The sequence below is a fragment of the Pectinophora gossypiella genome, chromosome 24, assembly GCF_024362695.1.
Source record: "Pectinophora gossypiella chromosome 24, ilPecGoss1.1, whole genome shotgun sequence".
NCBI lineage: Eukaryota > Metazoa > Arthropoda > Insecta > Lepidoptera > Gelechiidae > Pectinophora > Pectinophora gossypiella.
The window spans coordinates 770892-914779 of record NC_065427.1 but is presented as its reverse complement, the minus strand read 5'-3'; the positions used below and the strand labels follow the sequence as shown (position 1 = coordinate 914779).

Genomic DNA, 143888 nt, shown 5'->3' with positions numbered 1-143888 from the left:
TTATTTAAATCTAATATCAGAGTAAATATATTTAGTGGGCCGATAGCAATAAGTGCTGAATGTGGGAAATCCTCGAGCTGATTGGCCGCCTCTATGGCTAGAGTAATTGCGTCGTCAGTATCGTATACTACGTACTTCATTCGGAGATTAACAAGATACGTATAGTATACTCCACATCCTAACAATTTACAGAAAAAGATATTACTTATTTCACACATAGGTGCATTCCTAAGCGTTAGCAATTCGCCTCTCACTGCCAAAATCTCGTATTTCTCCGCATTTTTCATAAAACACAGTATGGTAACGATACATAAATGTACCAGGGCCCCATAACTTGTAAGGAATGAACTTCCGTGTTAGCGAGAGGCCGTTTTTTCGGTGCAAGCTTGCGGTGCGTCCCGAAGCCGGTCGTCTGATTTATACGCCGCTTATCGCGCCGCTGAATTTATTTGTCTGCTAGCGTCTACCCACCGATGCTGCCCTGGTACCGTGGCTTGGGAAACTTGTAGACGTGACTTGCAGATTTAATAAAATGGGTTCGAATCGCCTTAGATATCTCCAATCTCCAATCGAAAAATCATTTTGTGATACCTAGTTTGGTTCAGTGCAAGCTGATTACAGACAATCTGTATACGTCCCACTGCTGGCCATAGGCCTCTCCACATTGGGTATGGTGCACACTGCACCACGTTGCTCCAGTGGAGGCGTTAAAGCTAAATTACCAACGGCACGAAATCGTCTTACTTTTTAAAATATCATCAGAGGTACATCCATCGCAAGATGAACTAAGTACCAACGTGATAGGCAGTCGACTGTGTTAGTAAAAACTTTACTTAAGATAAACAAATAACTCATTAAATGTGCTCCTCTAATTATTAAATACTTGTAATGATTTAAGAGATGTGTAGGTGTTTCTTGTCATTTCTTCTCCTCAGCCATAACACCTTGCGAAATTACGTAAATTCAAAAATGTTACATTGACCCTCAACAAGTTTATCCATGATAATTACGTTGAGTAAATGATTCTGATTTCTGATAGGGGCAAGTCGCGAACCGGCGCTCACCGTTTGAAAAGCAAGCCGGTGAACCATAGGACAACGGTGGCTAACAATAAAAAAAAAACAAGTATATAAATGTCTACTCCCCTCCCGGTCTACGCGCCAGCTCGGTCTACTAGCAGCAATGTCTCCGGGCGGGTAATTGTACAAATTATAAATTTGTGACCGACTGCCGCGGCGGGCGGGATTACATCGCGCAATCACTGCGCACACCCACCACACTACTGCTGCTATGTACTGCGACAGGATACACAGTACTACATACATTTTAAGTACTGCATTTTATTTCTTTTAAACTATACATTGTAGACGGCGATACGGCCACCTACCACGTTGGTCTAACAGAAAGCTCGGTAAGGTGTAGGTACTTAGTTTATCTTACGTTCGATGTACCTCTGATTACCCCAATAGGGATATAGTCATCAGCTTACTATGTTATGTACCTATCTTAACCTTATTCGGAGAACGTGATGTTGTAACATGTAATGTAACATGTATGTAGTAGCAGTAGCAGTAGGTAGTAGCAGTAGTTTTAGGCGGATGAGACGTTCGTTATGTAAAAATTGACGATTCAAAGTGTAACTATGTTACCTACTGAATAAAGATATTTTTCAATTTTGAATATGTAACCTGTAATGGTATAACTTACGGTCATTGTCCGTTGAATTTTATTCATGTATTTTTTTTTGTATATACCGATGGTGTATCTTAAATAAATAAACGTGTGGCTTGCATCGTGGTGTCACGGGTTCAATCCCAGCATTCTCGGCTGGGGCTCTAAACCACTATTTGACTTCATGAGTTTGAATTCATGTTAATGATAATTTACATCACGTGTTTTCCAAAATTTGTGCCTAGTTACTGGCAATAAGCTTGCAAGAGCGGATGTATATACTATATAACCTCTGACTACCCCTTCGGGGACATAGGCGTGACGCTGTTTATACGTACATTAGTCTGTTGGACTGGCACGCAAACATAGACCGAATTCAACAGCGGCGAATATAATGAAGCTTGTGATGAGATAATTAGAAGCAAAAAGAGTGTGCCAGAAATTCAGACTCGTAGCAAGTGGAATTTCGTAGTCTCTACCTTAGCCCATTACAAAACATCCACTCCATTACCTAATCTATGTTAGGAACTCAATAAGAACATCAACATCGCCTACAAAAACGGATAGAGCAATTTTAACGAAGTAATTATTTTTAGGTTCTATACTAAGGTTCTAAACGAAACCATAAAATAAGGAATTATAGGCTTCTGGACAACCTAGACAAGTGAAATACTTTTTTTGACATTTCAAAACGAAAGATGTCTTTGTAGTTTGTATGAAAATACTGTGACGTCATCAATAAAAGCGCTCAAACGTAGTGTTCATTGTTACTTAATCATAAATAAAATTCGAAAATAAGTCGAAAAGTAAAATGAAATTGATTTTTGATCATCTTAGACTGGCTTTTATTTCTAGATTAGCATTTTATAATTTATCTTTGTTTTGACCCAGTCAAATACTCAATAAAACTTATTATTGACAACAGTGATTATGTTTCGTCAAAAATTAAACTATTTTTATACGTCCTTGTAGGGAAGTCGATACCTACTAATAAAGCTGCAGCTGCAAAGTTTTCAGGCTTCTTTCGTTTTCATAAACGCCTGGCCATAATGGCAGAGCAAATGTTTTAATCTCGGCCAGTATGCAAGTGCGACACCAATTTGGCGTCTAATTTTGTGTAACAACACTTTTTCTACTTTCTACTAAAAGCGAGGTTTTCTTTTTTTGTAATTTGGCATTCCATAGCAGACTCGGAAGGATAGACAATCCTTCCTTACGCACTAATTATAATGACAGCTTACGTTTCATCATAATTATTCGGCATGCGTTGTGAGGCATAAAATATGATAATAAGTAAGTAATACCTACTAATGATAGATGATAGCTAACAGTCGCCCCTGGGCACCCTCAGGCCTGTTGTCTTAAACGTTGTACCGAGTGAGAGCCTTCAGCGCCCATTTGTCCGGCCAGTAGTTAATGCCATCTGCGGCAAATGTACAATAAATTACGTCAAAAAAAAGCTAACAGCCACTTATCGTATTTTTTGTCACACTGTCACACTCATTGTTTATATAAATATCTTATCTTATTTAGCCTATGCGATCCCACTGCTGGGCAAAGGCCGCCCCTTGATTTTTCCACTCCTCTTGACTTTGCTCGATCTCCGGCCAATACTTCCGATAAGCATTGAGGTCGTCACACCATCTTTTACGCGGTCTTCCTCGACTTCTAAGCCCGCCCTGAGGTATCCAGTGAATAACGACCCGTGCCCCGTGCGATATAAATATAAGTAACCTTAATATCTTTGATTTTTGTAATTGTTACAGTTAGTTTTTTATGCTCATCATTATAATATTACTGTTTCCACATGCGACGGAACCCTGGCTTCCAAGTCACAAGTTTTCCACTTAGTTTGGATGTCAGTGGACCACGCCTTGTACCATGTTCCAGTTAAAAATAAGCTCTATGTACCAAACATTGTTACTGCAACTGTTGACAATAAAATATTTATTTAAGTACATACCAATCAAAATTCTAATATTAAACAATTAATAATTATGGCGCAACCAAGTAGGATAAGGGAAGGTGGATGATGATTATGATGCAGTCATCTGCACAGGAATAGGTACTTTGTGTATAGACGGGTGCGCGACTGCAGATATTGGTGCTAATTCCTGTAAATACCATCTAATTTTAAGTTATATCTGTCATTTTCTTATCCGCCGAAAAGGAAAGGGACGGGTAATCGACAAGCATAAAATTTATGGAACACACGTCAATTTTAAGCACAAAGCTAAACCAACCGTCTAAAAATTTTACGTCCGTCAATAACCCGACACAGTTAAGTAGACAGCACGTCAAACGGATTGCATACCAGCGACGTACCTTTTGATTCGCCCGGGTTATTCATTCATTTACTCATTCTTCCTAAAATTAAGAGCTGTGCTGTGAATCATCCGTCCCTTTCCTTTTCGACGGATATGAAAATGACGGATATAACTTAAAATAAAATTAGGCGGTGTCTGCAGGAATCGGGGCCTATATGTATTTAAAGGATGTACGAGTACTTACATCAACGTATATATAACCAGCCACATTATAAAACTGGCATGACAACAAATGCCTAGGTATGGGGACCATTCGGGACTGAAACTAAAAAGTAACTGCACACATTATGTAAGTTCGAGTCGGGACGGCTAACTGCAATAGTCATGAAGCGGAGCTACGAATCAGGGAAGCAATAGATGAGGCATAGTGTATGCAACTATCCTAGAGCAATGTTTCTTCTATCGTGTGGGTTGTGAGGTGGATGATCAACCCCAACAACCCTGGTATTAAAGTTATTATTGAACCAGAGGCCCCTGTAACCATTACTACTAACAGACCAATCCGAAACGAAGTGTGATCTTATATTTCGGACAATGGTGTCTGCAATCACCCTGCAATATCCTGGCCAAACTAGAGACAGCCTCACAAAGTGTTTTTTATTAGAAGTGTATCGAATAGTGTTACGTATAAATCGAGACGCCTCGCAAGTATTCGCTTCGATCTTGACCTAGGTACTTAAGGCTCATTATATTCATACGAGTTATACGCTATCTCTTTTCAATCGAAACTTTATTCCAACTAGGCTAACCCTCCAGTAGGCTCTGCACGGTAACCACGCCGCGCGAATTATATCGAGGCCTTCGACCAATAGCCGTTTGACGTCCATCTACGTAGATAGCATTCGTATCGTTTATTGGTCGAAGCGCTCAATATAATTCGCGCCGCGCGCGGCGCTGTTATCATGCAGACCCTGCAGGTGGTGACCAGCCTGCAGTATGATTACCAAACTAAAGCGGTTATTATAGACTACCCAATCCAGCCAGCCCGATGCGTCAAGGTCACATTCTCGCACATCGAATTTGGGAAAATCGTCGTTAATAGACACGCGAAAGACCGTGCTTACGCCCACCAATTTGCTATTAGACTAAGTACCTATTTGGATAAGTAGCAATTCGATCGATGGGTAGTGTAATAACCACTTTAGGGTAGTCTCACAAAGCCTTATCTACATTTTCGCGACTCGTGCACCGTAGATTCGTCTCGCGCCATATCGCCGCGTTTTTCCCGCGCTAATTACCGGCAGAGCGCGGTAACGGCGGGAGTTGCCGCCGTCGGCGCACTTTGTGGGATTTCATTCTCGCGCCACACACATGACGCTATGTTCTGTATGTTAAGCTTAATGTTAGCCTCTTGGTTGTTGTCTTACTTGGTATTTGCTTTAATTTGACGTTTATTCCGCAATCGTATACTGTGTAGGTATCAAACCGCAGTAATGCTTGGATGTACCTAACTTGTAAATGTAAATGTTGAAAATGGACAAGATGAATGACACGTGAAGCGTACATTTACCTATTAGTGATTGAATAAAGTCTATAAGATTTAAAGTAAATTGCTATCCTCAGTCTCAGGTGGGTAATCCTATGTTTCATGTCCTGCCTTCCAGCGTATAGGAGGCGACACGTCCTGCCTTCCAGTGTAAAGCGACGCTTTCAGAAGAACTCGTCTCAAAATTACACAGACGTAGGCCACATACAGAGGAATTAAAGTTTAGAATAATTAGAACAATCCAGTCAAAAAACACAAAAAGACATTTATTCCATAGAGTAAAAAGAATAAAAAAATGCTAAAAATTGTGCAGACGCACAATGAAACAGACAAACAATTCTGGTGGCAGTGCCAGGAGAAGGGACACAAATAGTAAAGGTGTCCCTTATTCTGGCACTGCATCGGAATTTATCATGATCGGATGGATCACGGATCGGAATTCTGACTATACAGAAAAAATGACGATAATTTGTCGCCAAATACCAGAATTTGTCAGTCTGCTGTTCAAAAGTTATAAGCTCTTTTTGGTCAGGATAAGGGACTCTTACTATTTACATTATACTCTTAAATGATATAATAAAGTAAATCAGTGGTGAGGTTGATCATTGACTTTAGAACCCATATGGAAAGAAGGATCCCTCTGTCACTCGCTCTTTTTATGCAAATAGGAGGGCTGTGTAAAGTCAGGGAAGTTAAAAAGTAAAATGTCTGTCAGGAGATGATAAATTAAGTATCCTTCAGATTTAATTAATCTAAAAACAACAAAGTAAATAATAATCAAACAAAATTATGCCTAATAATCTGCTATGCAATGAGGGTCTTTCCAATCGGCATTCCCCATAAATACGATAGGTGGCATTGTTGATTTTTCTTCGTTGAAACTTCTAATTTCATGGATAACAGACATATGCATCTTTTATCATCGTTTTTGGGTATAAATGATGACCCTTTTTATTACACCAAGGTACAATTACAAATTCCACACATTATTCTAATCAAAATCAAGAGAAGCAATATAGGTAGCAACATCATTCTATACATAATGAAATCAAATATCAAGCAACAATTAGTTTTATATATGCTTCAGCCATTACATTACATTTTTGAATAATTATGTATCCCAGCAAAGAGAAAATAGGTAATTAACACGTTAAAAATGAATAACACCATCTATCTGTGTGTTTGGGGAATGTCCATTGGAAAGTCCGTCATTATAATTGCTATGAAAATCACAACAAAATATCCAGTTCATAATGTATTTACTTATTGTCCTTTATTCTTAATATTAGGTTTATTTTTTTTCTTTATTAAACTAGTTGAATCATCATTGAGTTGCTGGAAGAATGCTTTGGATGTCTTCAATGACTTATCATTGGCTTCTACAGCTTTTGACGTGTTTCTGTGTTCAGTTACCTTGGACACTTGTCCTTTCTTACGTTGCTGTTGCTTCTTTTTCCTTCTTTCCCTATTCTTGTCTGTCTGTGTCCTTTCTTCTTTACTCATAAGGTCTCCTCTGCATTTCTTCTTAACTTCTTCTGGGGCCAATAATGCGGCTTCACTTGTAGCAACCGGTGCAACTTCCTCCATAGATATAGCTGGAGTATTACTAACGATTTTCACCTCAGCTTGAGGTGGTTTTGGAGTGTAATGATAGTGAGATAATGCATCCAGTTTTGAGAACAACTTCGCCATGGCCTCACGGATTTGAGTGTGACTTTCCGGTTCTTTCTCTTCCTCAACTTCACCAGAGAGTGCTTGCTTCTGCTTAAGGTACTCTGCCTCATACACTTCAGCTAAACTTTGCTTGCTCTTAGACTGGTCTAGTATTTCCTGCTTACGGAAGCTCAATTGATCATCCACAGGCTTCTCCTTCCTAATGACATCATCCCAAGCCTTATCTTTGATTCTCTGTCTGATTATATCTTCCAAAGTAATTGTGGTTTGCTCAGTAATAATAGGGGCTGGACGACTTGTCAAGTCAAAATCAACAACTTCTTGAAGCAAAGAGTTTTGAGGACGCTTTGTGGCATCCACTTCACCCTTCAACTGCCACGGAGCTTCATTCAAAGTTTTCTGTTCAAGTCTATTTATTGTTTGCTGTAACCTTTCTTGACGCATCTCAAATTCAGATTTCTTTTCTTGTTTAGTCTGTTTTTTATTCACAATGTTGTTTGTTTCTTCTTCACTATCTTTGTCATCAGATGTTTCATCTGATGATTGATCTGCAAATGTAACTTTTTTACCTTTCTTTTTAGGTTGTTCTACTATTTCTTGTTGATCTTCATCCGGACTTTCATCTGATTTCTCATCATTCTCCTGGTCATAATTTTCATCATTCTGCTGTTCGTAAATTCCATCATCTTCCTGGTTGAAGAAGTCATCATACATCATTTCTTTGCCACCACCCTCTTCATCTTCTTCGCTGTCCACTTCTTCAAATAAATCTACAGATTCTTCATCAGAATCATGTTTTCCTTCGTTTTTCTCTTCGTTCAGCAGGAATTTTTCCATTTCTTGCAGTTTAAAGAACTTATCGTCAACAATAGAAGGTTTCGCCTTAACCTTTTTATCTTTTTTCTTTTTAGGCATCTCCTCTTCATTGTTGGAAGCTTCCGACATTTCTTCGTCATCCATTTCCTCATCTTCGACATCAGATTCTTCTGTCTGCTTTTGAGACACCTCAACAGAGAATTTAAGAGTGTCTTTAGCAGACATGCAGTTTGCCACTTCCCATACTAAGTGATCCCAACACTCCGAATTTTGCAACTCAATTTGTTGCCATATTTGTTCTTCATCAAAATCTTCTATTATCAATTCTGGCAAAGCACTCTTCTTCTCTTTTTTCGCACCACTTTCCTGCGATTTGGTATAATCGTAAAGCGATTTCACCAAGTTTTTAATATCGTCCTTCACATCTTCCTGAACGGATAAAAACTTTACAGGTTTCTGTGTCAAAACTTGAAACTTATCAATGATGTTCTCCACTTCTACGGACGTCATGACGCCCTGCTTTATTATCACAGATTTATAATTCTGTAACTCAGTTTTTGTTAAGAAATAACGTGGTAAACTCACGAAATCAACAAAACCACATGCGGCCTCAGACAAATGACATAACTTTGACGTTTATCATTGTTGCCAGTTTACCGTTTCTTTTTCTACCATCATCTTCAAAAAACTTTTTGCAATATAGCCTGCTGTTGTGAGTCTATGGTCAATCAACCCCATTCAATTCGTTCATTTCATTCATTCATTCATAGCTCATGGCTCTTCAAGTGTGATTCGATAATGCTTGTTTTCTTTTCTTTACTTAGTAATTCTTTAAGAAAGTAGGATTTTGCTTACGAGTATTGCAATATTCGTATCTTTTAGTGCGAGTACAAATGTGTTTATAGCAAATAGTGTGTGTTATAAAACAGGAAGCGTACACAAACGCTCCTGTGCAGCGAGATAATTGCAGGTAATGCACCCACATAACTGTACTCTGTAATGGTGATGATTTCATGCATTTATTTTTCACATCGCTGGTCAGGGACGCTGGGTAGCGTTACTATCTTGTTCGACGACTAAAGTCTACCGCCCACTTAGTAGTCGGTAGGTAATCTCATCCATTGTCGTAAAATGCCATGTCCTCAAAAGTGAAAGGTGACTCGAGCATGTTTGTTTGGCTTTTCTTTCGAGAGCAGTTATGCGACAACGCATGTTGCAAGTAGGAAGTGGCCATCAGCCTCTCTCTAGACTAGTGGTACTCAAGGATTCTCAAAAGTTCAGTAAGTGAAGTCTAATTTTTTGGAATATGCTTTGTTAGTAAGTAAATAAGGTAGTCTTGGCTTGTTAATTTTTCTTGCACTGTTTATATCTATAAGAATAAATCATACTGTTCTGAAGAAACTCCTTATCATGTTGTGTCTAAGTGAATCATAAAACTTATTTTAAATGTAAGCTTCAAATATTTGTTTGTTTTTTTTTTTCAAATTAAATAAAATAATTATCCTTCTGCAGCCTGCTGTGATCATTTGAGTGATGGAAGGGCAGGACCAGATGGAGATGAAGTTCAGTGGAGGAGGCGATGTGGGGGGCCTGGAGCTGTGTATTGTATGCGGGGACCGTGCCTCCGGCAGGCATTATGGTGCTATTAGTTGTGAAGGTAAAAGAAAATGGAAAGATTTCAGAAGATCAAGTACCTACTAGTTATATAGGTCATGGAAAGTTGATCCTACTAACGAAACTTGCTCTAAAGACAAACTTTGTTGAAGTACAAGCTTGTACCTAATTTATCAGGTCAGATTGTAGTCAAATGCTTGCCTATCTGCTATAAAAAAAAATTGTAGAAACAAAATAGTCAATTATATCCTATGTACCACATTTAAGACAATATAGGTAACCTATGTCTAAAAAACTGAAACTAGGTATTTCTAGTAATATAAACAATTAGACATAATTCAAATCTAATAAACTCAATTTATTTGCGAGAACACTTAAAATAATTTACATAACAATGTTGTGATGTGTTCAGCCTACATGCAGGCGTACAAATATTAAAAAATAAATAAAGAAATGGTACATTGAAAATTATTCTTATTACAAAATTACACTTGTCTTGACTCAAATTGATACTAAAACTCATAAATACCTTATAGGTACCCCTTAAACAGCTGATCTCCTTGTACTATATTCCATTTGTGTGAGAAACATATCTCTCATATCTGACTTACTGTCATTCTAATCATGCTATATTTTAAAGGCGTCAAACTGATAAACACCACATTTTTGGTATACCTTACTCTACATATCATCATCATCAATTTAAGAGCCACGCTCTTGTCAGTGCAGCATTTTCCATGCTACTTGTTTAGGGAAAAATAGGGCAGTGGTTTCCCTCTTGCCTTCCATCCCGCAGTACTCTGTCTGACGACAAAGCCATACTAGGACTCCTGTCCTCCGCCTCTGAATAGTACTGACAGTTACTGCTGCCCTCTGTCAGGTTCCAGGTTACAGTCCCTGTGACTTGCCTCTCTCTAACATAACATGACTCTACATAACATGTTACTATAAACCAGGTTGCAAAGGCTTCTTCAAGCGATCGATCCGCAAGAAGCTAGGGTACCAATGCCGCGGCAGCATGAACTGCGAGGTGACGAAGCATCACCGTAACCGATGCCAGTACTGCCGCCTGCAGAAGTGCCTCGCGTGCGGTATGAGAAGCGACTGTGAGTACCTTTATGGCTTGATGTCAGCTTGGTTTCATTATTGACCATACCATACCGATTTATAATATTTTGATCATTTATAGTTATTCACTTTTACATGCAATAGAGTAGTACTCTTAACATAACATTTTTTGCTGTAGGTAACATAAAACAACTCTTCATCTTAAATATTCTTCTATTTTTTATGTTCTTAGCCTATTTCATCGTTTGGAATTTGAGCTGTTTCACATATTAATGTGAAACTCGACTCGACTACGAAAAATAATATGACTTCAAAATATTCTTGTCCAAAATTCTTGTCTATTTCAATATTGATTATTTAAAAAGTTATATTTTTAGATTTTTCCGTGCTTCCAAAGGGTAGTAGCCTAAACGCCTTCAACCTGCGCTGGTGCGTCGAGGAGTATGCTTCACACCCCCTCAGGTTAATCGAGGGGAAGCCTGTGCCCAGCAGTGCGCCGTATATAGATTATTTGTGTCATATTTGCAACTCATAGTGATGTTTAAAGAATGGGCCGTGATCGCATGCCACCTTAAAGATCAAAGCTAAGCAAGCATCTCTTAAGCTACTATAGATTACAACAAATTCCCATCACACGTCACCACCAAGCACGCGAGGAGCAGTAATTCTTGTCTTATACCGACAGCGGTCCAGCATGAACGCAAGCCCATCGTGGATAAGAGCAAGAACGAGCGGGAAGGCCACGAGAGACAAGCGGCCTACTCCAAGCTGCTTGGGCTAGCGGGGCAGGGGCAGGTGAGATTATTACTTCTTATTGTTAAAACTCTTTGTTGTAATCTACAATAAGAACACCAATGTTTTTATATTGACTTATGTATGTACTTCTGTCTTTTGTCATAGCAAAAACTGTCACTACAAAATATACGTATGGTCACAAGCACTTATATGTATACACTTTGAAACCATGTCACATTAACTTTTTGACAAATGACACCGTAAGTCTCATTAAATGTCAAATATGATAGTGCGACAGGGTTCTAAAGTGGGTACATGATATTGCCCATGACTGTACTTACCACGTCGGCCTATATTTCGTACTGTTCGATACCAAGAATTCGACCATTATTTTTCTGCCCAAGACATGCCTATGGTCTATAATAATGCCTATTGTGACAGACACAAACTTAAGCTAATTTTAATTTGATAGGTTGAATTGGGACCATCCTTCCAATAAGCAGAAGAAAGATGGACCCTTTCAGCCCTGTCAAATTAAGTTAAAACCCTCATAACCCACACGATATAACAAGTTTAATATGGTGGTAATGGTTTATTTTAAACAGATGTTACAGGGTTCTCGAAGAGAAAGAATGAAAGAAAAATTAAAAGACACAGAATAACAATCCGCTGCCATTCACGGCGCGAGAGCGAGAGAGAGAGAGTGTGAGCGAAAAGGCATGAGGGGCCGTGCATTTAATCACTGTTAGTTTTTTTTTTTTCAAACGCTATACAGCCTCGTTACACAAGTTTATTTATGTAATATTATAATACAACAGATTAACCCTAAAGAAGAACCGTCGGAAGCGTTCGGGCCGGTGTCGCCAGCGCCCGCTCTCAACTTCGCGCTCGCGGCCGCCGTCGCTTTCAACAAGGGCAGTCCAGGTACATAAACAGCATACATACGTCCCACTGCTGAGCACAGGCCTCCCCTCAATCAACCGGAGGTGGTATGGAGCATACTCCACCACGCTGCTCCAATGCGGGTTGGTGGAGGTGTTTTTACGGCTAATAGCCGGGACCAACGGCTTAACGTGCCCTCCGAAGCACGGAATCATCTTACTTTTTCGGACAATCAGGTGATTCAAGCCTGAAAAGTCCTTACCAAACAAAGAACAGTCTCACAAAGTGATTTCGACAATGTCCCCATCGGGAATCGAACCCGGACCTCCAGATCGTGAGCCTAACGCTCTAACCACTAGACCACGGAGCTGCTTCCGTGGTATATCAGTTCAGGTACATATTTTACTAATTATTTCCTTATTTTATTTATTTATTAGGTTCGCCAACAGATAAAAACACTTACTTAACCTATACAGTGTATTAGTAACACCGAACAGAATACCGAGGAGGATGATTCAGCTCATGATAATGAATTACTATCAAAATCATCTCTGTATTCGGCACGGTATCACTAATATCCTGTAGACAAATACTGGACCAGTACTCGTCCAATTATAGGAAAACACATCATGCTACAAAGGACAGTATTCTTAAATTTTGTACTGCGTGAGATTCTTCAGCGGTCCCCAACAAGCAATAAGTCACGTAGTATTACTGTATTGCGCTGTCCTGTATTTCCAAGCAAGCCAGCAAGTTATTTAGTTGTTTCTTTGGTATATAAGTAACATAGATAAAGCGTCATACAAAAGTACTATACATTCATACATAATAGAATCAATAAAATCGTCATAAATTACGTAGGCACGGTCGTCGTCTTAGCGTATAGGGTCGGTTTATACAAATCCACCATGTTCCCAGTTCGTCGCCTAATCGCGTACTACTCTAACTTTTCCTCCCACATTTTGAGAGCTCATGTTCAATCTAAGGTGCTCAATGGGTTATTTGAACAATGGCCTGCAACTCACGAAGGCAGATAGGCAGACTTATTCAGATTCTTTATTTGCATTGAACATAGGTACATAAAATTGGTGTTACAGATTTAGGTTATAGTTAGTCCTCTACGTTCCACCTACAAATAGGTATACAAATATTTAAATAATGTTTATAATTAAATGTAAAAGCACATATGAAAATTATAGAAAAAAATTGTCATTTGAGATTAAACTTCAGTAATAATTAGGTATTCGTGATTTCTCTTACATCATATATACATTTAACCAATAATAATAACTTTTTTAGGTTGAATGTGTTAGACAGAAATTAAACTAATACGATTTTGGAATCACTGTTTACTTTCATGAGGTTTTAAACTAGATTTGACAAGATTAATATAACAACAACTCGGTGAACACAAACACAGACTAATAAGAAAAAAAAGAAATATGGCGACACCGGAAAAGGTTCCTACCTTTGTAGTAGTGCCAACCAAACATACAGTTAATCAAGTAGGCGGGCGGGCGCTCGGATTGGCCGTCCGCTGCGTGTTTGTAAATGTGCATTATTAAAAAGTACAGGTGCCACATTTTAACATTATTTTGAATTTCTCTTATTGCAACATTCTTATCTCTTTCGGTATTTTGTTGTATATAGTTGGAGGATATTCTTGTTCCAGTGTCCCCCTATCTGACGCCATCCGGCCCCGGCGACATGGAGGGCGCGCGGCGTCAACAGCTCATGCTGCAGACGCAGCTGGCAAAGAACCTGTTTAAGATGGGCCAGTTCGGAGCCATCAACGAGTACCTGCAGTCGGCCGCGTACGCCGCCGCGCCAGATGTGCCCATGTCCAACGTGCATGTCAGTGATAACCAGCAGAGCGATGGTAAACACACACTGGATATTCTACATAAATACATAAACTCACGCCTATTTCCCACCGGGGTACGGTCACGAGCATTAATATGTTTACACTTTGGTACCATGTCACATTAACTTTTTTGACAAATTGAACTGTAAGTCTCACTAAATGTCAAATATGTTAGTGCGACAGAGTCCTAAAGTGGGTACATTATATTGCTCATGACTGTACGCAGATACTATGGAATTCGATTTGCTTCGATCCTAACACACTTCTCTTGTGTCCTCCACATTCATCAATCGATTCATACACGCACGCCGGTTCAGAGTAGACGTACTAGAAGACGTATTACATTAAGGTGCGTCGACATTCTACATTTATAAGATACTAGCGACCCGCCCCGGCTTCGCTCGGGTGCAATGTTGAGGAAAAAATGAAATTATTTACGACATCACATTCAAACCTCAAAACTAACAGTATTTCTCCACTATTTAATGGATGTTATTATACATATAAACCTTCCTCTTGGCTCACTCTATCTATTAAAAAAACGGCATCAAAATCCGTTGCGTAGTTTTAAAGATTTAAGCGTACATAGGGATATAGGGACAGAGAAAGCGACTTTGTTTTATACTATGTGGTGATGTTATTGTTAGTAGCAGAGGAGCCGGGCATCCTGAGCACGGCGGAGTCGCTGCAGCTGCCGCTGTCGCTGCCGGCGCCGGCGCCGCCGCACCTGCGGCTGCACGCCGTGTGCGAGGCGGGCGCGCGCCTGCTGGCCGCCACCGCGCGCTGGCTGCTCAACGTGCCCGCCGCCGCCGCGCTGCCGTATGTACACCCGCATGCCGTCAGAATCAGAATCATTTACTCAACGTAATTATCATGGCCTCCATGGTCTAGTGGTTAGAGCGTTAGGCTCACGATCTGGAGGTCCGGGTTCGATTCCCGATGGGGACATTGTCGAAATCACTTTGTGAGACTGTCCTTTGTTTGGTAAGGACTTTTCAGGCTTGAATCACCTGATTGTCCGAAAAAGTAAGATGATTCCGTGCTTCGGAGGGCACGTTAAGCCGTTGGTCCCGGCTATTAGCCGTAAAAACACCTCCACCAACCCGCAGTGGAGCAGCGTGGTGGAGTATGCTCCATACCCCCTCCGGTTGATTGAGGGGAGGCCTGTGCCCAGCAGTGGGACGTATATAGGCAGTTTATGTAATTATCATGGATAAACTTGTTGAAGGTCAATGTGACATTTTTGAATTTACGTCATTTCGCAAGGTGTTATGGCTGAGGAGAAGAAATGACAAGAAACTGCAACAGCAACACGTCTACGCTGTCAGCTCTGAAACAAACCATCACGCATTTATTTATTTCACATATACATAGTCATTACAGATAAACCAAATCGACAATGCATGCAAACTATTTACTAAAATACTTTAGACCGATATTAGTGAATTCCGCCAACGAACATGTATATAAATCTGTGTCCGGGTTTTCATGAACTATTTCGGCCATATACATATGGTCTTCTTCTTATCGTGTGGGTTGTGAGGTGAATTACCAACCTCATCAACCCTGGTGTCAAGGTTATTATTGAGCCGCCAAAGGCCCCTGACATGGCTCATGTAACGACTACTTACTTAAATCAGTAAGTAGTAACCGGGACCAACGGCTTAACGTGGTTTCCGAAGCACAGATATTCTTACTTCTGGACAATCAGGTGATCAGTCCACAATGTCGTAACCAAACTGAGGATCAGTGTTTTTTTTTTTACCTTTGATGGGTTTGCTCTTGGCCCCAGACCTACCCGAAGGCATTGACGAGGCCGAAGATGGAGCGAGCTCGCCCTGAAGGTGCCTGTTCACTCTGGCGTTGGATTTCTGGATTTTTGTGATTTATCCCCACCGGAATTTCTATACGTAGTATTATTCCTTATTCTATACTTAACTGTGGCATACTATATCTTTGCCTTTAGGTAATATTTTGGTCCTAGTGTACTAAAATTTGTTAGCAGAGAATTATTATGTATGTTTCTGTATCTGATCTTCAGGAGAGAGGCGTCATAGACTGTAATACAAGTATTCTCAAAAATGTTACATAGACCTTCAACAAGTTTTTGGTATTGGTATTCGCAGGCCGGTTTCCGCAACTCGACGTCTGTGCGCCTATTTTGCGTGATACCTGAAACGGCTGGATTACTCCAGCCAGCCTAGTTCCCCAAGGAAGTCTAACAGTCCTTTGACGTTGCTGACCACCTCAGGGAGGCACCCCGTCAGGCCGAGGTGCTTGGCCCGGTAGTTGGCGACTCCTCCACACTCCAGTAGAACATGAGCCGCTGTCTCCTCCGCCTCCATGCAGGCTCTGCACAGGGGGCTGTCTGTGACACCTAGTGTGAACAGATGTTTGCTTCAACAAGTTTATCCATGATAATTACGTTGAATAAATGATTCTGATTCTGATTTCCATACTTAGTCAGCTATGGTACCTACTCAATTATTATGTCGATCCCGTTTAATGGTCACACCCTTCCGTTTCAGGTTCGAGATCCAAGTGATCCTCCTAAAGAAGTGCTGGCCGGAGCTGTTCGTCCTAGGGCTAGCCAAATACAGCGCGGCGTTGTCGCTGTCGTCGCTGCTGCCGCTGCTGGTGAGCCACCTGCAGACCGTGCTGCGGGACCGCGCCGCCAGCGCGGACGCGGACCGAGGGGCCGACTTGGCACAACCAGAGGTGAGATATAAAAGCATACTCTTACCACCATCCACCACCATCCTGCGCGCGCTGGCGGACCGGTGGGACTCACGGTTGCTGGCCCGATGGATACGACTGCACGCAGTCAAACAAATATAGTCTGCCGCCATCGGGGGTCCAACCGGCCTCGATTACTTATTAATGTTACTAACAAATATGGATGTGTTTTTTTATAAGTCCGAAATAAACTTTTATTATTATTATTTGAGGAGCTCGGTGGCGCAGCGGTAAACACGCTCGGTCTGCGATTGTTGAAGTTAAGCAACTTTCGCAAAGGCCGGTCATAGGATGGGTGACCACAAAAAAAAAATCTTTTCATCTCGAGCTCCTCCGTGCTTCGGAAGGCACGTTAAGCCGTGGTCCCGGCTGCACTAGCAGTCGTTAATAACCATCAATCCGCACTGGGCCCGCGTGGTGGTTTAAGGCCCGATCTCCCTATCCATCCATAGGGCAGGCCCGTGCCCCAGCAGTGGGGACGTTAATGGGCTGATAATGAATATTATTATTACCACACCCTGAAATGTACCCTTAGGATTTAAAAAATGATCTCATTAAGAATCACACAAACATTTACATTTTTAATGCCAATCACTGGGCTTTCAAAAGCTCCATTGTAAATGTAATTAAGTAAATTATTACTTACATAATCATCATTGTTCATTACTAACATATTATTATACCTAATCAATATTTATCTGTGCTTCACATCGTTAACAATTTTCCTCTTTTTTTTATTTTTTGTCTTTTTCTATCACAGTTTCACAATCTGGTATAATACTTTATACACTATTAAATGTTATCCTCTATTATGATTGTTAACTGTTGCGCTCGTCTTTTAAATAAATAAATAAAAAGTTCAAATATTTATACGTCTTCTGTATTACCAGTACATATTTATAATCGTTTTAATATTTATATGCTTTTAAGTTATCCGATAAATAAATTCCAGTAAAACCGGTTGTGTGCGTCAAGCTAGCGGCCTCAAAAAAAAATGGGCACGAAAAAATAATTTTACCATACCAAAAATTAGTACTCTTATTGAAAAAAATAGTAGAAAGCTACAAAGAGAATCGGATCAAAATTATGGTAGGGAGTACTATTTCATACGAGTTTATTGACATTAGTTACAAACTGAAGTATGCAAGCGTTCCCCAGATAATAGGTTTTTTCAAAACGTCAAGCCAGCGGGATCAAAGAACTGCCTTTATAACTTTGGAACCGTTGAAGTACTAATTTCGGTATTTTGCAGGGGGTGAGTACTATTTCGGTACTAATTTTTGGCGTTTAAATCAACGCTAAAGACCTTGTCGTTAACTCTCGCCAAATTTCGCTCACCGTCAAGCTAGCAAGTGCAATAAAACATGGCTATAAATCCAAAACCGTGATGGTACTAATTTTTTTACAACAGGTACTATTTTTTTCAATAAGAGTACTAATTTTTGGTATGGTAAAATTATTTTTAGTGCCCATTTTTTTTTGAGGCCGCTAGCTTGACGCACACAACCGGTTACTACTTTTATTTCTTACTCTTTTACTTTCTTTTATTTTTACGGGGTGGTCAGACCCTCATAATTTTAAATATTACAACACTTCATACAAAACAACTCGTTTTACACAGACACTAAACATTAACGTTATCGTACACGCGGATCTAAATACCCACACCTCGCCAAGCTTTCTGTTAGTTAGACCAACGAATAATCAACCTAGGGACGGTCACAAAACATACTTACATAAACTCACGCCTATTTCCCACCGTGGTAAGCAGAGACTATCCTGACACACTTCTCTTGCTTCCTCCACATTCATCAATCGTTTCATCCACGCACAAAAAGTGTTTTTTTTTTTTAATTTGACTGGTAATCAAACCCAGGACGTCCTCATCGTAAATGTATCGCTTTATCCATTAGATCGTGATGATTTAACTTTATGGTCAACTATTAATCTATAGAATAAGGAATAATACTACGTATATACGTAACCATAAAGTTAAATCATCGCGATCTAAAATCGTATGGGCGTCAGACGTCTCACACACAGATGCGCTGTACGACAGCGTCAATGTGTAGTGTGTGTGTAAAACGAGGTGTTTTCTATGAAGTGTCCGTATTATGGGGCGGAAGGCAAGAGCTTTAAATGCTACACCGACAAGAGCGTTGGCTCTTAAATTGATGATGATGTCCGTATTATAGAAGAATAATGGAAGAAATAACCTTAAAAACGTTGTTTCCAGATAACAGCGGCGGACTACTCGGACGAGCGCGTGTCGGAGGTGAGCGGCATGCTGTCGCGGCTGCAGCAGTTCCTCGCGCACCTCGACCAGCTGCGGGTCAATGACCGCGAGCACGCGCACCTACGCGCACTCTGTCTCTTCTCACCCGGTATGTTAATACTATGACAGACGCTTAAGGGCTTAAACTGGATGACAGCGGCAGCGATAGCGGCGCGGCGGCCGCTGTTCCGTTCTCGATGCCAGCGGGCAGATCGCGCGGTGTTGCGAGTTGTGTCTCAAATGAACGCGATGTCGAAACGGCGACAACGCATTTTCGATTGTAGTTCTTTTGTTTCGTACGATTTATTATGGGCAAAAGAAGATCTGAATCCCTATAATGAACAAAGGAAACAAAAAGGCGAGTTTCAAACGCAGAGACACCGCTCGACTAGAGCGCACCGCTCGTACCCGCCCCCCGCGCCGCTGCCATCGAGAACACTTCAATATAAATCTTAGCATCTGAACGCGCCGCTTCCCGCGCCGCCGCCGCCGCCGCGCCGCTGCCTCTGTCATCCAGTTTGAGGCTTAACTGATACAAATTACTAAATAATAAAAATGTCTGGTATTAAATGTGTTCCTCTAGTTATTAAATAACTTATAATGTATACCTACATTGATTTAAAAGATGTGTTGCCGTTGCAGTTTCTTGTCATTTTTTCTCCTCAGCCATAACACCTTGCGAAATGACGTAAATTCAAAAATGTTACATTGACCTTCAACAAGTTTATCCATGATAATTACGTTGAATAAATGATTCTGATCTTTCACTATTCGTACGAGCGCATGTTTACTGGTTAACACTTTCATAGACAATACATCTATAGCCGAGGTATACAGATAGATATTTTATGGCCAAACCCTACCTAAATTGCATCCAGACCAATCCGCTTGATAAGATTGAAGGTATATTTTTGGAAGGAAGCCCAACACTCGACCACTAGACCACGGAGGTCGTTCAAACACTAATTAGTCCCTGATAAAATCCTCTGTAATTAAAAGATAAAAAAATAAATAAACACTAATTAATCTTTACAATCCAAACAGACGGCGTACCAGACTTCCTAAGCTCCAAGCTTCAAGACTACCAAACGCGCGTCCTCCGCTCACTGAAGGCAGTATGCAGTAGCGACGAGAACCGCCTGGCTACCCTGTTACTGCAGCTGCCAACACTGCGCTCCTTCACCGGGCCATTCTTAGAAGATGTGTTCTTCGTAGGGTTCGTTGGTGACGTCAGCATTGACGATGTCGTTCCTCATTTGCTGCATGCTGAGCGTTGATTGGTGAAAGCTTATTGTTATCTTCTCCTACATAACATAGCATTACGCCTGTACCCCAGAAAGGGTAGGCAGAGGTGTATAGCATATACGGTCACGAGCATTAATATGTATACACTTTGGTACCATGTCTCATTAACTTTTTTGACAAATTGAACTGTAAGTCTCACTAAATGTCAAATATGTTAGTGCGACAGAGTCCTAAAGTGGGTACATTATATTGCTCATGACTGTACACCCACTATTATAGTTTTCTTCTATCGTGTTGATTGTGAGGTGGATTACCAACCCCATCAACCATGATGTGAGGGTTATTACTGAGCCGCCATAGGCCCCTGACATGACTTATGTAATGACTATAACTTACATCAGTAAGTAATAACCGGGACCAACGGCTTAACGTGCCTTCCGAAGCACCGATCATCTTACTTTTTGGACAATCAAGTGATCAGCCTGTAATGTCCTGACCAAACTAGGGACTAAAGTGATTTGTCCCCACCGGGATTCGAACCCGGGGCCTCCGGTTCGTGAGCACAACGCTCAACCACTGGACCACGGAGGTCGTTACTATTATAGTGAAAACCGCGTAAGGGCCATTTTGAAAAATCACGTTCTGATGTGGTTTTTGTTTAACAAAACCTAGCAAAAGACAAGCTAGTTACAAAAGTGTAGTCTCAATTTTAATAATTATGATAGCCTTGGTCGTGTGCCAATCTGTCCTAAGAGTTTGCTTACCACGGCATACGACCACGGCTATCAACTAAACATCACTCTTATTTGGAAGAATTTCAAAGAAATCTACCTATTTTCTTGTTTCATACTTTTTGGAGCATAATTTTTCCGTAGTCGGGATTTAGTTTTTGAACTTTTATTTTTTACCTCCATAAAACGGGAGAAGTTGAAGTACACTCATGTAGATTGCAGGTACACCTTTCGAATGTAACATATTCATATCTGCAATAGTACATTTACATTACAAAAACAGACGCCAAACACGGCACTGCAACATAAAAGAGTTTTTGTTTAGGCCCGAAAATCTACAATAAACTAACTACCGAATTAAAAGCTACAAATATATATTTATGTCTAAAAATAAACCGCTATGGTTCGCAAGGCATATTATAAATTAGATGGTTATTTCGTTCCGGACTCGTGGTCACACCAGGTTGTCACACCAGTATGACAAACAGGAATTTTTTTCTTGTTTGTCACACCGCTAACAATACTACACCTTTTATCCTGACTTGTCATTATAAGTAGTGCTGTGTTTATCGGCGTATAAATTAAAATTGATTTTATTTACGAAATTATACTTTATTTAACAGAAACTTATCACTATCGATTAATTCTTTCAAACATTTTTCCTCTCAGACGACGCCTTGAGCCGAGGTTCGCGCCCAATTGGGCACCCTCAGGCCTGTTGTCTTAAATGTTGTACCGGGTTAGAGCCTTCAGCGCTCCCCATTCGTCCGGCCAAGTAGTTAATGCGATAATATGACTTATTATCAAATAAAAAAAAAACTGGTAATTATGGAAAAATCCATTAGTTCGCCAGTGATAGAAGATAGGAATAAACAAAAAGAATGCGCTATTAAACATAATTAATCTCTTTGCACAAATATAATGCCTTATGGCAAATATCGATATATTTTTTATCATAGGGATATTCTCCGCACTGACAATGGTGTGATAAAAGGTGTTGTATTGTTAGCGGTGTGACAAACAAGAATAAAATTCCTGTTTGTCATACTGGTGTGACAACCTGGTGTGATCACGAGTCCGGAGGGGGTTATTTTACTGATCCTATTGAATATTTTTTAATTTTAATTTAATGTTTTTGTAAACTTAATGTAAATAATTATTATATAGGTACTTATGTTTTTATCTAGATTTGTCATTTAATGTTATGTAATTACCAAAACAAAATACAAAATAATAATATTTGTTATTAGGTGTTGTGTTTATAATGCCGTATTTAATTAACATTTGCATGCCGATAATGCCGACGGTCGAATATCGTATGTAGTACCTATCATATTCTGGCAAATAAATGATTTGTATTGTATAGTGGGAGCCAGTTGGTAGAACGCTTGCCTCTCACTTTGAAGTCGCAGGTTCGAAACCAGCATAGGCCTAAACCAATGAATGTCGAATTTATTTTCGAATTCATGTTTGGGTCATAAATGGTTATCACGTGCTCAGTGGTGAATAAAAACATCGTGAGGAAACCTATATTCCCGAGAAATGCATTTTCGGAGGTATGTGACCTAACCTGTATTGGGCTAGTTTTCCCTTCGCGGGTTGGGAGGCCAGACAGGCAGTCGCTTCTGTGAAAAACCGGACCTGTCAAATCTTCAGGTTAGGTAAGCGGACCCTGTGAAAAACGGGATAATGCTAGGGGGATGACGAAATGATTTGTATTGTACTCCCGCCATTCTCAACCACACCGGGTGACTCCCGTTCGCCCGACCGATCGTCAGTTACTTTATTTTCTCGTTCGCCAGAAAAAATAAACCACACTGGGCCGATTGGCCGGTTGACCAATTGGACCAGCAAGGAATAGCCCAATAGGTATGCCCAGTGGGCTTTACACATATAAGCGAACTAAGAGACGACTGCTTCGCTGAACACCCAAAGTGTGCTCCTGGTGGTAGAACGAGTAAATTTTGTATGATCCGTAGTGCTCCTTTGGTGGTTTGGTGGAGCACATCTTATGTCGTTATATTTATGGTTCCACTTTACCCCTACAAAGGATGGAACACATGATGACTATTTTATTTGCACTTGACTCTGAAGAGTACTTCAAATAAGTTATAGTATCTCTACAATAAAATCTACTTATTAAAGACATTATAAGTAGCAAAATATATATTTTTTTTAACTTAGAAGGAAGAAAGTTTTGGTTCAATAAAATGTTCTTTATTCTTAAATACTTAACATTATACATTTAAAACAAATATTTCAAGTACTTATTTCATTTTAGTAGTCCCTCCAATGTGTTCATAACTTAAAAGGAGCACGACAGGTAACTCAAAAGTTTCCCTTCTGTACCACTAAAGGGGCACAACAGAGCATTAGAATTTACCCGTTCTACCACCAGGAGCACACTTTGGGTGTTCAGCGGAGCAATCGTCAACTAAGAAAATAATAATAGTAGGTAACTATAAATAATTATGTTGGAATGTTTTGTTCCAGGTGTAGTAGACTTGCTCCAATGTTCCATTAGTATTATTTAGTTTAATAATTGTTTAAACATTGTAAATTATACACATTACATACATGGCTAAAAGATTATCCTAAATGTATGCTATTGCAATACAAAACTTATGATAAAGTTTTATGAATGTGAAGTAATTTTGTTACTACTATTTTTATGTAAAAAAAAATAAATAATATTAAGTCCACAATTGAAATATATTTTAAAATTGTGGCAGCTAATTCGTCCAGTAATAGTGTTAGGATAGAATAAGGATAATTGGAGAACTAGCATAAGTGCCTTAACAAGGTTATAATAAAAATATTTTAATCGTAAAATGTTTTTCAATGGTTACATGTGTAAACTATTGCTGAAGACCCAAGCCTGGCTGCTAATTGGCTCTATATAATTATATCCCATTAGTAATGATGTGTATTCCTACCAGTGTATCTTCATAAACTAATTTCAGCACACCTGATATAAAATGAAGTTCCCCAATACCCCAATGACTACTCCAATCGAGATACAGTCGTGAGCTTATGTTATATGAAGTACCCACTTTTCCATCTACCCAATTTTCTAACCAATTATGCCCATTTGTGGTGGGAGAACCTCTCTAGGCCTATGCTTAAATGTGGTGCTGATGATAAGTATTAAAAATGAATGTTAATATTTAAAAATAATACATTTATTTCAAACATAACAATAATTGGTTGTATTATAAGTACCTCCACAAAAAAAAATATATGGTCGAATTGAGAACCTCCTTTTTTGAAGTCGGTAAAAAATGTAGTTTTGTGAAATTGGAATGATATTTGAAGAGCTTTAAAACTAAAATTCAACAGTGTTGAAACTAGAGACTTATTATTATGTATGAACTAGAAATTATTGTTTTTATAGCACTCATCCGAGATAGACGGCGCCGAGTCGGCTTAATGACGTGTGCGTCAAGCTAGTGGCCTCAAAAAAAAAATGGGCACGAAAAAATAATTTTACCATACCAAAAATTAGTACTCTTATTGAAAAAAATAGTACCTGTTGTAAAAAAATTAGTACCATCACGGTTTTGGATTTATAGCCATGTTTTATTGCACTTGCTAGCTTGACGGTGAGCGAAATTTGGCGAGAGTTAACGACAAGGTCTTTCGCTTTGATTTAAACGCCAAAAATTAGTACCGAAATAGTACTCACCCCCTGCAAAATACCGAAATTAGTACTTCAACGGTTCCAAAGTTATAAAGGCAGTTCTTTGATCCCGCTGGCTTGACGTTTTGAAAATACCTATTATCTGGGGAACGCTTGCATACTTCAGTATGTAACTAATATCAATAAACTCGTATGGAATAGTACTCCCTACCATCATAATTTTGATCTGATTCTCTTTGTAGAAATATGTTAAAAAATCATCATAACCTATGTCATACATTTATCAAGACAAGTACAGTCGCGAACAAAATTATCACACTTAATGACGAAACATACAAGAATTGCACATGGGCAGGCTTGTTAAGACCCGTGAGTTCAAGTCCCATCCGAGTCAGAATTTCTTTGTTTTCTCTTTGTAGAAACTTACACTTACATAAGATTTGATTACTATCAAATCCTGTTCCTTTTTGACTGACTTCAAAAACGGAGGTTATAAATTATTCCATAGAGCATTAATAGCTCTCATCGGCTTTCTCCCCACACCAGTTGACAATCTTAGTGTTGTACCACACAAACTCCCCCTGGTACGAGTCATCAGCATCTAGAGCTAAGAACAGAGGAGCTTTGGCACCCTCGTCGATGGAAAGTGGACCTTTATGTGAGGACATATCTGTGTCCACCCACCCTGGGTGCACTGCATTCACCTTTATACCTGAAATGGAATATGGCCTGTAATTATGTTTTATGTCAGCTGAATTTTATAGTTTGGAAGACAAAGGACTGCAAAGTTGTAAAACCAAATGTCCTTTTAAAATCTAAACCCCAATGCTGTTTTATTGTGTCTGGAAATCTCGGCCTTAGGAGGCTATATAAAATATATACTATGCATATACTACTACCTTATAGTCAACAACGATCAATGGTTATGAGTAATATGCTGATCCCTTGTCATCATATGCTTCGTCATATCAACAGTGGCTACAAGTTGTCTTTGATTACTACTGACTCTGCCAACCCCATCAGAGATTACGGGCGTGAGTTTATATATATGCATGTGTCAACTACAATAACTTTGTATAAGTACACAATTTATTTACAGAATTTAAAACATTTTATATTTGGACTAGGTTGGAAGACAAATGAACATTATTACAAATTTATATAATTTAAAGGGGGTATGCTAAGTTCCTTGCAATATCTAATTTAATATCAAGGGATATTAAGAGAAAAATATTGTTAGTGTTATATTTGTAACTTCAGTGTTCTATTTGTAAAAACAAAGAGACACTATTGTGTGTACCTAGTGCACTTAAGATATGGCAATGTTAATACAATATCAGTACTGTAGACAAGGTCAATCTATATAGATTAAAACCAACATATTTAACTGTTGTATGTAGTGGGACACTGAGTAGAACCTATGTAATTAAATATATATTATAGTACTGTAACAATTAAATAGTTAAATAAAAAATAAATAAATTAGCTAACTAGATAAACAATTAGCTATTTTTTTATTTTTTTAAATATGTTGCTTTTAACTACTTCTAATATTAACCTTTATCCTGGAGCATCCTCTGCTGAATCCTTGTCAGAGCAGTCAAGCCAACTTTAGAGACGGCATATGATGAATTCCCCCACATCTCGATCTGTGTTCCTTGCTTGGCTGCTTCTATGTATTGCTGCATCAACTGTGACAGTTGTGGTATAGTCAAGTTTGGATCCTTTAACTTCATTTTCAAAGCATCACTAGGTATGTTACTAAGGTGGCCAGCGGAACTCGATACATTCACCACTCTTGCACCTCTTCGAAGTATAGGGAACAGTATCTCGCAACAGGTTAGAGTAGAGAAATAGTTGACGAACAACGTTTGTTCCGCTTGCACTGATGCCGGTTCTTTTGCCTTGTTTTTGAAAGCGATTGCTGCGTTATTTACCAAAATGTCGATGCCGCCGTGTTCCTTCACGATGTGATCACGGAACTTCTCGATACTGGAGATTTCGGTGATGTCAAGCTGGTGATACGCCGGCTTTAGATTCTCCTTGTGAAGTTCCACCACAGCTTTTTGACCACGACTTTCATCACGCGAAGTGAGGTATACGATGCCGTCAAACCGCTTGCAAAGACCTCGCACGATGGCAAAGCCGATCCCCTTATTTGCGCCAGTAACAACAGCAATTTTTTTATCCATTATGCGTAAAACACTTGCGAACACTACTTTGCAAGAAACTGATAAGTGATAAAGTGTTAGATAAAATAAAACTTATCTCATCAAAACATTCAAAACAAACACCGCATTTTTTGTTTTTTTTTTTTGGTTTTCCCCGAAGGGTAAGGCAAAGGGAACTATGCCCATACAGCCATGTCTGACGTATTTTTTTTCTTGATGATTAATGAAATGATGAAAGGTGATGATGATGAAACCTAAGCCCCCACCCTCGGAGTAGACTCCTACTCCGAACCCCAAACGAATTAACTCAAAAGTCCGCATAAACTTTTGAGTTATGAAGCGGCTTCCCGGCACGAAGCGAAAATAGGCAGATACACTTTGTTTATTGAATACTCCAATATAATAACACTCGCGAATGTCTTCCGACTAACTTAATGCGATCATTAACCACAAAACACCATTTCGTATTAATTATTTAGATTACTCAATGAAGAAAGCAACTGTCCCGTTCCCGTTTCCCGCCGAAAAGCCACACACAAACACCGCAAATACCAAATTAAAAAATAAAGTGTCAAACTTTTTTTTCCTAGGCCATTACGAGAACAGGCTAAGATCATGAGACTACACTGCCCACAATATCAAACAGTCGTAATATATCATAATATTACTAAATAAAAAAAGGACCAGATTTTTAAGCTTTTAAAACTCAAAATCCTTTTTTCGTTTCTTAGAAAAAGGTGGAAATCGCTTTCTGTACCGATAGACTAAATAATGCAATTTTAATTTTCAATATGTAGTAAACAGCTCAATTTTTCTACTCTAACCTGATGCGACAAGGCGCCATTTTTGAAAGTGCAGTGACCGACCTACCACTTGAGGTCAACTAGATGTGGGCTGGGATCTCACTCCGACGTCGTAAATATCTCACCAGCTCTTACCAAGAGTTTCGCTTCCTCATTTATATATAAACTTTTTTAATAATTATTTCTTATGCGTACGCCTAGTCTGAAATTCTCTACCCGAGAATCTGTTTCCCGATAATTAGGGCTCTTCGAGGCAAGAGTGAATAGGCAGTTAGGCACTTTCTAGGTAAGTATGTCGCATCCCTATACGTTTGCCTATTTTCCATAAAAAAGGTTGCATAATACTAGCTAGGCATAAGCAATACGAGCCTCTTAGCTAGGCGATCAAAAATAGTGAAACAACATAGTACTCAGTAAGTAACATAGAACAAGCAACACGGACCTTAGCCGGACGGAAGTGAGCAAAGTCAACTGCATAATCATAGAAGTGTTTTTGTAGTTGTGCTACAAAAAATTCAGTTCTTAATTAGCAGTTAAGAACTTAAGTCTTGGGAGTATGCATTACTTTAACCAAGTAACAAAGAAAACTCGTAAAATATTGCGTCCTATTTATTACTAAAATGTTACATAATATAACTTAATAAAAAAATTAGACAAATTTTGATTTATATGACTTAAAAAGTGTACAATACATATACAATTTTATATGACACGTAATCTCAAAATATACTTCGTAATGATACTATACAATGTTAATAACATTTGGTATGTACTATCCCCAACTCATACAATTCATGAGGATCGCTTTATAATATTAAATCAATACTTTTGTTTGGTGGCCTAAATTGTGGTAATATAGTTTTAACAAGTATGTTATATTATGCAAAACATGTGATGGCATAGAAAACTTATGCCCAAAAATTCATTAAATATCAATCGATTTTAGTGGGATGCCTCTGGCTAGTTGAAATATTATTATTATCATTCCAATTTCATAAAATCGTCCCTGACGTCGCAAAGTGACGTATCTCAATTTTTTGGCGGATCTGATTTGCACCTTATGTTATTGTCAATAAGACACAATTTATTTTAGCAGAAAATTGCAGATACGTCTGTTTGCGACGTCAGGGACGAAATGTTGGATCCAGAAACAAAAGTGCCGGCCAGAAAAATAATGTTTTAGGGCACTTTTGACAATGGGCCCATGATGAATAATCATCTTTAGCTTAGTGGCAACTAGCATTAACTTTCGACTTTCGAGTCTTTGCGTGATAAATCGGTTATTATAGGTCTACCAGCATCTGATGGCATAAAAAAAGTAAAAAAAATATTGATTTTCCTATGGTAATATTAAACTGTCTCCTGTCATGTCGAAGTACATGTTTTGTCAACAATACTGAGATTTTCCAAAGATTCCTTGAAACTATTCTGAATTTCATAAGAATGTCGAAAAAAACCACTTCGATCACAAGCAAGAAAGATTGTTTACATTGTTTATTGTAAAATTAGTGAAGAAGCAGTTGGAGATCAACCGCAATCTTCGATTTTAAATCGCGTCCAAAGTTGACCGGTAAGTAGGACTAACTAGTCTTAATACTTGAATATATTTTTCCTATATTATTAGTTACTAACCTGTGACCTGTTTATAGGAGTTCCTAGCACTACCATACGACGAATAATTGCTGAAGGTAGACCGAATGGAAGTGTATTTAGTGCACCCGGTAAAAAGAAGAGAGGTGGAAAGAAAACAAATAACCAGGAGAGTTTTGATTTGGAAATAGCATAATATAAGTGATCTTTTCATAAATATTTTGTTTTTTTTTATATATACCTACCTACACTAGCTAGATTTTGCCCGCAGCTTCGCTAGCGACATCTATCGCTTCAAGCAACTGTTGGAATCTAGAGGTTTTTCAGAAATCCCGCAATTATTTTCCCGGGATAAAAAATAGCGTATGTTCCATTCCATTTATCTCCATACAAAATCTCAAGTCGATCCGTTGCTTAGTTTTGACGTGATGAGTGGATAAACAGACAAACTCACATTCAGGCGTTAGCGTTCACAAGACGACCGGGCGGACAATACTGGACACGATAGGGCAAAAAATAGAACGAAAGCAATACTGTATTGCATACAATAAGTACTTTATATAATGTCCATATTGTCCGTCAATAGGTAAAAAATAAAAAGTATCAAGACGTTTTCATCCAATTACCCGAGTGTTGCTTACTATAGAAATTTTATTTCCCCATTTGCCATCAGATTCTGGTACACCTATAGTTAATTTACCTACATTATGGTTATATTGATTAGCACACCGTATATTACTAACTTGTGTTTTACAAAGGAGTGAATATGGATAAAGAAAGTTAATATGCAATACAAAATAGGTAAGTATATAAAAAAAAACTATATTACCACATCAGGTCATCATACTAAATGTAATACTAAACTAAATACTTCTGCCTCAGCTACTTTTATAAAAATATTGACTCATATTTTGGAAGAATTACTTTATAACTCACATGGCTCAATACACAGGATGACAAAACTGAAAATAAAAAATAAAAAGTGATACCAATACACGAAACTCCATAAGGGAGAGAGATCATAAATTGCAATGGTCTTATCTTCTATATATTGTAAAAAAATAAAAAGAATAAACCATACCTCCTTGCTTTTCAATAACTTTTTCTTAGCTGATTTCACTTCTAGTAAATCATCAGTAAGTTTAAAATTGAGCTTTGTCATCTGTGAATTCAGTCAAAAATTTCAAAAAGCTATGCTTATGGTATACTTAATATGATACAATGTTTCTTCAGTGTATTTGTAGTGATCCCTTACACTAAATTGAGATACGAACAACATGAGTAACAATTCCGTGGTTTAATACATTGCCACTGCACAATACAATCTTCAGGTTAATCAATCAACCAATCAATAAAGATTACTGATCTATCCCTCTAAAGTTGTCATGAACAAACAGAAATAGCGAAAGACATTCTTGTCATTTCTTCTCCTCAGCCATCACCTTGCGAAATGACGTAGACTCAAAAATGTTAAATTGACCTTCAACACGTTTATCATAAGTATAATAGAGTAATAGAATTTGAAGATGAGTTTGCAGCCAGAGATAGAGTAGCTAAGAAAGAAGAGCATAGATGCGAAAGCTGATAGAGGTAAAAGAGAAAAGAAATAATACTGCGCCATTGCATGAAGAAAGAAAAATAAGTTCTCTACTGTCGTAGCTTTTCTAGTTCTCTAGCGACACGAAAGTGTCACGGGACCGCCTGACACTGAACACATCTGCAGAGCGTGCGGTCGACCTTGCCGCTCTCGCATTGACTTATACAGTCATGAAAAAAATGCCTCCTAAACACTGTTTTAATTCATCTGACACCCTCCACCCCGCAGCAATACGAGTCTGAAGCGTGCGCGGACTATCTGTCTCGCTCGCATGCATGGCGTAAAGCGGCACAGCACACGGTAACAACGACATTTTTGCATTCAATATCCGGGCAATGTACAGTCATAGCAATATCATGTACTTTAGAACCCTGTCGCACTATCATATTTGACATGTAATGAGATTTACTTTTAATTTGTCAAAAAGTTAATGTGACATGGTTTCAAAGTCCATACATATTAGTACCCGTACCGTCTTACTGTTAGACCAAAGATATTTTCGCTATATAATTTTGTCTCTTGCATGCGGCGTTTAAGTGGTTATGGCGTGAAAGCGTAACTAACTAACTTTCACATATTAGTTAGGGTAGGCATTTTAAGCAATTATCATATTTTTTTGCATACACATTGTAAGTAACGAAAGTGCTGAAGCGAAAGTCCAAGCAACAAAGTCGCGGGCATAGACTAGTAATCATCAACTACGCATTATTATAATAATCGATTCGATTGAACTGTGCAGTGTCAATGTTAATTTCTAGTCCGTTATAAACTTTAACCTAATAAAAATATGTTACAAAATTGAAAAATACCTATGACACAGTCAAGCAACCTTCGATGTATACAAGTATCAATTCCTTAACCATAAGAAATGAGATTAACAGTGAACCTACATCACGAATCAATGTTGCCAATTAGCTTGAATATTCAATGCACACAGAGACCAGGGTTGCCAGACTCATTTTGGCACTCCCCTATAAAAAAAACCCAAATCTTTTTTGTAAAATTGACGTGAAATGTATAAGATTCTCACGTTACAATATTATACCACATAATCACCGTGACACAGTGACTGTACAAAAGAAACATCCCAATTTCAATTTTAATGTCCATCGAATAGGGGAATCAGGAGCTTGTAATGTTTTCGCTAACATTGTTGTTTTCCCAAAACTTCCCTAATTATTTTTTTTCCCCTAACTTGGGAAAATATTCCAATCTGGCAACCCTGATAGAGGTAGCGAGAAAGCGTCCCGGGGTGAGGATTTTTATAACGTTCGATTTTTATTTACATAGAAATCTCGGCGCGACACGGTTCATACAAACCCCGACTTCCTAGCCCGCAACGCTTCCGGTAGCCTTTCTGTGTGCATTGACCTGCGGGCTTAGCAGCGTAAGCGTGCGACTCTTTCTCGCCTCAACATACGTCACCCGTCACTCTCTCACAGTACTGAACAGAAAGAGACAGACGATCTCCGTCGCTGCGAGAGAGAGTCGCGTGCTGACGGTGCTAGGCCCGCTGCTATGGTAGTATTTTGTGCGCGTCTTAGAATTATCAAAATGTCGAATTATTTAGAGACAATTCAAAATTTAGTTAAAGGAGAATGGGCGAATCTGGTCCAAGAACCTCCACTGATGAGACTTATATATAATGAAAGCTTATGCTTTCCCTATGATTCTGGCAAAGTTCTATCAGATTCTGTCCCGGGGTTCTTTTTTTACGGCCATGTTTGTCCTGGCTAAAAATGTGATAAAATACAGTGGGAGCTAAAATCGACTCAAGATTTGTTGCTGGATAACTAAGTCTACATAAATAATTATGTATCATATTGTATATCATTTTAAAGAGGATCTTTTCCAGAATCCGAAACATAAAAAAAAAAGAAAAAAAAATCTTTATGTAAGCGAATTATAGTCATTTTATATCTGCAGCGCCATTGTTTCTCGGTAGCTAAGTTCAAGTTTCATGCCTTTTACCCCTTCCAAAAGTATCTTACCGATTTTTTTTTATATTGCTTCCGGAATTTGATCTGAGTGATAATAACAAGAAAAATAAATAGACATCTCTCCGATAGAGACCGCCTAAGCTATTGGCTATTGCAAGAAATCGTCATCATTAGCAAGTCATTACGGTATTGCATATAAGCTTATCAGCAACTTGGAACTTGGTCCAAGAACCTCCACTGGTGAGACTTGCATGTAGTGATAGCTTATACTTGTCCTATGATTCTGGCAAAGTTCTATTAAAGTCTGTCCTAGGGTTTTTTTACGGTCATGTTTGTCCTGAATGTACAGTAGTGGACTGCAAAATCGCCTCAGGATTTGTTGTCGAAAAACTATTTAACTAAGTCTATATACATAATTATATATCACAATGTATATCAATTTTAAAGGGGAAGGTTATCAGAATCAGAAACACAAATAAAAAAAATGCATTATGTAAAGGACTTTTAGCCAACTCACGTCCGTAGCACCATTTTTCTCAGCAGCTACGTACGAGTTTCGCGCCTTCCAACCTTTCCAAAGGAGCCCAATCATTTTTTCCTTCTTCTGATATTGCATTCTTAACCTGACAAGTGACAACAACAAGAAATAAAATAGATACCATTCCGATAGAGGCCGCGTAAGCAATGGACCTATTGCAAGATAACGTACTCAAAGGCTAGTTATTATAATCCAACAGACGTAACATGATTAGAATGCGGGAGGACGGAAATGTAGTACATCGCCTTATGCGAAAGAGACGAAATATGTGTCTCTTTAACACTAACAGTATACAGCTTAGTACGAGAGAAACAAGAAATAGGTAATTCTAATCAAGATGCAATACAATGACTCTATTGTATACAAAAGAAACACATTTATTAAACAAGTTCAGGAATATACGATCCCGACGACCCGATTACCCTAGCCATAGAGGCAGCCAATCAGCTCGCGACACCAAACACTTCAGGACCCCGATACCGACCCCGCCGGCGTGGTCGACGATTTCCCTCATTCAGCGCTTATCGCTATCGACCCACTAGGGTCGATTAATTCTTTCAAATGTTTTTCCTCTCAGACGACGCCCTGAGCCGAGGTTCGCGCCCAACTGGGCACCCTCAGGCCTGTTGTCTTAAATGTTGTACCGGGTGAGAGCCTTCAGCGCTCCCCATTTGTCCGGCCAAGTAGTTAATGCCATCTGCGGCAAATCTACAATAAGTCACGTCAAAAAAAAAAAAAAAAAAAAAAAAATTAAACAAGTTCAGGCAATAACTGGTGCAAAAGGCGGCTTTATTGCCAAGGTAGCAATTACTACCAGGCAACCTTACGTTTACGATACGTTTGTTGTACCATACGGCATTGTTTATAAGACAAGCTATAAGCCTGGATTAATAAAACAAGATTGTGGTGAAAGAAAACATACTACATTTCCGTCCTCCCGCATTCTAATCATGTTACGTCTGTTGGATTATAATAACTAGCCTTTGAGTACGTTATCTTGCAATAGGTCCATTGCTTACGCGGCCTCTATCGGAATGGTATCTATTTTATTTCTTGTTGTTGTCACTTGTCAGGTTAAGAATGCAATATCAGAAGAAGGAAAAAAATGATTGGGCTCCTTTGGAAAGGTTGGAAGGCGCGAAACTCGTACGTAGCTGCTGAGAAAAATGGTGCTACGGACGTGAGTTGGCTAAAAGTCCTTTACATAATGCATTTTTTTTATTTGTGTTTCTGATTCTGATAACCTTCCCCTTTAAAATTGATATACATTGTGATATATAATTATGTATATAGACTTAGTTAAATAGTTTTTCGACAACAAATCCTGAGGCGATTTTGCAGTCCACTACTGTACATTCAGGACAAACATGGCCGTAAAAAAACCCTAGGACAGACTTTGATAGAACTTTGCCAGAATCATAGGACAAGTATAAGCTATCACTACATGCAAGTCTCACCAGTGGAGGTTCTTGGACCAAGTTCCAAGTTGCTGATAAGCTTATATGCAATACCGTAATGACTTGCTAATGATGACGATTTCTTGCAGTAGCCAATAGCTTAGGCGGTCTCTATCGGAGAGATGTCTATTTATTTTTCTTGTTATTATCACTCAGATCAAATTCCGGAAGCAATATAAAAAAATCGGTAAGATACTTTTGGAAGGGGTAAAAGGCATGAAACTTGAACTTAGCTACCGAGAAACAATGGCGCTGCAGATATAAAATGACTATAATTCGCTTACATAAAGATTTTTTTTTTGTTTTTTTTTTATGTTTCGGATTCTGGAAAAGATCCTCTTTAAAATGATATACAATATGATACATAATTATTTATGTAGACTTAGTTATCCAGCAACAAATCTTGAGTCGATTTTAGCTCCCACTGTATTTTATCACATTTTTAGCCAGGACAAACATGGCCGTAAAAAAAGAACCCCGGGACAGAATCTGATAGAACTTTGCCAGAATCATAGGGAAAGCATAAGCTTTCATTATATATAAGTCTCATCAGTGGAGGTTCTTGGACCAAGTTTCATACAAAAGTGCCCATTGTCATTTAGCAACAGTTATGATTGTTAAGTGGTTAATTGCGAACACCGAATGGTTAGTTATATAAATGCACAAAACTATGAGTCTCGACACAAGCTAAAACATTTGCCTTAAGTGATTTGTTGATTCGTAAATACCTAAATTAATTGAACTAACTCAGACTACGTAGTGAACAGATTATGCTTCAATAATAACTATAATTGTGTATATAAATTGGAAAATGTGTCCAACATTGCTTAACAAATCTACACAGACCTTAAAAGTTGAGCCTAATAACTCACAATTTCCGACAAGGCAATAGTACAAGTGGGCAAAAAGAGTGGACATTTTCCTAACTGGCATGAACCAATAGCTAAGACAAAGAATAGCTTTTGTTGTAAACAATTTACAACAAAGTTTTGTTGTAAACAATCTAATATTGCCAGATCTAAAAATTGCTTAATTAATTGCTTCTATGCTGTTCTGGGAGCAAATAAAAAAACATAGAACACGTTCAGCTGCTTGTCTTCCCGGGCATGTCGTAAAAACCGACAGAGGGATTGTGTCCTCTAATGTGATGGACTAATGTTATGGGCGACAGGCTGATCCCTTATCACCATAAGGTTCATCATGTCCAGCTTACGACATCGTATCAACAGTGGCTGCAAGTTGTCTTTGATTACTTGTGGCTCTGCCCACCCCATTAGGGATTACGGGCGTGAGTTTATGTATGTATGTAATTGAGCTAGAGTGACTTCAACACATCACGTTGGTCTAAGAGAATCCTTAGTGAAGCGTTGGTACATTGTTCATCTTGCGGTGGACGTACCTCTGACTATCCCAACTGAGATTATAGAGCCTATGTTAGTGATTTCTTGTTACTCTTTTTACCCAACTACCACATAAGGAGGGTAATAATTCTTCCCAGATCGTTTGTGAAATATTGGACTCAATTTAAAAGGACATATATGATCTATTTTCTGATATAATATGACAACTAGAAACACACTTTATTGAAATACATGAATTCTAAAACCTGACTATAAGAATATAATTTGTGTGCTGTTGCTCTTTGTACAATTATAAATTGAGTCTAGTTGTCAATATTAAATATCACATGATAAAGGACATGACACACCGTTTCGGTTCCATATTTTCGGCTGTACCGAAATAGTAAATAAATAAGAGGGCTAAGTCTTACGCAAGCAGACTTTAGTTTTAGCACCTTTTGCACAGATTTTTAAATAAAAGTGAGTAGTGAAATATGTATTACGTCATACTTAAGCATGATATAACATGCACGTATTACTATGTCAATTCAATAACAATTATAATGTAACATAGCCCAATAATCGGTGGGCAATAGCGACATCACAGTTATATGTAACAATTCGTCTAATACGTACGGCGTGTCTAACGCGCTTACAATTGTCTTTATGTCGCATCATAACATGATTGGCAGTTTACAAGACGGAAGCTGATCACTCACATGTATCTTCCAATAACCCAGCTTCATAGTAACTTTATATCCACCCATTTACAATCTGGAATTTACACCCAAATTCACTTTTTCACTGTTGTAACGAGCAGACACTGCATGGCAACCACGCCGCGCGCCGAGCGAATTATGTCGAGTTTCAAACAATAGAGTTTAAAACCCATAATACCGGGTTCTTACCGTGTCAATCAGGGATATGAGACTCCCTTAAAACGGCCTAATGTGGTTTATTAAAACGCGAGGACACAGTGAGTGCGATTTGTCGTAGTGTGTTTGGTGCGAGTTCAGATGGTTCCGAACATTCCGACATCAAATGTAGAAAAAAGCGGCAAAGAAAGAGGGTAGAGATATATTTTTGCCCTTAGAAAAAACAATATGGATCTACATACTCCACTCCAATTTCATCAGTCGTCCCGTGATCATGGCACTTGCAACAGTGTTGAAATATCGGGGGTCTCATATCCCTGGTTAACACGGTAAGAACCCGGTATTATGTGTTTTAATTATGATAATAACCGCGTAAACCTCAAATAATGAATAGACACAGCGACATGTGGATATGTTAGCTGGTATATACAACAGTGAAAACAGTATAAGAATGGTGTGATAAAGACTTAACTTGGATGTTAGGACTATAATAATAGTGCCAAAATCGTCTGACGAATTCACGTCATATCGTAATTTAATGCACTTCCACTTTACATTAATTATTTTTTAAGCTGTATATAAATAAATACCTTTTATATAGCCAATATATGCCATTTGTATGGCGTGTTAATACGATCAAAAGATATGGTAGATATGAATACTCGTAAATAAATATATGAAACTACCTCTCGGTATTGAATATACTTGTCGCTTTCTATCTCCTTAGTCCGAGTGAGTGGGAAAATATTGTTTGGATAGTTTTAAACGTACTGTTACGCTAAGCACTTGTATGGAACATTGTCACTCTTTCACTCACTGTTATAACTTCTCACTTCACTGCACCGGGCTATGCCCTGTCCGCCCGACTCGGGAAGGTATTGCTTAACTAGCCGTGTTGTCGTCTAGGAACTCCACATATGTGAATGGAAAGTGACCCACTTTTCCGTTCAGCTCGCCCTCCCATTGCCCGTTTATATTCATTTTTGTCACCTGAAAAATAAATGAGTTTTTTATTCAAATTAAATTCAATATTTCTTACTTGTCTATTTATTATAGTTACAATGTTAATAAAATAATAAATATATTTCTAAAATTACCATTTTTTGTTATTGTTTTTTTTTTGTTAATATTTCTTAATAATGTTAAAAAGCTCATTTTGAAAAAAAAATCTTTTTATTACACAATTGAGGTTCCTATAAGTTGTGGTAAAAAAACGATACTAAGAAACGGTCTAGCTTTAGAAAGTGGACAATAACCCGACAGAATTAAGTTGACAGCACACGTCAAACGGTTTGCATACCAGCGAGATACCTTTTTGATTCGCCCGAGTTATTCATTCACTTACTCATTCTTCCTATAAGAGCTGTCAATCATCCGTCCCTTTCCTTTTCGGCGGATAAGAAAATAACAAGTATAACTTAAAGTAAAATTAGGAGGTGTCTGCAGGAATCGGGGCCAATGTCTAATTATATTATTGTTTATATTGAAAGTTACACGGCTTATTGGCGCTTCTGCACTGTAAAGTCGCGAAATGTAAATATTAAATAAATCGGCACCAGTAATTACCTTAACAATGTCTCCTTCCTCGAGTCGCAGCGCAGTTTTATCATACGCATTAGGCACCCGCGTCTGTCTCACACGAGCTAGCGCCGGCAATGTGCGCTGAAAACATTTACACTTAATTTAAAAATACGAATCATTTCATTACATCACTCATTGAACAACAAACAAATGAAGCCAACTACTATTGTGGTGAGCACAGTCATAAGATTTATAGAGTATAGAAAAAAAATCAATTAGAGATAATTTCACTTTATACTATTTTATTACATAAAGTCAAACATTCATTCAGAGTCTTATGACTTCACAACTCTCTAGTGGCTTAAGAGATCTGCGAAATCAGGCCAAAATATTAAAAAAGAAATACGTGTCGTGATTCCTTATTAGTATGTAAGCTACGCCGGGTAAATTATTGTGGTAGCCCTAGACATCACACACACAGCTGCTCGTGTACAAAAACGAACCCGGAAGCTGTTACTTATTACATATAAAAACGAGGGCTTATATACAGGGTGTTAGTGACATCGTAACGAAAACTTTGAGAGGTGATTGAGACCATGATTCTGTATTGATATCAAGTGGAATTTTCCGTCGCAAAAGTATGGGACTGAAAAAAAAAACCAGAAAAATTTTCATGTATTTTGCGACTGAAAATTCTACTTGATATCAACTCAGAATCATGGTCTGAACCACCCCGCTCAGTATTCGTGACGCTCTCACTAACGCCAATACCTACTTGTATGGCTACCTGTATGTACTTGTACGGGGTGTTAGTGACATCGTAACGAATACTGAGAGGGATGATTCAGCTCATTATTCTGAGTTAATATCAAGTGGATTTTTTATCGCTATACACGATGACTACATATCAGTCTCCGGAGAGTGATGTGGGTGTGTGGAGTAAATCCCTCACCTGCATATTTGTGCGTTGCTTCTGTCCCTGCGGGCTCGGCGGATCCCCGAGCTGTGTCAGCGCCTCGTTAGGGGGATACGGGACGCCTTTGGGATCCAGTAGCTGTAAGGACAATCATACATCATAGTTTAGTGATAAGTATCAGAGTTCAGACTAACCTCAAAAGGTAAAACGGAACCCTTATAAGGTCACTTTGTTGTCTGCCCACCAGTCTGACAAGCCCTTTTTCAAGATGAAATTAACATCTAATATTTACCCTTGAAGCTATTGGCCCTTGAAGCTATAAAAATAAAGCTTCTAAACCAACGCAATCTAAAAATTCATTAATTATTTTCATACATTTCGTAGGGGAATCAAAACTTATGGGGTACTTCCCCTAGGCCTAGAATCATAAAATTCAGCAAAAAGGAAGGACTTACAAAATCGAAAATTTGTTATCCGTAACAAAAAAATATTCATTTTTACGATTACAAACATATTTGCAGTTGGTAAACTAATCGCGACCTATGTCGATGTATGGAGACAATAGTTTTTCAACGAGAATGTTAAACAAAGCCTTGGATTATCTTTGCTTCCCGTCTCAATAGGATAGTTTCCAACTAGTCAAATCAGTTCCTTTTTAATAAACGTCAAAACACAAAATTACTATGGAATTTGTATGAAAAAGCAACCTGTGGCGTCATTGAAAAACGAGACAAAATGTTGAACTTACATTTACTTTTTTTATTTATTTTTTCTTTTATTTACTTTTTTTATTTATCTACTTACATTTTACATGATTAAAATTCATAAATAAGTAAAACAGAAAAAGAAAACGATTTTTCTTACCTTCAGATCTGTTTTTATTTAGTAATAAGAATTTCATAATTGATTGACCTAGGAAACCACCTGATACTCAATAACTTTATTGCCATTCCGCAACGTAGACACAGTCGGGTCTGAATAAACGATACGAATCTACGTAGATGGACGTCAAACGGCTATTGGTCGAAGGCCTCGATATTATTCGCGCCGGTATCCGTGCAGAGCCTACAGGTGACATTACAAAATAAGAATCATTATAGTTTATGTGTCTCTAACACTAACCCTCTCAACATACGGCACGGGTATGGAGCCGGTGCGCCCCTGGCTGTTGCGCGCCGTCCACCACTGCTCCTCGTCGCGGTTGATCACCATCAGCCGCTCGCCGCGACGGAACGGTAGGTCGTCGGCGTCCTGTAACGTTACCATATTGAAGCGTGAATATAACCAAACAACTCACTGGAGGATAAAACATAACAATGCGTTTAGCTACAAGAACGCTCAACTAGACGAGCCGCAAGAGCCGCATGCGCCGTAGTCATCACATTTAGAGCAAAATGAGGATTTAATATAAAGATTTAAAAAATGTGGCGGCTTAGGCGCGTGAATTAAGGTGGAGACACGATACGTTTATTTAAGAGAACGTAGTGTAAATCTGACCTTCCTATCCGCGAAGGAAAAACCAGCCCAATACAGGTCAGTTACTTAGGTTAGAAGCACTTCTAAAACTAACCTAACTAATACAGGTTGGGCTGGTTTTACCTTCGAAACGCATTTCACGGGAATATGGGTTTCCTCACGATATTTTCCTTCACCACAGAGCATGGGATAATCATATAAGATCCAAACATGAATTGGAAAACAAATTGGAAAATCATTGGTTTAGGCTGGTGCTGGGTTTCGAACCTGCGACCTCACAGTGAGTCGAGCGTTCTTCCAGCTGAGCTACCACGGCCTCTGCAATTGCAACGAACGTCGAACTTATTTTAGTTGCACAGTTTTCCCATTTCATTATCCTCATTTATTATGGACGATGACCTAGTTAGTGTAACGGCCACCTTGACCATTAAACCTGAGGTGCTGAGTTTGATCCTAGCTGGGTAACTTTGAGGAAGTAATCTTCCCTTACCCAGGATATTGTCAAATCGGCAAAAGTAGTTCTGTATCCCCTCTGATCAACAAGTCGACGCCTGTGCTCAGCAACGCGACGTATATAGAATAGATGTAATCATAATATCACTTATTTCCCATTGGAGTAGTTTTCCACTCTCATCAAAGTGTCCTTAAAAACCGGACCTGTCAAATCTTTAGGTTAGATAAACGGACCCTGTGAAGAACGGGATAATGCTAGGGAGATGATAATGATGATCAAAGTCTCCATGCCTGATCACCGATTAGTACTACTGGTCTGGCCTATCTGAGACTGTAATACCTGTATTACTCAGAGAATGCCCTACAAACCCGAGAAATGCGTTTCGGTTGTAAGTGACCTAATTATCGAGTTGGTTTTCCCTTCGGGTTGGTAAGACTGACAGGCAGTCGCTTCTGTAAAAAATCGGACTTATTAAATGTATAGTTTAGGTAAGCGAACCCTATACGGGACAATGCTAGGGGATAATGACTCAGAGAATGCCCTAAAAACACACTAAATCATACACAGAGCAATAGTTCCGTTTGTACTAATTTTCCTCCGCATTAATGTAGACAGTTTCCCGTGTTATTCTTATACTTCGAGCACATGGTTGAAATTCGATATCAAATGTTAGTCATCGCCATAGTACGGAATTTACAACCATAGCGCAGTTATTTTTGGCCTGTCGCTGGGATGATAATGCCTATAGGATGGCCAACAGATATTGAATTCTGGTACGTTCAACCTGTCTTCAGGAACAACATGACATAACATCACGCCTGTATTCTCAAAGGGGTAGGCAAAGGCAAAGGAGCTATATTTAACACGTTGACAGACCAGTGATCCATATACGGGTCATGACGGACTAGCTCCATACATCCGTGACCCATGCATGGGTCACTAAGAAATCGGTATTGTAAAGTGTTTAGAATACATTTATTATTATTTACGTTTTTATTTAAAACAGGACGTATACAAATTTGAGGCGAAGGACAGGAGTCCTAGTACGGCTTTGAAATAGACTACTCTGGGCGCCATCCCACTCGCATCAGACTGAGAACTGCGGGGCGGAAGGCAAGAGGGAAACCACTGCCCTATTTTTCCCAAAAAGGTGGCATGGAGGATTCTACATCGACAAGAGCGCGGCTCTTAAATTAGTGATGACGATACAAATTTAAGTAATATGCGGGACTCACAAGGAAGTCAAAACATTTTGTATGGGGACTGTCAACGTGTTAAGTCCCATGTAGGGGGCGAACCGATTGCCATTAACCGGGTACAAAACTATATGATTTATCATACTCATAAAGTCGAATTCGGTGGTTTAGAGCCCGAACGTAAGTCCCGCGTTCTCCGAACAGGGCTATCAAGGAGCCAGGAACAATATAGATTATATATGTCATAGAATAAACAACAATACGTATAGAAGGGACAGTCTCCGTTTAATCTACCTGAGATAGTACTAAATACCTAGAAGACTTTTAACAAGTGTTCTTATTTATCCTTTACAATACAATACAAATACACTTTATTGCACCAAACCCTATGCTATCCTTTATATATTATTCTTTTTTTTTATACCTAACCGTGCCTATATAGGGAGGTAGTTGTAGTAATTAATAAATACATATTAGTTGCAAGACATCGGGGTCGATCCGAACAAAAATACTACTGCAATAATAACTAAGATAAATAAACGGATTGTAATTTAAAAAAAAAATATTTGACAACCTAGCCAAATGAGATAACGAAACGTTAAAACGAAAATTGTCTATGGAATTTGTATGGAAATACTGTCCTGTGACGTCACCAGTAAAAATTCGTACTTACTGTTACTTAATTTATAATTAAATTTCGAAAATAAATCAAAAAGAAAAATGTGATGGATTTATGATCATGTCATGTTACACTGGCTTATATTTTTAGATTAGCATTTTACAATTAATCTGTGACCCAGTCAAATAAGGCAGTATTTTAGTACGAACCTTAGTTATCACACTTCAAAATAATTTTGCATCGTTTGTAAATCATATAAGTAAGCAAAGGAATGGGAAAAGCCCATACAAATAGAGGTGTACATACATCATTATACTATCAACAACATTATGGTAACGATAACAGGTCACAAGGAGAAACCCAACGCGTTGAACAACCAACAATTCAATCAACCAATGACTCAGCAGGTTCAAAGATTACACTTCCAATACATTTACAATCTTGGGTCATATTCAGAAATCAGAATCATTTATTCAACGTAATTATCTAAATATATAAAAGGAGAAACTGACTGACTGACATATCAACGCACAGCCGAAACGGCTAAACGTAGGCACTTGAAATTTGGAAGGGACGTAGCTTAGGTACCGTAGAGGTGCACTAACAAAGGAATTCCCGGAAATCCCATAGGAACGGGAATTAGCGGGAAAATCCTTTTTTATGAAAAATCTAAACTGCTTAAGTTAGACGCTTGAAATTTGGCATGCAGGTGCCATAGTAAACTTAAAGCTTAGTCGCAACAGGATATTGCAAAATTCCTACGGGAACGGGAGTTAGCGGGTAAAAACATTTGTATGAAAAAATCTAAACTGCATAAGTTAGATGGTTGAAATTTGACATGCACTCCCCCACACACAAAGATCTCTTTTTTATAACACGCCACGCGGACGAAGTCGCGGGCAAAAGCTAGTCATGGATAAACTTGTTGAAGGTCAATGTAACATTTTTGAATTTACGTCATTTCGCAAGGTGTTATGGCTGAGGAGAAGAAATGACAAGAAACTGCAACAGCAACACATCTTTTAAAAACCAATGGTACACATTACAAGTTATTTAATAACTAGAGGAACACATTCAATACCAGACATTTATTGCTTACTTCTTCTACTTCTGTCGTGTGGGTTGTGAGGTGGGATGACCAATCTCATCTACCCTGGTGTCAGGGTTATTATTGACCCGCCTCACGCCCCTGACGTGACTCAAGTAACGACTACGTTTTATTTGAATAAACGTTTTCTCTCTCTCTCTCTCTCTCTCTACGTAATTAGTAACCGGGACCAACGGCTTAACGTGCCTTCCGATCATGACGGATTACTTACTTATTGGTAGACTTATTGAAAAATGGCACCGTCAAATAGAGGCATTATAACTGCGCTCAAAACAAATCTTTTCTTACAAAAATATGGTATTTTAGGTGGTAACAATAAATAATACTAAAGTACACCATATTTGGCCATAACAAAGGCATGCTGTTATACGAGGCGCCTAGTTTCGTTCTTATGTGCGCGTTGCGTTTCCATAGTTATCTCAGTTACTTAAGATTTAAATTAGATTAAACCGTACGACACTTCAGGACTTTCAAGTACGAAATACTTAAATAAATATTACTTAAATATTTTATTTTTACTTATATGTACCAATGTGTGTATCTATAGTATGTGTATAAGTAATATATTATATTACTTGTAGTAATATATATATTATATATATATATATATATATATATATATAAATATTTAATATATATTTAGTATATATGATTGTGTATGTATATTATTATATAAAATGTGTCTATTGTTTTATTTTACGTATTTGCGCGCTTCACTGCAGCTTTACAAATGTACCATACCCTTTGCCGAAGGTTGTCTGGAAGAGCTCTTAGCGATAAGGCCGCCTTTGCCCACCTTAGAATAAGTTTGTCCTGTAAATGTTTTGTGAATTTGTGTGCAATTAAGTGTTTTATTATTATTATTAAATACTTAAGTAGCAGTATACTTGAAGTATCAGAATTGACGCGGGAATATTTTGTTACATCTAGCGTGCACGAAAAAGTTCTAAGTCTATGTTAACAATATTAGTATTGACGTAATTAATTGCTTTCCTTATGACATTTGTCCTGTATGACTCAACTTGATTGCATATAACAATCGTTTGAAACTTAGACCAGATAGAGAGTTCTGAGCCCTGTGTTACAGTATTTTCTTGCAGCTTCTTTTCCCCGGCTATACAGGTTGTGAGAAGTTGCAGTAGTTTTAGGAGGATGAGACGTTCGTTATGTAAAAATTGACGATTCAAATTGTAACTATGTTACCTACTGAATAAAGATATTTTTGAATTTGAATTTGGACATTCAATACGAAAATCTCGTTTTTATTATGAGATGCTTAACTCGTAGTGAGGATTGTCCATCATGATTGTCCATAATAGTCCATCATGTGACTTATTTTTTTTTAACTTACGTTGCCAAAGAAGTCAAACTTGGCGACGACGACCTCGAGCACAGTGTGGGGGTGCGCGGGGGGCGGCGCGGCGGTGGCGGCGGAGGCCTGCGGAAGCGGCCGCACCAGCGGCGTGGTGTCCAGGTAGTGCAGCCGGTAGAACGCCAGGAGCGCCGGCATGTCCGCGAACAACTGGTCCCCGATGCGGTACCGCGTCGTGCCGTCAGCTGACACTACTCGGTTGATTATGTAGTGGGACACTCTGTCGTCTTCTCTGTTGGAGAGAAAGTTAAGTCCATTAAATATAAAACAAGTCAACGAATCAGCTATAGAGTATGAGAGATTCTACGGTTCAAAAGCGTGGCTCTAAGAGACCTCCCACACTAGCGCCTCTCGACGGCTGGTCGGCTGCCGAACGCCAAGCGTGCGCGGCGCTGGCGCCGCGGCGACGACGTCGCGTAGATGTTGCGCGGACGCTGGCACGTCGACGGCGCTTGAAAGAGGCTAGTGTGGGAGGTGTCTTAAAAAAAAGGATAAAACTAATGTACAATTTAGATTTTTATTTCATAAATTAGGTACATATTTAGTGTATCCTTTACGACACTATTTTATTATTTAATTCTTCTTGTCGTTTCAATGGCATTCAGATTTTTTGATTGATGGAGGGTTACGTATTCAAATGTCTAAAGTTAAAAAACCTAACTTCAAATCAACTAAGATTAAAATACCTACAGAACACAACACCCGCGCCTACGATGAGAAGAACTTTGTATTTGTCGGTTAGGTATAGATATTTAAACATTAGGTGCTTAGGTTTTAGGTACTTTGACATTTAAATACGTAACCTTGATGGAGAGATACTTTACAATACAGCCGTAACACATTAGTGCTAAAAAGACATCTGGAAAAGCCAGTGTGCTGACACCTGTCAAATTGATCAAACTATATATAGCGGAGTATAGAGCAACGAATCAAGCAGCATCCATACCTGACACACAGCACGTAGTCCCCGGGGATTGTCTTGGAGTCCCGCACGAGGAACACGCCGCTCTCTGTCTCGTTGAGAAGCAGCTTAGTAGCCTCCGCGCGGGACAAGTCGCGGAAGTACCAGCTACAAACAAATATTACTATTAATACTATCGTATGGGTTGTGAGGTGGTATACCAACCTTATCGACCCTGGCGTCAGGGATATCATTGCCGGCAAAGGCCCCTGACATGGCTGATGTAACGTCTACTTACATCAATAAGTAATAACCAGAACCAACAGCTTAACGTGCTTTCCAAAGCACGGATCGTCTTACTTTCGGACAATCAGGTGATCGGCCTGCAATGTCCTAACCAAACTAGGGATCACGATGTGATTTAAATATTGTGGACTCTTGTTACAGCGGCATTAACCCTAAAGTCTCGGTTCGAATGAAATGGTAACAGACAGACAGCTGGGATACCATTCGCATTTGTTATATACTCATATTTGTATGATTTACTTTTTTTATACTTAACTGCGGGTTGGTGGCGGTGTTTTTACGGCTAATAGCCCTCCGAAACACGGAATCATCTTATTTTTAGACAATCAAGTGATTCAAGCCCTTACCAAACAAAGGGCAGTCTCACAAAGTGATTTCGACAATATCCCCATTGGGAATCGTGAACCTAACGCTCAAATCACTAGACCACTGAGGCAACCTGCAGTGGAGCAGCGTGGTGGAGTATGCTCCATACCTCCTCCCGTTGATTTAGGGGAGGCCTGTGTCCAACAGTGGGACGTATATAGGCTGTTTATATTATGTTATACATAACTACTTCTACTACTACTTAACAGTAATTAAGCCAAGTCAGTGAGTAGAAACCTAGTTTGAAAACTCAGATTGTCTCCTAGCTTTGTGTGAGTTTGATTTTCCTGATGTTTACTGTGGCATTCTCTAATAATAAATACTTTGTTTCTTTGAAGCTTGCAACCAACAAAGTAACAGTATGGTGGGCTTCACTCTCAATAAACTTAATAATGCAAACCTTTTAGAGAAGTCATAACTTGTTTTCTAATACTGAATAAGTTGTGTCCTTGAACATTATTAGTTGCTCAGCAACTAGTATTTAATGTTTGCCATAGACAGTTGAGCAGTATCATGTCACCACCTCAAAATAAAGTAACTGATTTACATACATAAGTGCTATGCAAACAATACATTATAACAATTTGTATTCTATTACAAGCACAAATTATTTGGACTGTAGGAATTATAGTGTTACATACAATATCCAAACTAATATTATTAATGCAAAAGTAAATGTCTGTCTGTTACATTTTCATGTTTAAAAAAACCGAAACGATTTAGATGATAGGAATGGTGATAGTTACCTAGTTGGATCGGTGCCTAAGGTAGAAAATAGGATAGTTTTTTATCGCGGAAATCAGGCAAAAGTGTCGCGCGCGATAACCAAAGCCCACGCAGACGGAAAACTAGTAGGTATATATATTTTGTTTACTTGAAGCAGCAGTGTGTAGCAAGATTTACGTCTTTCAAAACGTACATAATATTGGCAGTATGATGGTTACTTTTCACTAAACAATTCATCACATTTATATTACAGACAACCATTGTTTTTATCTACACTAAAATTGGCTAGATTTGTTTATTGATAACTTATTACACTGCTTCCTTTAACAGACATTGAAGCATTTATTTAGTCATTTATATTTTGAAAAACATGCTGACAATGAACAGTGTTCAATGCTGGGTGTGTGTACTGCTTAATGTTTCGTTTACGGTTTGTTTATTTCAAGCGGCAGTTAACCTGTCTTCGGGATCTGGGACAGTCATAAAACACAAACCATTTACTTAGAATGCCTGACTGACATTAACTGCTACAAGGGAAGAGTATTCAATTGTTTACTTTAAAATTAGTTTCACTGCAACACATCCTTTTTATTTCTGAGACATATAAGGATATGTTCTAAATAACTACTACATTATATTATAATACCACTAAACAATACAATTTATAGCATTTTTTAATCTCCCTAATATACCTATAAAATATAAATAAATAGGTATATCAATTTAGTTTTATTTATTGCATTTTTAGCATTAATTTTAAGGTTTATTACAGTTTTTTAGTGAGGTTGTATACAACCTTATTAGAATGTAACATTTATTATAAAAAAGCAAATTACAATTGACACTTGTAACTAAAAGATTAAACTAAATCTAATGACCTATAACAAAAATATTTAGTTGTTCCCCATTTTTACATTATCAACTTTCCTCGCAAATAGCTTAATAATATGATGTTTTTCCTTAGAATAACAGTGGCTAAATGATAGCATTATCAATGATTACTTTAAAAGGAATGGGGAAGGAAGGTTATATACCACAACAATTAGTTCAATATTTTAAGGTTTATGTCTTGTAATGAATATTAGTATTATTTTATTAATTCAATAACAATTATCGTTATAAAGCTGGGGGTCTATGGTAAGCTATAAATCAGTGGATATACTAGGATTACTAGGGTCTGCCTGATAAATGTTCATTTGTGTTTGTGATCACACTTGGGGTACTCTATGATAATCATAGCAGCAGGTAGGAGTGACATAGATGATAAAACATAATATGATAAATCACTTTGATTTAACCATAGGTATTAGAGAGATATCATGGAAAATAATTAGTTGCCTTCAAATTGTATGATTCTGGGGTTAGCTAGAAAGAGTAGCAATTAGATTTACATGATAAACAAATAATTTATGCTCTGTTCATGTTTAATTTGTGAAGAATGCACATCTCATACATAAAGTCAATAATTATATTATTATCAACTGCTATTATGACCTTAGCAACCATTAGTGTCCCCAATTGAAATTATGTGTGAAGTAGGTGAAAAGTTTTAGATATTCACGAAACATCTATTAAATCCTTAATGATAATGATCATTTAATTATGGGATACAGGTGGGAAAGCGGTTGGTTAGAAACTACGAATATAATCATGTTAAGCGTCGTATCCTTACCTAGACCGGTCGTTCTGGTCAAACGACACCGCAATCGCTGGATTTGCCATCCCGAAATCTGGGCAATAACCGATCAAAACTTTACCGAGGTCCCGACATCCCTGCCGGAAATGGATATATACTCAGTCCATCACTCATAAACAACTTCCAACAAAGACCTCAGCGCCCCAACACGGTCATATGATGTTCCACAAGGTTTCTAGCACATTAAAACAACAGTCCCACGGTCACAATTCGCGATAATTACAATTTGTTGACATGTATTTTTTTCTGATAGTGTCATCATCACCCATCAATTTCACCGAGTTAAATCACATGTTTCCATCGTTTCGCAGCGCTGAGTAAGCGCTATGTAAAACTGACGTATCTTCAATGAACTAAATGCGAAACTCTAAATAAAAATCTATCTAAAATTATCACTGAATCAAAAATAATTCCACGGAGCCACACACGCGAAGTTTAGTATGAGAATATCATAGACAAAATTTCTGTTTTTTTTTTCTATTTTTGACGCAAGCCTCATGCGTTTCGGATACACAGTATTTTATACTACATATAAGTTAAAGCAAGATAGAAGAATCAACTAGCCTCAGAACAATAACTAAAGCATAGAAGGAAGGCTAAAATAGCAACAGAACTCTATAATTCTGCTCTACTTTATCTTACGGAACCGGCGTAATGTTAGACAAAGACGCATATACAAAAATTGTTTCGTAATTTCGTAGGTTGTCACAAGTTTTTCATTGCCTAGTGTTGGGTTTCACTTTACTAATATGTCGATAAAATTAAATTTACTTACAATTAATGTCGATAAATTTTTTTTACAAGATTTCTTTTTGTAGGATGCAATTATCTTCTTCTTGATGAAAGGAGACTCTGTCTCTGATAGGTAAGTATCTAACCATTTTTGGATTATATTGTCTGGTTTATATTAGTTTGGAGCTGCAGCTCACATTCAGGAAGGAAAGAAAATAGCCAACTGTTATCGTTTCATCGGTAAGTATTTTGTAATATTCGAATTTATTTATGATGTCATCCGCCGTGCACTGGTGTCGATCGACGTGCCGTGCAAATTGGAACCGCCGGGTCTAAGCCGCACAGACGGTAAGAGGCCCGATGGGCTCACGCCATAGACATAGAAAAGAGTATGGACTGGAAATACCTACAGAAAAAACGTGCCACTCTGTAAACATAAAATGGCGGTCTTTACTAGGGCTACAAGCTGTTTCAATACTAGGATTACCATACTCGTACCTACTAGATATAGCATTATACTTAAAAAAAATACGGCATACAAGTATTCATAAGAGAACAGAAAGGGAAAGTAAAAGGTAGGTAGGTGGTGTACTGTATCTTTCGTGTAAAACTTGTAAGTATTGTATGTTGTGTGCAATAAAGTATATTTGTATTTGTAAAGGAAGGTTTAGTCAAGATTTATCTAAGTCGCTTACACAAATCTATAACATTCATTACATTCTTTATTGGGCGCAGTTCGTATCAACCTGGAGTGTTGGAGTAGGAGTAAATAAGAACAGGAGGTAAAATGAAATATAAATTAGATCGTAAATCTGTTCATTAGCAAGTATTTATTTTACACGTTATTAATTATGTACATTATATTTACAATAAATACAAATTTATTAATTTCTAAACAGTGTCAATTTGTTTAGAAACTGTCTTTGTGACACCCTGTCACATTGACTTTTTTTTTCATTAAGTCGTTTGATCTTGAGGCGTGTCTTGTTCAGCTTTTCTTTTAAATTTTTCATCTCGTCTTCTTGAACTGACTGAAATAAAGTTTAATAATAATGTTAAAATAGTGTATGTACAAAATAATCTATAAAAATAAAAGTAAAATATATCTGATTTAAGTGCATTGTGCAGCTGGTTGAATTATACACTCTATATATGTATATCATGATAAAAATATAAAAAGAAAATTATTTGATATACCTTTTCATGTAAATCCAGTCGACACTTTTGGATTTAATATCTGAAATCAAAGATAATAATCATTTACTTATATAAAACGTGTACAACTCATAATTGTTTAGACATAAAACAACTACAGACTTAGTATATACTAAGTTTATTAAGTACATAATAATATGTAGTTGAATGATAGATAATATAAACGTGTTGTGATAACATGATACAAATATCTTATCTATCTAGCCAGCAGTGAGATGATGCAGGCTAGGCTGAAATTTAAATATAAATTTAAACACCATTTCATCTGTCTGATCTATAATGTTCAATGTAGGAATAGCATCGTCTCGAAGACGTCTCCACTTTGAATTAGGAACACACATAAATGAATCCGCAGTAAAATGTTTCGAGCAAATACGGCTGTACTTATTTGGAATCCAATTTCGTCTATTAATGCGAATTATCCATTCTTTCTCTTTGTTATCGTCTACAGGAAATCTAAAAATTAAAAGTATCGATAATTTTAGTACATCACTATGGACAATCAACATAACCTCAAATCAATTCCGTATTCATCGATGAAACGTATAATATAATGGATATCTCAAATATTTTATGCTACAAATCTATTCAGCAAAACATATTACTTTCCTAAAATTGTTCAGCAGTTCACATTTCACTAGAAAATTACAAAAAACTTACCGATGAAACGACAGAAGTTGTTGGCTATTTTCTTTTCTTCCTGAATGTGAGCTGCAGCCCCATACCACACAAGACATAATGTCACAGAGTCGAGACACTCAATTATTTGATATAAATAAAAGTTTCTTTCCATTTATTTGGAAAAATATTGTTAAATTATCACTTAAAACAATCTGAACACAAGACACTCGTAAACAAAGTTCACGCGACCGTGTCAAATAGTTCGGTAAATATAAGTAAAATCTTCTTATGTATGTTACTATGTATTTGGCCGAATTAAAATGAGTCCAATAGGTCCAAATGACATTTCATGTTGTGACAACCTCGGAAAAAATGAAGCAAAGAGCGAATCATTTGTCCTTTTCTCACTCATAGTTTGTGTCGTAAGCTAGAAGAGAGCCGGTTTATAGTTTCTGAATTCTTATTTTAGCCTTCCTTCTATGCTTTAGTTATTGTTCTGAGCAACTAGCTAACATTGCTTTCTCTTTCTAAAAATGTGCTGGCTCCGATGGTATAAGTACAATATAAGTACGTTTATTCAAACGGAACGTTAGGTCTCTGAAATGATAAAAGTAGCGTTATTAACCGTTATTATAAATATTTCCGTTGGCAGCATTGGATTATTACACATCATCTTCAAAATTTTAGCCTATGGTTCATGTCCATTGTTTTTCTACAATGTTATTTTTCTGACTGTTGGCTGGTGCACGAAAAATTGGTCCCGCTGCGTCGAGTGTTAATTGTGCTAGTGTTCGTGTCCGATATTGTGATTTATTGGAAATAGATCACGAGGATGTCGTCACCGAGCGCTGGGAAACGTCGCATGGACACAGATGTCATCAAACTGTATCCTTTCTTTGTTATCGTCATTACAAAGCACCTACTGCGTTCGAGGGCCACCATGTAAATAAGTGGCCAAAGGGCCATCAGCTGATTGTCACGACCCTCTATAAAATCAATATGGGGTGTGTGTGATGCGATTTTTCTTCATAAAAATGCTTTATTTTCATCCTAGATAACGTTTGTGGTTCGTTTACGGGAGATGCTGATTCCTTTGGCTGTTTATTTGCGTAGAGCTAAAAGTCTTTGTTAGCTGTGTGGGCCTACGTATCTATATATAACACGTAGATTAACACGTACAAGCGCACGGTGTTCTTCCGTGATTGTAATATTTCGTAATTCAAAAGTAGGCCATGGTCCCGATTGCGCATTTTTTTCTCTGTGCGTAACGGCCTTATGCTCTTCGCTTGGATTAGACTATTCTTTGCATAATTAATGTTAATTCCATACATTGTAGGAAACTTGTCCATTTTAGCTAGCAAATGTACTCTAAGCATTGTTCATCATGCCCTATGAATGAGCAATGGGTTGGTTGCATACACATACCCATTGTCAAGAAGGTTTTTACAATGCAGCACACACAAACAACATACCTATTTGTTAGGAAAATTTTATTTTTGTGTAGGTATACCTACCTAGTTGTAAATTTTAAACTCACAAAATAAACTAATTTATCATGATAGTAAGGTCAGAATGAAGTATGAAGTTCATTGTTCTTTTGGTGTTTTGCCAATTATTTACACTGCCCACTTCACATAAATAGAAAAGTTATATAACATAGGTAAATAAAAATAAATCTTTCCTCAAATAATAAGAGTAATTTATCAACAAGTGTGTTTTCAGTAGATAATTGTAGAATTCTACAAGTAAACAATACTTGTAACTATGATTTATTAGCACTAAAAACAACCTTTAGAAAGTACTGAAGTGCTATTGATCATATCTTTGTTATCTTGTTTTTCAATAGCATAAATAAAAGTAAAGCATTGCTAGATTCATAGTAAAAAAACTACCTGAAAGGTAAACCTTAGGTACCTATAATCACTATGTACAAAGTTTTTTTTTAGTAAACACATTTCTAGATTATTTTGTTGACTCATTCAATAATCTACCAAGTAAAACATTACAGGATTAGGTACTATTTATGTGCATAATATTTCAAGATATTTTGAATCAATTTTTTTTTTCAATTGGATATTTTCATAAAAATTTACAATAAAAAAAATCAAAAAACAAACAATGCAACAACCTATTATTATATAATTCATAAATGACTCATGCTGATCCAGCGGGATAGGCTACTGTGACCTTATAAAGATGTATTGTCACCATGGCTCACTTCAAAAATCCTCCTCTAGACCAATCCAATTGATTAGATTCAAGGTCCTTTTGGGACAGAGCTCCATGACATATTGAGCGTTCATTATATGGACCCCTAGTGTCTGGAAAAATGCATTCTTTTGCTTGATTTGTCTTTTTTTTTTCAATTAGATAGGTAAATTGTATTGTCATGTGTTTTCCATTACAATTATATTACAAGCAGTTATCATCATAAATTAGCAGAAGTAGGTATATAGGTATAATGCCATTGTTCCTTGATCAGTGCATTAACATAATGGGGATTGCTAAATAGACAAACTCAACAAAAAGACTTATACGTATATTTACTAGTATGTATAATACTTATTTTTATATTTACTTACCAAGACCACTAAATTCAACTTTATGCATTTGAATTCATGTTTGGATCATAAATAATTGATATCAAGTAGTATTCAGGATTTGTATCTTACCAAGAACATTCCATAAAAAAATACCAAGAAAGTTGTCAGTTACCAAAGTAGTTAATAATAGTTTGAGGAACAATTTACAAATTAGGCACTTAAAAATATTTTAAGGAACACATTTGACACATTTTTTTTATTGTAACAGGATTCCTAAAAGAGTATACTGACAGGCCCTTTGGTCAGTGGAAAAAATTCTAACAAATATATTATTTATAATATTTAAAATAGTGGAGTAGGTAGTAGTCAGTTGTAAATATTAGAACATTTTAACTTTTTTAATAACACAAATAGCTTTCGTATTCAGCACTTAAAAACAAAAAGTGTTGCACTAATTAAAAAGTGCCTTTTTGTTTTATTGGCCTGGCACTTACAGTAACCATGTAATCATTGCAGTCAATGGAAAGGCGAAAAAAACGCACTTTCTAATAATGACGGTGCACAATCTCATGCAGTGTAGTTCAGCTGCACATTGTTTTGCTGTATGCCATCCAATATAATTATTACTGTTCAAATTGTATGCCATTGTAGCCCAGTTGGTAGAACGCTTGCCTCTCACTTTGAGGTCGCAAGTTCGAATCCAGCACAGGCCTAAACCAATGATTGTCGAATTTGTTTTTGAATTTATGTTTGGATCATAAATCATTATCCCGTGCTTAGTGGTGAGGAAACCCACATTCCCGAGATATGCATTTTCGGAGGTATGTGACCTAATCTGTATTGGGCTGGTTTTCCCTTCACGGATTGACAGGCAGTCGCTTCTGTAAAATCGGACTTGTCAAATCTTCAGGTTAAGTAAGCGAACCCTGTGAGAAACGGGATAATGCTAGGAAGATAATGATGTTCAAATTGTATGCCTCAAATTCAGTATAGGAAGGTACTTTATTGCACTAAAATAAAAAGGAAAGAGTTGCAAACGCGTAATGTTTACTAAATGTATGGCGAATTCTTGGCTCCGCCCACTCGATGTATTATTAGGTACCTACATCGCCCCATCCCGATGCATTGTGCCCGATGAAAAGGGACTTCAATGCATTACAGCAAAATAAAACGTTAGGTATTTAGAGAAAAATTGACAAGAAACCTACCTGTACCGTGACCTTTACAAAATACGGAAGTGGTAACGAGCAGTCGGCAACGCAAGTACTAGTGACTAAATAGGTATTGCATCATTTAGCGAGTCTTTTGTTGTAGCAACTTTTGTGGCTTACTGTATTCCGTTAATTAGACAGAATAGTAATAAAATTAGAATAATTTTACACAGTGCGTTATCTATCATAGTAGTGTAGGTAGATATTTCAAAAAAATAATGATACCTATTTGGTAATAGGTATTATATTAGTTAGAGGGCCATATTACAGACAAGTGATTAGTGTAATGTATGAATATTGGCCGTCTAGCCGCGTACAGTCGTATCGATTTGACTGCATTATTCTAGTACATTTCGTACTAATACTAGCCATTCATTAGGTAGGTATCCTTCGCAATACATGCATTTACAACTACCATAGTTTACTTAATTGTACCTATTCACATTTTTTTTTGGTTAGGGGTTTGTATTGTGCGTATTGACAAATATTGTTTTTTGTTTTCTGTAATAGACACTTTTTAATACATTTTTGCGGATGCCCGTGTTGTTCTAGGTATGTTTTATTTAGATTTATAATTCACGACTTAACCCCTTCCAGGGGTAGTGCTACAATTCGTTAGGAAGTAAATTGCAGTTACGCTTGGTGTTGTATTGAAGGCCTGAGATGGTTTAATTCGTCATAGAAAAATTGATTTATTGATAGTTGAAAACTTAATTTATTTATTTATTTAAATAGGTATACCAACAGAACACATAATAATATGTATTGTAAAGTTATAAAATTCAAGCTTTAAGTTATTTTTTTTTGTGTGTACACACGGCATTCACAATTACAACAACAAAAAAATATATTATTATATAAGTATAAATAAATATATGTATAAAACTTAAACAGGAATTCTGTTCTAAATAAAAAACAAAATCTTAACAAAAATAAGAGTTAAAAATGTAACGTATACATATATAACAAATATAAGTCTTTTTAGAACCAAAATAATTAAAATTAACAATTAAATGAGAGTAAGATTATAAGTAGAAAAAAATAATCATCTAACTAGTGTAATAGGTACCTACAAATCTTAATCATCCGTTACGTACCTAACGTAATTTAGATAAAGCATGATGAAATAGTCCACGCTATTATAAAACTATTGCTAACAACCACTTTAATGTTATATAAAATAATTGAAATATGTTTAACGTAAAAAAAAAAACATATAAGCGCTTAAAAGTAGGTATTTTGACACTTTTATTTTATATTTTAACAAGTATAGAGACAGTTCTTTCCGGTGTCTATTTAAACCCAGTGGTCCGCTTTTGATTACATTTCATTCGAAATTTAAGAGCTCGTCTTTGGAGCTCTTTCCAGATTTGTCGGGCCTTTGTATGTTCGAACAACATTACATTACATTTGTTTACAACGTTTTATACCTACGAAAAATAAACCAAAGCTAATAAAATATCTTCTAATTAAGCAGGTTGGGTACCTATTTCTTTACTACAAATAGCAACAAAGAATTACACAATTACAATACACGTAATAGGGTACTTTCCAACTAGTCCAATCAGTTACTTTTTACTAAACGTCAAAACACGAAATTACTATGGAATTTTTACGAAAAAGCAGCCTTAGACGTCATAGAAAAACGTGATAAAATGTCGCAGTTATTATTACATTTTTCATTATTAAAATTCATAAATAAGCCAAATATCTGATCTGTCTTTATTTAGTAATCAGAATTTCATAATTTATCTTTGACCTAGGAATCTACCAATTAAATACCTACGTAGTAGGTAACTCATGGTGATAAAGAACACAGTAATTGTACTATAGGTAGGTACGATAAGGTGCAAAAGTCCAATCAGTTTCTTGCAAAGTAATAAATTAACTGGTTGCGCTTAAGACCTCCTGGTTTATGCAATAGACCAAAGACATCTACAAAGACATAAAGGAGATCATCGGATTTCGGCCCAGAAGTCAAAGTGCCGGCCAAAAAATTATTTTGCTATATTCCGTTAGATCTTATCCATCTGAGCATTTATTACTATGGCACCAAAGCTGTAGGGTCAATATCTTCGGTTTTATTCGAATTAAAAAAACTGTATTTTTCATACATTTTTGGTCAAAATGTAAAGTGCCGGCCAAGTAACAATAATGGTATATATCCTTAGAACTTATCCGTCTGAGCATTTATTACTATGGCACCAAAGCTGTAGGGTCAATATTTTCGGTTTTATTCGAATTAAAAAAACGTGAATTTTCATACATTTTTGGTGAAAATGTGAAGTGCCGGCCAAGAAACAATATTGGTATACTCCATTATAACTTATCTGTTTGACCAATTATTATTAGGGCACCAAACGTCTATGACCATTATTTTGACTTTTGTTGGACTTTACTTATAGTTTCTGTGTGAAAAGTGCCGGTCAGCAAAAAACACATGTCAAAGCTATCGAGAAGATACCTGTAAACATTATTCACTATGACAAAAACGTGTATGACCATTAGTTTGGATTTTGTTGGATTAAAAAAAAATCTTGATTTTTGATTCATTTTGTAAAAAATAAAACATAACAGGCGCTTTATTTAAATGGAATTAAACGTCTATTACCACTATTTTGAACTTAATTCGATTTTTCAAAAATCTAGTGTTTTCATAGATACCTACACTTTGGCGAAAAAAACTTTTATCTGGTTATAATGGAACTATCTTGCTAAAGGCGTAATATAGTCGTCTTTTTGACACATTTTTATAAATTAAAAATAGGTTTGCGTTTACGCTTTAGAAGCTACTTTTTTTAAAGAAAAGTGTGTATACAAGGAAAATACAGTGGGGTGATAGAGGTACTACGTTATTGGCCGAGTAGCACCAGGACATTGTGATCGGCATACATGAAAAGTACAACTGCCCGACTCCTGTCTTCCCTAACAGCTACTTCAGACGTCATACCAAAATACGAGTGTCGTCACTAGATGGCAAGCTTATCTTTGGAGGGTGGTAACCATCTACGGTCATAATAATTCAACCTAAACTTAGGCCGTAACGTTGAGTGGAATGCAAAAACTACAGCCTACGTCATATCTAAGATTAGATAGTATTAATATAGAAGTTCACCTAACAACACACAAAACAAAAACACAAAGTATTTATCTGACCAGCTACTAACACTAACTGACTAACTAGTCATTGGAAAAGCTCTGCTTGTTGTCATTATTAAAATGTATAAAAAAATAAAGATTTTTAAAAAGTCCAATAAAAGCCAAAGTCAAAATAATGGTCAAGAATGTTTTGCGCCAGATTATTAAATGTTCAAAGTTGTATTAAAGGTCCTTTGTAATCCGCCGTATCGCAATTTTTGCCCAAAGCACTTTATTTTTAAACAAAATAAATAAGAAATCAAGATTTTTAAAATAAAATTAAAGCCAAACTAATGATCGTACACGTTTGGTGCTATAGAAAAAATGTTAATAGGCATCTACTCGATACTTTCTACATGGTATTTTTGCTGGTCGGCACTTTTCACATTTGAACTAAAACGTAAATTCCAATAAAAGTCAAAATAATGGTCATAGATGTTTGGTGTCATATTAAAAATATTTAGAAGCAACTATTAGACAGATTCGACGTATTTTTTTCGATTGCCGGCATTTTAACATATTAACCAAAAGGGAAAGTCCAATAAACGTCAAAATAATGGTCATAGAAGTTTGGCGCCATACTAATAAATGTTCTAACGGTCCTTTGTAATACGCCTGTATCCCTTTTTTTCCAAACGGACATAATATTTTTTTTTACAAAATGTATGAAAAATCGTGATTTTTAAAATCCAATTAAAGCCAAACTAATGGTCATACACGTTTGGTGTCATAGTAAAAAATGTTCAGAGCAATCTACTCGAAAGGTTCGACACATTTTTTTTCTCTGGCCGGCACTTTCAAATTTGGGCCGGCCAAAGTATGGAGAGCCGATGATCTCCTTTTATAATTATGACAACTAATGGTTCATAATTTCACCACTGTTTTCTAATGTTCTCACTGGGCTCAGTGACTGAACTTTTGCTCTTTGATTGTACGTCGTACGGCCTATAATGCGTTATTTGGGCCTTGTGGCCTTATCTATTCTGTAATATCTTTCTTCACAGCCGTCTGCGAACCGCAAACCTCAATATCAGTGAAATCCTTGATAAGTAATCTTGTTTCCATTTCCCACAATTCGTACTGTATTCCTATTTCGTTTTTAGGGTTCCGTAGCCTAATGGCAAAAAACGGAACCCTTATAGATTCGTCATGTCTGTCCGTCCGTCCGTATGTCACAGCCACTTTTCTCCGAAACTATAATAGCTATACTGTTGAAACTTGATAAATATGTGTATTCTGTGAACCGCATTAAGATTTGAATAACAAAATAGAATTTGGTGTTGACGATGCTAAGATGTTTCATATTTTTATTTTTATTGATACTTTCCTTTTCAAAAAATAATTTTCTGGCCTCTTTCGTTTAGCTTCGCTTTTAAAAATATATAACGATGTTTCAGAACTCTAGGGAAACCTATAAATAGCTTAAGTTTAGATAATGAGTGTTGTTAAATGTGTTTTTATAATGATGTTGGTTTTCTCAATAAACATAATTTTTTTTTTGTTTTGTTTCTGTTTGACGTTTCTATTGACACAATCGTTGTTTTGCGCATTTCCTGTTTTCGTGTAGGTGTCTGTTGACCACTCTGCTTTCTAATAGCATATCGTAGGTAAATTCCGGTATATTTATGACTTCAAGATGTCGCTCACAACGCGAACGTCATTAGATAATCAAAAATACTTAATAGAAAAACATGTTTATCGTCTGACCTGAATTGTGTTTCTCACATTTATTAATTACGTTTCAGTTTTAAACATACATATATAAACTCATTAACTCACGTCTCTTGCCCGGGGTAAGCAGAGACTAAGGAATTCCATTCTCTTGTTTCGTTCACATCCATCCATCGTTTTCTACACGCACGCCGGGTTAGTTCAATTTTAAAGCGAGTTGGTAATCCAATATTGTCATTAGCTGTTTGTTTTAAAACCAGAATCTTATTCTATTCCATTCCATGGTATATACGAAGAAAGAGAGGCAAGATTTCGCAATCCAGATGTATTATTTCGAAAAGCTTTCGAAAATTTACGCACGACATATCCAAATGTACTTGACGCATCGAGCCGTTCTTGAAAAAAAATAATAATAATAAAAAAGTTTATTTAGGTACAATCTACGACACACATATACATTTACAACATTAAAATATATACACAGTACATTAATTTATTTATTAATTCATTTATTTTTTTATTTATTACATTATATTTATTTTATTTATTTATTATTAAAATCCGTATAGCGTATGTACGGTCACGAATACCAATGTGTATACACTTTAAAACCATGTCACATTAACTTTTTTTGAGAAATTAAACCGTAAGTCTCATTAAATGACAAATATGATAGTGAGACAGGGTCTTAAAGTGGGTACATGATTTTGCTCATGACTGTACCTGAAAGAGCCTTTAGCTTACTCGATCTGTCGTATACATCGAACTGTTTATTCCCTGAACCAGATGCTGCAGGCAGGCGCGAGGCATGTTGCAGGAAACTTTGTTTTTCTAAACATACCTACTTGCGTATTATTTTTAGTAATGTTTTACTATGATATATTGTTTTGTACCGTACTATAAAAAAAAAATCTTTGTGTGCAACCACGAACCCGCAGTGGCGCAGTGTGGTGGCATATTGCCCTGATTGAAGGGAGGCCCGCGCTCAGCAGTGGGACGTAATAGCCTGTTAATGTTTGTGTGTAAAATGCATAAGATTTCCTTAACAGTAGTTCTCCAGCATTGAAAGCAAGCACGAGGTGACGATACTCGGCGGACTAAATGAATTCTGCGTCAAATTCTTCGGCCCGCCCGGCAGTGAGTATATTTCTGACTTTATTTATTTATAGCTCCTCAAATATTTACCTATTTTAGGTATCAACACGCTGTGGGATTAAACTGCTTAAATATTTATAGTAACGTTTGATTCCAGTGTTTCTATTGCAATAGAGGTACACATAATTTCTGATAATGGCCCCGATTCTTGCAGACACCTCCTAATTTTACTTTAAGTTATTACTGTCATTTTCTTATCCGTGGAAAAGTAAAGGGACGGAAGATTGACAGCTCTTAATTTTAGGAAGAATGAGTGAATGAATGAATAACCCGGGCGAATCAAATAGGTATGTCGCTGGTATGCAAACCATTTGACGTGTGCTGTCAACATAATTCTGGCGGGTTATTGGCCAATGTAAAATTTTTAGACGGTTGTTTTAAATGTGTGCTTAAAATTTACGTGTGTTCCATAAATTTTATGCTTGTCGATTACTCCCCTCCCTTTCCTTTTCGGCGGATAAGAAAATGACAGATTAGATGGTGTTTACAGGAATTAACACAATCCCCTGATGTTAGTCACACAATAAATTGTAACTTAAATTTCGAACTAGAAACGTTTCGAAAGACAGTCAAGCTCGCATATTGAGGTATTCTATCGTTGCAACCAATTAACCTACCAGTAGTATTCTGTAGCAACGTTGATCCACTAGACAGGAAAGTCAGAAATAAGTTGGATGGCGGCGTGTGCAATTTCCTATACAGTTGATTTGCATTTTGATAACTCGCAAGCGAATATGTGTTTGATCGAAATAATTCTAGATGTAAAACCAATCTGTGACTTGTGCTGAGTGAGGCCCTTTTATCTCAGGACGTCCACCACCACCTTATGATCCAATGAAACATCCGTCTTGCTTTTTTTGTAATTACTTAGTGGAAATTTGATATGATGTTATGGTCTTTTTTTATGTGTGGCGCCCTTTTATAATAAACTATTTCTATTATATTCTAAAAACGCATTTATAAGCCCACTTTCATATTTTTATTCGAGTAAGTAGTTTGAGTGGTTGATCCTCTAAAGACAATCTCACGACTATATTCCAATTAGGGTAGCCAGAGTTCATCCATCTCAAAATGAACATCGAAAGACATTGTGAAACAGAATTGAAAGAAGTTTAACTGAAATGGATTTAATCTGCCTTATACAATCGGTGCTTCTATGCTGTTAAAACCGACAGAGGGATTGTGTCCTCTAACATGATGAACTAATGTTATGGGCGATAGGCTGATCCCTTATCACCATAAGGTTCATCATATCCAGCTTATGACATCGTATCAACAGTGGCTGCAAGTTGTCTTTGATTACTTGTGGCTCTGCCCACCCCATTAGGGATAACGGGCGTGAGTTTATGTATGTATGTATGTATGTATTACAAAACGAAGACGAAAGAAGTCCCGCGGTCGCGGCGCTAGTGTCTCAGATTATGCATAGAATTAATAATGACTTTTCAATTAGTTCCATTAAAATCCGTGGACTTCTTTGATCGCACAGACTATATTTGAAACCTGGTTAATACCAGGTTTTGACCAGGAGATTTAAGAGAATTCTTTAGTCTACGTCTTGTAATAAGATGGAATTATGTTTATGTATGCCACTAATTGAAGGTGTCATTTCGTCGAAAGGCGTACGTAACGCGAATTTCACGGTTGGACTGGTAACGCATCGCGATGTAGCTCGTAAATATCAATGTTCGTAACTAACTAATAAGCTGTTGATCGAAACTAATGATATTTTAGAAACTTGATAACAGGTGCAAAACAATATTTTTATTTATTATTATTTATTTGTACACAATAAAACAGAAACAAGAAACATACAAAGAAAACAGATAGTACAGGCAAGCTTATCTCCAAAAATATTAAAATTTTACAGCATTTAACAAATATTAGAACAAATAGGAGTAGCTGTGGTTTGGTTTGTTGATGACCCTCAGCGCTCCCCATTTGTCCGGCCAAGTAGTTAATACCATCTGCGGTAAATCTACAATAAGTCACGTCAAAAAAAAGGTTTGTTGATGATTTGTGCTCCTGTCAATCCCGTTACGATACGACCATTATACGGTATATAACCTGTACGATAAGGTGCAAAAGTCCAATCAGTTTCTTGCAAAATAATAAATTATTTAACTGGTTGGTCTTAAGACCTCCTGGTTACATGTCGTTTCTGTAATAGACCAAAAAAAAACTACAAAAACATACATTTTATAATTATGACAACTAATGGTTCATTATTTCACCACTTATGAAATTATTCATCACTGTTTACAAACAATTCGCTGGGCTCAGTGACTGCACTTTTGCTCTTTGATTGTACTTTTACCAAAATATGATTTCCGGAAACTATTCATAGCCACGCCAACAAAAATACAAATTACGGGAACATGAACATAATGAAAATAAACATAGTTTATTAAAGTGTTCGCTACCACGCAACAAAGGGGGTGGAAACTTATGAAAATATCCGTAAATGGCGATAAGTATTGCTGTCGGGTATTCAGACAAAGGCATGCACTGCTAGGGCACTCAACCGTGCCTTCGTCTCGCCTGAAACCCAAATGCAGCCTCCTGAGGGCAATGCACTTACTAGACTAGAGAATTAAATCGATAGAAAAACCTTTACGCCAATGAAAACCGGTACTTTCGCCATTACTAATATTATAAATGCGAAAATAACTCTGTGTGTCTGTTACGCTTTCACGCCAATACTACTAAACCGATTTTGATGAAATCTGGTAAGAAGATAGATTAAACATTGGGAAAGAACATTAGGGTGGATTAAACATGTCGCGCGCGATAACCGAAATCCACTCGCGCAGAGTCGCGGGCGGGTAAAGTAAGTAAAATGTTTATTTTTCATAAAAAAAAAAAACAGAAAATTTTGTTACAATAAAAACCCAATTCCTCGGTTGGTCTGTGGGAGTGGAGTTCGCTTGTTAGTAGCTAGTGAGTTGTTAATTTATCTAAAGTGCAGTTTTACTAACACAGTTGTGTCTAACAGAAAGCTCAAGTGAAGCGTGGGTACTTAATTCATCATGCGACGGATGTATCTGACTAGCCCAGTTGGGAACATAGCCGTGAACTTATGTGGGTAAAAGGCGTAATCTAATCGGACAGAATGTTAGTCCCCTAATTTTTATCCTCACGCTAAATAGGCATTCCTTTGCTTGGCATTATGCATGATAAATGGTTTAAACAAGACTATGTCGACACACAGGAGGATCTCATGGCATGCCATTCATTCTATGGCATACCATAGAATAAGGAATAGTAGTACGTATTGAACGGCAATGCTTCGTTCCCCACCAGCGTCTGAGTTAGGTTTACCTCACCCCCCTCGAACATAGTTTAGATTTGAATCGTATGGTGTCAGACGTCGTTACGTTGAAAGTAATCTTGTTGTAGACAGTCAGGCCCGACAATACGGCACTAGGTGGGATCGGGTATAAGTATATTTACGTATTAAACTTCAGGGGCCCTTGAATTCGTAGTAGAACAACAAAGGGGCAAAGAGGGCTCAAATTATGAGGATTTACCGGGTCCCAACCTCCATAATACAGGTATATTTAGTTGGTATATTTGTACATCTTAAGTTCCTGTATTGTTAACGACTGGGTGTCGGTATTAGTATGCTAGTAAATTGAGATGTGAATTATTTTTGACGACATAAGCTCACAACCATATCCCGATTGGGGTAGTCAATAAACAAGATGAAGTTAGTATCCACACCTCACCAATCAAGTGGCATCCTAACGAACGAGTACTGAGGGTTATGATTCATTCAGACCATGATTCTGAGTTAATATCAAGTGGAATTTTTCGTCGGAAAATTCATGAAAATTTAGTGTTTTTTTTTAATATTTTCAGTTTCCTACTTTTGCGATGGAAAACTCCACTTGATATCAAATCAACTCAGAATCATGGTTTGAATCATTCCTCAATGTTTTCGTTACGGTGTCACCAGCACCCAATAAGTTGCTAACAACTATGAATTTTTTTGTGTTTGAATATTTGATTTTGAAGGCAAATCAACGTATATATTGGAGTCTCAAAGACGTTGGATATCTAAACGTGGCTGCAGAAATCAATAAGCGGGTAATTCGACGCGATGCTTATTACCTCGGCTGTTGCTATTGCCATGTTGCGGTCCCTTATATTGATAACAAGTGGCCGTAGTAATAAAACAAATATACGAGGTAATAAGTCCTTGAAATGAAATATTTAATATACGAAACATGATAGGAAAGACATTTGAGAGCCGCGGCAGCCCAGTTGCAAGAATGCTTGACTGTAACTGTGAGGTTGCGGGTTCGAACCCCAGGGCCTTGTATTTGCGACATGCGTAGTGGTAATGGTCATAAACATAAGGTCCGTGGTTTGTAATGAACATGTCTAAGCTCAGGATTAGAGTTTTACTCCACCAACCCGCATTGGAGCGTACCTATGTTACGTACCTTGCTGACTTCCGCGGATTAATGATAGGCGCATTGTCTAGAGATGTATCGTAACGTTATGTTAATACTAGCGTTACTCGCGACTTCGTTCTCTTGAGACTCTACTATAAAAACTATAGAAGTTTCATACAAACCTTGCCACTCCTAATTACTTATTTATTTAGTTGAATTTCGCAAAGGCTTTTATGATATGTAACGTAATGTTATGTTAATATTAGCATTACCCGCGACTTCGTCCTCTTGAGACTCTACTATAAAACTATTGAAGTTTCATACAAACCTTGCCACTCTTAAATACTTATTTATTTAGTTAAATTTCGCGAAATCACGTCTTAGTGAGCGAGCACCTACGTCTAAAAAAACCCCTATGCAATTTGAGAGTCCTAGCATTGTAGTTTCTGAGATTTCAAGATGAGTGAGTCAGTCAGTCAACGACATTCCTCTTTTATATAACTTATATATTTATTTATCAATGTTCTAGATCTATCGTTACAGGACTATCCCAATACAATAGTTCACTAGAAATATAGATATACTAATCTTAAAGTAGGAACTGTTAATTTAATAATACATTGCAAGTAACATATAAAGTGATCTTTTGGGTAGACTATTGACTGTGACTGCGATCTCGAAGTACATGGTATAAGAAAACCAGGTGTGGCGGACCCAACTAGTTGGCCAGCTAGTTCTGCCCACTTGCAACAGATGGCGCCACATTCAATAATGCAGTCTTAAAGCAGTCCTGAAACGCGTTATCAAAGTTTACACAGCAAGACGCATATAGGTATATAACTTCTAACATAACACCGTAGGATCGACGATCCCTAGTCACACTATCAACTCGTGGCTAGCGGGGTAGATACTATGCTCTGTTCGGTACCCCGAAAACATCCTTTGGCAGCAGCACATCCTCGCCGCCAAACCAGGTATGCTCAATCCTATGACAAGCCGCCATTGCTAGCCCATTGATGACGTTAGTGTTACCATTCAATTGGTATCTCCAACATTCTAAGGACTAATATTAATAACATCCAATACAGAAACTAGTTTTTCAGTTTACGCTTCTTACAACGACTCAGTCTGTCTTCACTTGTTTTTCTTCGACGTCCCAAACGGAACACCCGCCATAACGTTCCTTTTTTTAAAAAAGTAACGTGACGTTCTTTTTTTAAAAATGTAACGTGACGTTCCTTTTTTGAAATTGCCAACACGATGGTGGTGTTATATTCCAGCTCCGTACGAGGGCGGCGTGTGGCGCGTGCGCGTGCACCTGCCAGACCACTACCCGTTCAAGTCGCCGTCCATCGGCTTCATGAACAAGGTGTACCATCCCAACATCGACGAGGTCTCCGGCACCGTCTGCCTGGATGTCATCAACCAGGCCTGGACCGCGCTCTATGGTAAAATTTTTATTGTCCCATAACTCAAAAGAAAAAAATAACCGGCCAAGTGCGATTCGGACTCGCGCACTAAGGGTTCCGTGCCATTATGTATGGGAGCCCCCCTTAAATATTAATTTAATTATTTATTTTTATAATTATAATTATATATATAATTATATAAATATTTTGTAAATATTTCTAGCGTTTATCGGTTTGTAAACGTCGTCTAGTGTTTGGGCTGGTTTTCACTTCGAGGGTTGAAAGGTCAGACAGGCAGTCGCTTCTGTAAAAAACCGTACCTGTCAAATTTTCAGGTTAAGTAGGCGGACCCTGTGAAAAACGGGTTAATGCTAGGGAAATGATGATGATTTCAAACATCTACCTATTGCCGTTATTAATATATGTCGAGCCAAAAACAGCAAAAATATGCACATTTGTTGTAGTGGAGCCACCTTAAATATTTGTTGTTATAGCGGCAACAGAAATACATCATTTGTTAAAATTTCAACTATCTGACTGTCACGGTTCATGAGATACAAGGTATAGGTGTAGGTTTAGGTATTATATGATGACTGAGTGCCTGGTGATAGATGGACGGACGAAGGGACAGCGGAGGTTTTATCCCTTGGGTACGGAACCCTAAAAAGGAACCTTTATACCATCACTTTGTTGTCCTTCTGTCAAGAAAGACCCCTTTCCTCGACAACGCGTACAGGTCTCAAATTAAAATTTAATACTTATGCACCTGAAGAAGAAGACTTATGTCTGTGGTCCCTTGAAGCTGTAAGAAAACTAAGCGTCTAAATCAAGGCAATCCAAAGGAACGGTCATTTGAGCCTTATTTTCTATGGGATACTTCCCATAGACCTAAAATCTTGAAAGTTGGCAAGACGGAAGCAAAAATAGAAAAAATTAATCATAATCATATCATTTATTACAAATCCCGTAAAATCACATTCATCACAACAAACAAATATTTCATTTCTCGTTCAGTTCGTTCTTCAATTTTCATATGGCGTCTTCAGTCTGCACCAAACGTATTTTGGATGGTTGCTCTTAAGACTCAACGAGAGGGCTCAATTTTGCATCTCTTTATAAGTCTTCTTTCTTCTTTATCGTTAATAATGTTATCCTAATTTAGGCTCCAGCCTCTACAATGCCAATATTGAGTAACAACATAGTTATATTATTAAGTACCAATGTAAGTTTGTGGAGGAAATAAAGTTTATTCTTTACAAAAAAGGTTATTGATTATTTAGAAGATATGAATGCATGGGATTAACTGTCTGAGAACTGACATCAGGGGGATAAATTACTCAATTGTATAACAACTTTTTTTTTAAAGAACATCTAAGCCCCTGTGCCGAGGTTTTTCTTGCAGCTTCTTTTCCCCGGCTATACAGCTTGTGAGAAGCTGCAGTAGTTTTAGGCGGATGACACGTTCGTTATGTAAAAATTGACGATTCAAAGTGTAACTATGTTACCTACTGAATAAAGATATTTTTGAATTTGAATTTACTTACTTTTTTAATAATGGGGTGACGTTTAACTAACGAGCTAAAGGTAGTTTGTTGGCACATTTGCAGATCTGTCGAACATCTTCGAGTCGTTCCTGCCGCAGCTGCTGACGTACCCCAACCCCATCGACCCGCTCAACGGCGACGCCGCCGCCATGTACCTGCACAAACCGGAAGAGTACAAGAAGAAAGTCTCAGGTGACTCTAGTTCATAGAACCATACGACACTAAAGCCCATAACGCGGGACGGATGAAATAATTAGATGGGAACTTGCAAGCACTTTTGATACGACGTCTCAGATGGATATGCTGAACTGGGGGTTAAAAATATCACAAGCAATTCATCTAAAAATACAATATTGCTTTCCCCAACTTAGTTTGATTAGAAATGTAGCAACCAAAAATATAAACCTTATATTTACCTAAACGATTATGTCGTCTTACACTGCAAATGTTGTGTGCATCTATAATTGGCTTATGTAACAGTCTAATTCCTATAACTTATTTTATGTGTTTTGTTATATAAGTTGTAGGTGTACCTTTTTTTAATAAATATATAAGCCTATTTTCTCATTGTGATTATCAGAACAGCTCATACAGCGCTTGATTCAATGGTAAGTAGTAACAGGAGCGAATCTGCTAAGTATGCAAAAAGTGTGCGGTGTAATTATCATCTCCCTAGAGTCTCCATCTCCGTTTCTCAAGGGGTCAAGGGGCTACCTAACCTGAAGATTTGAAAGGTCCGCTTTTATAAAGAAGCGGCTGCCTGTCTGACCTTCCACGTAATTCCGAAACTATACAGGGTGTTAGTGACATCGTAACAAAAACTTTAAGGGGTGATTGAGGCCATGATTCTGAGATGATATCAAGTGGAATTTTCCGTCGCAAAAGTATGGAACTGAAAATAATTTAAAAAAACACAAAAATTTTCATGAATATTCAGACTGAAAATTCCACTTGATATCAACTCAGAATCATGGTCTGAACCATCCCCCGCAGTATTCGTTACGGTGTCACTAACACCCATACCTACTTGTATGGCTACCGTATGTACTTGTGCGGGGTGTAAGTGACATCGTAACGAATACTGAGGGGGATGATTCAGCTGATTATTCTGAGTTAATATCAAGTGGAATTTTTCATCGCAAAAGTATAGAATTGAAAATAATTTTAAAAAACTAAAAAAAATCATGAATTTTGCGACGAAAAATTCCACCTGATATTAACTCAGAATCATGGTCTGAATCATCCCCCTGAGTATTCGTTACGATGTCACTAACACCCTATATATATAATTATGATCCAAACATGGATTCAAAAACAAATTTGAATCATTAGCGTAGATTCTTTTCATTAGTGTGATGAGGATCTCGGTGGCGCAGCGGTAAACGCGCTCGGTCTGCGATTGTTGAAGTTAAGCAACTTTCGCAAAGGCCGGTTATAGGATGGGTGACCACAAAAAAAAAGTTTTCATCTCGAGGTCCTCCGTGGTTCGGAAGGCACGTTAAGCCGTTGGTCCCGGCTGCATTAGCAGTCGTTAATAACCACCAATCCGCACTGAGCCCGCGTGGTGGTTTAAGACCCGATCTCCCTATCCATCCATAGGGAAGGCCCGTGCGCCAGCAGTGGGGACGTTAATGGGCTGGTGATGATGATGAGTGTAGATTCGAACCTGGGACCTCACAGTGAGTGTCGTTCTCCCAACTGGGCTATCACGGCTTTTACTTTTTACTTCGCTACAATCATCAACTAATCCATCAATTACCCTTTTCAGATTACGTGCGAAGATTCGCGACAGAAGAAGCGTTGCTAGAAAAGGACGCGATCACAGGCATGGGCGGCGCGCCGGCGTCCTCGGGCACCAAGGCCAGCAACGGCACGGCCAACAACAACGCGAGCGACACCGAGAGCTCCATGAGCGCTTTCAGCGACGACGAGGCGCACGACATGGAGTTATAACGCAAGATAAGTGTAGCCGCTCGCTCGCTCACTGCCCTTATGCTCTCGATTGTCTATGGTCTATACTAGCTTGATCGTTGTCTCTAAAAATCTGTAATGGTTGGTTCTCGTGGCAAACTTACTTTTAACCGACTTCAAAAAGGAGGTTCTCAACGCGTATTTTCAAATCTCTTTCAAGTCTCTTATCAAGTTATCACTTTCAGTTTCATAAATTCAAACTATTGTTGTTTAAAGGTCTTTTCTGTATATTATTTTGTCTATAATTTGCTATCTCATGTATTACGAGAACTGACTACTTGGCACAGAATGATCCATAGTGATACATTCTTGATTTCGAGCTTATTGTGATATCAGAGGGCGTCCTGCTAAGTAGCGGTAGCTCCAGGTAAGTAAAGGTTGAATGGGTTTTCCAAATTTTCTATGGAGTCCCTACTCCGAAATTGTATGCCTCTTATGTGGTCAGAGAAATATTTTATTATGTTCGGACGCCTTCTTAAAGTGCAATATAAATTCAAATTCACTTCGAATGTCGAAGTCTAAATATAACAAACCATAGACAACAGACAACGAAAGCATATAACAGCCAGTTACTATAAATATAACTGTATTATAATACAGCGGTCGTGTTTGCTGCCTGGTGAAGAATATATAAAAATGACAGATTCTATTTTATGGACCACAATTTGCCAATTTTAGAATATTAGTTTAGCGATGAACACTGCTCAGAAAATTAAATTAGGCAGCAAACATGGCCGACATGTGCTTTAAGATCAGAAGTCTATAATTTATGTAAAACTTGCATGGTTATGAAATAATCAATTTAAAATTCGTGTTTTAAGATTAGTCGTCGGTGTGTTGTTGAAATCGTTTATGGGAGAATAGGATCGTTCTATGGCTTGTCTTTGAATAGTCTCTTATGCTTAGAATTAGCAGCAATATGATAAGAGGCAAAAGTGTTCACAATATTTCGGTGTAACTTCGAAATTTGCTCGTTTGGTACTCCCGACTTTAGGAAGGTTCGCATATCGTCATTGAAATACTCTCAACACACAATCTATGAAAGAGGTGTACTTACCCTACTAAATATTGCAAGAAATATGTACATATTTCGCTGTGGTTTCCATGAATTAAAACCTAAATCTTCCAAAAGTCGTATGTACACGCGAGTGTGGTAGTATGATGGTAGTTTGGCTTGGAAAGGAAAGAGATGAAAATTGGTAGGTTACGTATAATGTGCGAACATTTATTAGATTTTAAATAAGTGTACTGTATGCTGACGTAATAAATAATCGGGATTTTAATCGTCTGTAATAAATATTAGCTGGCAAGCCGGCGCGAGCGAGCGAGGTAGCATTTTGTAAATATCTTTAATCTGTCCCCATAGCATTAATCCAACTTAAATCTATCAAATGGCCGCAACGGGCTTCAGTCATCACTTTATATCTCATAGGTATTTAATTATTTTTTATTATAGTGTTAATTTTTAAACGAATGATGTGTCATGTTTTTATGTGTTTTTATCCCCTCTGACTTTGGCTACGGATTTTTTTATGATTTGTTGATGGCAACACTCTGAAAGTTTAGATCGTCTATGCTTCCAGTTAGTTTGTCAACTCGTACATAATTTGTTACATGTTTGGCGATCGATGTACTTCGCCCCGTAAAACTTCAATAATTTTTTGCTAATTCTGATGAAACTTGTATCTCCCGCTGTTGTGTTGTATCTCAAAGTTATTTTCTAATGTCCAAAGACGTTGATTACGTTTATTGAGTAGGTACATCGATCATAGTGAAACCTGGTACACTGTGATTTTATAAGAAACATGTCAATTTATCAATGGGAAAGGGTAGATAGGGGCACCCTTCTTGGTAATACGGCCAGAGGGAACACTGCAGACGTGTTATGTAATATCTTGTCCATTATTTTATTATTATTTTCGCAATTAATTTTCCAATGTCTAGCTTGTATTTTTTTATAATTCGAAATTTGAATTGAATTCTTTCTGTTGGATATCTTCTATCGTGTACAGGTTAGTTTTTGTCTATGCGTGCCCAGTCGGTCTATGAAAGTAGTATTGTATCTCGCAACTTTTGCTAGAATGATGAGGTCTGTTTTGTTGCCCTGAGCCCTGCAGCATTGTTCCCGGCCGTGCCCTGTACTTAGTATAATTGCTTGTTCTGTTTACCGCTTTTAGAAGTTTTATTTTAGCGCAATCAATTTTGTTTCTATGCTTTGTGAAGCCGTCGTTACATCTGTACACGTCAGCGTTTATTTCAGACTCTGTATTTTGTATTATTTTCACGCAATATGTAACAATACGTCACTTGAATCATATGTTAGTACATAACAATGACAAGTTTCATGTTTTTATTGTAAAAGATAAGCAATAACGAAAAAATAAAAAATAACAATTTATGTCGCCAGTGTTTAAACATTGTCTCCAAATGAGGTCTACAGTGTAAACATAGGCATTAAATTGTGATCACTTTTATGTTCCTGCTTTGCTATTATATAATCTGTGAAAAATACAAAATGGCGGCCACTGAAGCACTCTTATAGAAATTCCGTCTCTGGCAGCAAACTGCCACAAAACGTTTATATTAAACTCATTAACTGACTATAAACATAATTATGTTTTGTAATTTGTAAATTGTGTAAATGTTACTGTGCCCTAGCCACAATCAAGGGTGCGTTCGTCTACATTTTTGTAAAGAAAGCAGGAAAGCTTTGTCTGTCTGTCTTAACTTGGCAGGCAGGCTTATTTATTATTGTATGTGATTAAACTATGTAATGTTGAATACAATGTTTTGTGGCTTTTTGCATCGTTCGCATCTCGATGTCTTGACAAGCTAACGCTATGCTAATCCTGCCAAATGGATGTCTTGGCCGACTTTGTAGTGATTTTTATGGGACGCAGTACATCCGCGTATAAAGCTTAGTAATTTGTGACATGTTACCCATTACTTACAATTAGATTTTCACCTTCGGATAATGTAAATGTTCTAATTTCGTAAAGATAGTAAAGAAGTAGTGTTGTGTTTAAATCTGTTAAAACATATCAAGTAATTTTGTTCCCATAAAAGACACTACAACGTCTTAAATCATACAGATCTCTAAGTGACACGTTGCGAAACTCTTAAGTGTTGCAATCGTTTTAATGTAAGTCTAGGTTAAATAGATATAACACGAAAAATATATTAAAATATTATACCCGTAGGTGACTGAAAACGCCCCTCATTGATGTGTCTCAATAACCTTGCTTGTAGCGTTTGAACTATTTTATGACAAATGTCCGAATTTATAGGGAAATCGCAGACACGTCATGTATGTAATTCGGTATGTAAGGGAAAAAGAAGTTACGCTAATTCTAAAACAGTTTCGAGATGTCGTCCTAATTAGCTTCATTTCTCTAAAGGTACTATGTCTACCCGAATTGTCGATTTCAATTGCCGTTTAAATTAAATAAAGTCGAATATAATCTGTGGTCATCACTAGGGTAAGGTGTCCTACGAGTGAGCGGTTAGCAAACTTAATGAAATAACTTTAATAATAATGAGGATCATTAACCCCCATCTAACCCTGTCAGGGTTGCTGAGGTTGGTAATCCACCTCACAACCCACACGATAGAAGACCCCCATAAAAACATAAACATACATAAACTGCCTATATATGTCCCACTGCTGGGCACAGGCCTCCCCTCAATCAACCGGAGGGGGTTTTAGAAGGATAAACTATACAAAATTAAAGAAATGAAAAATTACCAAAATGTTATTTGTATCTATCTTGTTGGGTCTGAGTACTCTTATGAACCGCCCATAGTTTGAAAATGTTAATAACAGCCTACTTCAGGAGATATCTTTTTAAAAATATGAAAAATAAAATAAGAACTGCATGTAAAAAAAAATATTCCAATTACTTTTTTTAAATAGTATGCTTCATTTAAAGAATTTAAAAAAATAGCTTCATAAATACCTTACATACCCAATAGCTAGATGCGGTTTCAGTCACCTGGATAAAACATATTATGTATCTTTGAAATGATAACTCAGCCATAATAATATATTTTGGTATATAAGGAATAACGAGTTTAAATTCTTAGTTGTATATTATGGAAGTTGGGTCGGCAGGTGTCTGTTCAGTGGGTAGACCCCATACGTAGTGTATCGTTCAGTGTCACCCAGCTTGTTTCGGATAGCACTTCAATCGTTAGTTTTATTCAAATCGCTGTGGTATTGATGTTTAGACTTACGACTCAATATGGGCGTAGGTTTTTAAGTGTTTATCACGTACTTATTATACATTTATCCTTCTAATAGCTTTAATTTTAAAATTCTAAACTATATTCTTAGAAAATATACAAATGAAAAATGAAGTACACATCTTATTTTGCTTTTCCAAATCAGACTTAATGTTAAGACAAGATTTATTCACACTTAAAAACCTTTGCTCGGAACAACCGCGGTGCGGCTGCCGTGCGGGGCGGGTAGGGGCGCGGAGCAAAGTCGCGGTTGTTAGTTAGAGGTTGAACTAACGACATTGTGGCAGTAGGAGGTTGAACTAACTATAGTGTTAGCAGCAGCGGGCCACCCCCGCAGAATCGGTTATTTACATACACGTGACAAAGTTTATATTATTCTATTTTTATTTCATTACATGTAATAAACTTACGTTATTTTTAAACTAACTTGTGTTTTACTTAGTCCTTGTGCATTTTAGCGATCTTTTTTTGTACCCGATATATCATGAAAACTACGCAACCCTATCATAACTGAGTTGCTTAAAGTAGCGGTGTTTTAAATAAAACCAAAGATTGATTTATTAACATAACTCTATTAAAAATAAACATTTTAACAACAGGCTCTATGTACAGGACGCCATTACCTATCTACATCATACACAACACGTTGCGGTACCAACAGATTGCCGACGCGACGCCACTCTGGCTCCTTGAGCAATTGTAACTATGGGTGGGTGCTTCGTTATGGAGTATAAACATTACTCCAATTAACCAATAATGCTTTTCTATACATAATGTGTTTATCTTTGTATAACTTTGCATAAAGTGATGTCACATCCCCAAGCCTTAATCATTAGATATTCTAGCTAAATATCATATACTACTCCAAAATTAAAAGAGCCATAACATTTCTTACGTTTGATTAAATATATTGTATTATTGTTGTATAAAACAATATACATTTATTATCACTTCCAAACACTATTTACTGCCTGTCTCTATTCATTTTTGAGTAGTATACATTCACTGGAATCATTATGAGAACTCAATTCGTATTTTACAGCCGTTATCTTCCATCAAATGCAATTTTAAAATGAATGTTGTTACATATTCGAGACGTTGAATGTTGGCTAGAGTGACGTCATCAAACAATAAATGCTTTCTGGTGCGTAGCGACATTTATAACAAATACTAAAAATGCTCTCATACAAAAAAAGAAAAATCAATACATAAGTATACACAGCGCTTAGATCGTAAGCTACAATACACTCGTCGGGGTTTGTGATAGAATTAATTTAGGAATTGTCTATAATAATTAGGGGCGTTGCGTTTTGGACTGTATCACACGCGCCAATCAATGTTACGAGGCCAAACCTTCCACAATAAATTCCAATTTGGCATCAACATCAATCACAGCTTAAATCTGAATTACTTCAATCCTAGCCAATAAGACCACTACAAATGTGATGTGATGGTAGAATGACTCCTCACAAACCGTGTTCTACTATTCCACATTGTGACTAGCTAGCAATCACTATTTCTTATTTACTGACATATCAAACAAATGACAAAATGTTTATCAAAATATCAGCTAAGGACGAAAATAATCATAATTATAATGGAAATGTCAAGAATACTGTCTATTACACATGGCTGATCTGTTGAAGAAAATAATGATAGCTGTGAATATACCTCGTTCGGGGGCAGGAGACACAATCCAAAGCACAATCGGGCTCGTCCTTGCACTAGTTATGTTAGCACATCACTTCACTAAGTCACTAGCCGATGATGAGTCCGCAGCCAAACTTGAACTGCTGTTTGGCCTGGTTGGCCATGCCAGACAGCGCGAATGTGAACGGCAGCGGCTGCAGCTTCTTCTCCAGCACCGCGCCGATGTTCCAGTTTGAATCCACCATGCCTACAAGATATATATTTGTGTTAGTCAAAGTATGCAGTTGGCTCGACCATTACAAAAGGCGATGCGGCTCACCACCTGTCAAGTTGGTCTAAGAGAAAGTTCGGTGAGGTGTGGGTACTTAGTTCATCTTACAATTAATGTACCTCTGACTTCCGTGCTTCGGAAGGCACGTTAAGCCGTTGGTTCCGGCTGCATTAGCAGCCCGCCCGCGTGGTGGTTTAAGGCCCGATCTCCCTAATCCCTATCCATCCATAGGGAAGGCCCGTGCCCCAGCAGTGGGGACGTTAATGGGCTGATGATGATGATGACTACCCAATTGGGATATAGTCACTTATGTTCAAAGTTAATATGTTAATATGAGGTATGTGTTACAGCCTGAAGTGTCCACTAATGGAAGAAAAACTATATTGACTGTTGTTAACGGTCAAGACACAAAGGTGTTTATTCTACTAGTTTTTTAACAATGAATAATAGGTAATAACCCATTTAATTACCTATTATTTACATTGGTTGCTCTGTTTGTTGCAAATAAAAGATGGCACCAAATGAAATTAAGTTGTTCCAACCAAAATCGGTAAACGGTACCTCTGCCCCGCACCAATTCGTATCGGGTGTTGACCTCACCCCTCATATTATTAGTCGCTAAGGAGTAAGCGGGAGAGCGCGTGGACTACGTCTCACTCGCACTTAGGCGTTAGGGGGTATATGGTAAGATTGAGCTTTTTGAATGTAATAAGTTAATGAACGTCACTAAACTTAATAAGAGATCATGGCTGTCCAATTTTTACTCCCTTGGAACTTAATAGCTGTCATTTTTTTCAATACAAGGTTCAAACTAACCTCTGAATACAATTTCTGCCTTTGGTATGGTGACCTGATAGCCGATGGTGCCGACAGACTCCAGCCCCCGGAACGACGTGTCCATCTCTGCTACCACCTGCACAACACCATCACATGTATTTATTATTCCTTACGTAAAAGAGGACAAGACATTTAAAATAAATCTGGTAAAATCAAAGAGGAAAAGCTGCCAGCTTTTTTTTCGAAAGAGGTGTTTTATTTATAAAGTATGTTCGTTGCTTTCGCGTTATGTCTACTGAAATAAATGCATGTTACAAATATAACTAGATACATTAAATACAACTACAATTGACTCTGCGAAATTTACAGTAATAATTAACGTGCATCCACTCAAGCGAAACATTTCCACGACAAAAAGTAAAGCGATAAAATTATCGCAGACTGCACTAAATTCCTATTTAATTGAGCACCAACATACCTGTAACTGTTCGCTGGCTTGCTTGAAGTAGCATACGTGGAAGCCAGCCGCTCCCAGCGTCGCCGACACTTCCGAGTCTGAAATATTATAGTTCGCATTAATTTCAATCGCAATAAATTAAATCACAATACATACATACGTATAATCACGCTTATTTCCCGTTGCGGCAGGCAGAGACCACGGAATTCCACTTACTACGATCCTGACACACAACTTTCGTTTTTTCCACTCCCATCAAAGGCTTCACGCGTGTGGGTTTTGAGCACGAACAGATTGGGACTTGCAGTACTTACAAATAGTTTATTCAAACATCCTAAAAGTTGTTTTGGGTAACTGTTATTATGTGAGGGACTGAACGAAATCTATTACAAAAGTTAAAGAATACGATAATCTATAACAGACGTTCCCAAAAACTAGTGAGTTCAGTTCGCAGCGCATTTACAGGTTTAGTATATCGCTTCACTGAGCGACACCCCTTTTAACTGTCTACGACGCTAGAGCGCCTTGACACATGCTTTCATATAATATTAACTTGTTAATATTTTACCAAACAGACTCAGAACTTCAGAAGTCTCGATTTCTTTTTACTTATTGTAGATTTGCTGCAAATGAGAAGCACTGAGGGCTCTAACCCAGTACAAAATTTAAGACTACAGGCCTGAGGGTGACCAGTTCAGAAGTCAGAAACAAAGGAAGGATATTCTTTTAATAATCTTTTAAAACTTGTACATGTTTCATAATGCAGAAAACTAAACTATGCACGTAACTGAAGTAATGACATGACAGCTGCAAAACAACCAAATAAAGGCTAGAGGCTACTGACCGTCCATGGTGTACCGCGCGGCGGCGGAGGTAATGGCGATCTCGCCGCCCATGACCCGCGCGCCGGCTTGGTACACCAACTCCGCGCCCAGTGCCAGCCGTCGTGTCACTGACTGCAAACATGTACAAACACATAGGTAATGGTTTTATCGACAAAACTTTAGATTTTATTTGAATAAAATAGTTCTAAAACATATGTAGTATGTATACAGAAAAAGCTTGCCTAAGGGATTCTTCAAAATGCTGAATAATAATTTCTCCTCCAATACCAATTTGTTTTCTCATGGCTTGTGGTTTTGGATATCCCAATAATTAATGGCGGATAATAAATAAACACAGAACCCACCTGTAGATAATGTCCAACAAAAACTGCAGACTTTTCACTAAAATCAGGCTTGCCAACTGCCATTGCTACGGTATAGTCTGAGCCTTTGTACTCCAATGTACCCTGGGTGGCTGTCAGTTTGCATTCTTGTATCTGTAGAACATCAAACACAGTATGAACAATCAAAACAATATTTTTATCACATAATTAAACTTCATGTCAGTATGTAAATCTTTAGTTTGGAGCACAATGGAACATTATCATACTACAGTATAGTGTAGTTATCTAACATTAACTCAAAACCTTGACATCAAAACCCATTAACCAGTACAAACTTAGAACTATTAAAAACAAATGTGCTTCAACAACAATCACCAACTCTGCTTAAATCTTCTTTCATTATTGCAGACCATTTCAGGAGGTAAGGAATTTTTCTTGATTTTTTTTTTCTTTTTTTTCATAATCATTTATTCGCAATAAAAATGGTATTACAGTTTGCAGATGGTCAGCATTTAACATTTGGTCTACATTTTTAGTTATTTTAATTATAACATGCAAATAGTTAAATATAATAAAATAAAATTGATGCTAAAGGGTCACAAAAAACATACTTCCTAATTATTGTGAATGTTTAATTCATTAGAGAAATCATTTAGCATTAAGTGGGCTTATTTGCCCTTACATTGGGAATAATATTTGAACCTCAAATGGAAATCTAGATTAGAAAAGAAGAAGATACCTGTGCCGCTCCTTTGACTCTTATTTCTGGAGTGAGTTGGTGGATGAGGTTAAAATTGACATTGCCGGCGGGGTCAACGTCCCCCAACAACACAGGGAATGCCTCTGTAGGGGAGATCTGCTTTGTGCCAATGTATGTAGCACCGAGTTTGTAACCATTTTGCGCTGAGCTCATTGTTAATGTATGGGACATCTGAAATAACAACATGGAAGTAACAGTACAGTTTGGTGAAGTTTATATTATAACAAAATGCTAAATTATGTATACAAGTACTTATTACCTGGAAATGATTAGAGATACCCTTGTTAACCATCAATTTTCCTCCTTCAAAATTAACTGGCATCACATCTAAAAATGGAACATTCAAAATAAATTATTTGTTTGTTCTATTCAATATACTTTAAAAACAAATATTGCGAAAGTTTAGCCGAAAGTAGAGCGCATCTCACGTAACAACAGTTATTTATCATATTATCGTTATCTTAAACAAATAGGGCAGGTAACCTATAAGTAGCATGTCCCTCCAAACAATCGTTTCATACTATTTAGCGCCAGTAATGTACTTGCAGTGAAATGTGCTTATAATGCCGATGATAATTAGGCTTGCATGTCCATGAAGATAATGTAATTTCCATAAAGTTGTTCATATTACATCACGAGCTAACCCAACTTTTAGTTGCAGACTAGCATTTGTTTGCCGCCTTTTTCTGACTGAACGAGTAATAACAAATACCTATTAGAATTCTTAAAAGGTTTATATAACGTGTTAATTGTTTTTCATGCTGTAAAACAGCCGATAATTCTTACCTTTGGTCTTTTTATGCAACTCATCTAAAGTCCCGGGATTTTCACGTTTTTTCTCCTCCTCTATGTTTTTTATGTCGATATTTGTAAGACCTGCATTAAATACACGATGTCTGCTTGTTATCGCGCCCATTTTATTAAGGAATTCGATAAACTCTCCCTAAATTCCACAGAAATCGATGAACATGTGCAAAGAAACTGTCGAATAAAAGACAATCGCACCAGTATGAAGTTGACAGCAAATGCTACCAACATAACTAGAAAACATTTGGAAAACATAGACAAATAACGTTATACTAGTTACAAGTAATTGTTAGGTTAATGAAAATAGTAACAAAATAATATTATGGACCTAGAAAGAACAAAAATAGTAATTGTGTATGTGTCCCAATGTGTCTGGGGAAATTGAAACAAAAAATATCTATATTTAAAAAACAATTAAAAAATATATCTTACTGAAGACTAGGCAGCATGGTCTTATGATCTTAGCCTGACCCCGACCCTAAAGGGGGGGGGGGGGGGAATATATAAATGTCAAGTGACGGAATGTTGGGAAAGTGTCAAGTGAGAATAATTAGTGTAAATTCAGAAATTCATGCTTTAATTTATTCAAGCAAATAATATTGTGTACTAACTAGTTCTTAAAGACATTTAGGACTGACGTTCGATTTAGTTGCGACATCGTCAAACAAGTGTAACTTTCGCTTTACCATTTCTCAATTTGCATTGAATATCTTAACAGATTTGATCAAAAATGCCTAAAGTGGTATCCAGGAGTATCGTTTGCTCCGATACAAAAGATCAAGAGGAATATAATGATACCAAACCACTTCACATCTACTACTGCCTTTGTGGTCAAATGTCTCTAATCTTGGATTGTACTATAGATCGCCTTCCACTGCGACCTACAGACGGTGCCAGAGTGATTGATGGCTCTAAGCACGCTCACAAGATAACTTCAGATCCTGATGAAACAGTTTATTTGAAACGAGAGAAGGGCATTGAGAGACAATATAGAATGAAGTGCAAGAAATGTGCAATTCCAATTTATTACAAACATGAACAGGACACTAATGTCATATTTATAATGCGTGGAGCTCTAGTACAGTCTGCTGGAGACGGAGCAGTCACAGATATTTATAAGCAAGTTGCATTGACACAGCCCAAGAAAATTATGGTCACTAAACATACAAAGAACATGGGAAAGTTCAGTTCAGTAACAGTTTCAACTATAGATGAGGAAGAAGACGAAATTGAAGCTCGGGAGGTGGCAGACAGTTATGCTAACAATGCTAGAATTATAGAGAAACAATTGGAAAGAAAAGGCATGAACAAGAGACAAGCTGAGACTCCAGCACAGAACACAGAAAAGAGAGTCCGGGGAACTTTGATTGATAAATAGAACTATATCTGTCAATAAATGATGATGTGTCTTTATTATGGATTAAATTAATAAAAATCTTCACAGCACTTTTGCAAATTTTTATTTATATGAAAACAATTTTACAATGTTCCTTTTTAAACAATAAATATAGTTTCAATTAATCATGTCCCAATTTAATAAGGTTGATGGAATAAATCTATTTTTCACTTACATTTTTTATGGTATTTACATAATTTATGTACAATTTAGTCACATACAACTAGCCAATTTTAGGATATATAAAAACATAAATAAACAAACATTGAGTACAGAGTTTGTAATTTTGTACATTATTTACAGATAAAAATATTAAAATTTTAAATATTAGGTAAATACTTTACTGAAATATTATAACAATTTTGAATTAGACTGTTTAAATAATGCACACAATTGTAATCTGATCAGAAAGGAACTCATGATTGCACAACAGTATTTAAAATATATTTTTTTTGTAAATTTTCAAAATGGCAAGTAACAAACCATTATAAATAGTACATAATTTGTACTTCTTGAAACAAAGTAGATACTGGATAATACATTTAAATATAAATTATGGCAGAACATCTAAAGGCCATTTTAAAATATCTTTGTATTTTGATACACAAGACAAAGAGGAGATTTAAAGAAAACTTTCCAAAAAGTAGTTGGCACTTGAATAAATTTGTGGTGTAGAGGAAGCATTACATTAGAGCATCGACATGCCTATTGCGGAAACTTGAAGGTTTTTATGGATAAGATTGGAGAAGCAATTAACTGATGAGAATAAGTATAACAGAAGTAAATTATTTAAAGGAAGAATTTTACTTCATTGTATTTCTTCATTCTTATTGGCCAGAGCAATAGGTGATGCATTTAATGAAATAACGTAACTAATCTACCTATTATTTTGATTAGGTTTATCCAATAAAATAAATTCATTATGACACATGCAGCAATCTACGTAGATGCACATACCTATACTATACCACGCCAAGACGCTGCTGGCCTATGCTGTCTACGTAGGTACATAGCGTGTGCTAGGGGCAGATAAACGAGTGTCATTGTCTGGAGCAAACAAGACCGTTGATGTCGATTTTTGGAAGTGAAGTACATCCATACACCCTACGTAAGAAAATGGCAAATAAGCCAACAACGAAATATATTTTTAGAATTTCAAATGAAGGCGTTTTTTTCCTTAAGTTCTAGAGGAATGTGGTTCGTGGGTGAACGGGATAGATAACGACATTTATTAGAGAACTACGAAAGGGCACTTTCTAGGGGATTCCTTACACCTACTAGTTAAATTATTATTTTACATAACTCCCAACAACTTCTGTTAAAATTCAAAATAACGATGAGTGTAGGTATATGGTTTGGTATTACATATACTCGTAGCACGTTCAGTACAATCCTGGATCCCCAAATAATACTCTAAAACACTACAAATCACGAATTTTGTCCCGTTTTTAATTTGACTGTACCTACCTATCTACGCACTAGTTTTCAAGATTATTGCCAGAAAAGAATTTCGAGACGAAAAGTAAATGCTTTTACATTGAAATAGGTTTTGTATTCTGTAAAACTATGACACTACTGTCTTTTATATAAAAATACTTCTTTAGGTATAGATATTTTTAAATAAATAATAAAAGAGCAAAAGGGATTTTGATAAGCTTAATGAACTTTGCTATGAATATTTTTTGAGGCGCTTACTTCGTATCTCCCGCTCTGTGAAGGTATCTCTACTCTATAGATAGTCAACATGATTTGAGAATTATTACTATTACATTCACAGATAATGACACCAAACAAAGGTCACCAGTGGGAACACGTAGTTTCTAACATCGATTCTCTGTACATTGTGCGTTAAACGTTAATGATATTAAGGGAACAAAGAATATTAAACTTATCCAGTCTTCTAATGACACCGAAAAATGCTTAAATAACTTTTAATAACTTCCAGATTGATTTATTAAGTTCAGAAGTAGTACTGGTTACTAATGAAAACCTACTGCATATTGGTGTGTTAAAATATCTGCTAAATGGGATGCCGTAATGCATTTCCTTATTACCTATTCAAAAGTATGATTTCATGTAGTGTCACGAAGATGTATAAGTACCTAATTGATACTGTTCCCATTTTAGGTATTAAGCTCACAATTCAAGTAGAAACACTTGTACAAATTCTTTTTTTGTTTGAACAGATTGGCATCAATTTGCATACTTATCGCCGTTTTAAACAAAATTTTGTTTGATGTAGGGAAAAGGTTGCATTTTATCGTAAAAACGCTACTGGTGCTCTACTGAAAATTGGATACATTTTGTATGGCTAAACGCTAATTTACAATCAGTACTGCGTAGTCTTCCGTAGTATATTGTCAATGTTTGGGTTGCAGTAAATGCAAAGAATCAAAAAAACAAATTTCCATTTTCCGTCTTCATATCTCTGCCTGATGTTATCTTGTCGTACCTACAATACTGAAATATAGCAGTCAAAGCATCATACGTTTCACCTCGCATGCGACAATTCAATAATTACATGGCTTCCAAGCTAAAGCATGAAAGACATTTAGGTAAGTATATAATATACTAATATAAACACTATAGAAGATATTACAAACTGGGAAACAGCAAAATATTTCAGAGCGATACGTTGCGTAGTGTAACGGTAAATAACTCTTAAAGCGGATATTCCAATCTGTTACAGGATTTTCAAAATATTCATTCTTTCTCACAATTTAGATAAAATACTTATTACTCGTTTAGAATTTTGAAAATCGTTGAAGGATTTTAATGTAACTTTATTCTCCGTCATAACTAAGGTACCTACTTCCGTAGATGTAGGTATGTGTCGCACACATCGGTAGCCTTCAAGCATTCAATTCTAATCCTAAAATTTTTATCAAACGTATCTACCCTAAGGAACTACGAATCTCACTGGTCACTGGCTCACTGCCCGCAGCGACGGACAATTATAATTTAGTTCCTCACGTTCTTAGTATTGACTCCACTGATGTCGTTCCGCCTGGTCGAATTGGATTTTAAATTTTAAAAAGCGGATCTTAATATAAAAACTCAAAAACTTTGAGCATTATAGTTTATATCAAAGGATCGAGGAAGAGATCCACTTTAATAAGTATAGTAAACGTTCGCTAGACCAAGACAGGTTTCCGTTTCCGTTTCCTGCGGTGGCGGGCGTGTGTGGAGGGCGCGGGCGCGGCGCGCGGTGGCGCGGCTGCTGCTATAACCGCTTGTGGCTCGGCGGCGGCTGGCTCGCCGGCTGGTGGAAAGGGTGGTACTGGCGAGCAAGGATGTCGCCCTATAACAGTCCAAATAGTACCCTATACATTCATTACACCCACAGTGACACACCCTGAAAAGCTAGAAAGTATTGGTTAGTAGCAAGGTTAGTGAGCAGGTCTCCACGGCAGAGTAGATACTTACAACTTGAGGTTGTTGGTTCTGAGCCTGTTTCAAGTTTCTCTCCTGGATCATCAACTGATGCGCCGCTCTGGAAAGAAAATAATAAGAAAAATTAGAGTGCAGTTTGGACCCTTCTAGGGATTTCTAGAAAAAAGTAACAAATGCCTCACCTGTCCATCTGCTCCTGTGTCATCTCGAGAGCCTCCTGCATCTCTCGTGACGTGTTTCTCACAAACTCCGGGTCACAGTAAGCGCCCAGACCCTGCTCTGCCAACACCTACATGGAACACACACCATTTTAATATTTAAAGGTTATATTCTTCTTGTAATGACACATTTCTACTTCTGATAGCATCGATTTTATCCACCTGAAGAAATATCTAACAGCATCAGTTCAGTCACCAGTTTTAAAATTATCACTAAGCAGAATGAGTCGTATCTATCTTTGAATGCATGCATGCAAATTGAAAATGCGCGTGGTGGTCTCACCCTGGTGACGAGGCTCTCAGCGGAGCCCACGACGGGCGCGGCGGCCGCCGGGCCGCGGGGGCTGCCGGGCAGCGACACCACGCCGCGCTCGCCGCTATCGCCGCCTGCACCACACAACATCACCTCAACCAACATACTAAACAACTCATCAATAGGCTAGTTTTCAACTAGTTGAATCAGTTACTAAACACTTTACTTTTTACTAAACACGAAATTAACCAGTCAATTATATAAAAGCCTCGTGCACGCTTATCAAAGGTTTCAAATACCACATATTGATACTTGAGTATTAAGCATCTTGGCGCTTGAGGCTCAAGTTACCCATCCGGCGCTCGAGTCTCAAAATACCGATCTTGGTGCTCGAGACTATCCGTCTCAAAATAAATTACAGTAGTATAAACAATTTAATTGTAAAATGTGCACAAGGCTTAAATTCTATTCAAATAAATATATGTTTTGTTATTTGTACTTTTATTAGCCTTTCCTTGGGGTTTGTTTTTAATTTTATTGCATTTCAACAAAATTCGTTACCATTTTGGTCATCCTGGACGAAAAGAACAAATAGTTTCATTTATAAATAAGAGTTGTATGTGATTCAATAATAAGTATTTGAAATCAAGTAAATAAATTGAATTTTTCTTAAAAGCAATCAACAATTTGATCACATTTAAGTAAATAGATAACTAACGTTTTCTATTAAAGCTCTTTGAAGCCAGCTCTATTCTATCGTCTTCTACAGCAATGAGTTTGATGGTCTCTTCTTTATTATAAATACAAAATACAACTATTTATGAAATCAATTGCGCCCTCGTGAATCGTTTATGATTTACCACTTCAGACCTCCGTGCAAATCCAAACAAAATATCGTTCAAAATAAAATATAGAAAACGTCTTCTATAAAGCTCTATTCCTCAACTAAGTATTCTAAAATGCAAAACTAGTAGCTTCGTAATGATGAGTTAGTTACATGCTGTCGTTAGTAAAGGTTAAAGAGTTGTTATTCTCTGTTATCTACTGTTTATTTTACCTGAAGCTTTAAACTCGTGATGTGCATAGTGGGTTCGTGTGTCCGCGACTTATGTGATAAAATGCGATGTACTTAGTCATAATAGTTGCAAAAGCAATGTGTGACTGTGAATAAGTGTGTAACTTTATATTATACCGTGGCTCGCTTTCCCGATATATTATTATAATTTCCTGTAAAGCTCGAAATATTATTAGTGAAGTTATTTTTCACGAATCCGATATTTCCGATAGATTTGGACGAAGCTTTTTTCGCCGTCTAGAATTCGAAAATACATGGTCACGTATATATACATAATTGTGGGAGGATTACATTTCGATAGAAACGGGATTGAAACTATTATTCATACAATACACTAAATAAATAAAGGGGGTCAACCACTTCTACCACAAGAGAAAGTCTCAAGAAACTTTATAAATATAAAATATATCGAGGGAAGGGACAAAGAGAGCGGACGTCGTGGTCTCCCGGCGCGGACCTAATGTGTGTGTGTGGTGCGGACCTGCGTGCGATGCGAGTGCGAGGCGTCCAGCGTGCGCATGCGCGGGCGCGGCGGGCGCGGCGCCCGAGGACGCGCTGCGCACCATCCGACCTGTGAGCGCGGGCTTGACGCAGCGCAGCGAGCGCCGCTCGGCGCCGCGAGCCGCCGCCGCCGCCGCCGCCGCCCGCGAGCGTGCGTGCGAGAACGCGAAGGGCAGCCGCGCCGCCGCGTTGTAGCCGTAAAGCGTCATCGTGCGCGATTCCGTCGTCGGCGTGCACTCGCTCGCGAGCAGCGGCGAGATCTTCGGCTGGATGGTCGCGTCGAAGGCGTTCGGTGACGGCGTCTTGTCCTCGGGCGAGGCCTTGCGCGGCACGGCGAGCTTCTCGCGCGAGGAGGCCGTGTCCTCTGGGTGCACCCGCTGGCGCGAGGCGCCGGGCGGCGGCGCACGCGCGGCGGCCGCGTCGCCCGGCGTCGTGAGGTAGTTGACGCAGCCGAACGCGAGCCCGATCTGGCCGAGCATCTCCGGGTAGTTGGACTTCTGGTTGCTGTTAGTGATAGTTACCGAAATCCACACGTGAAGCGGTGAAATGGAGATGTTTGCGTTAGTCACGTTACAATTGAAAACGACGTAAGGTTAGCGGTGCGTGTGAATAGTATTACAGTTTAGAAGAAATTGGAACTCAGGTCACTCTAAAATCACATGATAGACTACCTTGATAATTAGCGTTCTTAAGATCATATGTGGTTCTTCTGTAATGTAATAAAGCAAGATTTTATATTCGATAAATTACTGATAGTGTTTATAACATTATCTGTTAACTTTGAGGCACATCAATATAAGCATAGACATGGTGGGTACTCACTCTAGCACTTGGTATATTTTCTCCGACTCCCCGTTGAATATTAAAGGCCTTAATGGTATCTGCTCCCTCGGTTGACCATTTGCCCTGAAAGGGGACAGACGATTGCATGACATTTCATTCGAAATTGTGTTTAGCTGATACATAATATTGTACCTTGAGACACTTACAGGTTTGGCGTTATTGGAAGCGGTCCCATTACTCCATATTCACGTTGCATCATCGAACTAAGATGATTGCCCACACCATCTAAAAATAAATATAAATACCAAGTAAGCACATTTCAAGAGTTCCTGACTAGCGAAAGTTTTTCTGACTTATTTTTTCTACCAAGATTTTTGTCGGACTTACGTAAAGCGTTAGATAGCATTGAGTGCGAAACTTCCACGAAATTATGACTTTATGAGTTAAAGAAGGCCGGTTGTAAAATTCTAATTTAGTGATAGAATTTACCAAATACCTAACTATATTTTAGCCCATTAAATTATTCTATCTCCTGCATGAAATGAACCGTACCCCAAGGATCAATTCTGGGTTATTTTCTTTTTTCTAGTACATAATGGGAAGTAGAGTGGAATGTTTTTAACATTGACCACATATTTTATTGATGATGAATGATTGACAGAATTGTGCGTAGGTTTAGTTTTGTGTGTGTTTTACCTTGTGCCACCTCCCCAGGTTTCCGCGGCCGGTGGAAGTGTCTGTTGGGCCCGTGCCTTCGTATACTCGACCATACACCGCCGAACAGAGAGTGGTTTCTCTGAAATAATGCGACCAGGGACATCAATGTTAGTATTTGACGTTTGTCAAATGCAACATTGCTATTTTAGATGAATTTCTTCAATGTGGCCTTTTTACACCCCAGATCTTTACCCAACGTATTGCAGGGAACCCAATCTCGTTACGGTTAAACTGCAAATGTTAGTGTGGTGTGAGAAGGAAAGGAGCAGGCAGGGTTATGCCTTAAAGTGTCATTCATTGCTTATACCTAGCAATGTCATCCGATCATCTGCTTGGTTTGATAAAAGATAAGAAGATAAAAGGTCTGCCCTTACCCTATGCATGGGCACGTCGCACTCGGTGGTTATGTCGTCGAGGTTTCCCGAGATGGCTCGCTTGAGCTCGGGCCCGGCCTCGTGAAGCGTGCGTAGCCCCGCCTGCAGCGTCATTTGGTGGTTCTGTTCTTCGCTTTGACGCATCTCTTGCTCCTTTCGCTTTTTAAACCTTCACACGGACAATGTTAGTTTGAGTATCGATTTGCAAGGGACTCGGTACATCCACACGATTGACTACGTTGAGCAATGACTTACAAATTAGACCACAACAATTTATAATTACAAATATTTGAATGACGTTTTGTAGTAGGTACGTTCCTTGTTTATCGATTAGGTCAATAGAATGGTTGATAGTTTTGATTCTGTCTACGTCGATCGTGCGAGTGTAGTGACATTTTTTTGGCTCATACTTTACTTACTATATCCGTGCCTGTATATTTGGAACTACACATACTTTTACAGTAACACACTGTACTATAATTTATTTTGGATATTTAGCTAAGACAAAGCATCTATGTCTATTTTATTTATCATCATATTTTAATATTAAGAATTTTATTAAACAACTACATATTTGTTCTAAGCAAAAAATGTGTAAGTATAAAATATTTATCAATTTTTTTTAAGAATTTTAGAATCTTAGTAAAACTAATAAAGAGTGTGTATACCTAGGACCAGAATTACTTGAGTTTTATCTAACTCTAATATAGGAAACCAAATATCACAAAACACAAAACGTAAATACAAACTGTAGAGGTACGACTTTAAGAAATGGAATAATCAGAAACTGGGCATGCTAATTTCGATATTTATATGTCATTAAATGAGGGCAGTCCGTAGGGAGAACTCTCTTAATGATTATAGTGACCAGAATAACACTTATTCCAACCTCTTCGGAGAAGTTAGGACCATGCAGGGTAAAACCGTATATATTTAGATATTCCAACCGGAATCGGGACAAACTCTGTAAGTTGAACACTTTTTCTATGATATTATGTCTAGGGCTGCAGAGGAAAGAGAAAACACTAAAACAGGGAACATTCTCTCTCCTAAATGTACCATACATATCGTCAAAGATGCGTTACTTACGCGTGATTCCTATGAAACAAAAATAAACCATGTCAATATCAAAATGAACTCAATTCAAAGAAGACAAACAATGGAAAATAAAACATTTAAAACCAAAGTCGTTTTCTGTCAAAATTATAGTCTAGAGGTTTAATTTCGATTGAAAATTCCTTAAAATCAATAATCCTCAATGAAACAAACGTCTTATTTCGTTTTGGAGGAAATCCACATACCTTTTGAAGAATTTCAAAAAATAATTTAGGTTAATTATTTCCTCGCAGCGACTGACCTTCTGAAGTAGTCCTGTATAAGGAAGGTGGCGTAGAACTTGCCAACGGTGATCTCGTTGGGGTCTCCTGGTGGCGGCACCACCTGGTCTAGCAGTTTAGGCGATGTTCGCTTCCAAATCTTCTTGATCACCGCTCGCAGCTCCGTGTTGCAATCGTCGATGTTACCTGTAACATGTATAGTTAGGAATATGAATTTTAAAGAAGAGGTAGCGACTGAAAATTAAAGACAGATCCAAGAGAAAACCAAGACTAATTAGTTGTAGCTCAGGGTTAGGACAAATGTGTTTAGACCTAGAACATTTGGGCAGTATATGACTGTAATCCTTGACATCTTTACTACGAAATATTTTCTTGTTTTATCCAGAAGATTCTTGCGATACAATCTTACCAAATATCTCCGCCTAACGCACCTTCTGTTTTAATTTTGAGCGAGGTCCTGACGACGGCGAAGAGCGTCGCATTGAAGAGCACGGTGCCGTCCGAGTTGAGCGGCATGTTCATCGAGACCAGCCGCTTGCACGCCACCCGGTGCGGACATAGCTTACCAAAACCTAAAACATACATTCATTTAATCCTCCGAAAATGAAACTACCAATTTAAATTTTAAAATACTAACGCAGTTCTTACCTAGAGGTGGACTAATTTTCCTAAGTAAAGTAACTACATCTAAATGTTTTATTCTACCCTTGGCGTCGGGATCGTATTCGCTCCATAATCTGAAAAAAGTAACAAATTGTTTTTAAGGGACTGTTTGACTTGTGTAGAGAAGTGATAACCAGGAATTGTACTTACCTTATAAATTCATCTAAGTGGTGTGGTCCCAATATTGACCAGTCTCTAGTTAAATAGTCGAAATTATCCATAATGACGGCGACGAACAAATTAATGATCTGGAAACATAAGTTTATACAAACTACATTTCAGACATTTACAGGTCTTGAGGTACTTACATCCACAATCACATATTAGATTTGAAATTATTTTGCCGGCGACCCTGTAGGTCAAGAATCTAGAAAGAGGTTCATTCATTTCTGTCTCTTTGACCAAATTCTTTGTAATCAAAGAAGAGTATCTGATGAAGGCACGTACTAAAAATGAGCAGAGAACGTAGAAGGAGATGAAGTAGGGGAAGGCGAGCACGCTGCCGCACGAACCGCTGTTCTCTTCGCCCTCTTCGAACTCGTAGCTGCGGTCGCACTTCACCGTTGGCTCCGGAGACACAGCCATCATTATGTCTTGCCACGCCTCGCCTGCAGCAGACAAATATCTTACAGGTTAAGGTGCAGAGCCAATTGCCAAGTCTTAGAACTCATAAACAACAGACAAGCTTATAGAATACACCAATATATTGTAGGTGCAGAACCCATTGCCAAGACTATACCAGACGTGCAGACCGAACAGCGCTGGATAGTGCCATAACATGGCTGCTGAGCCATTTCCTTTTGCCCGTATTCGTAATATTTATAATTACCTAGTTCTTATAGTATAAAAATGTAAACTGTTACTGGCAATAAATTTATTTTATTCCTATCCTTAAATGTCATATTGTGAAATAAAAAATAAGTAGTAAAGTAACGTTCACATAATCAGACACTTACCAGTGGCAGATCGAAATAACACAAGGATGGCTTGTGGGAACGTTTGGAAGTGGTTGTTCCTGGTGATAGGTGTCTCATCATCTATTGCTATTTTCCCGAAAACCTGTAAAATATAGAAGTTATACCTTCCAAACGAAGAACTATATATTTATTTAGAACGCAAAGCAGGATAATTTGAAGTCAGATCAGAATCATCTTACGAAGGTCTAAATGACGCTTCTAAAAACCCGTTTCGGCCGCGGCAGATGTAATAATAATAAAAATGTTCACAATGCAACACAACACTCACAACGTATCAATTCATTGATTTTGATCAGTTTACGCTATGGAGGTATTGTTGTATTGTATTGTACAAATGTTTCTGCACTATGTCTACTCGTATCGCGACATTAAGTCTGACGGATCCTTAATTCTAAGTGCTGACCTGCATGCCCACGACGGCGTATATGAAGAACAGCATGAGGATCAGCAGCGCGACGTACGGCAGAGCCTGGAAGGACTTGATGAACGTCCACAGCAGCGTGCGAATGCCCTCGCCACGAGACAGCAGCTTTACCAGCCGCATCACGCGGAAAAGTCGGAAGAAGTTTATCGATGGAATCGAGCTCTCCTGCAACCGACATTTTCTTACGATTTCAGTTAATATAGATTCGACTGCTTAATTCTCTACCTCGGACAAATATCATTGAACCAGGCCGAGCGTTTTCATAATTAGCTTAAATATTGTATTATTATAAATGACGGGAAGTATCTTAATTGATTTAATCAGAACAGGAGACAGATAAGTGAAAATAAAAGATAGAAGAAACGCTCAGAAGAATTCGAAATAATTAAAAGATATTTTTTAGATACGTAGAATTGATGAAGATGAAGTACCTATGCAATAGGATATTTTAGAAGTTGAATACATAATAATAAGACTTATGGAAGATATCAGATATCGCACTCACCACCAAGTAATAGTGGTTTGATTCTTTATATGGCCGGTGCATTTAACATGAAAATATGTTGTGTACCCACAGATAGCCATGACAGGATGACTGAGTTACAAATAACGTTACTGTCCCAAAATATTGAAGATTAACATCGAAAGCACAGTTTATGACTCTGACGGTCGCAGCTAGTATTGCAGTTCTTTATGTTCAGTGAAGTGTCTAGACCATTTTACTCAGGTGTATTTGATACATTATATAACATAACTGTGTACTGTTTTTATTCTATAAGTAGTTTGTCTGTACAGCTAGGTACTAAGTAGTTTGTCTGCGTGGAAGCGTGCATCTTACCTTGTGAGCTCTCCCCGATCCACTTCCCTGAAAGCAATATTCCTTGTTTTAACTATTGCAGTATCTTATAGTGGAGCAGCATTAGCATTTGCTGTTATCACGACATCTATTTTGTCCATGCTCGAAACAGTAACTGTGCCGTTTTTACTTTTGAATTAGCCAACTATTTATATTCGTACTTTTGTGAGATTTTTGTGAAAATTTGCCAGATATGGTTTCAGAAATCATTGGCCATTTCAAAAGATACTAGCACTAGTGAGGTGGTTGATACTAAGTGTTCGTAGTTTACATGTGGTAGGTGTCTACTTACTTGGTTCTTGATTTCGTTTACTTGCGATACCACGATGTCTATGATACTCCCCAAGACGATGATGAAATCGAACGTGTTCCACGCGTCGCCGAAGTAATTCTGGGTGATACACAGAAATATATTTCTTTTGCAAACTTCTAGAGTATTCTATATAGAGATTTCTTATCAGAAATGGCTTACTTGACGAAATATCTATGATAAACTTGTCAAAGGTCAAAACAGGGGAATTACTTTATTAAGCCTCAAGTAGGTACTAGATACCTACTTACTCAGTAAAATTGAATTAATATTATGTTGTATAAAAGAACAAACGGTTTTGCTAATATATCCTAAATTAATTTACCTGATAGAATACTTGTAATTTTTCTTTTATCGTTTTCGTCACGTTTTAAATTATCATTGGTACTGACTGAGTACATAAGAGGTAAACTTTGGAAGTTTGTTATTGAACCGGTATTAGAAATTCGGTTCTCTATTTTTACTCATAAAATTTTATGTAATAATTTACCATGGCATACTGTTATTTGTCCTATTATTAGTTTCGCATAGTATTAATTTGTCATAACTTTTTAAGCATAATTTTGAAAGTCATAACTACTATAAGCATAATAACTAATGGCAATAATGATATATAAGCATAATTATTATAAGCATAAAAACTATACTCCGAATAAGAAAAGTTTTGACGCAACTTTGAACATTTTCGAAACTTACTTTTTCCTTGGCTGCATTTGATTCATGATTGTGACATTTTATATTTTTGCCACTATTTCATGCTGTTGGTCATCAATCGGTATACTTTTCGTGTGTAAAATAAACATGCTGGCGGCTTAGGGGTGGCCCAAGGGCCACCCCCGCCGCACCCTAACCTAATGTTATGCCTTGTAAAAATTATGACAAAACACTATTTGTTATTCTAAAAAAGAATTATGGATACCTATTTATATGCGAATCAAATTTATACCAACAAATATTAGTCCAAAAATAAGTTATACCTAACAAAACAGTATTCCTAGATGTTATTATGGGAAAGTACTATTATGCTAAAAAACGTTATGCAAAAAGGATTATGATAATTAAAATTATGACAAAAACATTTATGCATTTTAAGAGAATCCCTAGAAGTTCTTACACCAGTAGAAAGATAAATTATTTATATTATTTGATAACCGAAGTCCACGCGAACGAAAAGCTAGTAATACATAATTTTGCGTGCGTATCAGAAGGGTTAAGTCCAGTCGCACTTTGGAGGTAGTTTCCGAGTACTTTGGGAGCGCGTACATTGGATGCGCGTTGATTTAGACAAGTTTATGCATTTGCTTACGTATGATGCAAATTCGTAATAAAACCCGAAATACAACCTACAGCTTAAACGAGTGTTTGTATGACTGACCTTGAACCTGAAAGCGGCGAGTTTGAATATGAACTCGAGCGCAAAGATGGCGGTGAAGATCATGTTGAGCATATCAAGCACGGTGCTGTACTCGTCGGGCTGCTTGTGGTACTTCATAGCCAAAGTGATAGTGTTGATCATGATCAGCACGAAGATCGCGTACTCAAATGGCTGCGACGTCACGAACCACCACACCTTGTACTGAATGCGGTGCTTTGGGATGTATCTGCAAATTAAAACCAATTAAGTAAATGGCCTGCCGTGGAGCAGAGTGGTGGAGTATGCTCCATACCCACTCCAGTTGATTGAGGGGAGGCCCGTGCCCAGCAGTCGAACGTATATAGTAAAATTTATCTAGAGAATTGTGTTTTGTGTACTTAGAAGTGTCGGTGCACGTGATCAGAATGTTATGGTTATCATCATGTGAGTTTAAAAAAGCTTAGGTATCTTTCTGATTGAGTTATTATAAGAAAATATCGGAGATTGAATGAGACCAAAATATTTTTAACAGTGGTGTGTTAGTGATGTATTTAAACAGGTAAGTACATTCAACATATGACATCAGTTTACGTTACCGTCGTATAGGCTTGGCTTTCAGTGCGAACTCTATGCAGTTCCTCTGGTTCTTGTCTAACTCACAGTTCTTGTACTCCTGCTCACCCTCATTTTGGAATGTCACTATGACGAAACCGACGAATATATTAACCTAAAACATACGCACAATGACATTATTAATTTGTTGTAACCTGTACTGTTTCCTGTCTTTTTATTTGATGCAATAAAGTATATTGAATTGTTATTGTCTATATATATATGGCCACTTACCATAAAGAAGGCAATTATAATAATATAAATAATATAGTAGGCTGCAACAATTGGACGGAAGTTAGTTATGGGACCACGATCCTCAGCATTCGAATCTATCGATACATACAACAACCTGAAAAATAATGGACATTGTTAGTATAATGTTCTTAGTAAATAGGAAGTAGCAGATCCACAAGTTGTCAAAGGAGTAGTGAGTGAATGAGTACGTAAGTTTCCTTGAGAGCCAGAAGACTCTATTACGATGACCAGGGGCCTGTTTCACCACTTACTTAGAAATTTTCTGACAGTCTGTCCATATATCCGATAATCCGGCTAAGTTGGGTAGGCTATCAGTGAATAGTAAAACTTATCTTTTGAATTTCGGCCAAGAAATTTGGCCAGTAACTCTTGCGCATTGCGTTATCACAATTTCAGAAGTAAAATAGTGAAGTAATATTTACCCTGGCCATCCCTCGAACGTGGATACGGTGAACAGAGTGAGCATTCCCTTCATCACGTTATCAAAGTGGAAGTCGTATCTCGTCCATTCACGATCTCTCACGGCGTAGTTGCCCTTTTCAAATACTAAATACGTCCCCCTGAAACAGAACAAGGTGTGCAGTGAGTCCACTCATCTATTCATTCAATATGAATCCCATGTTAGAGCGACAAGGATCTTTTGGCACGTGGTCAAATTCAGAATTAACACCGTCTTCTTAGGTAACGTCATTTTAAAGCCAGTTGTCTGTTAGGGGATACTGCACCAGCGCTCTGTCAGTGTCATCCAAGTGCCACGAAATCCTTGTCGACTGCTCGGCAGATACGCAGGATCCACGCGATTTACGTACGTGTTAATTCCACAGAGTACTTTGATGTAATACTAATCGACCAAGCATCTCTACGTGTGTAAAAAAATATAAAGTCATAAAATTACTCTTTGTTACGAAATGTCACAGTTCCCACGTGTCTGGATGAGCCGTTAATCTGTTCGGTACTTACTGACACTCGTCCTTCGTCATTTTCGAAATGTCATTACATCTAAAAAATTTACCCTGGAAGAAATCACAGCTGTTTTAGTATTGTGAGGTTTAATAAGGGCAATAGTTATTCGATCAGTTTACACGCCACTACGTTTAAAATTTTAGCTAGTTAGAAATACAGTTAAATGATATTTGCAATATCTACGTAAACCCATTTCTCATGATAATCATGGAACAAAGCGGTTTACAGAACTCAAAGTGCTACATTAGCAAACAATTATCAACCTTAATACAGCGACTTTGATATATATTATGTAGCTATTATTACTTTATTTTGACATGCAGTATTAAATAAGCCAATTATCGTATAGCTTTTATATAGTTCATTAAATTCCTTATCGGGGTTACGGCAATAATGCTAAGCAACTGGCATGTTTATCTAACTCGGTATGAATACCTACGACATTGAAAGCGAGCGACGCCGGCTATCGCGACTCACCTTAAACAACTGTACACCGACGACCGCGAACATAAATTGTAATAAATATGTAACTAGCATTATATTTCCTATAGTCTTAATCGCTACTATCACACATTTCACCACATACTGTGCGCGGCATGCAGTCAGTGCGGGTATACGTTACCAGGTCCGTCGGCGGCGCGCGGGACATACGGGGACAAGCACACACTTTAATTACAGGGCTTTATGGAAGGTTGTCAAGGGCAACGATGCTTATCGGTTACTTTCAACGGGGTCTCAAGTGTTATCACATTTCTGATATAAACGCCAAGGTAGGGGCAATGGTTACTCTAATGAGTCTGATTAGTCTTCTAAACATGATTTCTGTACACCTTTGGGTTCGAAGAAGAGGACATGCTCCAAATAATATTGACAACACTAACAGAAACGAACATATGGGTCGATGAATAATCATACACATATATAAATGCAAAATTGATATTCACGAAACTGTTTTACATTAGGTTCTTGTTGCTGTAATTTATTTGTTATTTTTACGATAAATTTTCGGTGTTTCGCTGAATAAGCTTCGTAGCATTATTAGAAGACAAGCGAAGCACACGTTGAAGTTGACACACACAAATTATCAAAGACAAAAGCTTGCGCGGAAATATTATGATAGGATAGAGCATAGTAAATAGTACAGGCAAAACAAATAATTAAACTTACATCAAACGGGTTATGAATGTAAACAGTACTAGGTATATGAACACCTAAGAAAATAAATCATGAGAAATGAGTGAAGGAAGAGAAAGGTCAAGATAACAGTTAAATACCCAAAGGTGTAATTGGAACGATTGCTGTAAAGGTTCTGCGGTATACAAAGTGGGTGACTCACAAGTGTGGGCACGCGTGGTATTAATTCTGGGGAACATACAGTGTGGCACATGGTCGATATCAAGTATTGCAACAGAGCCCCCTACCTTGAACATTTGCACTCCCATGACAGCGAACATGAACTGTAGTAACGACGTTACCAACAAAATGTTGCCGATCGTTTTGATAGCAACGATCACGCATTGAACAACGTGCTATAATCATGGAAAACATGTCAGGAATCGTAAACATTTTGTTTAGTGCATTTAAATAATTGCAATTATGACTCTAATCGAACAATCTAAATTCATAGAAATGTCAAGAAGTAGATTACCCTTGCAAAAATATTTAAATAAACGAAATAATCAATACTGACCTTAAGGCCTTTGGCCCTATTGATGGCCCTAAGAGGCCTCAGCACCCTGAACACTCGCAATATTTTTACCACCGATATACTACCAGACCTGAAAATAATAACAATAGTTATATTATAACGCATTTAAGTTATTTAGTAGTTGTAAGTTGCGTAAGCGCATGAATTTCATGCAGTTTGGAGTTATGTCATCTTATGAGTTGGACTGAAGATCCGGCGATTCCGGGTTCGAATCCCGGTGGGGATGTCACAAAAATCACTTTGCGATTTCTAGTTTAGTCAGGACATTACAGGACTTGCATTCTCCGAAGGCAAGATAATCCGTGCTTCGGAAAGCACGTTAACGTTGGTCCCGGTTATTATTTACTGAGGTAAGTAGTCGTTACGTAAGCCACGTTAGGGGCCTTTGACGGCTCAATAATAACCCTGACATCAGGGTTGATGAGGTTGGTAATAATCACCTCCCAATCTACACGATAGAAGAGAAGAATAATTTGCAGTGAGTATAATGTGTATGTCTGACGTACTTAAAGCTCATAGAGATGAGCGAGACGCAGACGACGAGCATGTCGAGCACGTTGAAGGCGGAGCGCAGGAAGGCGCCCTGGTGCAGGATCAGCCCGTACGTCACCAGCTTCAGGAACAACTCCAGCGTGAAGATGCTCGTGAAGAACACGTCGAATTGACTTAACAACTACAAGGAAATATATTCTGTTAGCACTAAGAATAAATACGAACGAAGTAGAGCTTTTGGCGGCTCTATAATTGACAAAGGAGAAGTCATATCTGTTTTACAAGATATTTTCGTTGTAAAATTGGTATATATTGAATGTTCTACAAATATATTTTTATATGGCCGATAAAACCAACAGTAATAGTTGATTTAACGTAATATTAATGACTTGCATGTTTTTTGGAAGACTTTTTTCACCAGTTGCTGATAAACTCTGCCGAATAAGTTCAGAAGAAGTTATCAGCAAGTGTGCCTTAAATGAAACATTGCATGTATATACCCAATTTCTGAACCCCTTCTGCGCGGCATCTAGGGGGTCCTCAGCGGCCAGCATGGCGGAGGAGAGCATGATGCACACCAGGATGATGTTGCCGAACGTCGACGATGCCGAGATGTTGTAGCACAGTACGCGGAACCTGACACATAGCATACAAGTCTCAATAGAGAACTTAAAACCTTTGGACTTTGCTCTAAAGTTCATTCAAACATCGATATACAAATTCAAGGTATAGGTATAAAGATATTTTTATAAAACGGGACGTAATAACGGAAACGTTTTATCAATTTCAAGATAATATACTTACACAAAATATTTACACACGTTGATTACAACTTTACAAGCCAAATACTAAGCGGAACTTATGCGCATATAGAACCAAAAACTTAAGTTATGCAAAATAAATTGAACGACTAAACAAAATGTTCACGCGTCATGCAACATGCTACTAAACCTAAATCCTGTTACAATAAGGCTTTGATAAAATTAGTCTATAGTTCGCTAAACTCGCAATCTAAGGGATTTCAGACATCATGCTTTGAACTATATAACAATCTTCTAAACAGACAAACCTATGGGAAACACAGTTGTCTTAAGGAAGGTACCCAGTAATCTCATTGCTCGTAATTTTGATGGGAAACGTCACATAGAGGTCACAACAACCGTGCAATTTTGAATAAGGCCGATGTCGAAGATGATATCTGAGAAGACAGTCACATCGAGGATGATAATGAAAGAGCAAATCAGTACGAGCGACATCACAACGCCAATCTTGTACAATGAGACACGGGTACCGAGTGACGTCACTTCGCCATTCACCTGTTCGTCGGTGAGAATACGAAGAAACTACTAGCGTTCGGTATAGGCGGCGTCTGATTGGGCATATTCAGTTCTGAAACCCGCCGCGGGCGCGCGGTTACTAGCGTCCCCTCCTCTTCTGATTGGCCGCCATCTTCGTCAGATAGAAAGAGACGAAATACTATTTCAACAAATCTACAATTTCTATTATTCTTAACTAGTAACCTTATCTAGCCTAATTTAAGTAAAATTACATCTAAAACCATGCCGAAATCCCTGGAATATTTTAATGTCTCATCATCAGTACCTACGCTATAATTATTCGATAGTTTAATTGCAAACATAATTGAAGTGTGATTAGCTAAAAATGTGAAAGAGTAATAAATAAAAATACTTAGATAAATAAATAAATCAGCTTAAAATATTAAGATTTAAGTAGAGAAAGGCGCAATAGTAGTAGAACGTTTGTCTTTGATAGCAACAGTTTATACTTATAACTTCTCAATGTACGTATCGATAGATAAATACAGAGGCAAAACAATACATAGACACACAATAGATTGTAAGTCAGAACGCAAGTAGTTTCGAAATACAATCAAAGACAAATTCAAGAAAAATCAAATAATAATGAAAATAACATCTAATAAATCGTTTGAAAGCTGTTAAATCGTCGTCCGGCAGGTCCCTAACCTGTTGGTTTTGGAAAATATGAAGAGGGACGAGGCGTCAGGGATGGGTTTCTTAGTGTCGTGTATATCGACCTCGGAGAGGCGTCGCGGCCGCGCCGACGACGTCGTGGGCTTGCGCTTCAGCCGCGGGCCCTCCTCCAGCTCTGTGCTCACTGATACATGCGACCATACCGAGATCAGGAAATTCTTTAGAACCTTAACGCTATTGTCAATATAATATTATCTTACATCTATACCATTAAATGCTCCACTTTCTCCCAGGTGACATCACTGAAGTAAATCAATGTATAAAGTTTCTTTCTGTATATATTGATCAAGTTTTGTTTTAATACTTACAAAACAATGTTAATATTTTAACAACTTTCTGAAGCCAAATTAGCCTGACACGTTTATTTTTACCAATAATTCAAGGGTATATCGTATGTTACCTATATGATTCCTCTGATGCATCTCTTCCTCTTCTGGTTCTTGTTCTTCCTCCACTCTCTCTCGGTCTCCCTCGTCTCCTTCTTGTCCCATTTCTTCTCCTTCTATTTCTTCTTGTTGCTCACCTTCTGAACCTGTTTCTTCGTACTCTCTTTCTGAGCTGTAAGACATACATTTATCGATACACAGATTTAAAAATTAAATCAGTATTTATTCAATATTTCTGGTACTAATTATGCAGCTAGTATGTACTTACTTATCAGTGGTGTAAGCGTCATCGTCGTGAATGTACTCATCATCCGTATCCGCGTGAGCTCCTTCCTGCTCCACAATACTGCCTCCTTCTTTCTCTTCTACAGCCTAAACATTACACATTTATGCATAAAAACATAAAAAAAAACTTTTATATTAGAGTCAGAAACTGAATTCGATTTAATAAATTTAATAAAACATTTACGTACTCCTTCCTCCTTTTCGATGTTGGTCAAGGACTCTGCATCTGCGAGATTGTCCACAGCGATAGCCAAGAACACGTTTAGTAGGATATCTGTACGAGTTGTCGTTAAGGAAAATAATCCTTCCATATATGCAAATAACTATCACGAAAATATTACAACGCGAAAAATTGCAAACTACTACAGTGCACATGATAATCTTGGTTAGAAAACATTTAGGTTTGCAAAAGTTGCAATTTATGAATGTTACTGTATAAGTAAGGATACAATTGCCGCAGATGAATAGAATGATGAAGTAGCTGCAGGCTACTATGCCGAAGGTGCCGACTCCGCCGTACGCCTTGATGCCCTCATACATCACCGCGTTCCAATCTTCACCCGTCAATATCTGGACACAAACTTTGGTCATTCAATGCGAACATTTTTGATAACGGCTAAACTACACAAGATTGTTTTTTGTTTGTGAGATATGTACAGTAGACACTGAATAGAGACAATGATAGTAGGTAATAATAAGTTCACGGTTAAGTGATAGGTATACAAAGTTGTTTATTACATAATTTGAGACAATTTTTTAGGTTCCTGTGTTCATAATTTTGTAATTTACTGTGCTTTTGTATTATTGCGTATTCCGTGTGTGTGCATAAATGCTGAAATTCGGAATTTTCACCTGAAACTGTCATAATATGACATATTATGTTGCTTCATTTTTACATTGGATATTTTGAATAGAAGTTGTTACCTTGACATTCTATCTACTCAATATATAGCTAGCAATACAAAGGCCCTTTTCAGGGCCAAACAATTCGAAATCACCAGAGCCAGCTCTTATTATATTGCGAGTGTGGAGTATCACCACAAACTATGGCTCACCTTTTGTGCTGTCCTAAGTGCCCTAACACCTGCACTATTAAAGACCTGTACGAAGCCACTGACAATGCCGTAAGCGTGGCCAATTATTGGTCAGAAAAAAATTAGTTTCGATCGCCATCGACTCGCAAAGATAGCTATAAATATTTTATATGCTAAATGTTTTTGTTCTTTTATCTTCAAGATAACTTTTAATACAACTTTTAAACGGGAAAGTAGATTTTTACTTCAATATTTTGATACATTTTCTGTATCTTTTTTTGTAAATTTCTGATAAAATGTTCGGTGAATTTCGGATGCTTAGTTCAATTAGAAATTTATTCGTGAAAAGCAATCCCCACCTGAAAGACAGTGAGCAGCGCCTGCCAAAAGCAGTCAAAGTTGTGCCTGTCTTTCTCAATGACGGCGTCGTAGTTGAACTTGCCGCCGAAAACCTGCATGGAATAAAAACCACTATAGTGTATTTGCTGTTTTCGAGTTATTTCAACAGTCACTGCGATACTGCGTCCACCACACTAGATCAACATGCGATGGATGAACCTCTGGCTGACCAATTTGAAATATAGTCGTAATGTTATGTTGTAAAAAAATCGTGGTAGCCCTGTTCGGAGAACGTATGATTTACATGGTAGTGTCACGGGTTAGAATCCTGACTTGGGCTTTAACCTCTCATATGCCGAGATACCAGACACAATAGATTTTACATTGTGTCTGGTCGAGATCCGCGTTCCGGCGTTTAAGGGGTTAAACTACTGAATTCGACTTATGAGTGTGCGCTTTGGATCATAGATGATTGATATCACGTGGTTTCCAGGTTTTGTGCCCGGTTAATGGCAACAGGCTCACACTTACATGGGACTTAATAAACATGACTGGCAAGGAGTGGGTGTATATACCACACACCTCTTACCACTTCGGGGAGACAATGTTATCTTATGAGTTATTTAAAGGATCCCAGCACCCCATACCTGCATGCCGAGCAGCGCGAAGATCATGATGAACAAGAACAGCAGCAGCAGCAGCGACGCGATTGATTGGATTGAGTTCAGCAACGACGCCACCAGGTTCGACAGCGACCGCCAGTACCTGATCGACACAGTTAAATTATATTACAGCGTTGCCAGGTGAGGACGAACCTCGTAAACAAATCGCCCCTGACTCGAGCACTGCACACACTTAGATCGCAGAAAGGCCTGATATATTTATGTATATATAGCCTGGCCGAATTCCGAAAGGTCACCTTATATATGTTACATGCTATGTATGTACTCTTACTTTAAGATTTGTATAATTATGTATATTTCTAGTGAACTATTGTATTAGGATAGTCTTGTAAAGATAGTTCTAGAACATTGATAAATAAATAAATAAAAAATACAAACGTTAAAGTTAATTACATTGGAAGTAGGCGCGAGGTCTGTGGAAATAGGCACTGATTTACTGTCACATTCGCTAAGGAGTTTTTCTTTTTTGTATATATATAAGTTCGTTCTCTCAAATTAAGATGTTATGGCTATTCAATTAAAGTGCAATATCGGTGGTACAGTGTCGTTACATGCCGTCACTTGGGACAAGATGCGCTGCGGTCACTTTTTTATAGAGATTGATTGTCTAACTGTTACATGAGGTCTATGGAAAATGTATATAAATGAGAGCGCCGATTAGAATCCCGTTACCGTATTTGCACCAATGAGTTATTTTTCACTAACACGGTTGGCTTGACCATTAGGTATAGACAGCGATACGGGTCACCACCTATCAGGTTGGTCTAACCGAAAGCTCAGTGAGATGTGTGCGGGTACTTAATACATCTTCCGACGATGTAGCACACTTCATTGGATACATAACAGTCGTGAGCTTATGTTATGTTATGAAACATTTAGACTTTGAATTGGACCCGGTACTCTTTATATTATCATTAATGCTGCGCATTAATCTGTTATTTTGATGCTTTCTTAGAATTCAGTTTTATTACGTCCGTGCCCTTCATTATCTGTGTTGAATCAGATTTCGAGAATGTAGGGTTATAGTTTATCTTGCATCTTCGAAACGTTTTAGAGTTCGTATTGACATCTGTACTGCTGTGTCATCATTTCCTACTTATATTTCTATTGTTAAATAATTCAAAACTAATAGCAGGGATAAGTACTTGAAAATTGTAAAGTGAAATATATTTTACGCAAATTTTATTTAATAGTCGTAAAGCTTATTACTTTATTTTTATATTCCAGGGCAACCATCAGTTCCAATCCAATGATGATCCGTACTTCAGAGAACACGTTAAGCAGTCGGTTTCGGCTACTATTTACTTATTTAAATATGTAGTCGTTACATGAGGCATGTCAGGGGGCTTTGGCGGCTCAATAGTAACCCTGAGGGTTGATGGGGTTGGTAGGTAATTGACATTACAACCCATACGAGAGAAGATCAGTTATCCAATATAATGGCATCTAGAACTAGTAACTATGACCAACTATAGGTTTTCGCAAATACTGCTAGTATTAATGTTAATGTCCACGTACTTGGTGACCTTGAACACTCTGAGCAGGCGCACGCAGCGCAGCACGGAGATGCCGAGCGGCGGCATCACCTCCGTCTTGGTGAGCACCATCTCGCTGATGGACCCCACCACTACGAAGCAGTCGAACCGGTTGAACAGCGACACGAAGTACCCCTGAGAAACGGTACTTTAGTTTAGAACAGTGGTCAAAGTACGTGACTTATTGTAGAATTGCCTCGTACGTATGGCAATTGCTTTATGAAACAGCTCAAAGTTAATCGAATGTACAAAAGAATGCACATTAATCACATTGATTTTGAATTGGTCAGATGTAATATCAAAGTTAATGAGCGGCTTTCCAGGGCACGTTCCCCAAAAAGACCTATAGATGACATAGATGATGATGATGATGATATAGAAGACGCTATACAACTCTGACCGGATAATTGGGTCGTGTACTAGGTTCAAGATAAATTATGAAATTCTGATTACTAAATAAAGACACATCTAAAACTAACGAAAAACATTTTCTTTTTTCTATTAAACTTATTTATGAATTTTAATCAAGAAAAACGTAATAATAAGTCCGACATTTTGTCACGTTTTTCTATGACGTCACAGAGTGCTTTTTCATACAAATTCCATAGTAATTTCGTGTTTTGACGTTTAGTAAAAAGTAACTGATTTGACTAGTTGGAAACTAGCCTATTACCTATTTTCTCATTGCTCAGGTACATATTTATGCAAAAATACAATGTAATGGCATAATTTAATTTTATATATGTAAGTATATAAAAATTAATGTGATTTCTAGTTAATTATGTTGCTACCTATATTGCTTTTCTTTATTTTGATCAGAATAAAATGGTTGAAAGATGTGTTATGCCTGAGTTTAATAACAAGGGTCATCATTTAATACCCAAAAACAAAGATATGTCTGGACAGCACCATTTATTTTCATCATTAGGGAACGTGACCTGGATAGTTTATGATTACCAATTGACCAATTCTGAATAATTAAACATCATTCATCATTATAAGTACAAAAAATAAGTTAATTATTTATTTTGCATGGAAAAATATATATGAAAGCATACTTACTTGTAAACCTAAACTGTACATTTTTACAAGCATTTCTATCGTAAATAACGCTACAAAAAACGCATTCCCGTACTCTTGAAAGTAGTCGAGCCACTCAGGTTGACTGTAAAATAAAAGGAACGCGATAAGTGATTAAAATTTATCATTATTGAATCCAATATCAATTAGACAAATTTGGTTTATATGGTTTGCCAACACTAGCGAAACTTACTGATAATGTTCGCTGGCTAGAACTACGGTATTCATGAACACAAGCACGATGATCAACCAGTAGAAGGTCTGTGACTTGACAGCACGACGACATGCACGTTTCATTCGTCGATTCACCTGGTAACAAAATAATAGAATAACTTCAAATATTCAAGATAGTGTCACAAATTATTATAAGAACTGACAACATACTAAGATGAGAAAGGTTTAGGGTCCATCCCCAAGACGCGATTGGATTTTAGCATGGATGTGCGATTTGAGGGTAAGGGTACCACTAATAGACTTTTGACGACGGCATATCTAATTATTTCATAAAAGTTTCATAGAAATGTTTTGATGAATTTGTATAAAGTACACATCTAGATTGTTATTTATTCAAATCGTTATTTGTTCGAATATCACACCAATGAGGATGAAACTGCCTATTTCTTCCGTCAGGTGTCGCACTGTTAAGTGTCCTTTCATTTCCCCATACTATTTAAGTAAAAAAAATATATTTTTCTGGTGATGGTGATTTCTGGTGATCAAAAAAACTTATTAAACTACCTTTTTTCAATTGGCTGCTTTTCTTTTTCGTAACTTATCCTTGAGACGGGATACACTCCACGTTGCTCCACATTTTATAGCAATTTATCACGAATTTTAGCTGGACTGTATGAAGAACTGTCAAAATTTATGAACACTCAACAGTGCTGCCAATATTTGAGCATCTAGTTTTTATCCAGATTGCATCACGTGCTCGCTAAGTTTACGAAGGTGAGCATCTGAAACAACTTACCTTATCAAAGTCTTTCCTCCACAGCTTGCATAATGAAACCTTTTGTTGTTCATTGGGTTCTATTCCCAGGTGATCCGTTGAATCGTGCTCGTTTGGAGTTTGACCTGAAAGTAAATAAGAAAAGAGACATGTGTCACCAGAGTAAATATGAGCGAAGTCTTTACTAAATGAACAGAAGCAAGGCAACGAATTGTAATATAAATAGTAGAACTCACCAATACCGATGCCGTAATCTCTCTTCTGGTCGTTGGCGTCGTGTTGGTCAGCTAGCGGTTCCAAGTACTCGGCCTGTGTGATCCAATCGAGATAACCCTTCAAATCCTCTTCCAACTGTTGCTTCTCTCGTAGTTTCTGGAAGTCGCCGCGGTTTTTCGCCTTCTCTCTTTCTTTGGAGAATTCTCTGTAATATTAAGGCATGCAAATTTAAAAAGTGGTTAACGGACTTTGAGAAAAGTGTTTTTTTTTCATTTGATGAATTTCTTGTATTCAACATTACGCTCAGTTAGGTACTTACCCAGACAACACACCGAGAATGAGGTTCATGACGAAAAATGCTCCCAATATGACCATCGACACAAAATAAATCCATTCCCAACTATTGCCCATTGCATCTTGAATCTGGAAAAGGATGTTTTAGAAATTGAATACCCCGAGATTTTTGTAACCATGTAGCTTCCTCTCAGTCAATGTAATTATTTATATGAAGAATGCTGGTTAGTATTTTACTTCTCCTACCGTGTGGCTTGTGAGGTGGACTACCAACCTCATCAACCCTGGTGTCAGAGTTATTATTGGTCGGTAAACGGTCTCCGCGGTCCAGTGGTTGAGCGTTGTGCTCACAATCCGGAGGTCCCGGGCTCGAATCCGGTGGGGACACACAATAATCACTTTGTGATCCCTAGTTCGGTTAGGATATTACAGACTGATCACCTGATTGTCCGAAAGTAAGATGATCCGTGTTTCAGGAGGCACGTTAACCGTTGATCCTGGTTACTACTTACTGATGTAAGTATGTAGTCGTTACATGAGCCATGTCAGGGGCCTTTGGCGGCTCAATAGTTACCCTGACACCAGGGTGGATGAGGTTGGTACTCCACGTCACAGCCCACACGATAGAAGAAGGAGGTAGGTTATTGAACAAGTGTTAAATTGGAAAACTTACATTGTACATGACATCGGTCCATCCTTCAAGCGTGATACATTGGAAGACTGTGAGCATGGAGAGGCCGAAGTTATCAAAGTTGGTGATACCATCGTTGGGCCCCTGCCAGCCATTCTCGCGGCACTCCATCTCCTCGCCGAGAGACGAACAGTTGAATCCGTTGTCCACGTCACACGGGTGCGGAGAATCCATTATCTCATCTACGAAGGAAATCACAACTTTAATTGCTTTTCTCTCAGTCTAAACTTTAATAACTTACCGAGTGTGCAATTACGTTTAGCGACTTTCCTCTCAGCACGATTCGATATCGCATTGATCTGCGATATTGGAGCAAGGTTGCAATTATTGGACCACATGTAACAAAGAGTTCGACATTTGAATTTTTTTGATGTTTTATAAGTATATCTAGTCAAATCGTCAATAGTTTCGACATCACATGAATCGCGTCGCGCTGTAAGGAAAGTTAGGAGCTAGGAAGTTTGTAATAATAAGTTTAACGTCATCATCTACTTGCTCTATGTTGATATCGCACGAATGGCGCTGCGCTGCTGTGAGGAAGGTCGCTTAGATATGTCAGAAGTTTGTAATAATAAGTTTGTTTTGTTACTTGTATACTTATTGTAGCAAGTCTTGTGCATTTTGCCGGAGAAGAGCTCGAGGCCGATGATAGCGTAGATGATGATGACGAAGATGACCAACAGGGCGATGTGCAGCAGTGGCACCATCGCCTTCAGGATCGAGTTCAGAACGATCTGGAGACCTGCAGAGATGATACATACACTCAATAATTTATTGCATTTCTACAATGAGGTGTTCTACATAGACATAGGAACTAACATGGGTTACAGCAACGAAAAAATGAATAGAGGAAGCGTGTATTAAACTTTGGTAACATTATATACATACATAACGCCTATTTCCCATCGGAATAAACAGAGACTATGGAACTCCATTTGATTCGATCCTGACACACTTGTTTTACAAAGTTATTCCTTAAAATGAGTTTTGGTTGCGTCAAGTATGTTAGTGTCAGAAAGAAATCTTATGACGTTATGGGTATGTGGTTGAAGTGGTACGCTATACTCACTAGGGACTCCGGATACCAATCGCAGCGGCCGTAACACTCTGAACGCTCGCAGCGCCTTCACGTCGAACGCATCTTTGAATATACTCGACAGCACTGTGCTCACCATACTGCACATAAATATTAATCGTCTTTAACTCAACCGTAGAGAATTTAGCAGTTTTGACAAAAGCCTAAAACTACCGACAGTAAAATGCACGTTACGGAAGCTGTTGGCCACATAAGCTAGGTCAGGGGTCGCAGGTATCTTAATAACCTTGACACCGGGGTGTTAAGGTCGGTGATCGACCAATACAATACAAGCACAAGTTCACGACCATATACCCATTCTCTTCTATCGTGTGGATTGTGAGGTGAATTACCAACCCCATCAACCCTGGTGTCAGGGTTATTACTGAGCCGCCATAGGCCCCTGATATGACTCATGTAACGACTACTTACTTACATCAGTAAGTAATAATCGGGACCAACGGCTTAATGTGCCTTCCGAAGCACGGATCTTTTTACTTTTTGGACAATCAGGTGATCAGCCTGTAATGTCCTAACCAAACTAGGGATCACAAAGTGTTTTTTGTGATTTGTCCCCACCGGGATTCGAACCCGGGACCTCTGGATCGTGAGCACAACGCTCAACCACTGGACCACGGAGGCCGTCACCCATACCCATTTATAGAGTCAGATGTACATCCATCGCATGATGAACTAAGTGACCACGTTTCACCGAACTTCCAACAGACAGTAGAACAACAAACAAGCGAAAAAGAGTAGACAGTGTAATAGTAAAAAAAATACTGATAAATAGTGTGTGTGTACCCAATGACGACGATGGTGAAGTCGAGCAGGTTCCACCCGTTGCGCAGGTACGAGCCGGCGTGCATCATGAACCCGTACGCGATAATCTTCATTACGCACTCGCCCGTGAAAATCACCAGAAATATATATTCGATTTTTTCCTGGAAACGGTTGAAAAGCTAGATTTAACTCTTTCCACTCTAGACTTACACTACTTACACAGCTTCCGTAGACCTTATAGAATACCTTTGCAGACTTACATAAGTACTTAAGTTAGTTTACGGTAGAACTGAAAGTTGCTGGTAGTAATAATCAAATCTTATTTAAAGTTGAAGAACTAGTTAAAGCTAGCAGCAGTATGTCTTTCAACATAGAATAGGCATTTGCCAGGTAATCGTGTCACACCTTATGCCGAATCGTCACTAACAGGTGAAATTGTGGTCAAAAGCGACTTTACAGAAAAATGGTAAGTATATTAGAAAGTGAATGTCAAAGGTTGCCTGGAAGAAATTGCTACGTAGGATTAAGGCCGACTATTCTTATTTCTCTTTTGTTTTGTATTTGGTATTTCCTGTATGTGCAATAAAGTATTTGTTATGTGAATTTTGGTACAGTGGTACTCACAAGCACCCAGTTGGTATAGTTGGAGTCGCTGGCGGGGAAGGGTGTGTACACCGCCAGCGCCACACAGTTGGCGAAGATCGTCGTCAGGATCATCCACTCGAACGGCCTGGTGTTGAGTCAAGGACAGTATGCAGGATAGGTAACATTCAACTTTGCGATGCGAATACTAGTTTGAATTGACTCCAAGGATCATCGGTGGGAGATCTGTTATAACGAATATAAAATCCAAGAAAGTTAAAGACGTTAGGAAAATGTAGGTATTATCCAGTCAATGGCATTATAAGGACAACCTTTTTTTTGACATAACTTATTGTAGATTGCCGCAGATGGCATTAACTAGTTGGCCGGAAAAATGGGGAGCGCTGAAGGCTCTCACCCGATGTAAGGACAACCAGGAGAACCTAAAAATAATGAAAATATTTATCCTTATCGAACTATAAATAAGAATTTGGTTTGGTAAGCTGATTTATTGGAGTGCCATCACAGAAAGTTTCACCCAGAATACAGTCATGAGCAATATAATTTACCCACTTTAGGACTCTATCGCACTAACATATATGACATTTAGTGAGACTTACAGTTCAATTTGTCAAAAAAGTTAATGTGACATGGTACCAAAGTGTATACATATTAAAGCTCGTGACCGTACAATAAACGTGTATAAGACTGTAAACCACAACCTAACTCATTCTGGACGGGCCTGAATACTTTTCGAATGCTTGAAATGCCATTTTCTCAGTTGGCTGTTGATGGATTCTAGTAAGAAAACAGTACTCCGTTCGGATACAGTCTCAAACAGCGCTAAAAATACAACTTACGACGATAGTAACCGGCGTAAACATAGAAATAATAAACCTCCAGTCATCGCGCCCGCAGCGGCAGTGGCGTGTGAAGCTCCGCGGTTCAATCATTTTACACTCGAGAGAGGAATTAAATTGTGGAAGCCGATTAAATTCGCTAATGGATGTGGTTTACGCGCTCACCTGGTTTACTACCGCTACTTACTGTCCTATTTACGAAGGGATAAACGATAACATTTTAAGCCAGTGCATCAACGGGAGGATAATGATGCTATTATGTTCGTAAATCGTGAACCGCCTCAATTTATAGCTCCGAATGAACTTAGGTTTCATGCATAATTTAAGCGAATTCACATATATATTTACATAAGTAGATAACAAAATCGAGCAATTGGTTTTGTGGGGGGTCTTTTTTTAATAAACGTCTTAAATATAATAATAAGTACATACATAAGTTTACGCTTGGGGTAGGCAGAGGCGACGGCTAATACGATCTTGTCACATCACTTTCGCTGTTTTTTTTTCTCGATATTATGATAGAGAAAGGTCTTACTTATGGAATAGAGAGCTTTGATCATCATTGTTGTGTGGAGTAGTGGTCAATTGCCGAGTCATCCGGCATTACCGCGGTATTTCCTGTATTGGGCTCACCCATTCATACGGCGCTGTTGGCCCGCCGCCAGCGTTTTTATCCATCCAGTGCGGTAACTGGTGATTATTCTGTTTATTTTCGCCACAGGACGTTAAGCTCGATGGTTGATGATGAAATTGACAAATTGAAAGAAGGTATAAGAATAATTTGCCTCATAAAATCTTGCAACGCCATTTAGTTAATGAAAAACAGGAAAATAAATTAGAAATTCATACCTAATACAAAATGTTTACAACTTAAGAATTTAGTACCTACAATAATTGTGGAGACAAAACTAAAGAGTAAACAATGTCCCAATTAATGATTCACTCGATTCATAGAGTTCTGTTGACATTTTGTTCAAAATAATATTATAATTTGATTATTTTTGACGAAAATATTTACATATGAACAATAAAGTTACACAGGATTTAAGTCTTGCATTTGAAAATTGTTCATTCTGTTACACTTGCCAGAAGGTGCTCCTTTGATCTTTTCAAAGGCGGCACAACAGAAACGAATTCACAAATATCTACTCGGAATTTCTGTCATGAAAACTTTTAAATGTTCGATATATTTCGGTGATTGAAACGCCCAGTTTCAATATTTCTGATTTGTATGCCGGTTCTACGAATTATACATATGCAATGAAGATATAGCTCAAATTGTGTTTGCTTGATTGGAATGATAGTGTCACGCAGTGCACTGTTCAGAATTTCTCTGGCAGCTTGCCAACAGGGTAACGCGCGGTATTCGCTACTGGATATGTATGTTATTTAAATTTACTATGTTGGTAACCATGGATAACATTTTTTTATGTGCACTCTATCATCTGTGAACTAGCGACAACGACCGGCGATGCTTTCCAACACGTGCCAAAGTTATAAACGTTGAAACCATAAACATTTTAAAGCTACTTTGGGTATATTATATTCTTTAGAGAGATGACCGAAAATGATGGGTTGCGTGCGGCTGCCGATCAACTTCTAAAGACTTGTGGCTTTGGCAACTTCGATAACTACGACTGCGGATGACTCGTTTAGGTATGCGAATACACTAGAGAGGAAGGAATTTCAATTTGACTAAAAACGACTTTCCCGTTGACCAAAATCTTAAACTAGGCTCCCGGCATGTTACGGCAGGAAAGCTGTAAAATATTACAGAAAAAGAACATCTGTAAACGAGCCCTAGAACTCAGCAAAAATTGCGTGCTCATACGTTTTGTTATTTGTAAAAGGATACTTCCACTCGACGATGTTGATGCAGAGTTTCCGCAGCGGGTTCTTGAGCGTGAGGCAGAAGAGCGCCCGCTTGGGGCGTTCCTGCTGCACCTTAGGGCCGCGGCGCGGCGGCTTGCGCGGCGCGGCCGGCACGGGGATGAGCGGGCCCGCACCCGCGCCCTCACCCGCCGCCGCCGGGGACTCCGCCGCCACCTCGCCACCGCCTGCGTCTGGCGTATTGGGCACCGCGACGCCATCCTCTGTGCCGCTCATCTTTCTCTACAAAGAGGCCGACAATAAAAAAATAGTGTTAGGTACTTGTAACTCCTAAGTTATTGAACTACCGTACTCCAAAAAAAAAAAAACTTTAAAATGCTTCACGCACACACCAACCAACCAAGGAGGCACTATCATTTCCGTATGTTATGAACGACAACACTGGAACACTAGAATGACTATGGTGTCATTATTATTTTTTTATGATACCGTAGGCACCACGTCGAACTCTGTTATAAAACCACGAAACCTTACCGAGCTTGCGCTTAATCGGCAGCTTAACCGTTTTCAATACCTGCCTGTTCAATTGTCTTACTTGGCACAGAACCTTCGGTGCGCAAGTCCAACTAGCACATGCCCGATTTTTATTAAGTACACGTTACAGATCACTAGTCGACAGTGGAGTGGTTACCAAAGAATGAAACCTACACCCCAATGGTGTGTGCTCTAGTGATGTCGTTAACAATACACGGAAATTTCTTCAAATTTGCGAACGAAGGTTATTAATGCATACTCATTTAGCAAGTTTTGTACGCGTCGCGTTGTCAGCATTGCTACGAACTTCCTTAGCAATATTTTCCGCGCCTCGTTTTTGGGATAATTTTCTGAGAAGTATCTCAAGGCCGCGTGTTACTGCAGACTCCACATTATAAAGAAATTACGCGAAGGTCGGCCTCTCCAGCAGCTACACTTAGCGAGGTATTGCGTGAGGCCAACGGCTGATCTTTCATGATAGACGTCCATTTGTTCATCACTTCCATAATAACTGTCTATTTTTATTCGTCTTAATATTGATTCATCATTGCAATCAAATGTTCGAAGTTAAACAGATTGTATTTCAACAGGAAGTAGGTAAGTTTGTAAGATATTAAATGGAAATAGCTTCACGAGTACTTTACACGAATAATTACTATGTCGCGCTTATATCAGTATGGTGTTTTGTGTATTTACGATTATGCTTGTGTATAATTTTACTAGATCTTTCAAGAAAAGTATCATATTTTTTTAAGACAATGTGGTGATACGAGAAAGCGCGCGGGGGAGTAGAAGTGCGTTCGATAATGGACACATAAAGTTGGAGCTGGCCATAAAACAGGAGCGGTGGGGAAATTTCCGTAATTACCGCAAACACAGGCCTGCTGGAGACCGTGACAAGTACATGTCCTTATTAAGGCGGTGTCGCCTCATGCAAATATATTAAACCACTTTTAATTCTTTATTTGAAATAAGATAAAGTTCATAATGACGTAAATAGTCTGTATACGTCCCACACACACAGGCTTTCCCTCGATCAACCCGGAGGTATGGATCTTACTCCACAACAACGCTGTCTTTATTGGATTCGTTTAATGTGTCATAATTATTTGGGTTGGCAATTGTATAGCAAACTATTTTTACAGTCGCGTTGTGTGCACATTCCGATGCCAAAATAATGAATGAATCAGCTATCATAATCATTCCTTTACAGCGTTAATACTGGAGCTCGAGTTGAAAGGATCAATTTATTGAACTTTTCACACGTGCTTAATTTTTATTAGCAATATACGAGTGTTGTTACATAGGTGCGATTTTTCATATAAATATATCCTCGGCATCAAGGTTCTGTATTATTTATTGCAGTGTTCGAGCGATTTGCGCCGCTTAGCATCGTGTTTACATAATTTTAATAACTATCTCTATATTCTCTATCGTATAGAGTAATTGGTTTAAAAAACATAAGGAATCGCTTTGAAGATTCAATACAGATAATATTAGATATTGAATCTTTTCCGGGATATCAAAAAAATATAGTTAAATAACTACTGCTTTTGGTGCAGTATCTAAATACCAGAATATCAGTCAAAAAAACATAGAATCTCTCGAAACTTCCAAGAAAAATTAGCGGGATATTTCTGCGTATAGCCGCAACGGAAAAAGCAATATGTTTAATTTGCTGTGCATTCCCGAGTTCCCGCGGTGATGGAGTCATGAGTAAATTCCCCAGAGTCAGAGCAGTGGCACTAATGATTCAACAAGTAAGTCGCGCCCGAAACGCGTGGCACGACGCTTTCGAAGTATTTTTATGCAACTTCGAGTAAGTGATAAAAACATAAGAACTACTAGAGCATTACAGGTACCTTACAAGCAGGATTTTACTCATATCAAATAATAATAATATAAATAACCTATATATCCTATTGCTGGGCACAGGCCTATTCTCGATCAGTCAAAGGAGGTAGTATACTCCACCAAGCTGCTCGAAGTAATTGGTGGGTTGGTAGAGGTGTGTGGGCTAGAAGCCAAACCAAATTGGAAAAATGACCAAGATTACATCTTTAACATACAATATAATAATGGAAGTATCATAGCGAAATCGAGCATAATCTCAAAGTCATTGATCTCGTGATAGTTCTTTGAAACAAAGGTAAAGAAAAAAATACGGGGATATATGGAAGACAAAATACGTAAATAAACTACTAGTAATAATATAGTGTGTTTGTTTTCACGACCCATGACCTATGGAAGCTAATTTGGTAGCGGCGAGGGCACAAATAGACAACTGCGATAGATGACCGTCATTATTACAAATGGTTATGTCAGCCAGGGGTCCAATTTATGCAGCGAGCGAGCGAGTTACTTGTACGACTCTTTACTGGCTATATTGTGGTGCGGGCTATAAAGTTCACAACAAATATTTTCTCTGTGGGGTCTATGGCGGTTTAATAATAACCCTGACTTCAGGGTTGATGAGGTCGATCATTGATCTTACAAACAACAGCGTCCATTGGCCTAGTCGGTAGGGCGTTGGGCTTACGAAGTTTCGGGTTCAATTCCTGATAGGGACATTGTCGAAATCACTTTGTGAGAATGTCCTGTTTGCCAAGGGCATTGCAGGCTGAATCACCTGATTTTCCGAAAAATTTAGATGATTCCGTGCCTTGGAAGGTTCGTTTAGCCGTTGGTCCCCGGCTATTAGCCCAAAACACCTTCACCAACCCGCAGTGGAGTAGCGTGGTGGAGTATTCTCCATACCCCCTCCGGTTGATTGAGGCCCATGCCCAACAGTAGGCCGTATGTAGGCTATTTATGTTATTTTTATTGATCTTACAAAACACACAAGGAAAAAATGTTTTTTTTTTGTTCGGCGATGTGCTTCTCGCTACTGGTACAATAAGTCACGGTAAAAAACAGAGATAAATGTTGCAAAATTGAACTTGTTGAACTCGTAAACTTTATCAAATAAAACGTAGCTTGATATATATCCAGGGACACGGTCAGTGACTCCATCAATTTTCATTAAAAAAAAAGAACAGGGGGGTTAAAATGGCCACATCGAAGCAATTCATCTAAGTAAGCAATATTGCAATTTGACATTTGCGCATATAAAAGTAAGTGCGCAATGCACACAAATGTCAAATTGCAATATTGCTTTCTTAGATGAAATGCTTCGATGTGGCCATTTTAACCCCCCTGTTTATTAGAAATACTGCTGATGAGATGGCTAATGTATGAATGTAAATGCATTTATATTTCGCTTCACACAGTTGTGTGAAGTTTTCCAGTTGGAAAAGCTCCATTTTGTAACGAACAGCCGATCAAATTCAATTACTCGCATACAAAGTACCGAGGCAAGTGGTGATAAATAGCAGCGGCCGTCAGGTTTGGCGGGAACATGCGGTATTTACTCGTAAAACGCCCATTTGATAGTATGTGTGATTTATTTAATTAGCGGAATTAATATGTTGGCTTAGTGGAAATTGAGCTGCGCGCTGATCCGGCCCAATTAGCTTAAAGCCGGTTTAATTGGTGACGACGGTTGTTGGACCATTTGATTTCAGGTTTGCATCTATTAAGTACGTTTTATAATACAATTACAATCATTGTTAAACAGTACTGGATAAATCTACCTGAATAAAAGAAATTAAATTACAGTGAACGGAAATAAGGTTGGTATATCCCAAGGCGGTTGGAGTGAGGCATATATTTTCTCGGAAGCGTCGTCGTGTGAGATATTTCGGCGTGTGAGGTTAATGTCATTTTTCGCATTCAATTCAGTTCGTTTACACTTAGTTTTATGAGGCCGTGATTTATTCGTGCATCCTGTTTTTATTGCCCGCGCTGGCTCGTTATTGGACGGGATATCTCGTCGTCAGCTGTTGTCAGATCTTAAGTGGGTTTACATTTTGACAGTGTGTAAATAAAAGGATATAAATAAAATACTTTGAAAGCTTACGTTTAGTCATAAGTACGATGTAACAGTATGATTCAATACATATAGTTTATTTATATTACTAATACATTTTTATTAATTTTCATATTAAGTACGTATAAGAAATTTGTATGATGACTCTTATGGGTGTTGTAGTTTTAAAGCCCAAAACTAGATGTTCCTAACATATCAGTAGTTAGTTTTACAGCAAGTAGAAAAGATAGTCAATTTAAAATTTAATGTTTTCAGTATAACTTCATTTTCGGGTAATAAATCAGGTAATCGTTTGTGTCGTGTTGGCGATCGTTCATAACATAGTTACCGTAATATTTACGTTAATCGTCAGCACAAATAGTTGGAAACACATGCTTGCCCGCGGCTCGGCTGAGCTCACATCCTGTACTGTTTGTTTTATTGCCAAGGGCTGCCTCCGCGCGTCGTTTTATGTTCATATGCTGTCAGCTATACCTGATATTTCGAATGATAAATTACTCTTTAGACACGAGCAAATCTAATGAAATAATAACAAACGTGTACTGATGAATCATTCAGTACTAACTACAGCTACGATTGATTAATTTTACTTCACTGACCAGACAACCCTAAGTACTTATATTCCTGATTGCAAGAATACATTTCACAGTCAAGTTTTCCTAGACAAGTTTGATCTCGCAAATAAAATAAATACAGACAGATGTGTTTTATGAGCGTATCAAATAATAACATTTAGTTTTAGCAGCGAGCGCTTTCAAGTTAAAATTAAAATATTTGAGCGATTAGACGATTAAACGGTTCTGATATTACACACATTAATCAACTATAAAGAGAGGTAATAGAGAGCATAAAACTGTTATGCTTTTGTGACGTTACAATTTTATGTATTTATAAGTGTTGTTAATATATTGTATGTGTTTTTTTCTATTATTAAGTAGGAAACAAATATGTGTCTTCGGAATATCGAAATATCTCATAATATGAATAATATTAAGTGCAGTTGTTGATATATCGGATAAAGAAAAAAAAAAGAATGAAAAAAAGGAAGAATAAAAAAAAATTGAATATTGAATGGTGTGTGACATAGAAACCTCTGACGATAAGAACGCGCCTTGAACTCTATGTAATTCGGCACTAAGTTTAAAATTTTAATTTAGTTTTATACTGAAACAAAGTACTTATAAAAGATTTCATAAGGGATATATTTCTTTTTACGATTTTCATCTGTCTGGCGGTCGTATCTTCTACCCTCAAGTGAACAACTTCATTTGCGAGTGCACTGCAGTCACGCGTAAAACTAACTTCAAAGCTTTATTATTTACACAACGTCTTGCAATTAAATTCTTTCGGATCCACTTTCCTTTGATCTCCTGAAATTAGGGCTTTGTTTAAGGATCTTTCCTTAGCGAGTCTAATTAATTTGCCAGATAGTGTAGCTACTCGTAGAGGTTAGATTACGTTTTAGCGTTAGTGTAGTGTTTCGTGACTTTGGCAACTTGAAACTCAATAGAAGAACAATTAGGAGAAAGGTGTTTTGTTAGCTTATCTTTTTTTTAATGTACTAGTGTAGGCAGCTGTACTAGCGAGGAGCTCGGTAGCGCAGCGGTAAACGCGCTCGGTCTGCGATTGTTGAAGTTAAGCAACTTTCGCAAAGGCCGGTCATAGGATGGGTGACAACAAAAAAAAAGTTTTCATCTCGAGCTCCTCCGTGCTTCGGAAGGCACGTTAAGCCGTTAGTCCCGGCTGCATTAGCAGTCGTTAATAACCATCAATCCGCATTGGGCCCGCGTGATGGTTTAAGGCCCGATCTCCCTATCCATCCATAGGGAAGGCCCGTGCCCCAGCGGTGGGAACGTTAATGGGCTGATGATGATGACTAGTGTAGGCAGAGGAATTACCTCGACACCATGACACCATGACATTATACGTGTTATCTCACCTAGTGGTAGTCGCGTGGCGCAGGCGGGCGCGTCTCCACAATGCCATGCGCTGTCACGCGTCAGCACCAACAGTCACTGATCATCTCACTGCACTCTGCACTCCACAACACACGCACTCATACACTTACTACGGAAGATTTAGAAATTGTATTATTGGAAGAGGCTAACTAGGTTTCTGTATATTGAGTAGGTTTAATAAAGTCTTCAGGATTCAACTTAGGATTTAGGTTATTTAGCTTGATTTATTTATTTATATTGTATACGACGGTATTTTATGCAGGTGTATGTTGGTCCCCTGAAACAAAATAACAAATTCATTAGATATTAATAATATGATTAGCTGAATAATAGTCTTTATCTACCGTTATTTACACAAGGTTTTCCTACGATACAATACATATTAGATCCTTTATTTTCATTCTTAAAATATCCAGTGTATAGTAGGTTCCTGCACAAAAAAATTGCATCAGTAATATTGTTGAAAACAGTAGTGAGTCATTGTGTGGTATTGCGAAATTATAACATTGTGTAATTAACTTCACGCAATAGCATTTTTCACAAAACACTGCGGGATTTAGTAATTTAAATACCTACAGATTTTCCGTTCATCTTGCAACGACATAGGTAACTTTACGTATGAGTAGCATCTTGTTTCAAACTTCGACCAAGTAGTGAATGACATCTTAGGATAAGTCAGGTCAAAAAAATGTGTTCCAAAATAATGCTATTCGTTTGACGGACGAATTCATTTGAATTGGCTTTTAAATAATTTCGGCATGGTATCTCTTCACAAGCAAAAAATAAAATTTTTAACAAAAAAAAAAACCGACTTCAAACGCAAAACTAAAAAGCAATAAATAAATTTACTTCGCACAAAGTAATTAGTACGTATTTTCAATTAGTTAATTAATTTATAATTCTGAAGCCGGTGCCAAGGAAATGCTACAACGAAGTACCGATTCATATATTTTTCAATACTGATTGTTTTGTAATTTTTTGTTTGACATTGTTTTGTAATTGCTTTGATATAGGTATTAAACAATATTGTGTGTACATAGTAATTTGATATTGTAGTAGGGTTGTTGTAGCATTTACTTGGCACCGACTTCAGAATTATAAATTAATTAACTAATTGAAAATACGTACTAATTACTTTGTGCGAAGTAAATTTATTTATTGCTTTTTAGTTTTGCGTTTGAAGTCGGTTTTTTTTTTGTTAAAAATTTTATTTTATTTTACGATTTTAAGTGATGGTTAGACCGAGCAAGGATGCAGACAGACAGATTTTCTGATTTATATTCATATATAATAATATAATATATTATTAGTAGTGATCACAATTATTATTGATGAACATGTTTACACACACACACTCACACACGCGCTAACGCACACGAGCACACGCGCACGTACACACGCACACACACAGATACACGCACACACACAGACACACGCACACACACTCACACACACACATGTGTATGTGTACATACACACATGTGGTTGTCAGTGGAAGCTGCTATCATACACACTCACGCATACATATAGATACAGTAGATTTCGCGTGGTTCGCTCGCTGCTAAAGCAGCTCGCGTGTCCTGTTTATTCGAAACTGTCCCTCTTCGTATGGCGGCCATCTTGTTTTTCCGCCATTTTGTTTTATTTCACCGGCGACAGAATTTGACCAAGATTTAAATGGGTGTCGTGGAAACAAACAAAATCCAGGTGCAATAGGTTTGCCAGACCGTAGGATGTCTCCCTGATTGGGAGCAGTTTTCAAAGATGACGTTCCGATCACACCCCTATACATCATTTTTACCCCCAAGACATTTTCTCGAAAAACAAAATTTTGTATGGCGGCCATCTTGTTTTTTCGCCATTTTGTATTTTTTTCACCGGCCATTAAATTCGACCAAGATGTAAATAGGTTTCGTGAAAGAAAAATTGGTTCAGGTGTGATAGTTTCGCCAGGCCGTAGGGTGTCACCCTGATGCGGAGCAGTTTTCGAAAATCGGGAAGTATTTCCATACTTAACATGACGATTCGATCACAACCCCGATATATATTTTATATCCCGAGATATTTTCTGAAAAAACAAAATTGTGTATGGCGGCCATCTTGTTTTTCCGCCATTTTGTTTTTTTTTTACGCGCTATGGAATTTGACCAAGATTTAAATAAGTGCTCTGAAAGAAATATTGGTTCACGTGCGATAGTTTTGCCAGGCCGAAGAGTATCTCTCTGATGCGGAGCAGTTTTTGGTGACCAGAAAGTATTTCCGTACTCTACATGACGTTTTGAGTAAGCGCCCCATACATTATTTTTACCCAAACGGGCTTCTTCCAAAATCGACAAAATTTTGTATGGCGGCCATCTTTTTTTTCCGCCATTTTGTTTTTTTGCACCGGCGATTGAATTTGATCAAGATCTAAATACGTTTCGTGAAAGAAAAATTGCTCCAGGTTGTATAGTTTTGCCAGGCCATAGGGTATCTCCCTGATGCTGACTAGTTTTCGAAGGTCGGGAAGTTTTCCCGAAGCCTAAAGATCGATCCGATCAATATGACTTTACAAACGCACTAGTCGCTCCTACGTTTTTGAAAATTCCCCTCGATTTCTCTGGTCTTCCATCATCAGATCCTGACTTCCTTGACATGGGACCCCCTTGGGTATATCTCCTTTCAAACAAAAAAAGAATTATCAAAATCGGTTCATATACGACGAAGATATGCCCGAACAAACATAAAAAAAAAAAAAAAAAAAAAAAAAAATATACGGTCGAATTGAGAACCTCCTCCTTTTTTGAAGTCGGTAAAAAGAGACGAGGAAGGGCATTAGCTAAGCATAATAATTGTGAATGCTTGCCTATGGACGGTTAGGCCCGGACAGCAGCGGGCCAACGAGCCGTGTCTCTCGCATCAGCGACTCTGTTGCCGACTAGTTTACTTCGGCGCGAGACACGAATCCCGGGCTTTACATAGCTGTCGAAACTTTTTTAACAGTAAAGTTTTCGCTAAATTAACATATTCAATCTCTTTTTTTAGAATACTTATGTTAGGGTTCGTATGTTTATTTTATGATTATTAGATTAAATAATTAATAACAGCCGGAATAAAGTCGTGAATTTGTGTCACGACTTTATTATTGGTATTTTGACACTGGCAGTTAATTTCTTTTGTTTTGACTTTTGATTTCTTCTTTTCGAAGAGGAACGTTTTTCCCGCCTTTTTAAAAAAGTTGGGGGCGGGAATTTTGGTCGGTTGCGGCATTCTGGAGGAACGAATAGCTGGAAGTTAACATTGATTTACAAAATATAAGATTATTCAAGATAATTGCTGAAGTTTGATTACATCGAGCACCTCCCCAACTGAGAACAGTAGTATTATCACACTTATTCATAATTAATTATTATTAGTAATTAGTATTTTTTTTTTTTAGAGAAGTGTGTCAGGGTCGAAGCAAATGGAATTCTATAGTCTCTATTTACCCCGGTGTAAAATAGGCGTGAGTCTATGTATGTGTGTGTGTATGTATGTTATTCATAAAAATGAGCATTTTAAGTGTATATAAAACATAGTGCTAAAAGTCTGGATACAAGTTATAACATAAGCTCACGACATTGGGTACTCAGAGGTCCATCGCAAGTTGAACAACCCACCCACACCTCACTGAGCTTTCTGTTAGACTAATGTGATAGGTGGTGAGCCGTATAGCCATCTATAATGGGCGAGCAAACTCTTTTAGTGGAAACTACACTAAGATTTAATAACTTATTGGTGCAAGTCCGGTACCGGGGTTCGAACCGTCGTTCCCCGTTTGAGAAGCAAGCCGGTTAACCACAGTGACTGTGGTGTGGTGCTTTTTTTATTTTTTTATTGACGTGACTTATTGTAGATTTGCCGCATATGGCATTAACTACTTGGCCGGACAAATTGGGAGCGCTGAAGGCTCTCACCCGGTACAACGTTTAAGACAACAGGCCTGAGGGTGCCCAGTTGGGCGCGAACCTCGGCTCAGGGCGTCGTCTGAGAGGAAAAATATTTGAAAGAATTAATCAACCCTAGTGGGTCGATAGCGATAAGCGCTGAATAAGGGAAATTGTCGACCACGCCGGCGGGGTCGGTATCGGGGTCCTGAAGTGTTTGGTGTCGCGAGCTGATTGGCTGCCTCTATGGCTAGAGTAATCGGGTCGTCGGAATCGTATATTACGTCCTTCGGACGCCGATACTTTTCAGTACCGTCCCTAAGCGGGATGTATTCGGAAGCCGCAACTACCAGGGGGGGTGGGTTGTGTGGTGCGTGGACTCTCGAAACCTATAATAAATCAGTTGAACCTACGCAATCTAAAGTTCTTGTGGTTCAGGATATAGGTCATTCAATAATTACGTACCATGCCACCAGGATTACGTCAGGGGACATAGATACAATGCAAATTCAATGGCAAGTACCTATTTCGGATGACAAAGGGCTCCTGTCTTTGAAACGCTTATCTAAGGCGGGTGTTGACGTAAACCGAGGATACCTCCCTCTCCTTAATCCGGACTCTCCGTCTCGCCGCAGCTAATCGATGCTTAGATTACAATTATACCTCCACTAACGAGCGAGCTCTCCGTCTATACTAATCACCACTCATGCTATTGTGATAGATGACACGTAGAATACTTTACATTAGCCCGCGATTGTTACTAGATACGCTTATAGAAAAAGCAGGCTGTCTAGGTATACTTTTAAACTTGACACTTAATGTTTTTTTTGTGACGGGGCACTAAACATTTTGGAATATTGATATAGACACCGTGGTGTCCGACAGTCGGCGAGGATCTATTGGAGGGCTCCGATAAAGCGATCGCTTCTTTCGACCTATTTTTGGACACCTTTCATCTTATCTCGTCTCATTATCTGTTTACGTATCTCCTTCCGAAGGTATAATAATTATCGTCGAAAGCTAGATTTGCTTTTTTAATTTTAAAATTATTTAAAGGACATCTTGTGGAAAATAAAAATATTAATTATTGAGTTGTTAGTATGTTCGTTAGATAGATGACGAGTTAGCACACGTATGGTGCACTTATCGAGACAGTGAGATAGAGTGAAGCACATGCGCTGATCACTAATTACCGAGTGGTGCACTGGCGACCTATATGCGGGCCGAGAATAGTGCGCCCGCGCCGCAACCAATTGACGACATCTATTATTGTTTGTTACATTGCATTGCAAGCTCGGTGCAAGGTGACAAGAGCTTTGTCTATTCTCTATAATCTCAAAACTACTGTATGTGATGCAAAACTGGTTGGAACGTTTAAGCAGCGCGTGGAGTGGGGTGTGTAACAGTGATAAGAACCGACCATCAGCTGCCGGCGGACTGTGACTTGTTTAGAACTACCTACCTGTTAGCATAGATTACATTATAATACTACATACTATTTAGTGTTGGTTATAGTGGTAGACAGAATACCTACCTACAGGTATAGCTTGTAATTTTTATTAAATATAAGACAACCATTGTGACGTAGTGCGAGGAACAGGCATCGAGACAAACTTTTGCGAGTTTACCGATGTCTTTATTCCAGTGTTTGTAACATTGTTTTTATAGGAAAATAAATAAAATTAATAAAAAGTGCAACTAATTCGTTAGCATCCTTGAAAAGGAAACATTGAAGCGATTCATCTAAAAAAGTAATACCTACTGCTTTTTTTATTGTCATTACGCATTTATTTTTATATGCGCAAATGTCAAATTGCAATGTTGCTTATTAGGACGAATTGCTTCAATGAGGCCTTTTTAGTACCTAGCTCATAAACACACTCTAAGTAGGTACCGTTAGCATCGAAACGGTTGCCTTCCTGGGCTATTAACTATCTTAAACTCATTAATTATAAATAAGCGATGGTCGGTTAGTCTATTTACGAATACAGTTTGTTGATACAGTCAAATATAGCCGATGGAAAATAAACGGAAGTTGCCTACTTACTGTAACTGAAACTACTTGTGACGTTACGAGCGCACCTTACTATATAATTATGCTGCATCTTCGCATGGCAGTGCCATACGTCTGCAAATAGCAGTCAAAACTGGAATATTTACCAGATTATTGTAATAAATAAATAAATAATATCTTCAATGGTAGTTGTGAGGTCAATCACCGACCTCATCAACAATGAATCATTACAAGCATTACGGGCTTTCAGAATACCTTGTTATAATTCGGTTTTCACAATTTTAACAAAAGCTCATCACTATATTTCCAACAGGGCTAGTTAGGGATACATTCATCGTAAGATGAACTGAGTACCCACGCGTCACCATGTTTTGTGTTAGACCAATCTAGTTTGGGTTAAATGTTTCATGAACACACATCATTAGCCCATTAACGTCCCCACTGCTGGGGCACGGGCCTTCCCTATGGATGGATAGGGAGATCGGGCCTTAAACCATCACGCGAGCCCAGTGCGGATTGATGTTTATTAACGACTGCTAATGCAGCCGGGACCAACGGCTTAACGTGCCTTCCGAAGCACAGAGGAGCTCGAGATGAAAACTTTTTTTTTGTGGTCACCCATCCTATGACCGGCCTTTGCGAAAGTTGCTTAACTTCAACAATCGCAGACCGAGCGCGTTTACCGCTGCGCCACCGAGCTCCTCACATCACAATATTATTAAAATCAGAATATAAAAGGAAAAAAAAATCTCAAAACGTGGCTAGGAAAAGACCCACAAACCAACCAAAAACTCCACTTTGTAATTAGCAAATATCTCTTTGGTTATATTTCTAAAGTGTAGTCAAAATTAGAAAGGAAACGAATTGGTAATGGAAGATTTTCAGTATCTAGGGCAGTAGGATGCTCATTCTATACGAATATGTTCAATAATGCTTCTATGCTGTTCTGGGAGCATATAAAAAACATAGAACACGTTCAGCTGCTTCTCTTCCCGGGCATGTCGTAAAAACCGACAGAGGGATTGTGTCCTCTAACATGATGGACTAATGTTATGGGCGATAGGCTGATCCCTTATCACCATAAGGTTCATCATATCCATCTTTGGACTTCGTATCAACAGTGGCTGCAAGTTGTCATTGATTACTTGTGGCTCTGCCCACCCCATTAGGGATTACGGGCGTGAGTTTATGTATGTATGTTCAATAATAGTCTTATCAAGCATTTATTTCCAAAGGATAAATATGAAATCCTTATCCTATTTATATGTCTTTTCATTAATTGAGTAGATATTTATTTGGTGTATGTAACCATTTGTAAAAGCCATGGTGATGGGAACGTGAAGGTCACGATCAGATGATCGCCCCATGGACGCTCTATCTCCCCGGTCGATAATGTAAATCCGTGCAATAAAACATGGCCTTACAAAAGACATCTCATTACCATGGAAACAGCTTCTTTGTCTATCAAACATTGCTTATAGCTTTTTATTTATCACTGTTTCGTATTCTTCCAAAGGATCCCAAATTTTATGACATCTGTCGTCACCCTCGTTATTGTTTTTACTAGAATATAGCTGGAAACCCTTAACATACACTGACTGACATAGTTGTCCTCCCAGAAGGAGCGTCGGGGGGTAAATTATGTATAGGGTTGTGATCGGAACTTCAAGTTGAATATGGAAATACTACTTGATCCTCGAAAACTGCTCCGCATCAGGGAGACACCCTCGGCCTGGCAAACCTATCACACCTGGAACTTTTTGATTTTCAAGAGATCTTAAAAAAAAACAAAATGGCAGAAAAACAATATGGTCGCCATACAAAGTGGTACGTGGGTTAGTTTCGAACAAACACAGGACACGCGAGCTGCTTCAGCAGCGAGCGAACCACGCAATATCTAGTTGTTTATTAGAACTGGAAAATATAATATGTAGAAATGTTATTAGGTTTTCCTTACATAAGCTGTAAGTTTTTTAATGGGTATTGAATGAAAATGATGTGATGATTATGGAAAAACATTTTATTTTGACTTATTAGGGCTGTGACTTATAATAGCAATATTAATGGGACAGTTTGTACAGGGACAACCTTACGCTGGAGCTAGCGCTCCGTAGAGTACAACGAAAGTTCGGGTGTTGATTATACAGGGTATGTGAACATATTTGCGCCCGCTGACCGAGAATGTTCACCCGGGCGGACAATAGACGCGGGTCACTCCATCAATCACCCTATTTCAATGGTCCCAGCCAGGATACCTACATAAGCTAAATTTTCATATACTGTGCAAATAATTTGTTTTCAAAGTATGTAGCATGTCAGCGAGTATTGGTCGTTATGAGCAAAGGGGCTTTTGGCGGCTCAATGGCACGACCCATACGACGGAAAAAGATAAGTATTTATCACGAGAAACACAAAATAAACTTTATAGAGGACACTTTACGTGATAGGCCCATGAAACATTAGGCTAGTGCACTAAAGTGGGTTATATTGGCGTAGAATTAATTAGTGATACCTTTATAATGAACGTTACAATTATTTCAAATACACTTTATAACTTAATAATAAAACCTTAAATAATAAACTATGTGTCATCGTACATTTGAAATTAGCCAACTGGGTTAAACTAACTTTACTAAAACTGGAATATTTTACAGGCGTGTCACGCGAGCTTACTTCCGGTTTGCCTGGCTGGACACTTCCTGAAGTGTCAAGTCATTTCGGTACATAAATTTAATACCTATATTATGGTGAGTTTCCAACAAAAAATAACACATACATAAACTCACACCCGTAATCCCTAATGGGGTGGGCAGAGCCACAAGTAATCAAAGACAACTTGCAGCCACTGTTGATACGAAGTCCTAAGCTGGATATGATGAACCTTATGGTGATAAGGGATCAGCCTATCAAACCAAAAATAAAACGGTTATAAATCCTAATTCCGTTAAAGTAATTAACGTAAGACAGACATATTTATGGATTTAAAAATGCTAAATCATTATTATGTTTAGTATACATCAACCAAACACCTTAACAAAATAAATTATTTACACTTCGTAGCATTTGCTACGTGAAGCTCTGAAAGTCCTACCCTAGAGCTTATAATAACTTTCTGTATAGCCGGAATGGTTGAAGCCGTTGAATTTTTCTGATTGTTCTGGTAGGAGTCGAAAAGTTTCAACCGTGCTTTAATTTCACAATAATGTACAGTTTCGAAAAAAAAGAGAAAAAAGAGAGGGGAGGCCATTGCTCAGTAGTGAAACACGATATTCTAAAGAAAAAACAGTTTTAGTCGAAGTCTACTCATAAATACCTATTATTAATTCTCGAGATTGCTTCCAGTGATACTAGGTTTTTACGTATACGCCTTTCACATAGGAACGTTAAGAAGTGTTAGTAATCAATAATAATTAAAGTGGGAATGCTACTAGATCGATAGCCAACTTGGAACATTAATGACTACTGTTTATAAGTTTACAACCTAGTTAAAAGCTAGTTACGCGTCGTAAATCTAATAACTTTCGGTTTTAGAGCAAAAATAGATTGATTTGTGTATTAATAGTGAATAGTAATCCTGACTGTGTGGAGGAAATAGCTGCTTGTAATAGTGGAGATAGAGCGGAGGTCACAATCGGGCGACGGCCGCGTGACCTCTCGCTCGCGGGCCTCCATCACGCGACCTATATCCGCGGGGTACACTACCACTGCCTCTCTTCATGTTTTTTATTGTGCTATAAACCCTTGCGCTTTTACAACTCATATGAGTATGTTGATGAACCACCGTATCCTACCCCTATTGTGCTTTTTAGTCTAATATATGTTTAATAAGTCAGTGAATAAACTCAAAAGACCTTGTTGTATAACAGTCGGCTATAACTCTTAGCTTTATCACAGAATATTTCGTTTATCATTTTTATTTTAGTAAGAATAATATCAAATATGGTTACCTAGTGTTGAGAAGTTATCATGTACTTACTCGTGTAACTTATCTTTAAATTTATTTATTTAACTAGGTAAAGCCTATTAAGCTGTTTGTCTATATTTTTTGTCATTTTCGAAACCATATTTTAGAAGTAGATAAGACACCCTGGAAGATGTATGACTTGAGATATTTGGGGGATAAGTGGTAGAGCTATATTAATTACTGCAATTTGTCGGAGCATTCTTCTCTGTTTAGAGTGGGCATTCCGCATGTAGAGGTTTGCGTTTATCCTCGTGATTAAGAAGGCGTGACATATCGTGTAGTGTCGGTACCAAACATGTGCTTAAATTCAACTGTTCAGTTAAATTGCTCATTGATTATGCATATACAGATTCAATTACTTTCGACAGTTTGTTAACAGAAAGCTCGGTGAAGCGTGGGTATTTTGTTCATGTTGCGATGGATGTACCTCTGATTAGCTACCTAACACATTATACACTCAAGCAAGTGAAAAGAATCCAATAGAAAATCTTATTTGGAAAGTTGTAAACAAAATTCTTCAATTAGCAGCAAGCAAACGAACACAAGGCATGAGACACGGCGAAGGCAAGTGTGGCTTTTGCATTATCAGCGCTTTGCATCGCCTACTTGAACACGGATGCAATTGTTATCTACGTTCAGACAAAATATCATCTGCACGCCGAAAATGACCTTAACTGGTAATAGTTTAAATATACTTTAATCTGTATCCGTTTATTATTTATTATGTATGATATATTTTTTAACTTGTGTCTTATGGGTGCATTATGCAAAAACTTGTGAGTTTAACATACAGTATCTATAATAAATATGAATATCACATTAGTCGTTTATCTGAATGTACTTATACTCATTATATTCTAGGCAAATAGTGTAAAGTATATCTTCGTAAGCCTTATACCTTATAGGGCTTTCAGCGTCAATAGGCTGGTATACTTATTGTGGGATTATGTGCAAAATATGCAAACGCCGGGCGATGAACAGTCGAGAGCGACTGACGCATATGCCACGAGTGCATTCCGACTAGTGACGCGGATTAGCTTATTTGACTTGTCATCTATTACGCATTTCTCCACATCCACTTGTGTTCACATCGCCCTTATTCAATCAATATGATAATCCAAGCCAACGGTGAAATAACTAATAGTATGAACTACTAGCCCAGACCCTCTATCATCTCAATGGTGGAGTATGTTGAATAAGTACGTTTTTCTTGAGGGGACACCTGTGCCCTTTAGTGGGATGTAGTAACTATACGTTAATGTTTACTATTTAACTCGTAAGGCCCAGATTTCAAGAGACAATAGTTAAACATTTTTAAAAGGATATTAGGCCTTGTGACTTTATGAATACGTATTAATATTATAAACCAATACCAAAACATTTTGCAGCTATGCAGACTTTTGCTGGCTGTGCGAGATAATGAGTAAAGTTAAACCCGCGTTTCTGTGTGGCACCTGCCACTCATACCCCACAACAGCCGACAGGCTCCACCTCCACTCACCACTGTCCCGAGACTCATAAAACTTTCTCGTACACGTATTCATATCTTGGGAACAAAACGAGTCAACTTTGGTATTTTTGTGGGTAAAGTGTCACGTTGGTGAGGGTTATTGATACGTCAAGCGGGAGGGATTCAATCAGCGGAGACGCGGACAATGCGGCTTTATTGCCTCAACACTCCGTACAACGGGGATTGTACACTAATAAACTCCATACTTTTGTACGTCATCATTCAAAATGACACGTGAAAATTAAGCTGTGGATAATAAATAGCATTTCACATTAGATTGATGTTAAGTTTAAAATAAGCTTAACTGCTAACTAAAACATCTAAGTAGGTATATTGGTAAGATAAGAAGGCGGACGGGCAATGGAAAATGAATTCTAAAGTAAAAGTTTTGTGTCCAATTTAGTTAATAATGTTGAAAGAAATCTGCCGTCTTTTGGCAACTCATTAAGACTGTTAGCTGAACAAAGTTGAGAGTAAAACACAATTGAAGTATAATTTTGAAGCACGGGGATGTAATGGTGGCTATCATCTCGTACTTATAAGTTATAACGAGGGGGGCGCTTTAGTTTCTGAGTTGCTAACTCTAAGTGGAGTGGCAACCTGTCCAACTAAATACAACTGGAATTAACCTTATCTGGGAGAAATTAAACGAAACATTATTTCTCATTGGCACATTTTTATCACGTATTACTCGTAAAGAAAGTGTAATCCTTAAAGCTTTTTACCACCTCGATTTTTATAAATTCGTATTGTTCTCTCATTCATATGACTTAGTCATATTGTCACTGGTTCGAGTCCAGGGTCGGGCTCTAAACCACTGAATTTAAATTTATCAGTTTGAATTTATATTTAGTTCATAGATAATGATACCACGTGATTTCCACGATTTGTGTTCGGTCGATCGCCAATTACAGGAGTGGGTCTATATACCTGCTATACACCTCTGCATACCCCTTCGGGGATACAGGCATAATGCTATGTTATGTTCTCATTGAAGACGACGACATCGTTCATTATAGATGGCGATACAGTTCACCACCTATCACGGTGGTCTAACAGAAAGCTCAGGTGAAGCGTGGGTACTTAGTTCATCTTACGATGGATTTTCCTCTGACTAGCACAATTGGGTATATATTATTATGATTTTTAAGTTCTCAGATTATTTTAACCGTTTATATGATAATAGGCTTGGGAATGCCTAGGTCTGCCAACCATTGCCCAATGGCTCAAATTAGCTTCCAAACGTTTTTTCGATTCTGCTCCGCACCACCCAAATCCCCTGGTAGTTGCGGCTTCCGAATACATCCCGCTTAGGGACGGTACTGAAAAGTATCGGCGTCCGAAGGACGTAATATACGATCCCGACGACCCGATTACCCTAGCCATAGAGGCAGCCAATCAGCTCGCGACACCAAACACTTCAGGACCCCGATACCCCGATACCCCGCCGGCGTGGTCGACGATTTCCCTCATTCAGCGCTTATCGCTATCGACCCACTAGGGTCGATTAATTCTTTCAAATATTTTTCCTCTCAGACGACGCCCTGAGCCGAGGTTCGCGCCCAACTGGGCACCCTCAGGCCTGTTGTCTTAAACGTTGTACCGGGTGAGAGCCTTCAGCGCTCCCCATTTGTCCGGCCAAGTAGTTAATGCCATCTGCGGCAAATCTACAATAAGTCACGTCAAAAAAAAAAAAAAAAAAAAAAAAAAAAAAAAAGGCTTGGGAATGCGAATCCAATAGTGAATTCAAAATGATGCAAAATGATTGTTTTATCGCCCTTATATATTATAAAATTTTTAAATTCATATTTTTTTTAGTTTGCTGCATTAAATTATATGTTTTGATTGTTATTTCTAAGTAGGTGAGGAAGGTATCTTGCCTGTCAGACTAGCGATTGATTAGGCGCGGACAATGTATCTTGTGGGATGAGGCGACAAAGTAAATACTGCTCTTCTTTGATTGGGAGGCTCCAATAGCTACAAATTGATAGACAGTTACACAAAATCATTAATTAAAGGGTTAATTACAATATTAGCCAACTTACATATTTAGGTATTCGTGGTTTCAACTTAAGTCTTAGTAGATAATGTATGAAAAAATAATTAAATACACAAACAACCCAGAATAGAAAAACCCAAAGAACGTGCAACAAGAATGTACTTAAAAATATTTTGTTCAAGATGAAAATTAAACATTCAGATGAAGTACTTACATAGGGTTTGGTGTAGTCTTAGTAAATGAATCAGGTTTCAAGTCGCACAACACTTTATATACAATTTAACTAACAATACACACCACAATACGACAACTATCACTATATCGAATTTAAGTCCCGTCAGCTTTGAGGCGGACCATATTGTGCACTAACACCGGTGTTTGGGAACAAGCGAGCTCGCGCCGAACGCCATGGTTAATTAATTACAAAAGAGATCGGAAAACGCCTTTTCAGGTTTTTTGGATTTATTTTTTTCAGGTGTCGAAGGTTTGGCTGGCGGCAGGCTGGTGCAGGGCGGCGGCGCGCGCACGACCCGCGCGAGCTTCACTCCCGTGCGCCGCGCACCGCCCGCGCCCGCCCTGGCAGCCGCCCGACTTCACGCCAATAACATGACCTCATTTCGAGCGCAATGAATTATTTTCGAAATGGCAACGCACTGTCGGTGCACGCACCCCCTTTTTGCTTAGGTATATTAAAATCGCATTTTATCAATTAACATGCCTTTCAGAAACTCTATCTATTAACTACGAAACAAAGCTTAGTTTACCAGCCTGGCAGAAACAATAAAGCAAATAAAACAATAGGTTTCATCGTGGCCTACTTTCAACTGTTTACTTTACGGATTATTAAAATTCAACTTGTTTTGTTGTCTCTTGTGGCATGAGAAACAAATGGATCAGAAAGGGCTGAATTTTCATTACAAAGTCTCCACTAATTTGCTGTTTCACTAATTTATAGATGATTCTGAAATCCTTTCCATTTTTTTAAAATATGATACTGTCAAGACATTTTTCATAATACGTATCTATATCTTAAACTTAGATTGCTCAATATACGTTTTATTAAACAACTAAGTTATTCTATTAAATTGAAACTTATGAATATGAAGTTGCGAGATTATAAAACCTCTTTTATGTCATAAATATTCAAAGCATACCCAGTTATGTACCTGTAATGACTATGTGTATTGAATACTTTAGATAATAAATAAAAATATAAATAAATAATTGTTGTATGACTACTGGTAAAAGGAATAATCAAAATCATTTAGTTTACGAGCATAATTCCTGAGAGGACGGAAGGCTACGACGGAGTGGCGTAGCAAGTTGCTACGCAGGTACGGAGCTACGGGACCCTCGGGGCCGCTAACGCTGTTTTAGTGATACTTGCTTAATATTTAACACGGGCTCTGTCCTTGTTCGCGACATATCATTAGTTTGCTGGCAAAGCGGCTACTTACTTGCAAAACACGAAAAAGTTCTATGTGCTTAGCATACAATTGTACAGCCATCGTAACGTTCTATAATCGAATAAAGGCAATGACTTAGACGGGCTTGCAACACTATTTTAGTGAAGATATGCCTCAAAATTTGCGTTTTATTTAGCTTTACATTAAAAATGCGTTTTAGAATAAACTAATAGTTTAATTAATATTAATTAAATCTACTATGAATCTATTCGACATGACGTTAATTTCTTCCTTGTTTGATTGTAAGAGTAAGTACAATTGGCATGGAAACTATCACGCGATGTATTATTCAGCGACAGTGACAGGGCAGTGAGCGAGACTGCGTGAAGAGCTATGTAAAGATAACGCCCCACGCCACTCCGCTCACAACACACTACTACGGAAACCCTTTTGTTCGTGACAGTAGTTATTATGTAACTTTGTAACTTTAAGAGACAAGTCGCCAATAAAGACTCAAATGATAAATCATTTTGGATATATAATAGAGTGGTACGACCTAACTCCCTAAGTCATCATTAGGTATCATCGTTATTATCGTCATCCGTTATTTGTTGGCTTTGGACGCAGGCTTCTTGGACTCCACGACCAGTTGTAATGCGTTGTAACTTGTATGTATTGTCTTGCGTCCTCTTCACCTCATCTCGATTTCATCGCCCCATCATCTGGGGGTCTGGGTCTTCCTTTTAGAGATTTTCTGGAACAGTGGCTACCGTTCGTTAGCAATGTGTTCCGCCAATGTACTCGTACACTTCCTTCTTTCATCTTTGGCATACTTTGAATTCAATCCGTCGGTCTTCCTGTTTCGTAAGGTGATTCTCAGCACACTGCTACTAATTATAAATGTTTCCCTTATTTTGGATATTGAAGATATTTCCTTATGGCGCGAACTGGCTGCTTGACAGTTTTCGGATAAGTATTTTAAAAAATACATACTCTTTTATATTATTAGTGTTTACTTGAGGGTTTGCTTGTATTTACTCGACGAAGAATTAATAATATAACTGCTCAGACGTGTTTTGGAAAGGTTTTATCTCCAAATCTTGCACAAAATCTCGTACCGGAAACACATTATTTTAATAAATAAGACCCCGAAATAGTATAAATAAAAATAAAGAAAAATCACACTCTAAAAAGTTTGAAACAAGAAAATGGGTATAATATATACATAAGTATTCCTTTGAAATTCTTCCGAATAGTGATGCTTAGTAGAATGCCAATCTGACCTAAGAGTTTGCTTACAACGGCATACTATGCCTTTTCAATTTTTAAACTTATAATTACTTTTTATTGGGTGCGCGACAGTACCGAGCTGTCAGCGTGCTTGGTGTCGAACATTTCAACGCCAATAATTAGTGCCGTCAGCGCGGTAACTTGTCGTCACTGCCGACTATTTCAGAGCCGTTGCTATACAAAATTTACAGTTTTTACGTGAAACACGTTCTAGGAAGCTTCGAATAAAAGTCGCGGGTATGTGTTATTCTATGCTATAAAACGAGCATTTTTATGTGTATGTATGTACATGTACATGGTAAGTACACACGTCAAATATCGAATTAAGACGAGGATCGATCTACATAGATTTCGTTAACGGAAGTCTTATATAGACTTAGAAGTTTTATTAAAAAAAAAACTCCGTACGTTTACTTTAGTGTAGGTGTTACATTCATGGTCAAAATGAAAAAGCACTACCTTGACAATCGAAGAAATCACAAAATCAAATAAAATGGGAATAATAAGATGGAAAAAATAATTAAAATTAAAGTTACTTATAGAGTAACTATACAAGTGTACACTTGAAACAAAAAGAGCAAGTGACAATAAGCATTCCTCCTCATATAAGTATAAAATAATGTAGAGTTGTGGCCGCTCACTACAGATGGCGCTATCAGATTTATACTTGACTATAAGGCGTGTATGGTTCAGAGGTTAAACTTACCAATAAACACGAGAGCTAGCTACAAAACTGATCCTTGGCTTTCAACTCTCACTGCAGATTATCCATAGCAATAAAGTCCACACTAACACTGTGCACTAAATGGCCCGAGCTTTACGACTGAGAGTTAATGGGAGTGAATCAAATTCAGGGTAATACGAGCACCAAACAAAATGATTCATTCATTCGAGTAAAACATACCGGCTTCAATCTCACCTTGGAAGCATCTCAGGACTTCCACTACTTTCGAGTCGTAATGATTTTTAATGATAAATGACAAAAAATACTCTTGTAGTCATCCGAATTCCAAACATTCTCGTAACCATCCAAATTTTAGTTGTTTGCCTATGTGACTTATTCCGGAATGTTTTTAGTCAGTTTATAGGAATTTACATTATCTCTGTAATTTATCTCACTGAATTTGATTGATGTTTATTTTAGAGGCAGTATGGTTTGTGAAAGATTTTATAAAGCAAATTCTTTTCGATCGGAAGTTTTCGGTAAAAATAACCGTGCGCGTGCGATGCCACGCGCACGCGTAGGTATGATGCGACGTGTAGAGACGAAACGAAACTTGTCGATTCCATTATAGTATATGCGGTAGATACACCCATACCTACAAAAATATAGGTAGGTAGAATACCTCAAAGTTTCTGCAATATTTTTATAATTTAGTAGACTTGCCTCGAATGATATTTACTTACTTGTCCGAACACAGATGATACTACCTACTTGCCGATATAGGTATACCGAACATATATTTTAGAACGTATAAACTCTCTAATCTCTATTTTTTGTTCATTTCTATGTGGCTCCACCATTCTTTAACATTCAAATATAATAGGAATATTTCTTCTTTAGATGAATTGCTTCGATATGGCCTTTTTAACCCTCTAGCTCATCACTAGTATGAAAGCTCTGGATGACGCCATGTGCACTGGACGCGGCGGTGCGTGTCGTTGTAGGATAATTCAGTTCCCTAGTCATTTACTACTAATGCAGACTGAATAAAGTTAATAGGCACAATGTTTAAAACACAAAACAAACATAAGAATTGGCCCCGATTCCTGGAGACACCGCCTAATTTTATTTTAAGTTATATCCGTCATTTTCATATCCGTCGAAAAGGAAAGGGACGGATGATTCACAGCTCTTAATTTTAGGAAGAATGAGTAAATTAATGTGTCGGGTTATTGACTGACGTAAAATTTTTAGACGGTTGGTTTAGATTTGTGCTTAAAATTGACGTGTGTTCCATAAATTTTATGCTTGTCGATTACCCGTCCCTTTCCTTTTCGGCGGATAAGAAAATGACAGATATAACTTAAAATAAAATTAGATGGTATTTACAGGAATTAGCACCATTGTTTTACTTAATAGAATAGCTTTTTTAAATGACAAGACAAAGAGTTAAGCATAGTGTAGGTATTTCTAGGGATATAATTATTACCTGTATGAAATCTTGCTTTCTTCGGCAATGCAAGTATAATATTTATAAAATATAACAGTTTGTTCTATTGATTTTTATAAAAGCCAAATATAATAATTAAAGCGCGGCCAAAATTCCACCACCTCTTCTGTTTCAGCGGACATGGATGCTTTCAGTTTACGAGTTATGGTTAAATTTATCGTAGGACATGAAGCGGGCTATTCTCGGACATTTAAAACGCTGCCATAAACCCTGTACCGTAACATCGTTAAATCTACTAAATGGACACGCCCCGATTTACACGGGTAACGTACCAATTACTTACTCTTATAACGAAACCAAAAAATATGCAACGCGTTATTAGTGTTATCTTACAAAGTACGTACTTACTTAAGTTCTGTTTGTCTGAAATAATAGTACATTTGATTTGACCTACATGATAAAGCTAAGTCACCATCTGAAGTTACACGGGTATACTTTCAGTTTCAGTTTACACAAAACCATCCCTAGATCATGACTATTGTAATACTGGCCGTGAATACGACGCCTCGGGCGTTGTCGGCTTCAATCTGATAGCAAAAACAAACGATTTCTTCTCAATTCATTACAAATAGGAAAATTCAAATAAACTGACCATAAACTAACTTAAGGCCAGTGACACACATCAGAGTACCTACCTACATACTTTTAGAAGATAACTAAGCCTTACCCAGATCAGATCCAAGGAATCTTGTAACAATTCAGGAAAATAAAATGATAACTACCTAACTAATGCATTTACATATTTAAGTAAAAATACTACTGAACTATTAAAATATCAGCAATATTTTCTAAAACCAAGGATTAAACTTTGATACTTATATGATATGATGCAAATGACTATGAATATTTCGGTTTCGATATTGATAAAACTTACATTAGTGTGTGCTTACGCTATAAGATAGTGTGGAGGCTGATATTGACGGAATTATATGAAGTTGTAAGTGAAATGACCGACCTCATCAACCTTGGTATCATGATTACCATAGAGCCGCAAAAGGAGCCGACATAATTTATGTAACGATTACACTTATTTAAGTTATTAATCTATTGCCGGGGCCAACTGCTAAACGTGACCTTCAAAACACGAATCATCTTACTTTCGAACAACCGGGTGATGAGCCTGCAATGATTTTTATTCGGGTTCGAATCTCGGTGGGGGCAAATACGAAACAATGTCATACAAAATGCAATGTCGCAAATGTCTCTCATTTTAGCCCCATCGTGATTGTTTAGAATTCTACGATATGTACAAGATAAAAGCAGTTACAAGTATTCCACCTTTGACTTCATAGTACCTACTATAATTTTATCAAAATTAATTCTACCTACTTCCAGACTGATCTCAACGCCATCTGTACGTGTCCAGAGCATTTATTTGGCTCCCTCGTTTCTAGTCTACAACGCTGCAGCGTAGAAATGCTGTTAGTTACTGTGTGTACGAGTTAACAGTGTACTCAGTAGGTGGCACTACTGACGTATCTGGTACGCCCAGCGCAGCAGTAGCACCCCTACTAAAGGCAAGACACAATATTCAGAATCTTTATCTTTTCGTTATTCTTGAGCAGAAACCTGCAATTCGTCAACAGTAAATTGCAGATGAAAACGCGTACTAGGGCATAATGGCAGTAGAGCGCCGTTGGACATTCTCGGACATGTCGTAGAAAATAGGAGTATACATCTTGCCAACGTGATGGATTAAGCCGACGAAAAGCTTACAATCTGTCACTGTACAGTAATTGGGAAGTTGCCTCATGATTTATAACTACTTAATAATAATAAAGAGGCACAGTGGATCGTTAGGCAATGATGCCGCCGACGAACTGGCAAGGAGAGGATTGGACACCAGGGTATATGGACCCGAACCAATCCTGCTGATACCCTTCAGTCAGTTACGTTACTGGGTACGGGACCATACCCAGCATCAACACGATAGATGGGCAGACAGTCGAAGGATATCATGCATATGATATCCAAGAGCTTTACTCGTCGACTGCTTCGCTTAAACCTGACTTCCGAATAGTAGTGGGCAGCATTACAGGTCACTGCCCACTCAATAAACATCTATTCAATTTAGGGCTAACGGACAGCCCACTTTGTAGAGGCTGTTTAGATGCAGAAGAAACTGCCTCCCATGAGTCCCATGTAATCCTGGAATGCACGGGAGTGTCAGCACAACGAGTATAAATCCCCAAAGGAATGGGGTCGCTCCGCGAAGCCTGCGGAAACCCCAGGAGGCTTCTGAGCTTCTGGAAGGAGTTAGGTTGGCTTAAGTAGTCAAGAATAGCACGCATAATGGGCCATCTTAGAGTCTAAATGCGGAAAACAGAGCCCACTAACTAACTAACTAAAGAGGCACGTACAATTCACAACTGCTATACCTATTAGGGTAAGCAGTGCTACAAGTTACCAGTAGAAAACAGACATTAATCACTTGATATTGAAGTTCTTCATAATAACAAGAAATACGAATTGTTAATGTACTCTAATGTACAAGCGACCCTAACATATATTGGTAGGTATTGGAGTTGTAGTGTTGAGTGCGATAACTCGGGCATCGCTCCCGATGTATCTGCGCATGATGTTACGGTAGCACACCGCATGCTCGCTCCTTGACATGAATCACAGAAGGTTGAAAATATAGGTGTTATCGTCATCTTTAGGTCACAAACAAGCCCTGCTGAGGTAACACGGTTCTTGTATTCAATACAAACAATGCAATAGTTATTTGTTATACAAGAGTGGATAGATATGTTTTATTATATTAACTTGTATATTAAGCTATATTATTTATTCGTAGATATTAAGTAGTTATGTTTTATACGCGAGTACGCTATTTGAACATAGCATCCATAGTTGATCATTTTCCCGTGAGAGAAGGCAATGGCCTTCAATATCGTCATCATTTTCCCAGTATTATCCCCGTTTCTCTTACGGGATAATACGAGTATAAAATTTAAAGTTGATAAAAAGCACTTTTCCTCACTGTTTTTAGGCGGGAACAGCAACATTTTTGTATGGGAGGTGAAAATGTAGGTGAAAAAGCTGGTTATTACCAGCTGATTAAAACTAACTTTCACACACGGTCTGGCTAGAACTCTAGGACAGAAGAGAATATACCGTGGTATTTATTGCCTCCCCGGCTACATCATCAGAAGAAGGAAAATAAAGAAGTATACCTACTTAAAGAGATTCGCTACATTATATGTACAGTCTTGAAATACCTATGCAAAGAAAGAGGCGGATAGTAGATAAATAGTTGAAGAATAAGAGTACCTAAACTAGTGACTTTAAGTCGACTCCTATACTAATAAAAATTTAATAAAAGTTTAGAATTACAATGAGGTGGACAGGGTTATCGTAGATGATGAAAATTATACTTGCATATACAGGTTGTCCCAAAAAGTAGTAACCCGAATCACCCCCACAATGTATGTTCAGCGATGATTTACGGTTTAGGAGAGACCTATATTATGCAAGACCCATTTTGTATTTATTTCAACACTTCCTACCCTACTACGTAGAAACAGTGGGGAGATTTTTGCTCAGTGGACACTAGGCTACAAATATTGGCCCTAAATCACACAAGAGGGTACAAGCTACAACAACCTTCATACTCTTTTAAATTCAATAATGTCAGAACCTCATTAATACTCAATAACAGAAGCTACCTACATTATCTAATTACTACTGAGAAAGCAAATAAATAGATAAGTAAGCATAAATAGTGGTAGGCATTCAAAGGTCGAAGTTAATGGAAGATATCTGTTATGTAGGAATTAATAATTTGCTACACATTTCATAACAGGCAGTTCAGTTTTTATTTTGATTCAATCAATCCCAGAAAACTTCAATCATGTTTACAACATTAATTAATAAAATGACAAAATGTAACTGTTTATTGTTCTTTTGTGTTATCATGCAAAACATGTTTCTCCCCTTATTTATTAATTGTTTGTCGTGCATAAGAAACCTGCACAAAGGGCTAAGAGATGTTTTTCTAATTTTTAATTTTGCTGTGTAATTTTAATTTTACTTTATTTTTAAATACTTACCTTTAATTGTATAAGTTATGTACTCCGTAATTGTCATATATATTAGTCACGTAGGTCACAATACCGTAACCTTCTAAATGTAAAAATGTTTTAATGTATGTGATGTGGCTGTACTTTATAAATAAATAAGTAAATAATTAAAATAAATAAATAGAGAGCGTGGCAACGGCAAACTACCTACTATGACAATGTATGACAGATGCATGTGATATGCTTGTGCATTTATTTATCTAATAGCGGATGTGCGAGCACGTGTGACGGGGCAAATCGATAACTATGTAGTTTACCAACTCGACGAGCTACAATGAAACCTACCGGACTCTTACATATCCTTATAATATAATTGTTTGGTATTATCACATCAAATACATACTTAATTTGTTAT

General features: G+C 37.8%; 8 protein-coding genes and 1 long non-coding RNA gene across 19 annotated transcripts; 4 read left to right on the top strand and 5 right to left on the bottom strand.

Annotated features, from left to right (window-relative positions):
* Positions 1 to 6195: 6195 nt before the first annotated feature.
* Positions 6196 to 8584, bottom strand: LOC126377863 (U3 small nucleolar ribonucleoprotein protein MPP10). Its single transcript, XM_050025870.1, has one exon. It carries the CDS (start codon positions 8482 to 8484, stop codon positions 6748 to 6750), a length of 1737 nt encoding a protein of 578 aa, XP_049881827.1. The 5' UTR covers positions 8485 to 8584; the 3' UTR covers positions 6196 to 6747.
* A 166-nt stretch (positions 8585 to 8750) lies between these two features.
* On the top strand, positions 8751 to 20573 carry LOC126377876 (orphan steroid hormone receptor 2). 2 transcript variants are annotated; one of them, XM_050025917.1, is made up of 10 exons: positions 8751 to 8944; positions 9487 to 9631; positions 10545 to 10694; positions 11342 to 11451; positions 12210 to 12315; positions 13946 to 14152; positions 14788 to 14956; positions 16666 to 16855; positions 19110 to 19257; positions 20193 to 20573. In XM_050025917.1, exons 2-10 carry the CDS (start codon positions 9508 to 9510, stop codon positions 20423 to 20425), a joined length of 1437 nt encoding a protein of 478 aa, XP_049881874.1. In that variant the 5' UTR covers positions 8751 to 8944; positions 9487 to 9507; the 3' UTR covers positions 20426 to 20573. The 2 variants fall into 2 exon arrangements, with proteins under 2 accessions (XP_049881874.1, XP_049881873.1); XM_050025916.1 differs by having other exon boundaries at positions 14785 to 14956.
* A 3066-nt stretch (positions 20574 to 23639) lies between these two features.
* On the bottom strand, positions 23640 to 27042 carry LOC126377902 (carbonyl reductase [NADPH] 1-like). The gene is made up of 2 exons (XM_050025957.1): positions 26323 to 27042; positions 23640 to 25476 (listed from the first exon to the last, which is right to left on the bottom strand). The coding sequence occupies exons 1-2, from the start codon at positions 26954 to 26956 to the stop codon at positions 25277 to 25279; spliced, it is 834 nt and encodes a 277-aa protein (XP_049881914.1). The 5' UTR covers positions 26957 to 27042; the 3' UTR covers positions 23640 to 25276.
* A 1985-nt stretch (positions 27043 to 29027) lies between these two features.
* On the top strand, positions 29028 to 29545 carry LOC126377932 (uncharacterized). The gene is made up of 2 exons (XR_007568004.1): positions 29028 to 29308; positions 29388 to 29545. It is a non-coding gene; the product is annotated as an uncharacterized LOC126377932 (long non-coding RNA).
* A 6531-nt stretch (positions 29546 to 36076) lies between these two features.
* Positions 36077 to 50171, bottom strand: LOC126377900 (adapter molecule Crk). The gene is made up of 7 exons (XM_050025953.1): positions 49709 to 50171; positions 46684 to 46806; positions 45717 to 45969; positions 40635 to 40763; positions 39549 to 39650; positions 38642 to 38737; positions 36077 to 38065 (listed from the first exon to the last, which is right to left on the bottom strand). Exons 1-7 carry the CDS (start codon positions 49756 to 49758, stop codon positions 37958 to 37960), a joined length of 861 nt encoding a protein of 286 aa, XP_049881910.1. The 5' UTR covers positions 49759 to 50171; the 3' UTR covers positions 36077 to 37957.
* A 2809-nt stretch (positions 50172 to 52980) lies between these two features.
* On the top strand, positions 52981 to 76010 carry LOC126377909 (ubiquitin-conjugating enzyme E2 H). The gene is made up of 5 exons (XM_050025965.1): positions 52981 to 53185; positions 61924 to 62000; positions 67699 to 67866; positions 69435 to 69563; positions 71140 to 76010. The coding sequence occupies exons 1-5, from the start codon at positions 53133 to 53135 to the stop codon at positions 71322 to 71324; spliced, it is 612 nt and encodes a 203-aa protein (XP_049881922.1). The 5' UTR covers positions 52981 to 53132; the 3' UTR covers positions 71325 to 76010.
* Positions 76011 to 76136: 126 nt separating this feature from the next.
* On the bottom strand, positions 76137 to 81666 carry LOC126377896 (mitochondrial import receptor subunit TOM40 homolog 1). Its single transcript, XM_050025947.1, has 8 exons — positions 81454 to 81666; positions 80927 to 80994; positions 80647 to 80838; positions 79929 to 80060; positions 79584 to 79695; positions 78761 to 78837; positions 78322 to 78418; positions 76137 to 77481 (listed from the first exon to the last, which is right to left on the bottom strand). The coding sequence occupies exons 1-8, from the start codon at positions 81581 to 81583 to the stop codon at positions 77342 to 77344; spliced, it is 948 nt and encodes a 315-aa protein (XP_049881904.1). The 5' UTR covers positions 81584 to 81666; the 3' UTR covers positions 76137 to 77341.
* Positions 81667 to 81978: 312 nt separating this feature from the next.
* LOC126377907 (STING ER exit protein) lies at positions 81979 to 82920 on the top strand. Its single transcript, XM_050025962.1, has one exon. The coding sequence runs from the start codon at positions 82205 to 82207 to the stop codon at positions 82850 to 82852; it is 648 nt and encodes a 215-aa protein (XP_049881919.1). The 5' UTR covers positions 81979 to 82204; the 3' UTR covers positions 82853 to 82920.
* Positions 82919 to 143623, bottom strand: LOC126377799 (muscle calcium channel subunit alpha-1-like). 10 transcript variants are annotated; one of them, XM_050025640.1, is made up of 48 exons: positions 143504 to 143623; positions 121171 to 121466; positions 114795 to 115051; positions 112122 to 112227; positions 111519 to 111658; positions 110709 to 110815; positions 110229 to 110381; positions 109622 to 109821; positions 108974 to 109077; positions 108675 to 108859; positions 108460 to 108563; positions 107683 to 107798; positions 107472 to 107574; positions 106393 to 106544; positions 104839 to 104956; positions 104212 to 104304; positions 103268 to 103388; positions 103007 to 103092; positions 102802 to 102905; positions 102548 to 102705; positions 102121 to 102271; positions 100636 to 100771; positions 100150 to 100316; positions 99626 to 99713; positions 98413 to 98520; positions 97933 to 97985; positions 97395 to 97532; positions 96952 to 97066; positions 96702 to 96832; positions 96127 to 96352; positions 94734 to 94832; positions 94424 to 94450; positions 93565 to 93750; positions 93141 to 93243; positions 92632 to 92792; positions 92335 to 92432; positions 92170 to 92258; positions 91953 to 92093; positions 91542 to 91707; positions 90185 to 90353; positions 89790 to 89889; positions 89300 to 89378; positions 89133 to 89216; positions 88982 to 89019; positions 86765 to 86868; positions 86446 to 86552; positions 86297 to 86363; positions 82919 to 86193 (listed from the first exon to the last, which is right to left on the bottom strand). In XM_050025640.1, exons 3-48 carry the CDS (start codon positions 115043 to 115045, stop codon positions 86005 to 86007), a joined length of 5721 nt encoding a protein of 1906 aa, XP_049881597.1. In that variant the 5' UTR covers positions 115046 to 115051; positions 121171 to 121466; positions 143504 to 143623; the 3' UTR covers positions 82919 to 86004. The 10 variants fall into 10 exon arrangements, 9 of the variants coding, with proteins under 9 accessions (XP_049881597.1, XP_049881600.1, XP_049881595.1 ...); XM_050025643.1 differs by lacking the exon at positions 143504 to 143623 and adding an exon at positions 137984 to 138002; XM_050025638.1 differs by lacking the exons at positions 98413 to 98520; positions 143504 to 143623 and adding exons at positions 99357 to 99464; positions 134796 to 135143.
* Between the last annotated feature and the right edge of the window lie 265 nt (positions 143624 to 143888).

Excerpts from the sequence above, each read along its gene's own strand:
- LOC126377863 (XM_050025870.1), bottom strand. The coding sequence starts at position 8,484 with ATGACGTCCGTAGAAGTGGAGAACATCATTGATAAGTTTCAAGTTTTG.
- LOC126377902 (XM_050025957.1), bottom strand. The coding sequence starts at position 26,956 with ATGGATAAAAAAATTGCTGTTGTTACTGGCGCAAATAAGGGGATCGGC. Across the intron at positions 25,477-26,322 it reads GAGGATGCTCCAGGATAAAG|GTATAAAGGTGAATGCAGTG; the intron begins GTTAATATTAGA and ends ATTCCATTTCAG.
- LOC126377896 (XM_050025947.1), bottom strand. The coding sequence starts at position 81,583 with ATGGGCGCGATAACAAGCAGACATCGTGTATTTAATGCAGGTCTTACA. Across the intron at positions 80,061-80,646 it reads GAGTCAAAGGAGCGGCACAG|ATACAAGAATGCAAACTGAC; the intron begins GTATCTTCTTCT and ends GATGTTCTACAG. Across the intron at positions 77,482-78,321 it reads GGCAGAAATTGTATTCAGAG|GCATGGTGGATTCAAACTGG; the intron begins GTTAGTTTGAAC and ends TATATCTTGTAG.
- LOC126377907 (XM_050025962.1), top strand. The coding sequence starts at position 82,205 with ATGCCTAAAGTGGTATCCAGGAGTATCGTTTGCTCCGATACAAAAGAT.
- LOC126377799 (XM_050025640.1), bottom strand. The coding sequence starts at position 115,045 with ATGAGCGGCACAGAGGATGGCGTCGCGGTGCCCAATACGCCAGACGCA. Across the intron at positions 108,564-108,674 it reads AGATTACGGCATCGGTATTG|GTCAAACTCCAAACGAGCAC; the intron begins GTGAGTTCTACT and ends ATTTACTTTCAG. Across the intron at positions 98,521-99,625 it reads ATAGGGCCAAAGGCCTTAAG|TATGTGGTGAAATGTGTGAT; the intron begins GTCAGTATTGAT and ends TGCCGCGCACAG.
- LOC126377900 (XM_050025953.1), bottom strand. The coding sequence starts at position 49,758 with ATGGCAAATCCAGCGATTGCGGTGTCGTTTGACCAGAACGACCGGTCT. Across the intron at positions 40,764-45,716 it reads AGTTTGACTTCTTTGGCAAC|GACGCCGACGACCTACCGTT; the intron begins GTAAGTTAAAAA and ends GTAACGTTACAG. Across the intron at positions 38,738-39,548 it reads AGCAACGCACAAATATGCAG|CGCACATTGCCGGCGCTAGC; the intron begins GTGAGGGATTTA and ends AAATGTTTTCAG.
- LOC126377876 (XM_050025916.1), top strand. The coding sequence starts at position 9,508 with ATGGAAGGGCAGGACCAGATGGAGATGAAGTTCAGTGGAGGAGGCGAT. Across the intron at positions 9,632-10,544 it reads TGGTGCTATTAGTTGTGAAG|GTTGCAAAGGCTTCTTCAAG; the intron begins GTAAAAGAAAAT and ends ACTATAAACCAG. Across the intron at positions 16,856-19,109 it reads CCGACTTGGCACAACCAGAG|ATAACAGCGGCGGACTACTC; the intron begins GTGAGATATAAA and ends CGTTGTTTCCAG.
- LOC126377909 (XM_050025965.1), top strand. The coding sequence starts at position 53,133 with ATGTCGTCACCGAGCGCTGGGAAACGTCGCATGGACACAGATGTCATC. Across the intron at positions 67,867-69,434 it reads GGCCTGGACCGCGCTCTATG|ATCTGTCGAACATCTTCGAG; the intron begins GTAAAATTTTTA and ends GCACATTTGCAG. Across the intron at positions 69,564-71,139 it reads GTACAAGAAGAAAGTCTCAG|ATTACGTGCGAAGATTCGCG; the intron begins GTGACTCTAGTT and ends TACCCTTTTCAG.